At 46.4% G+C, this 137,980-nt stretch overlaps 14 protein-coding genes across 19 annotated transcripts in view; 5 read left to right on the top strand and 9 right to left on the bottom strand.

Annotated features, from left to right (window-relative positions):
• adam19a (ADAM metallopeptidase domain 19a) overlaps positions 1 to 7,233 on the bottom strand; it is a 134,414-nt gene extending 127,181 nt beyond the window's left edge. The window contains exon 1 of the mRNA XM_070929697.1: positions 7,104 to 7,233. Coding sequence (XP_070785798.1) covers positions 7,104 to 7,233 — 130 coding nt within the window. The remainder of the gene's footprint in view (positions 1 to 7,103) is intronic.
• Positions 7,234 to 18,884: 11,651 nt separating this feature from the next.
• rwdd (RWD domain containing 4) lies at positions 18,885 to 21,387 on the top strand. The gene is made up of 8 exons (XM_070929973.1): positions 18,885 to 19,036; positions 19,587 to 19,667; positions 19,779 to 19,888; positions 20,026 to 20,176; positions 20,263 to 20,371; positions 20,503 to 20,552; positions 20,693 to 20,695; positions 20,790 to 21,387. Exons 1-8 carry the CDS (start codon positions 19,013 to 19,015, stop codon positions 20,820 to 20,822), a joined length of 561 nt encoding a protein of 186 aa, XP_070786074.1. The 5' UTR covers positions 18,885 to 19,012; the 3' UTR covers positions 20,823 to 21,387.
• Positions 21,388 to 40,952: 19,565 nt separating this feature from the next.
• Positions 40,953 to 44,354, bottom strand: ing2 (inhibitor of growth family, member 2). The gene is made up of 2 exons (XM_070930001.1): positions 44,176 to 44,354; positions 40,953 to 41,816 (listed from the first exon to the last, which is right to left on the bottom strand). Exons 1-2 carry the CDS (start codon positions 44,318 to 44,320, stop codon positions 41,116 to 41,118), a joined length of 846 nt encoding a protein of 281 aa, XP_070786102.1. The 5' UTR covers positions 44,321 to 44,354; the 3' UTR covers positions 40,953 to 41,115.
• Positions 44,355 to 46,686: 2,332 nt separating this feature from the next.
• Positions 46,687 to 54,441, top strand: cd68 (CD68 molecule). 2 transcript variants are annotated; one of them, XM_070929737.1, is made up of 7 exons: positions 46,687 to 46,796; positions 48,177 to 48,317; positions 48,378 to 48,685; positions 49,074 to 49,193; positions 50,286 to 50,355; positions 50,714 to 50,887; positions 52,483 to 54,441. In XM_070929737.1, the coding sequence occupies exons 1-7, from the start codon at positions 46,748 to 46,750 to the stop codon at positions 52,620 to 52,622; spliced, it is 1,002 nt and encodes a 333-aa protein (XP_070785838.1). In that variant the 5' UTR covers positions 46,687 to 46,747; the 3' UTR covers positions 52,623 to 54,441. The 2 variants fall into 2 exon arrangements, with proteins under 2 accessions (XP_070785838.1, XP_070785837.1); XM_070929736.1 differs by having other exon boundaries at positions 48,177 to 48,685.
• A 1,603-nt stretch (positions 54,442 to 56,044) lies between these two features.
• On the top strand, positions 56,045 to 60,363 carry LOC139305784 (membrane-spanning 4-domains subfamily A member 4A-like). The gene is made up of 7 exons (XM_070929733.1): positions 56,045 to 56,088; positions 57,241 to 57,350; positions 57,467 to 57,577; positions 57,749 to 57,802; positions 58,167 to 58,325; positions 58,776 to 58,898; positions 59,180 to 60,363. The coding sequence occupies exons 1-7, from the start codon at positions 56,073 to 56,075 to the stop codon at positions 59,216 to 59,218; spliced, it is 612 nt and encodes a 203-aa protein (XP_070785834.1). The 5' UTR covers positions 56,045 to 56,072; the 3' UTR covers positions 59,219 to 60,363.
• slx1b (SLX1 homolog B, structure-specific endonuclease subunit) lies at positions 60,352 to 63,079 on the bottom strand. Its single transcript, XM_070929732.1, has 5 exons — positions 62,613 to 63,079; positions 62,471 to 62,522; positions 61,573 to 61,911; positions 60,846 to 61,061; positions 60,352 to 60,685 (listed from the first exon to the last, which is right to left on the bottom strand). Exons 1-5 carry the CDS (start codon positions 62,783 to 62,785, stop codon positions 60,656 to 60,658), a joined length of 810 nt encoding a protein of 269 aa, XP_070785833.1. The 5' UTR covers positions 62,786 to 63,079; the 3' UTR covers positions 60,352 to 60,655.
• Positions 63,080 to 63,452: 373 nt separating this feature from the next.
• On the top strand, positions 63,453 to 65,194 carry LOC139306061 (bolA-like protein 2). The gene is made up of 4 exons (XM_070930022.1): positions 63,453 to 63,534; positions 64,140 to 64,204; positions 64,558 to 64,655; positions 64,969 to 65,194. The coding sequence occupies exons 2-4, from the start codon at positions 64,142 to 64,144 to the stop codon at positions 65,066 to 65,068; spliced, it is 261 nt and encodes an 86-aa protein (XP_070786123.1). The 5' UTR covers positions 63,453 to 63,534; positions 64,140 to 64,141; the 3' UTR covers positions 65,069 to 65,194.
• A 3,627-nt stretch (positions 65,195 to 68,821) lies between these two features.
• On the bottom strand, positions 68,822 to 73,412 carry LOC139306321 (protein c-ets-1-B-like). The gene is made up of 7 exons (XM_070930257.1): positions 73,394 to 73,412; positions 71,536 to 71,655; positions 71,242 to 71,445; positions 70,304 to 70,501; positions 69,398 to 69,622; positions 69,184 to 69,302; positions 68,822 to 69,034 (listed from the first exon to the last, which is right to left on the bottom strand). Exons 1-7 carry the CDS (start codon positions 73,410 to 73,412, stop codon positions 68,822 to 68,824), a joined length of 1,098 nt encoding a protein of 365 aa, XP_070786358.1.
• Positions 73,413 to 90,745: 17,333 nt separating this feature from the next.
• Positions 90,746 to 94,989, top strand: LOC139306320 (homeodomain-interacting protein kinase 2-like). Its single transcript, XM_070930256.1, has 11 exons — positions 90,746 to 90,916; positions 91,038 to 91,235; positions 91,333 to 91,514; positions 91,629 to 91,752; positions 91,921 to 92,031; positions 92,143 to 92,208; positions 92,329 to 92,480; positions 93,745 to 94,281; positions 94,383 to 94,508; positions 94,625 to 94,749; positions 94,859 to 94,989. Exons 1-11 carry the CDS (start codon positions 90,746 to 90,748, stop codon positions 94,987 to 94,989), a joined length of 1,923 nt encoding a protein of 640 aa, XP_070786357.1.
• Positions 94,990 to 96,775: 1,786 nt separating this feature from the next.
• pygmb (phosphorylase, glycogen, muscle b) lies at positions 96,776 to 106,601 on the bottom strand. 3 transcript variants are annotated; one of them, XM_070929417.1, is made up of 20 exons: positions 106,301 to 106,601; positions 104,352 to 104,453; positions 103,601 to 103,679; positions 103,384 to 103,487; positions 103,128 to 103,259; positions 102,711 to 102,822; positions 102,484 to 102,566; positions 102,167 to 102,310; positions 101,791 to 101,883; positions 101,382 to 101,528; positions 101,004 to 101,167; positions 100,667 to 100,781; positions 100,382 to 100,483; positions 100,137 to 100,284; positions 99,982 to 100,040; positions 99,635 to 99,776; positions 99,191 to 99,398; positions 98,889 to 99,023; positions 98,729 to 98,795; positions 96,776 to 98,241 (listed from the first exon to the last, which is right to left on the bottom strand). In XM_070929417.1, exons 1-20 carry the CDS (start codon positions 106,541 to 106,543, stop codon positions 98,092 to 98,094), a joined length of 2,529 nt encoding a protein of 842 aa, XP_070785518.1. In that variant the 5' UTR covers positions 106,544 to 106,601; the 3' UTR covers positions 96,776 to 98,091. The 3 variants fall into 3 exon arrangements, with proteins under 3 accessions (XP_070785518.1, XP_070785519.1, XP_070785520.1); XM_070929418.1 differs by lacking the exon at positions 104,352 to 104,453; XM_070929419.1 differs by lacking the exons at positions 103,601 to 103,679; positions 104,352 to 104,453 and having other exon boundaries at positions 103,384 to 103,404.
• A 1,504-nt stretch (positions 106,602 to 108,105) lies between these two features.
• sf1 (splicing factor 1) lies at positions 108,106 to 118,192 on the bottom strand. Of its 3 annotated transcripts, none has more exons than XM_070929585.1 (12): positions 117,831 to 118,192; positions 117,080 to 117,211; positions 115,129 to 115,204; positions 112,100 to 112,252; positions 111,561 to 111,650; positions 111,282 to 111,465; positions 111,076 to 111,191; positions 110,825 to 110,932; positions 110,523 to 110,718; positions 110,214 to 110,439; positions 109,689 to 109,853; positions 108,106 to 109,485 (listed from the first exon to the last, which is right to left on the bottom strand). In XM_070929585.1, exons 1-12 carry the CDS (start codon positions 118,090 to 118,092, stop codon positions 109,154 to 109,156), a joined length of 2,040 nt encoding a protein of 679 aa, XP_070785686.1. In that variant the 5' UTR covers positions 118,093 to 118,192; the 3' UTR covers positions 108,106 to 109,153. The 3 variants fall into 3 exon arrangements, with proteins under 3 accessions (XP_070785686.1, XP_070785687.1, XP_070785688.1); XM_070929586.1 differs by having other exon boundaries at positions 110,214 to 110,436; XM_070929587.1 differs by lacking the exons at positions 115,129 to 115,204; positions 117,831 to 118,192 and having other exon boundaries at positions 117,080 to 117,207.
• An 803-nt stretch (positions 118,193 to 118,995) lies between these two features.
• Positions 118,996 to 123,601, bottom strand: LOC139305666 (RNA-binding protein 4.1-like). Its single transcript, XM_070929588.1, has 3 exons — positions 123,558 to 123,601; positions 121,736 to 122,159; positions 118,996 to 120,871 (listed from the first exon to the last, which is right to left on the bottom strand). The coding sequence occupies exons 2-3, from the start codon at positions 122,139 to 122,141 to the stop codon at positions 120,012 to 120,014; spliced, it is 1,266 nt and encodes a 421-aa protein (XP_070785689.1). The 5' UTR covers positions 122,142 to 122,159; positions 123,558 to 123,601; the 3' UTR covers positions 118,996 to 120,011.
• A 1,576-nt stretch (positions 123,602 to 125,177) lies between these two features.
• LOC139305994 (RNA-binding protein 4.1-like) lies at positions 125,178 to 128,270 on the bottom strand. The gene is made up of 4 exons (XM_070929948.1): positions 128,248 to 128,270; positions 126,516 to 126,945; positions 125,430 to 126,178; positions 125,178 to 125,244 (listed from the first exon to the last, which is right to left on the bottom strand). Exons 2-3 carry the CDS (start codon positions 126,925 to 126,927, stop codon positions 125,445 to 125,447), a joined length of 1,146 nt encoding a protein of 381 aa, XP_070786049.1. The 5' UTR covers positions 126,928 to 126,945; positions 128,248 to 128,270; the 3' UTR covers positions 125,178 to 125,244; positions 125,430 to 125,444.
• Positions 128,271 to 130,045: 1,775 nt separating this feature from the next.
• map4k2 (mitogen-activated protein kinase kinase kinase kinase 2) overlaps positions 130,046 to 137,980 on the bottom strand; it is a 19,225-nt gene continuing 11,290 nt past the window's right edge. Inside the window, exons 14-32 of the mRNA XM_070929469.1 lie at positions 137,318 to 137,376; positions 137,151 to 137,203; positions 135,828 to 135,866; positions 135,297 to 135,330; positions 134,625 to 134,781; positions 134,322 to 134,497; positions 134,076 to 134,117; positions 133,426 to 133,510; positions 133,211 to 133,290; positions 132,618 to 132,678; positions 132,402 to 132,525; positions 132,198 to 132,256; positions 131,926 to 132,029; positions 131,630 to 131,807; positions 131,462 to 131,530; positions 131,282 to 131,368; positions 131,113 to 131,183; positions 130,958 to 131,013; positions 130,046 to 130,331 (exon numbers count right to left, since the gene is read on the bottom strand). Coding sequence (XP_070785570.1) covers positions 130,244 to 130,331; positions 130,958 to 131,013; positions 131,113 to 131,183; positions 131,282 to 131,368; positions 131,462 to 131,530; positions 131,630 to 131,807; positions 131,926 to 132,029; positions 132,198 to 132,256; positions 132,402 to 132,525; positions 132,618 to 132,678; positions 133,211 to 133,290; positions 133,426 to 133,510; positions 134,076 to 134,117; positions 134,322 to 134,497; positions 134,625 to 134,781; positions 135,297 to 135,330; positions 135,828 to 135,866; positions 137,151 to 137,203; positions 137,318 to 137,376 — 1,622 coding nt within the window. The 3' untranslated portion in view covers positions 130,046 to 130,243. The remainder of the gene's footprint in view (positions 130,332 to 130,957; positions 131,014 to 131,112; positions 131,184 to 131,281; positions 131,369 to 131,461; positions 131,531 to 131,629; positions 131,808 to 131,925; positions 132,030 to 132,197; positions 132,257 to 132,401; positions 132,526 to 132,617; positions 132,679 to 133,210; positions 133,291 to 133,425; positions 133,511 to 134,075; positions 134,118 to 134,321; positions 134,498 to 134,624; positions 134,782 to 135,296; positions 135,331 to 135,827; positions 135,867 to 137,150; positions 137,204 to 137,317; positions 137,377 to 137,980) is intronic.

Genomic DNA, 137,980 nt, shown 5'->3' with positions numbered 1-137,980 from the left:
ACACCCCCCACCACCCCACCCCCCGGAAATAACAGCCCACGCTTTTAAGAGCTCTCAAATCATTCCATACAGATTCCTCTGGGCTCAGGGAACAGGCCTTGCATTGCAAAAGCATATGGAGCACAGGAGCCCCGGGCAGGCTGCTCTCAGCGGCTGGCAAATGGGCCGTGTTGCAGGCAGATACTGTCGGGAAATCTGCTGAGCACGGAGTTCATTTGAATCCCGGCGGAGCAAAAGTGCATGAGGAGTTTGGCTTTTTTTTTTTTTTTTTCACCCGAGATTGAGAGAATGTGAGAAAACCGGCAAGGAGAATAATCTGGAAGGGTGCAGAATATGTTGGTAACAGGAAGCAACACGCGAGGGGGGGGGGAGAGACAATCCTTTGACCAGCACGTTAAGGACTCAAACGTACACACCTGACATCAGGACCATGAGCCAGCACCATTAATCAGGACCGGATCTAAAAGGTTGCGAGGGCTGTGTCCGAAATCACTCCCTATTTAGTGCACTACATTTAGTTCTTCCGAGTGTCTTGAGTGTGTAAATCTATCCACTGCATAGTGCCCTCCAAAATTCTACGGCATTTACACTACTTTCTGCAAACAATCCCACAATGCAATGCTCTGTGTTTTACAGATAAGACCGCTGCAGGGATGACGTATTTTTTAAGGCCAACCCGGAAGTTCCCTCCACAAAAAGCCAATGGGATTTTTTTCATGGGATTTTGGATTATTGCAGAAAATAAGATCAAATTTATGACACCCGTTCTGTTCAGCAAGATAATCTTCACTAATGAACGCCACTTTTAGGATTTTTGAAGCGTAAATGGAATCGCCAAAAAGCTAACGTTAGGCTATAAAGGAACTACAGCGCGGTCGCATGACTTCGACGTCACCACCGCTAAGATTAACTTCTAAGAGAATATAGATAGATAGAGATATATAGGCAGATAGATATAGAGTATACGCACAACGAGGCTGTAAAGGCGGACTGGTGAGCAGATGACTTTCCGCTTTCGGCATGAAGACGCTAACGTCCACTAACGTTAGCCACTTGTTAGCAACCACGTTTTTTTAAGATGCGTAAAAGCTTCATACTTCACGAGTGGGGGTATCTACTAATGTATTTCACGTCGTAGAACAAAGCGTTGGAATCTCTTAAGCTTGTGTTAACCACAGACCTTATTTCAGGCATCAAATCAAAAACCCACTGACTTCCAAACAAAGTGTAAAACTCATTTCCGGGTTTTAGGACTCATTCCTGCAGAACTCCACTGCAGTTGGGCATCTCTACACTTCTCACAACCTGATGTACCGATATGGAGGATGTCACTGGATTCGCAGCGATCCAAAATCCTTCCAAGCGCATCTGTGACCGATCGAGAGCGCCGCTCGACATGAACTCCGCTGAAACGTGTACAATGCAGAATCCTCCCACACGTTTGCCTTAACTGGGCCAAAATAAACACTCAAAGTGAATTAAAACTCTTGTCAGTTCTGCTAAGGTAAAAAAAACAAAAAAAAACAAACACTGCCCACTGAGATGTAATGTATTTACCTTGAGGCAAGAAACACTGGTGTAAAACATTTCAGAAGGATGCGTCAGTCGGGTGCATTTGTGGGCTCGGCGTGAGTAGACTGAATCACAACATGCACATAGAAGCGGCGTGTTGACAAAAGAAATGGAGAGGTAGGGAATTTGTATTGGCTCAGTTTCTGTGAAAGGGGTCATGCAGCCCCGTTTGATAATATCAGAGTTCCAGATTTTAAAATGCATTAGCTGACGCCTATGAGAGAGGGGACCAAAACTGAAACTGTGATTATTGAAGAGTTCTTGACTCGGTCCTACCTCCCGGCCATCAATGCAAACTCATCCATGCATAGAATACAGGAGCGTCCCTCCTGGATCTGCGTGGCTGGACTACTTGGTCAGTTTCTTGTACAGAAGTGTCGGACTCAAGTTGTGTTCGATTGTGCCTCTTATGTCTCTTTTCTTTTTAAGAACGTCCACTCATATGCCTCCCCTTTTCAGTTGCAGGAAGGTTTGCAAACGTTTTCAACCTGACCTGAATATGGGCAAACGTGGATTCTTTCAAGTTGGTTACTAAAGCTGGGGAATCTATTACAGACAGGGGGCGGGGGGGGCATGCGTCCGATAGTTTACCTACTACCTCGGCGTATGTGCTTATTTTTCACTCTAATTTAACGTCAAACTCCGCCCGGCCGATGGCGACCCCAGCACACGCCGGGATAGTAATCAAGTGGACCTGCTCTTGTGCAGTGAGTTGAAAAACTGTCGCCAACAACAGCGATTTAGGCGCTTTTCTGACCGTGAGTTGGTGGAAAAGGGAGTCAAAAGGCACATATTCTGAGTTACAGTGACAAGCTGTAATCAAAACGTGGTCCTCGTAATAAAAGAGTACCAGACACTGGACTTGAACATAAACAGAGGCTAAAAACATACATTTACAGGGAAGAAAACTGTGGTCATTAATATTCGCCAAGATTCCTAATCTTGTATTTCAACTCTGATCTCTCCCTCGCTCTCCCAAAGTTGAGAGGAATGACTCGGGCGGAGCAGAATTCTCACCACCAGCTCAGGATAGCTTAGGCTTAAAAAAAAAAAATCCACACATGGGCACCGTTTTGTTATCTTACAATGAGATAATTAAGCCAGGATCTCAAGATAACAGGTTCCATATCTTAGCACGCATTGGCTCTTGGGAAGCGGGCGCGCGGCCGGTCAAAGCACATCACCATGCAGATGGAAAAGAAAAATGTTTTCGTCTTGGAACACCCTCGACTATCATAACCTCTGCCGTTCATGAAATAGGTTGTGCTCAGGGGAGCGTACAGGAAGCTGCAAAGGAACGTAAGAACATAGGAATGATATTGAAATAATAAATTTTAATGGATTTGCGTAACTCACTCAGCCCTGGTAAGCTGCAGCTGCGGTAGCTTCTTACAGTAGCGAGCTTTGTGCAGGTGTAAATGCACATATATTCGAGACTATATTTCCAACATACTGTGTATTAACATTTTATATTTGTGCAAAACAATGAATTGTAAATTCAAATATGGGTCCACACAGATGTGTGATGTTAAACAAAGCTGGTCTTAAACAGGGTATTCATCTGATTTCCAGGAGCAATTCAAGTATCTGAAATTTGAAATTATAGCTCATGTCATTCTACTAAAGGCTGTTAATTAGCACAGTTATTATTAGAGCAGGTTATTGAACCTCAATTCTTTCTTGGTCCTGTCAGAAATGTGTCAAAAGCGGTGAAGTGCGGAGAGCTGGCATCGACTGCCAGGTCAGATTTGTGATCTTGTTTACTTACTAGTTCCACATTTAAAGCCGCATTCGTCAACAATTTTGATATTAGCGACGGATCAAATGACTACTCTTTGTGTACGGTGAAGTGTAGTGACAGACTCAGAGAATAATCACCAACTCTGCAGTTCCCCTGCGCTCTACGGAGCAGCTATTCACCGCGAAAAAGCTCTATAAACCCACTGCACACTACCTGCTCAATACCCAACAGCAGACAGACAAAGCTAGTATTGTTCACTGGCTGGTGAACATAGTGGAACATTTAGCAGCTAAAGACCCGGATATTTTTAGTTGGTCGGGACCAAAGACAGAGCTGAAAAGGAGTGAATATTGGCACAAACACAGCTCTACGTGAATGCTAATGGTGCTCTGTGTCTGCTGGATGTGTAGACAGCCAACTGTTTGCTATCTGTGTTGTGTCTTCAGTCTTCCAAGTGGACAAAAAAAACAAACAATGAACGCAGCTTTGAGTCATAATTTTGCCAGTTGGAGGCTACTATTTTATTTAGGGAGAGTTATTGTCATTGTCTAAACTCAAGGAGCTTCACGGCTTTGCTAGCTAGCAGTCATAAGTTAAAAATGAAATGCGCTAAACAAAGCCTGGCGTGGGACCATTTCCTCCAGAAAGGAAGGAACAAAGTCAAATGTAAACGTAAACTGTGTGATACTACTCTTTTAGTACTAAGTTTAATAGCAGCACTAGCACTATGCTGTCGATCGGTGTGGTAGATGGCGAGGGAATCAAAGAGCTGCTTCGGTTCTGGAAGGATGAGCTGAAAGTCAGGCTAGCCGGAGTCAGCTCTGAACCCGTGTCTCGTGATCGTTGCTGCTGGGAGACCGGCGAAGCCACCCCCCGCCACCGATAAAATTAACCCGAAACTGACATCAATTTAAGACATCAATATCGGCGTCGGCCTCAAACATTCTGTATTAATCTGGCTACACCCGTTATTACATGTCGCTGATGGCTGACGTGAGGCACCCTGACAGCACTATGGCAACAGTCATCAGTGCGACAGTTTATTCTGGTCGTCTGATGATCAGTGGCTGTGTTGAGAAATGAACCGTCGACGGCAGATGGATGATGGGGTGGTTGATGACTGTGGTTCTGCTGACTGCTGCAAATTAGCTCCCAGTTTTAATGGCACACAATAACTACTTCCGTACTGTTTTCTTGTTTGTTTGTTTTTTTTGAGGGTATTTTTATGCAGGCAGTTGGAACAGGCCGAACTGCCAATTACCATTGTTCTATTTAGAGCGTTTTGGGGTTTTTTGGCCAGTTATGAGCTGCAGCCAATTAACCGGCGCATCACTGGTTGACACCATGCTGCAGAGGATGGAGGAAAGCGCTGATACAAAGCAGTGGATGGACAAAAAAAATGAAACAATATGGTAAAACATAAAGGGAGGAGGAGGAGGACAGACTGGTTGGGGAGCAGAGAGGAAAAGTGGCGCAATCCTCATCTGTTGGACCGGCTACCAGGAAACAAGTGTGTGACATGTGGTGTTATATATTAAATATAACAAGTAACACAAATGAACTGCTTACTAGCCAGTGTCATGTACAACTCCTTCATAACAAACAACCCTGGAAAGGTTTTAACAATACTTTTGTTGTGTTTGTGAAATATCCTGCCTCAGTATATGTCCTAAATTCTCAAATAAAAAGCCGGTATTAAAATAGCTGAGTAATTACAGAGGCGTGGCGAGCACAAACAAATTAAGCCCGGCCAAAAGAACACGGTGAATTCAGTATAATGTACATTTCCACAGCGCTAATTCCATCGGTACAACAACAGTCCTGAAAAACAGCGAGGCTTCTAACTAAAATATGATCCAATATATACGTATACTGCGCAACAGGGACATTTTGAAATAAAGGCATGTCTCCAAGTGAAGACGGTTTCAAATAAAGGCCTGGTTCTCTCTGTAGTTGAAGTAAACGAAGGCCCACAGTAGGGTTTTTTTCCACAGTCATTTTCAATAATAATATTGGCGGCTAAAATCTGAATTCTTCCTCCAAATATCAGTATCAGCCTTAAAAAAAAAAAAAAATAAAATAAAATCCAGCACCACTCAAGTCACAAGGGGGTGTCAGCCATTGTTTCCTTTCCCTCTGACTCCAAGCATCAGCTCCAGTGGGAGGAGGGTTCGCCAATGCTACTGAATTCATCTTTTTCTTTTTTTTTTTTTTTTGGTTTCACAATTATTTGTTTAATCTAAAAGACGTGGGGGAAACTGAGAAAAACCATTTCCCAGCGTCACATTAATATAAACTGTCAACTAATTCATTTCAGCATTCAAGTAAAGCGTCACACACGAGCGGCAAATCTACTCAAGTGTATTAACTAGTCATTCAGACACTCTCCCGCTTGCTACTTTGGCTACACTGACTCAGATGAAGTTATTAGACTAACAACATGCGTCTACAGGGATCTTTCCATAAAGTTACAATTCTCTGGAGGTTGTGTTCGAAGGCATCTGGCAGCACAAGTGGAGTGTTACTGTCATGTCACTGGATATTTTAAACCAAAACTAGATAGACACACACACACACACACACAAAGATGGGCTGTTAACTACATTCACTTTTTTGAATGGGGGGGTGTTGTTTGAGTCTGACTTTGCCATGGGGGTAGCAGTTCAGTCCACATGACCGGGGAGATGGGAGGGAGGGCGCTGAGCACATTCGATTAAAAGCGTGAGATTTCATGTCATTGTCAAATGACATAGTCTTACCAGGACACCCCCCCCCCCTCCCTCTCTCTCTCTCTCTCTCTCTCTCTTCCGCCTGAATACATTGGGATGGACTCTGCTGTACCGGTCTGCTGTATTCCAGCATTTCTCTAAACTGCTGCCTTTTATGGACAACCCGCAAAGAGGACTGGGCTGGTTCCGTAGTTTGGCTGACAGAAAGAAAACACTTCTTTTGAACATCTATGCTAACAAACGATTAGCCGTTAAGCCTAAATCGATTTTTCTCGCCCTTCTACAATACAAAGCTGGTCAGACCTCTACAACATATATATATATATATATTTTAATGTGACAAACAAGAAAGCCGCTCGCTTCGACACGCGCGTGGATGAAGAGACGCTCAGCCGAATCACGTTCGAAAACTCTCCCATTTTCAGGTGACCCCGGATGCAGCGAGACAGAGACGCGTTACAAGACGTGCGACTCCCCGCTTTTGGAGCACCTCACGTCTTGCGTTAACTTCGGCGGGGGAGTCACAGCTCAATAATGTCAACTTTTCGAATCGTTTTCACCTCTTGCCCCCCCCCCTTCTCAGACCCACCACCGCCGCAGCCAACCAATTTGAGGAGGGGGGCAGTTGCGGGGGAGTTCCCAGCGACCCGGTGATAAAAGTAGAGATGTTATCACGGTGTTAGCCTCTGGATGTGTTTTGTGTTTTTGTACTATGCTATGGCTAGCTGAAGAATGAATCCATGCTATTCATGTAAGCCACGAGTGTCTTGCGCCTCTACTCGATAAGCAACGCGGCATTAAATTGCCAGATTTGTTAATGGGATTTGGCGTGCGCAGCCCTCCTCTTTATATAACGGCCAATTACTCAGAGAAAAGTTGCAGTGCCATTCACGCCAAACGTTTCCCGCGTCAGCAAAGACCCCGTTATATCGAATGACACACTTCATTTCATTTCACAACATTTCATACACGTTTCGTCCATCGCGCTCCCAATGCTCCGACACGCAACTGGTAGACGCTGAAAGAAGTTTTCACAGCCATGTCCGCTCTCTTTTCTTTACCTTGTCCGCCGGTGTTTCCGCTGGCTCGCTCCAGTGCGCCGTTCAGCAATAGAAAAGAAAGAAAAACGAGCAAACGTCCACATTTTGCCGGTGATATTTGGGCATTTTTCTGCCTGTGTTTACTGTACATCCCTGTGACCCTCGGTACCGCCGACCGTCCTCCCTTTCCTCGCCGTTGTTCAACTCTGCCTCCCTCGCCGACTCCTCCGAGCGTCAAAGGCGGGAGCGTAAAGCTGCAGCACTTCCGGCCACAGCCATCAAAATAAAACCGCCGAGAACACGTCGAAACATACGTGCCGCAACTACAAGTGAGCATTTCAGCAATTGGTGGGGGGCATATAAGAGCATATAACACATCGAGACCATCATTGGTCAAATGTCACATTTCTATGAATGGGCTCAAAGGGAAGCGGAGAAAATGAAATGTATGGTCAACCAGCTGCTGTGGCCTGTGGGCTACATTTGTATGCAAATCATTTTAAGAGAGCGTTATCTGAAGGACGTTACTCCTCTTATATTATCAACATTTGATATGCTATATGGGGGTTGACCCAGAAAAGATTGGGTAAAGTTCGTGGAATCCATGCAGACGGTGGTGGAGTTGTTAAAGGGGTCTGTACCTTTCCACCTGAACTCATGAACTGATTGTATTTACCCGTAGTAATGAATTTTAAAAAAAGAAGCCAGATTTATTAATGGAATTTGGCGTACGCTGCCATCACACCAAACGTGTGGGATTCAGAAGTTTAAAAGGCACCATTTTAAACAACATAGAACAGAGTCCTTAAATTCAGGCTGCCGAGGCACTGGAGACTTTCTGTCAGGTTTCTCTCTGCAAAATCAAACAGGTTTTTATGCAGAATGTATCTTTTATTTCCCCCACCCAATTTCTCCTTGACTGGAAAAAGAAAAAGAGGGGTGAAAAAATATGTGTGCTTGTGTGAGAAAGTGAGCCCCGCCTCGCATAAACTGTAGCGCAAAGTCTGAATAGGGGACACAGATTTTCTTCATTCTTTATAAATGTTTGTCTGACATCTGACTTGTGTACACCACACTGGAGGTTTCTTTTTCTTATCTTTTTTTTTCCCACGACATTTCATACTTTTATTTTGAAGCCGAAATCAACCGTCATCCGGCAACAACCTCCGTGCGCTTTACCTGACGGCGCTTGGCGCCGGAGAAAACAAGGCATGGATCTGATTAATGTTGCCTTCACGTTTCCTTGTAAACGCGTTCAGTCCGGATTCGGAAGATGCAGAAAGACTCGTCTGAGAGATTCGTGTTCGTTTTTCTTTTTTTCTTGTCACAAACGATAACAGATCTGCGTGAATGGTTACTGTTGTAAAATTTCAATCTCAATCATCAAAAGAAAGCACAAATGTAATGAAGCTCGCACTATGTAGAAAAGGTGTCTTAAAATTGTCAATTAAGTGTGTTTAGGGTTAAAATGCATGCAATAATTGGCTTAATTAAGCATATTCAACATTCTGGGGAATACGTCTTGCTTTCTTGCCGAGAGGGAGACGAGAAGATGGATAATAATCTCATGTCTGCATGTTGGAGTTGGTGTCAGGTCACGGCTAGCCTAGCGTAGCATAAAGACTGGACGCAGGGGGAAACAGCTAGCCTGGTTCGGTCCAAAAGTACCAAAAGCTCCACCGCGCAATAGTATCTCTTTTGTTTAATGTTGAAACAACAATTTGTCACACTAGGGGGACGTTACACGCTGGAACTTTTTCTTGGCGAACAACTGCCGATTGCAGAATCTTGTCATCGCGGTGAGGTTGCCAGGTTTTGTGCCATCGTGCCTGTACATACAGACCAAAAGCCAAAACCTCTGCTCACAGGCCGTATCTGGCAACCTGCCTTATAGCCGGAGAGACACGTGGCAGACTGGAAGGATGGATAAACCCAAAATAAAATGTGCCTTCGGCGTGTGCGTGAAAAATCGGAATCATCTTTCACAGAGCAGGCAAAGCCAAAATAACAAACAGCCAAATTTCCACATGAAGCTCTTCATTTGTAGCTCAATGTACAGACGCGGCTGGAGTTCTATTTTAATTCCAGACAGGCAAATCTTTGTGTGCTGAAGACCTTATCATCTGTTGGAAGGTTTGTTGTCTGGTTTAAAAGGGGGGAAGATGGCGCAACGTGAGAGGTGGGTGGTGGGATGTCAGAAACACAGCAACTCCCCCCTCTGTTCTAATGTGTATGAATTATTGCTTAACAATTTGCATAAAAGTGACTGATGAGCATGAATAATGCACCACAGGGCACCACTTGCCGTTCCACTTTCAATTTGGTTGAGATTTACTCACATACAAAGATCCCACTGAATATTTAGATTACTGGATGGAGTTAAACTTTATTGAAAAAGTAACAGCTCTTTGTGAAGTGTGAAGACATTTCTAATAATCAAAATTAGTAAATTATAGAGTCCCCAAAATTATAATTTTTTTAGTCTTGTGTGCACAAATTATTCTCACTAGGAGAGTCTATGAATTCCCTTGCAACAGCAGTATGGTGATATCATGCTCGCTGTCACAAGATAATAAGTTGTGAACAAGATAGTAACACGTGCAAACGAGATAATAACCTGTGCAAATGAGATAATAACGTGCAAACGAGATAATAGATTGTGCAAATGAGATAATAACGTGCAAACAAGATAATAGCTTGTGCAAACGAGATAGTAACATGTGCAAACGAGATAGTAACATGTGCAAACGAGATAATAGCTGTACAAATGAGATAACGTGCAAACGAAATAATAACATGTGCAAACGAGATAGTAACACGTGCAAACGAGATAATAGCATGTGCAAACGAGATAGTAACATGTGCAAACGAGATAATAACGTGCAAACGAGATAGTAACACGTGCAAACGAGATAATAGCATGTGCAAACGAGATAGTAACATGTGCAAATGAGATAACATGTGCAAACGAGATAATAACATGTGCAAACGAGATAGTAACATGTGCAAACGAGATAATAGCTTGTACAAATGAGATAACATGTGCAAACGAGATAATAACATGTGCAAACGAGATAGTAACACGTGCAAACGAGATAATAGCATGTGCAAACGAGATAGTAACATGTGCAAAGGAGATAATAGCATGTGAAAACTAGATAATAACGTGTGCAAACGAGATAATAACATGTGCAAACGAGATAGTAACATGTGCAAACGAGATAATAGCTTGTACAAATGAGATAACATGTGCAAACAAGATAATAACATGTGCAAACGAGATAGTAACACGTGCAAACGAGATAATAGCATGTGAAAACTAGATAATAACGTGTGCAAACGAGATAATAACATGTGCAAACGAGATAGTAACACGTGCAAACGAGATAAAGCATGTGCAAACGAGATAGTAACATGTGCAAACGAGATAATAGCTTGTACAAACGAGATAATAGCTTGTACAAATGAGATAATATGTGCAAACGAGATAATAACATGTGCAAACGAGATAATAGCATGTGAAAACTAGATAATAACGTGTGCAAACGAGATAATAACATGTGCAAACGAGATAGTAACACGTGCAAACGAGATAAAGCATGTGCAAACGAGATAGTAACATGTGCAAACGAGATAATAGCTTGTACAAACGAGATAATAGCTTGTACAAATGAGATAACATGTGCAAACGAGATAATAACATGTGCAAACGAGATAGTAACATGTGCAAACGAGATAACATGTGCAAACGAGATAGTAACACGTGCAAACGAGATAATAGCTTGTGCAAACGAGATAGTAACATGTGCAAACGAGATAATAACATGTGCAAACGAGATAGTAACACGTGCAAACGAGATAATAGCATGTGCAAACGAGATAGTAACATGTGCAAACGAGATAGTAACATGTGCAAACGAGATAATAGCTTGTACAAATGAGATAACATGTGCAAACGAGATAATAACATGTGCAAACGAGATAGTAACATGTGCAAACGAGATAGTAACACGTGCAAACGAGATAATAGCATGTGAAAACGAGATAATAGCTTGTGCAAACGAGATAGTAACATGTGCAAACGAGATAATAACATGTGCAAACGAGATAGTAACACGTGCAAACGAGATAATAGCATGTGCAAACGAGATAGTAACATGTGCAAACGAGATAGTAACATGTGCAAACGAGATAATAGCTTGTACAAATGAGATAACATGTGCAAACGAGATAATAACATGTGCAAACGAGATAGTAACATGTGCAAACGAGATAATAACATGTGCAAACGAGATAGTAACATGTGCAAACGAGATAATAACATGTGCAAACGAGATAGTAACACGTGCAAACGAGATAATAGCATGTGCAAACGAGATAGTAACATGTGCAAACGAGATAGTAACATGTGCAAACGAGATAATAGCTTGTACAAATGAGATAACATGTGCAAACGAGATAATAACATGTGCAAACGAGATAGTAACATGTGCAAACGAGATAGTAACACGTGCAAACGAGATAATAGCATGTGAAAACGAGATAATAGCTTGTGCAAACGAGATAGTAACATGTGCAAACGAGATAATAACATGTGCAAACGAGATAGTAACACGTGCAAACGAGATAATAGCATGTGCAAACGAGATAGTAACATGTGCAAACGAGATAGTAACATGTGCAAACGAGATAATAGCTTGTACAAATGAGATAACATGTGCAAACGAGATAATAACATGTGCAAACGAGATAGTAACATGTGCAAACGAGATAATAACTTGTGCAAACGAGATAATAACATGTGCAAACGAGATAGTAACATGTGCAAACGAGATAATAACATGTGCAAACGAGATAGTAACACGTGCAAACGAGATAATAGCATGTGCAAACGAGATAGTAACATGTGCAAACGAGATAATAGCTTGTACAAATGAGATAACATGTGCAAACGAGATAATAGCATGTGAAAACTAGATAATAACGTGTGCAAACGAGATAATAACGTGTGCAAACGAGATCATAACATGTGCAAACGAGATAGTAACATGTGCAAACGAGATAATAACTTGTGCAAACGAGATAATAACGTGCAAATGAGATAATAACGTACAAACGAGATAGTAACACGTGCAAACGAGATAATAACCTGTGCAAATGAGATGATAACCTGTGCAAACGAGATAACTTGTACAGACTAGATGAAACATTGTGTGGGAACAAAGTAACAACTGGTTAAATGATTTGTTGTGAGGTCTTGAGGATTTAATGACCAGCTACAAATAGGCCACAACACAACTGGAATGCCTTGATTGCCGATAACGAGAAAGAACGCATGCGCTGGTGTCCCTACTTTCTTTCTGTTAACAACTTTTGTGAACAAGATCCTGTGCAAACAAGATCAAAAATAAGATAGTAGCAAGATAATAATAATAATAATTTGATGATTATTTTTAGGACTCCTAACCCTTCATACTCATTCCTTCTTTGTAGCGTTGGGATGTTATGGGGTCTCAGAGTACTCTTTACCACCGGTTTTTAAACGTTTTGCGCTGCAGCTTCGGTGGTACAGCATGCAGAAGGGCTCGGGTACTGTACTGCAGACTGTCTCTCAGTCTTATTTTGCCTGAGTTACGGCCGGAGTCAGAGGACCCATTCAATATTCATTCACACACTGAGCTTCACGCCTGCAGCAACACTGAATATAAACATTTTGTGCAACTTCAATTTTATCTCCCTTCCTCTCGGTGGCGGGGTTTTGTTTTTTTTTTCCTTCCGTCCCACAGCCGAAATCAAACAATCTGAGCGGCTCCAGCTCTCACATGAGTTCACTGGCCGCTGCTCTGCCGTGTCTGGCCCAGCACCAAAGTGGCAGTTTTGTAGGCCACAAGCTCGGTCGAGTTCAGCAAAGCTATCTGTTTCTTCCAGAGGACTCAGATCATGTGCTGGCGAGCTGCTTATTCCGTACTGACTGGATGTGTAGCACTCGGAGCATGCTGGCAGGCCGGGGCGAAGCCCAGAGTCATTGTCTATCCATTCCCCTGCTCCAGCAGCGGCGCGCTGGTGTCACGCTCACTCTCTTTGACTTTGGAATTATTGCAAGGATTTAGACTTAGCTGGCAGGAGGGTGGGGGTGCCGGATAAGACGGATTTATTTCACCTCATCTGGAAAATGTCTCCTCTGCCACACGACCACTTCAATGACTCTTTATCCTGCCGGCGGGAGAGTGGACACTGCGCTCGTTCGCTGAGCCGTGGCAGCAAATGGCTCGTTTTCGTCGGGGGGGATATTGCCGCCGCCACTTGTTACACTGAAAGGTCAAAAGCTTGGACCCAGACACGTTCAAGTCATCATCCCATTCATGCTGCCCGGGGAGAGGAAAAAGCACTGTGTCAACCAAAGGCCTCAGGGGAGGGGAGGAGAAAAGACGGACTTGGCCTTTTAAGGGCCATAAGCCTTTCAGAATATATCAGAATAAACCTTTAGAGCCTTTAGATTGATGTGGGACTGGTTATGTGTGCTGTATTAATTGACAAGAAATGCAAAGTAGAAAATGGCCCTTGAGAACTCCCACCCCTGATCAACAACGATGATCATGGTGCACAATATTCAGAACTTCCAAAGACACACAGGGATGAATGTAAGACACATGCACAAATCAGGAAAAAAAAAACATCTCGCGGTCCCGTCGAGTGTTTGTCAGGGGAGAGGTCCTGGCCTAAGGACCTCTTCATCCGAAAGTTCCAAAGTAAGTCTTCCATCTGAAGTAATACGGGCCATTGAGCTTGCTCAGTGCTCTTTAAATGGGCTTGTTAGGGTCACAACTTGATTAGCGAGAATCTCGGCGCGAATGTGACTTAACGAAGCATGGGGAATAAAACTGTTGACAGGATCATGGGAGCAGTAGGTGGCTTGGGGTTAGGGTTATTTTTGAACTGTCTTTGGAGGGGGGGGGTATTATTAGATGGATAAAGGGGGGAGGAGACCACGCTCACTTAGGAAACAGGAAGTGTACACCATTTCATACCGTTGGCGCAGCTTTTAATGCGTCACCTTCTGCTATAGAGTCTCTTTGACTAGCGCTACCGACCTGTATGAGTTTTGAAAAAAGAGCGCTGGACCACCCATTTGGCTCTGCAGTGGGCAGCCTCTCGATTTACATGCCAGGCTATTATGTCCAGCCCCCAAAGGACAAGACAACAACCCCAACTGCTTTTGTTCCAGCAGTAAACCAACCAAAATTAAGCCTTTCGCACAGGTTTAATCAGCATTCTGATTTCCTCTTCGCTCCTTTTTTTATCCAAAGGAATTCAGGAGCAAGCGAGCTAAATGGCATTTAATCATGCACTTACTGATGTCTTCAGCACCCAATAGCATCTCCCCAAATTTTGGAAGAGGGCTGCTGGACATCTGGGGGTGGTAATGGACATCATAGGGTGGAATTGAAACCAGAACTTTCAGTTTATGTTCCAGAAATACATAAAAAAAATTAGTAATCAACCACAGACCATATTCAATTCAATTGTATTTATATGGCGCCAAGTAACAACAAAAGTCATCTCAACCTTACAAATAGAGCAGGTCTAGACCGTATAATGTTACAATGTTATCTCGGGCATCTAACCAAAGACCCATTCGGAGAACCCATTGACTTCCAGACGAGGGAACCGGAAGTGCACCCTGTTGGCCCCATGCATTGGCAAACTCATGCATTCTCTCAGTGTCAGTAAACCTCAGTGGCCGAGACAACAAGGTTGTTTACAAGCACACAGCTTCTCAGCTGCGGGAAGGATGCATCCTATCAGTGGGTCTAAGCTGTAGGCACCATCTCATCACAGGGCTGGCAGTTCAAAACCACCAACGCAAAGCCGTTCGCTGAATGTAGCCCGGAGTAAAATGCTCAAACTCCACCACATGACTTATTTATACATGCCATATGGTTTCGCAGTGTTCCGTGTATTTGCTTTGTTGCCTCTGAGGAGGAATCAAACGTGTGAGTGACATCCTGCGCGTGATAGATGGAGTCAAACGCTCCCTTCCTCTCTACTAATGTTATTAGCAGACCCGTCTGGGGAGCATGACACACTTCTCACAACACAGGCCCGGTTTTATCAGTCGGGGCTTAGCTGGATCCCCACATGACAGAAAGTCTGCCTAAAGTTTACCCCTCCTCTGCTAAAACACAAGAACAAAGCTCCCCTACTTACTCTTTTTCTCCGCTGCGGAGCGCCAAAAACAAAAACAAAAAAAAACAACAAAAAAAAAACAAAACAACAAAAACGCAGAGTTATTCTGAGGTATCCTGGTGAGAGAGATGTTTATTTGGATTATCACATCTCGAGAGGAGGCATGCCTCCCTGAGCCAATTTAGAATTTGCCCTAAAGGCCAGAAATCTTTTGCAGAGTGGATAAGTTAATTAAGAACAGTGAGAGGATGATAACGGCCTTGTATTCAGCTCCCGCTGTACAATAATTGCGTTTCATACTCAGTATTTGTGGCGGGTGGGGGTGGGGGGGGGTCAATGTGTATTGGAGGGCCGCACTCTAAGAAGATGAAAACACCTCATTATTGTGCAAGACCAGAGTGGAGCAGAGAGAGAGCCAATCGACTGACAAATCCCTGAAACGTCTCTGTCTCTGAAGAGATAGACAGATGGGCCCAGAAGTGTTAATTACCGGCGATTTACTTTGAAGGAAACGCCCAAAAAACGCTAACGAACAATCAAGCCGAACGAGGCTTAAACTGGCTTACAAATATGTCGCATTTACTGCATTTATATGTAAAAAAAACTAAAAAAAACAAAACAAAACGTATTCAAAACGGCCAGAGAGCGTGACACTTTAAAATCATTTTCATTGGAACATTTTATTCAACTAGCAAATGTTTTCGGTTGTGTTTTTGCAGGTTCCGGCGGTCAATCCTTCATTTAGCACCTGGACATTTTTATCCCAAATTTACACAGATCAGGTTCAGGTTCTGGTTCAAAATAGAGAAACGGGTAACATGTCCGAACACCGGAACAGATAACTCGAAAGCTAGCACTGGTCCTGGTTCAGGTTCAGGTTCAGGTTCAAAATAGAGAAACAGGTAACATGTCCGAACACCGGAACAGATAACTAGAAAGCTAGCACTGGTCCTGGTTCAGGTTCAGGTTCAAAATAGAGAAACGGGTAACATGTCCGAACACCGGAACAGATAACTAGAAAGCTGGCGCTGGAGCTGGTACTGGTTCCAGTTCAGGTACTGGTTCAGGTACAGTTTCAGGTTCAGGTTCAAAATAGACAAACGGGTAACATGTCCAAACACTGGAACAGGTGACTAGAAAGCTGGTGCTGGAGCTGGTACTGGTTCTGGTTCAGGTTCAGGTTCAGGTTCAAAATAGAGAAACAAGTAACAGATCCAAACACTGGAACAGATAACTAGAAAGCTGGCGCTGATTCAGAGCCAAAGTGGACCGTCAGGTGACTGGGACCGGTGGAAAGGTCTGAGGCCGTCTGGTGGACAGAGGATGGCGATGGAGGGGCGGGGGGAAGTGGAAATGTGGCTGGAGGGGGAGGCAGCATATTTTAACAGCATATATCAACATATTTTATTACGTTAATGTGTTAAAAAGTTTAAATGGTTTCTATGCCGAACATCCTGTTTTGCCGTGTTTGTGCAGACATGAGTTCAAAATGTGGCCTAAAAGCCCCAACGTCTGTATTAAGGTTTATACACGTGACAGGGAAACACTGGATACCTTCTTGATTGATTTTTCCGATTTAGTGAAGACACATTGTCACAAAATATTGGCCATCGGCAAGGACGACACAAAAATATCGACCTTGCGTGTACAACATACACACCTCTACCACAGATCTAATTACGGAACTGAACGCGTGGCGAAACCCTGAGCTTTTGTTGGTATTGGAAGTACAAACACATTAGTATGGAGAGGACGGAGGACAGAAGCTATTTTGTCTCACTATCTGCTTCAGGGAAAGGGGGGGGGGGGGCACTGGCCGCCTCTTCAATTACCCTTTCCAGAGAATCCAATCTGACTGAAATTGACATAAAAGCTCGCGCCAAATGGTCTCTCATGTCAATGTTAATATTGGGGAGTAAAGCGGGGCTCTGATAAACCCACTGTGACAACTACCTGCCCGGCGCCAAGCAGCAGGCAAAGTCAGCGTCACTAGCTGGTGGAAATGGAGGAACGCCCCAAATGAATGCTAACGCTGCGCCGCGTCCGATGCGTCAGTGTTGCTTTCAGCTCGCGCGACTTTGATGCTAGAATTTGAAGTGCAAGTATTAGAAATGAGGTTCAAACTTAAAAAGTCAAAGTAAGGTACCTGTCACTGTAGTAATCCAGTATATTTCCTGTCTTTGGGTCATGAGACAAGACGGTTTGCTGTGTCACAGCCACAGAATTTGGGAAAAATCGACCTTTCTCTGTATTGATCTACTGCAGAATCACAAATGTAATCTGCATGCATATATATTTAAACATTATTGGTGTACCGCCATGTACACGTATAGTACCAGTGTGATGTTTAATATTGGAAAACAATAGGCTGTGACCTCCGAACCCTTCCAGTCATCATCCAGTCTACAAACGTCTGGCTGTGGTGGCGTTTCCACACTGCTTATGACATATTTAAATTACAGATGGACGGAAATGGAGATTGTGGAATACTCCATGCACGTTTCCCCACAAATGATCTAGATAAGAAACAGCCAGTCCTCCAAACTGTGTGTGCCCTCTGAAAACTAAGCTCTCTGCGCCCCCTTGTGTCCCTGAATGGTACTTTCCTGGGTGAGGCAAAGGAGAGTGCCCATTCACCTCTCCAGCCTGCACATGCAGACATCGAAACATAAACCTACCTTCAATGCATCCCTATGTGTGTGTGTGTATTACTCATGTTGTGGGGGGCGTAAATCTGTTTACGCAGTCACGTTGTGGGGACTTGCCTGTCTTTTGGGGTCAAAACGCGAGTCCCCACAACGTAAGTCATTCAGTTTGAGGGTGAAGGCTTGGTTGAAGGTTAGGGTGAAGTTTGAATTATAAAGCAGTCCATATGTATCTATGCTCACACGGCTCTGTATTCACTCCCCTTACAGTTGTTTTTCAAAGGACAGAAAGCAAACATCATTTCTATCTCTTAAATAATTTTCTAAGAAAATTAAATTGGCTTTCAATCGCTTCAAGAGAAAAATAAAGGGGAAAAAAAGCGTTTGAGAAAGCGTATTGTATGTCAAACCACAGTACTGGTTAGATGGCACTGTATGGAGGCCCATCTCTGCCCGAAGAGAAAAGATGAAATGTTTTTTCTTACCAAAAAAAAAAAAACAGATACTCGTGCTAAAATCGAAAGTCACGACCTGTGTTATCTGAGGTCTGGAAAAGCCCAGCTCACTTGGTCAAAAAAGGCAGGCAGAGGACAGGAAGCAGGCATCGCACCGCACTCCCCTGATATCGGCTGATTCTAGCTTGTGTTCGTTTTTTTCAGCGCTTTGATTCTTTCATTTGCCGTGTTTTTCTGTGTTATGCTTCATGTGCTTTCTGCTTGCCATGTGAAGCACTCTTTGTTTTGACATATAAACAAAGATATTATTATCATTATTATTATTATTATTATTATTATTATTATAAATAGTTATAAACAGTCGAATAGGCAACTGGGGAAAAGTACTCTATTTATTAGAATATTATACAAAAGCTGTATCCATTAATCATGTGGTTCAAAGGTCACGCTTAACTGCGCATGCGTGCATTACCATGGTGGCACTGGCTGCGCCTGCTGGGGAAGTTGTGAAATTATTACCATAGTAAAGTTTTTAATGATAGAAATGGGTTGTTGACTCATTCATATATATATATATATATATATATTTTTACGTTTGAAACTCTTCACAGGGGGCACATCATACCGAAACTGAAGGGGGACCATGACAGCTAACGAGGATCAAGAGGTAAGAAAGAGTGGTGATGCAGGGGTAAGCTAGCTGCTGTTAGCGGCTAAGTGCTAGCTACTTGACGCTATCGTGGATGCCGGTTGCCCGTCGGGCGGCGAGGCGTGTGAGCGCGTCAGCTTCTGCCCAAGGTGCGGGGGCTCCGTCTGGACGAAACAGCTGTCGGACCGGAGTGTCGGGTGTCTTTCTCGCTGCTCTTGAGCCCCGATACGCGTCGTTCATGACGGGGAGAATGCAACGCCAAACTCCATTCAAAAGTCTGCCAAGTTAGGTGTGCGCAGTGTAGGGAGCTATGCCTGCCCCATAACCCATAAGTAAAGGTCTTCTCTGAATACAAAACGTCCTCTAATCCAGCCGGTGTGACGTTACATCTTAATGTCACCCATTAAGTGTCTTTCCTGTACCGAAGCCATGGCTCTGTACCGCATATTCCTGCAAAGTTTAATTTGCCGTGTTTCTGAATGGTGTTTGGCGCACAGAAGCTGCTGTGGATCCTTACACCTGACTAACCCCCCCCACCTCTGTCGCTCCCTCGCTTCTCCAATCACAGATGGAGCTGGAGGCTCTTCGCTCCATCTACGAGGGGGACGAGTGCTTCAAGGAAATCAGTCCGGCTTCCTTTCAGTTTAGGGTGAGCACTGTCCCCTGCCTTGTCCAACCGTGCTGGATGTAAATCCCCTCGAGATGCCTTCTCACGCTCACTTCACGTTGCCTCCCACTCTGTTTCCGTGCTATGCAACAGATAGGAGACCTCGAGGACACCAAAGCCTTCATCCTGGACGTCACATGGCCAGAGCCGTACCCTGAGACGGCCCCGCAAATCTCCCTCGATGCCTTTTTCAACAATAGAATGTAAGTTGAACGCGCAGTGGCCACTCTGTGCGGAGCTTTTATGCGAGTAGATCTTCTGTCGTTCATTGTTCCGTACAAGGCTGTAACACACGGCGGCGATGCTGTGTCTTTCCTCCCATGTTGACTTTTAATGACAGCTCCACGGAGACGAAGCAGCACATTCTGTCGAAGCTGGAGGAGCAGGTGGAGGCTAACCTGGGCACTGCAATGATGTACACCCTGTTTGAGTGGGCCAAGGAGAACCAGGAGGCCCTCATGGAGAACCACAAGCCTGTAGTCACCACTGTGGTCAGTATATCTCCTTTTTGTTTCTAGTCCATTTTCAGTATTTCTGTGTTTTCTACAAACAAAATTCACTCGAACTGTTGTTGCAGACGTTGACGCCCAGCAGCGAGGTGGTGAGTACCACCGCGATCGCCAAGAAGAAGGAGAGGAAGGAGCAGCTGACGAAGGCTCAGAAGAGGAGGATCATCAGCAGAACAGGTACGTCAGCTGCGTCTGTCCGAGATAGTCATCATCATTCTGGGATGGGGGGGTGGGTCGGGGGGGGGGGGTGCTCTGGCTTGTTTGTATTTCTTTAAACCAATCACGATCATCTTGGACGGCGCTTTCAGATAACAAAGGGGAGCTGCCAAGAGGTTGGAACTGGGTCGACGTGATCAAAGTAGGTGCACTTTACCTTCCCTCCACAAGGTGGTGCTCTTAACCAGCTTTAAGCCCGCAGTGACATTTCTCATTAACCTCTCTCTGTGTTCTTTTCTCTCTCTCCCGCCTCCCCACCACCACCACCTTCCGATCCCCCAGCATGTAAGTACAACAACAAAAAACCCCACCCGAATGAATTCTTTCGCTCAAAATTCTTCCTTCGTCTCATTGTTTTCCCCTGTTCCTTCCCCCGCAGCTGAGTAAAACGGGAGGAAAGGATGACGAGTAGGGCCCCCGAGGGCCCAGCGATCTGGTGCTGCTTTACACGAGGGAAGTGCAGCGCAGTCTGAACCTCGCTGCAGCCTGTTTGATGCTGCTACTCCTGTCCAGATGCCTTCACGCGTCCTTTCAGCTCCAACATTTAAACGCTCGACGTGGCTACTTTCCGCCCCGAGAGCCAAAAGCGGGCTCGACAGCGGATGGACTTCAGGACTCTCTCTCTCTCTCTCACACACACACACACACGTCCAGCAAAACATTCGAGACTTTGAAGCTGGGAATTTACCTTTTGCTGTGTTTATGTGTTGTTGTTTTTTTTTGTGGACTGCAGCCGAGTGAAGCTGCTCCAGTCATCCTCCAAGCAGGGCGGAGTGCGCGTGCGCTACTTGCTGTCACTGCCAGTGTTTTCAGGCTGCGACACCAGGCACCGGCCGCCATAAATGTCGGATTTGTGGTGGAATTTGAGCGGCACGACTTTGTGAAAGCAGAGGCATTTTTAATAACACACACAATGTAACTCCTCTCACCAGTCTATTATTTTGACGAATGGTTCTTTTCCCCCCAGGAGTTGAGAAATGTGGATTTTGTTTTATATATGTAAATAAAACCACATTTGGTCTACTGCTTGTCTACTAATGTTTGCAGAGCTGCGGACACAAACAAACAACAAACACATGAGTGCACTGGCAAAGAGCTGCCCTTTAAAAGCACGTGATTGGATGTGCCACTTCTTGCATTTGAATGCTCAGCAGGGGAGACTGCTGTGCAACAGCTGCAGTGAAGGTGCAGCGTTGTACCGGAGTCCACAGAGGAAGTGGAGGGACTTTGCCTTCAAAATAAAACGAAATCTCAGAATTGGCAAGAAGGAAGTGCAGCGCAGTCTTTGGCGTGGGCTGTCATTGACTGAGGTCCAGTCCCCTGTAATGTCTCCGGTTATTGGGGGGGGGGGGGGGGGGGGTCTGATATTATATCTGAACAGGTCAAGAAAAACGTTATTCGTGTTATTAAATAGTGTATTAAATACTGCGATCCCACCGCGGAAGAAATGACGAGCGCGTCCCCCAACCGAGAGACGCCGCGCGCATTTACGCACGGTGCACAGCAGCGTGTAGCTTCATAGATTATTTACATTTTACTGGGTCACGATCTAACGTTGGTTTAATGTTCTGTCTTCTTCTGCACATCCAGACGGACGCACACACACACACACACACACACACACACACACACACACACACACACACACACACACACACAGAGAGTCCTCATTTTTGGAAGTCTATGTCGCCCTTCAAGCATTCTATTTTGAAATCTGCGACCGGAAGTCGGGTCTGCCACTCTTTCCCACTTCACGCAGGTGGACGCGTCCCACACCGGGTCGGAGGGGACAGAATGTGGAGCCGCCACAGAGACGGGCTTCCCCCACTAAAGAACAAGAAAGTAAGCGTTTTTGAGACAGTTTGAATTGTCAGAAATAATAAGTATTACTGACTATTATTACGAGTCTAATTACTACAGTATTTCCTACAGTATGTAGGACCTAAAGCCTGTTGAGTTCATCCACTGCATTGCAACTGTAATATCTGATGTTACATCCACTCAGTCGTTGTGTGTTCAAAGGTTTTTAGTGACCATATTGCTAAAAAAAAAAGATTAGATTTCACCATAACGTGCTCATATAGATAGTTATGATGTTGTTAGGATATTATAAACAAATGTTTGGTCAGATATGTCTCTATGTTGTATTTGCTAATAGCCGAATTTCAGCCTCTAAGGTAATAAAGCGATGTTGTACACTGTATGTCTTGCAGGAGGACAGGGAGGCTGTAACCCTCCCGGCTATACACAATGGCCCGACGTCACTATGCCAGGTGGTCTGACACTTGACTGATGATTTCTGATGCTCACACGAAGCTAACACTAACTTAAATAAACAAACGGTTAGGAAGACTTACTGCAGTTCAAGATTCATTCCAGACACAAACAACCTCTGAATATTACAGTAGTATAACAGGTACTGACTTTGTGCCTCTTCGGCGGGGGGGGGGGGGGGGGGGGGGTCTAATACGTCAAACTTTTCACTCAAAGTGCTTTAATTTTGCCGTTACTGCAGGAACTTCCTGTACATATTCAAAATAAAATCCCTTCTAAACCAAACAGGAAATGAGACTGTGTGGTTAGACAGGCAACTAAAATGTTGTTTAAGTAGGCTATCTCTTTTCTAGGGCTAAAAACATAAATTGGGTGTGCGAGCTAGGCGCGCCGAAAACAAACGCGTTTTTACTCCAAAAGTACTGCGCACTATATTCTCTCGCGGGTGACTGTACGGCTGCACTTCGCCACCGCGGTGCGCGGTAGAATCTTGCGCGAGCCGTTTCCCGCCGAGAGAGCGAGCTCGCGGGCCGAGAACGCTCGAGTCGGCCCGGAGGAAGGGGCCGCCGTACGTGCATCAGCCGACGCTATCTTTGTGTATAGAATAGAATAGAATAGAAAATAGTGGTGTAGACCGGCTACCATGCCGCCGGACAAATAGAACAAGTATACAAGCCTGACTAGTTCCGTTCTGTTAGTTTTTTCCCCCCGCAAATAAACAAAAAACAAGCTTTAGACAACTGGAACTCGCCTGCTAGCATGACAGCTAGCACTAGCTTCGCTGTCGCGCGGAGGAGGCTAGCTCAGCTGGGAGGTGGGAGGTTCATGAGTGCCCCCATAACGCACTATAGATGTGGTCCTCAAGTGTTTCCCAATGGTGAAGATAGTATTTCTTCATTATTATAAATGTATTGATATATACATTTATTTATGGATGGAGAAACACTAGTTTTCTCTTATTTTTGACTGTATTATTATTATGATTTATAATAATAGAAATGTGAGATCCAGTGTTTTTGGAGCGTGACCCCTTGGTAGGAAAGTGCTTCGATTTGAACCACTTAAAAGTAAATAGATGAAGCAGTTTGTAGGCCTAAAAACATCCATCCCTGTTTCTTCTCTGATGCTCCTTATTTTGTAGAGGACAAACAGGAGGGGGCATGGCACCAAACCGAGCGAGGGGTCCAGTGTTACAAATCACCTCAGAGTAAGTACCCCGGGCCGGCCGCAAACACTGAAGTGCTAAATGTTTGCGCATTCATTTTTTGTCCTCTCTCTCCCTCTTTGTCTGTCCCGTGTTTGTCTCCAGCGTCCACCACAGTTGCCGCCTACAGGCAAAACCCCAAATAATCTTTACTTAGAGGACAGAATGACCGACACGCTGCCCCAAGGTCAGTTTGTCAAGGTACGTCCTTCCATCCTTAAAATGGCGCAAAGAGAGGTAAAGCTGTAAGCCTGAGGCCATTTCTTTCTCATTTGTCTGTAAAACATTTCTCATTTTTAATGTCAGGCGAAGGCTGCCAAGGCCTTACTAGATCTACATGAACGTGGAATAACAATTGAGGACTCACCAAAGTTACTGAGCAGCACGGAGGCACTCTTTGGAGAAGACGGGGACGAAGAAGAAGAAAGAGAGGGACCGGCCAAAGATGGTATGAAGGAGGACATAGAGACAGACGGTGGGACTTGTCTGTCTGTTAGGTCAAACAAAAATGACGTGGACAAAGGGAGTGACCACAACCCCCCCAGTGACAAGCTTGAGCCTCCGTTTCTTGTTGAAGAGAGGAGATTCATGGTCTACATATGTGGTGGATACAAAGGTAAGAATGAGCAGAAGATACTGTTTTCTGATTGGCGGGCAGGTCTTCGTCAGAATTGTTAATGAGTGACTTTTTTTTTTTTTTGCTCTCTGGGGGAGAGGCAGATGAGAACATTCATACCACTATCGTGTCTGTTTGATACGTATGAAGCTGGAGCCAGCGGCCGTTAGCCTAGCTTAGCATAACAGCTAGGAGAAGGGGGTAATGGCTAGCCTGGTTGTGTCCGACGGTAACAAAATCTGCCCACCAGCAACTCTAGCTGTTGTTGCTCTCTATTGTTTCCTCTAATAAGTTGTATTAAATATTAAAAAATAAAGCTGAAATAAGCTATTTTCTTAAAGCTGCACTAATCAATAATATTTGTGAATGATCACCAACTCTGCAGAGCTTTTTAGCCGCTTTTAGCACGTTGTTTTGGCTTTCTCATCAGCCTTGTTTCCAGCTGCTCATCGCCGAACAGCAGTCAGACTTAGAGTTAGAGAGTATCTGGTGGAGATAGTGGAGCATTTAGCAGCTAAATAGCCAGATATGTTCCTCGGGAGGTGGTGGAGACCAAAAACAGAGCTAAAAGAGAGAGAATATTGAAATTCAAGTTCATCAGGTGGACACAAACGCGACTTAAACTGATGTTAATGTTGCCGCCGTGTCTGTTACGCAACTGTTACCCTGTGAAATCTTGCTTTTGCTTTTTTGATCGTTGACCTCATGACGCTGGCTGTGGTCAGAGATGGAACAGATGCAACTAAAGCCTGCATAGTTTTGACGTTAACATTTCGCGGTTTTGTTCCATATCGGCTCCATGTGACCTTCAGCTCCATCACCACAGTGCTTGGCAGCGTATTCCGCCACGTAACTGTATTTTGTATTCAGAATTTGTCTTCCGCCATTGACGTGTGTGTTTGATTCAGACACAGTTGCAGAGAGAAGTGCGCTCATGGAGAGCGCGTATCCCCGGCTGTATCTGTACTGTAAGCAGAGAGGCTACGACTTCAGGATGGTTGACCTCCGCCGGGGGGTCGGGGCGCCTGTGTCTGAACGCCACGACACCGTAGAGCTGCATGTGGAGACTCTCCAGAGATGTCAGGAAACCCAGGGAGCGAACTTTGTCGTAAGGCACCGTCGTGTGGTTTTATTCGACATCTGTTCGCAGATGATGAATTCATGTGTGATTCTCTGCTGGTCAGTTGTTTGTAGGACAGAAGTGTGAGGTCCAGAGCCTTCCCTCTACCATAACCAGAGAGGCCTTTGAGGCCATAGTGAGAGTGGTTGAGAGAGACCGGCAGCAAATGTCCAGGAACCAACCAGCGGAGGACTTTCCTGCCTCAGACTCCCAGTCCAGCATCACTACAGACGGCAGCTCTGGCAGCAGTTTCGTCCAGGATTCCGCTGACGGCAATGATCTGAGTTTTGGAGAACAGGCTACATCCTCAGGACTGCTGAGCCAGAGCTCCAGTTCATTTTCAGAGGGAGAGGTGGCCAGACTCAGCCCTGTGGGTACAAGGAGCCTGGAGGATTTGGACCAAGACCTAACATTACTCCACTTGTGCTACAAGCTCGACGAGAATCGCCTCCCTCCCGTCTACCGTTTACTTCCCATCAGGTGAGGACAGACTCGCTGGTGGCAGCTCATGGTGTGGATCAGATCATGACATGCTCTCATACTATTAGAATTGCAATGTCAGCCGGTCAGCCCGTGGTCCAGACTGAAATATCTCGACAACTATTAAATCTTACGGCGGGTCATCGGCTTTGAACGGTTGGGTTGAGAGAGAGAGAGAGGAAAGACCAATGGGTTTACCATGAATAACCAGAGGAAAGCTCATCTCTATCGCTCTCTCTGTCGTCCTGTCGCAGCAGTTAGTGGGGGTTTCAGTGGGGGGAAACATCTGAGCACAGGTTTAACAGTCACCATTCATTATCTCCTGGCGGCGTTCACAGCTCCCGCCATCCCGACATGTTGGGCACAGACGGGGAGCGTGGGAGGCAGGCCAGGAAGGACTGGAGCACGACCTGCCACAGACTGTGGGGGGTTCTGCGACGCAGCGCGGGGGAGGCCCTTGGGCAGGAGGAGGCATCGCTGTTACTCAGAACAGGTGCGGTAGGGTTGGAAAACATACACTGTTTTGGTTTCGGTTTTGTCCACCTCTCATTTGATAGAGGTTTCTCCTTGATCCCTCTGACTAGAGAAATGATTCCACTGTGCTGATTTGTTGTCCTATGGTTTAAATACAGTGACAGGAAGTCATTTCAAGGGGTACATGCTAACTTCCAAATGTTGATAAATGTCTAACATGAGACTTTGTAGTGTCAAGCCAATGACAAACAGCAGCTGTCGGCGTTATCTTACATTGTTGCATTGTGCATAGTTCTCGACTGGGAGGTGGAGACAGGTCTGCAGTCTGTAGGTGAGGCCCCCCCTGAGGAGCACTGCCACTGCTACAAGAGGCTCATCCCAGATCTCTACTGCAACCTGCAGAGCGAACACGTCGCTCGGTACGCCGACCTCCTGAAGGGACGAGCTCGGCTCGACCCGGTTCTCGGCAGAGCACACCAGCAGTTCATGGACCGGCTCCACAAAAAGGTATTTTCGACTGTTAGGACGAGCTGCGGTGATGTTTTTTTTTTTATTACTGAAAGGAAGAAAAGCCTCTGAGAGGGTTGAGAGGCCCTGGTAACTGTAGCTTATAGCACAAGCTAAGGACAGGCAGTGTTTTGTTAGAAGTGGGAGCCCGCAATTTAGCATCTAAACTGTTCCGTGTGCTACAGCTGACTAGCCAATTTCGCTACCTAGCCTTAGCCCTGACATTGGCAGTGCAGGCCCCCCCCCGTCTTTCAGTTCTGCCTCTTATGTACATTTTATTCATTTCTATGTCGACATCATCCAGCTGCGCCACACCAACATCTATGAGCGCAATGTCGGATGGGGACGGAAGGGGCTGAACCCAAAACACAATCGGTCGCACCAGTTCTACACCGAGCGCATCTGCTCCCACTTCCAACGGACTGTCATCAATTCCCTCAACAAGTACAACACACACGTGGAAACTTTTTTTTTTTTATATAAACTAGTAAATATCTCTGTGTTGTACGAGCCACTTTATGCACTTTTACTATTCCAGAGTGATGAAGGTCACCAAAACCCGAGGCCCTTTTGACGCGGTGAGGAGAGAAGCTGCCAGAGTGCAGATACAGGAGGAGATGCGACGCCACGTCAACTACGGACTCCATCTGTGAGTGGGTCATCGCCTTTCTTGTCCATTACCAATCGCTCGAGCTGGCTATGCGCCACAGTCTGGGGTGCTAGGTGACAGCGACTCATGATTCGCTTGCTCACCAAAATCACAAAATGTGTTAATTAGTGAAGATTATCTCGCTGAACAGAACGTGTTAAGTATCGCAAACCTTCGTCGGAATGACTTAGTTTCCCTCTGAAATGTCACCGTTTCAAATGCTGGTGTGACTGGGATTTTGCCATCCATGGTGACTCAAAGAAAGAACAGGCATTACTCCAACTTGACGGACAGAGCAGCCGCCACTCGAGCTGGGCTACTCAGACCATTTAACAGAGCGAATGTAGTTCTTAAGTGTATTTCCTCACACGCTAAAGCTGTCCCCCTCCGTGCCTCAGTGGGAAGGGCTGTACTTTGAGGCAGGCTTTCCTAGCCGACGTGAAGAAGGCAGTGCAGCAGTCAAGTACCCGGCCCGTCCTCCTGCTGGGTCCACCAGGCTGGGGGAAGAGCACCACCATGGCGGCAGTGGCCCAGCTCGCACCCTCTTGGCTACCTGGGTGAGATGCTGGATCACATGGTAGCGATAAAGTATTTCAGTTTGCGGTGTTCAACGTACAGTTAGAAATCCAATTTACATATATGGATACAGATAACATACATTCAAGTACAAACTAAATACGATAAATCAACCATCAGTGTGTCATTGATTGAACCATTCCACTTTTTTTAACGTCTCATTGTTTCAGAGCTGTGAAGATATTGGTGCACTTTATTGGCTTCACCGGGGAGAGCAGGAATGTTCGTCTGGTCCTGCAGAGACTCTGTGTCCAGCTGGCTGAAACCTACTGTCCCCACACACAGCTGTCAGAGGTACTGGACCATCTCTAGTAAACACAGCTGCATCGCATCTCACCCGACTGACCTGCGACTGATCTGATGGACTCTGGTATACGCGTCGGTTCTGGGTCTAAAGGGTTGTTTGTCCCCTCTAGGATTTCCCTCAGCTGATCAATGAGTTCCACTCTCTGCTGGGCCTGGTGGGAGCGGAGAGGCCCCTTGTGGTCCTGCTGGACGGGCTAGATGAGCTGTCTGAGGAACATGGTGCAGACCTCTCCTGGATCTTAACCCCTCTACCTCTAAATGTCCGCCTCATCCTATCTGCCACCACTGACTCCCCCTGCACTCACGCTCTGCAGGTCAGTAGAGCCGAATTAAAGCAGACGGAATTTCACAGTGGCAGCAGAAAGGAGGATGCAGCAAAGAAACATAGTAATGTGACAAATGGGAAATGTAGAGTATCAAGCCGTATACAACCAACAGCATGGCTAGAATGGATTACTTCAAATGTGAGTTTCAGGTATATTTGCAGAAGGAATAGTATGTAAAAACTCTAAAGGCAAAGGTGTTCTGAGCCAACGGATGTGGCTCAGCCACCTGAAGTCACCAATTAGAGTCAAGTAAATATGTGATTTATAGTTGACAGATTTCTCTCTCTCTCACCTTCCCCCAAAAGTCAGCCCACCCCACAGTCCTGCCCCTCCCTCCACTCAGCCCAGGTGACATCACAGCAGCATTAGAGACCAAGCTGCAGGCTGACCGACGGTGTCTGCAGGAGCAGCAGTGGCAGCTGCTGGTCCAGGCCTGTCTGTCTTGTCCCTGCCCTCTGTACCTGGAAGTGGCTTACTCTGAGAGCCTGCTCTGGACCTCCTACTCCCCCCAGGCCAGCCTCAGCCTTCCAGCCAGCCTACGGGGCCTCTATCTGGGCGTGCTGGCTCGCCTGGAGAGAGAGCTGGGGAGGCAGCTGGTGGGACAGGCTGCATCTCTGATATCCATCTCACGTTGGGGTGTCACTGAAGAGGTGGGCAAAGCTATATTTAACTAGAAACTGCACACACACATAAACACCAATCGCTTTCCACAGCATGGCAATACGTTTTTAGATTGATTTCGTACAGCAGCCAGTGGTTCAGCATCCTTTCAGTGCACAATAAAAATCAACTTGCAGATACTTCAACCTTGCTTGAGATAGGTGATTTATTGCAATGAACATCTATAGCCTTCAGGCTGATGCAGGTAAAACCTGTGCCTGTGATCACACAGTGGCCATCCTGATTTGGACACAGGCGTGGGTTGAAAATTGGTTGGACGCTGCCTGGCTTGAGGATGTGGTTAGCCTAGCTTTGCACAAAGACTGCAAATACATACCACCGCCAGTGTGTATTCACCAGTGTGCAAGAAAAAGGTTTGTATGTGAATGGGGTCAGTTTGAAATTCTGATCCAGTTCGTGTTTATGTCCATCCTCAGGAGTTACTGGACCTACTGGCCCAAGATGGGAAGGTGCTCCAGGAAGTGACCTTACATCATTCCTCTTCCAGCCATCCCAGGGTGCCTTATGTGTTGTGGGCTCGACTGAAACGTGACCTCGGCCGTCACCTAACAGAGGTCAGGACAGATGCAACGTGGGTGTACTGCTGGACGCATTCGGAGCTGAGCCGTCTGTGCATAAACCACTATTTGAAAACCGACGATTCTCGTATGGCCGTGCATGCAGGCTATGCTCACTACTACAGAGGCAAGTCGCAGCACGCACACATATTTCAGCCACTGGCATGGACACTGGATGAGGCGGAGGACGGCGAAGGTAGGACTAAAAGTTACAGATTCAATCTGAGGAAGCTTCACGGTTTGCCCTACCACCTGGTCCGCTCAGGCCAAATCCTGCCCTTCCTGTCTGAATGCATTTTCAACTACGAGTTCCTGCTACATAAAGCCTGGGGTCTGTCTGTCCTGGACATCGAGGAGGACCTGAAGAAGGCTGTGCTGCCAGACAAGTAGGTCCTAAACCAATCCAGCTTGTGATATTTGTTGTTTTAGACCCCAGTCTGTCCTCTCTCCACTGCTGTCGTGTTTATCTGTGTGAATACAGTATGTATCCCCACCGCCTCCTTCTGTCCCAAGGGTGCTGGTGGACGTGGAAGTGCTGTCGGGTGCTCTGGAAATGTCCCGAGCGGTGCTGCTGCAGGACCCCTGTCAGCTCGCCTCCCAGCTTATGGGTCGACTGGGACAAATGGTCACAGAGGACCGTCCTGTTGCCAAAGGTATACTGTGAGAGAGTCTGCCTTTAAATTGTGTTTGAAATATCAGACGCTGTACAGTATCTGATATATGACCTGTGCCTGAGTTTCATAACATTAAATGATTAATAACCATAACTTTATTTATTTGACCATTTAAAAAAACAAGTTACCCAGTGGTGTACAAAAATAAATTAAAATTAAAATGTATAGATCAAGAGTGAATGTAATAAATAAACACAAATAAGGCTAGATCTATTACAATTCTATTATTAATTGCAGATGTTTTGAGGTGGCTGGTTTTTAACTGCTGTAAGGGAGGCAAAGATTTGCTCAGTTTCCTGGATGGTTTTATTAAACTCGACAGAGAAGTAGATCTGGCAGTCGTCTGCGTAGAACCGGACACAGCCTAACCCCAGAGAGTGTATTGTCTAAGCCGTGTGTCCGACCCAGGTGACCCACTGAAGTTCAGCTACCTCCATGCTCTGCTGGCTCAGTGTGCCCAGTCCTCCCTGCCTGTGTTGCTGCCCTGCTCCACCTGCTTGGTGCCCCCAGAAGGCCTCCAACACACCCTGCTGGCTGGTAACACATCACACACACACACACACACACTGTTTTGCTTCACAGAGTTGCCATTCTTAGTGTTCATACTCTAATTTTGCTATGTTGCCTTTCTATGTTTACTGGACTTGTTGAATACACCTAAAACTTAGTACTGTTGTAAATAAAGTAGTACATACTGTATATGTTGTGTAAATGTAGCTGCATGCTTTAACTCTATAATGAAATAATCCAATTGTATGATGGTGTGTTTACTAACCAGGTCACCTGACCAATGTGACTGCCCTGGGAGGGGGGCAGAAAGGACCCTTGGCTGTCACAAGTGAATCCGATGGAAGCCTGAGGTTTTGGGATCTGGAGCAGAGGCGGATCACCAGGAGCCTGGACACTGCGGGGGGATTTGTGGGAGATTCAATCACCCTGGGTCTGCATGACAGGATGCTCATAGTCTGCATGGGACAAAGTCTGCAGGTTGGACTCTGGCTGAATTTAGTTTCGCTGCCAGGAAGCTTGTAACCATGATGTTAAAACAAAAGATATCATCATAAAAACAACTTGCTAGCTTTTAGGATCCATACATCAAGATAATTTGGATATGTAGGTTTCCGGGAAAGGCAAAAAAGAAAAGTTTGTATTTTACCAAACGCCAAGAGTTTTAGCAGCAGAAAGACTGTTGTTTCAAAATGTATGTAAAACACACTGAAATACAACTTGTGGCTGTTGTTTCAGGTGAGAGAGGTTGAGTCCGGGCGAGTTGTGTACTCAGAGAGTGACTCGGTGGACCTTCCCATAGTAACCACGACTTGCGATGGACAGCTGCTGGTGGTCTTCTACGATGGAACTCATCTAGTCAAGGTACTGACGGCTAGAGCTGTACACTACCTGCCCAGCGCCGAGCAGCGGACAGACAAAGTCAGTGTTTTGTTTTAATCTTGTTCGCTCGTTAGGTTTTTGACCTGGCCTCCTCCTGCTCGCTGCTGCACTGTGTTAACATTTCCATGGAGCGCGAGGCCATCCACAAGGACCGCTCCATCCTGCTGTCCAGCAGCTCCGTCAGAGACTACGTCCTCTTTGCCTACAGGTCAGACAGCATCACTTTCATTCAAATATAGTCTACGTCACCCAAAAACACCTCTTTCTTTGGGAGCATTGTCCCGTTGCTGCCTTGGCTTTGACTGATGTTGTGTGTTTTCATCAGAATAAAGAAACTGCACACATTAAAACCCTGTTTCCACAGCAGGCCACATCCCAGTAGGTCACCATGACTGTCACGTTCACAATGAGTGACTGAGTGTCACTGCGAGTGACCTCGTTCTTAAATAATATCACGCGTCCCTTTTGTTAACAAGCTGTGAAAACAGGGCCCCATAGTATCCAGACAGGTTTCACCACCGGGTTTGATAACAGTCGTGAATTATTAAGGCAGGCCTCTACTCGTGTGCCTCACCGGTGTAGTGAAGCACGGAGGCGATGCCCTCATGCCGTAGCTCCTGTCGTGTACATGAGCGACGCCGAAGCTGATGCCCAGGGGATAACATGCAGGGAGAACAAAAGTTTCCAGAGGAGTGCTCCTTCATTCTGCTATCGTCTAATTGAAACTGAAACTGAGGGCAGTGGCGTGTGTGCTCTCAGAGTAATTAGCGCAGAAGCCATACCTTCACACCTGACAGGAGGAGGTATCGGATAAACAACAAACCAGGTCACTGGTGGTTGCTGGTAATACAAGACGGCACGGATGGTGACAGCACGGAACCCCTCGGGGCATCAGCTCATTAACGGCTCCCTCGCTTTCGGTGTGTCGGCGTTAAATGAAAGCTCTCGTAATAGTAAATTACATAGTTAATATAAGTAAATAGCTAAGAACCGGCCTAAATTTAAGAAACACAAAATGCCAAAACCCTTAACTCATGCACCTAATCATACTTCAGATTTCTGCTGAGAAAAAAAATAGACTGGGATTGAGATTGAATGTACATTATTGCCTCATGTTACACCATAAATGGAGAGCTGCTCACGGCTGATAAGAAATGTATATGGCGGTGCAGTGACTCCAGTAACATCTCAGAACATCGTCGAATAAAATAATAAATCAATTGATCAGTTGTTCTACCTGCCAGAATTGTCACAGTATAGAATAGGGACAACACCTTTAACGTGAACTTAAAAATAAGACATTTTAAAATCAGATGTGGCGCCTTGGACTCTACCAGTCTGACTTTGATGCCTCTGGTTTCTTTATACATTTTGGCACTGTGTTCTGTTAATGCTGTACATTTTCAGTTATTTGATACTTGCTCCTCTCTGTGTGCGAGGTCTGGTGGTGAGGCGGCGGTATTCGGCGCCAGAGGGGGCGCTGTGCTGTCCGTCCTGACGGCTCAAAGCGGCGCTGCCTCCATACAAGCTGTGGAGACCACCGAGGACTACCTGCTGCTCTTCTGCAGGTACCCCCCCCCACCCCTACAAACCGCACTGCAGGGTGAACGCAGCTGCAAATCCTGCATTTGCTGTAACGTCTGATTTAAATGGCTTGCAAAATATTGTTGGAGGAGTAAAATGCTGAGAAGGAAAATGAACTCTTTTGGTCCCACATGTAACGTAAGGATAAATAAGTAATAATAAAGGGTATTAAGTCAAGCCCTTGACATGTGTTGATGTCCCTGGACTTCATTTTGACACCTCACTGTGGTGAACATTCCCCTCTTACCACCCGCTTCGTGCTTCACCTGTGTCAGATACCCGTACAGGAGGGGCAGTGAAATCGTCCACATCGAGCTCTTCGGCACCGCCTCCTTCCTCTACCTGCGGTCTATACTGGGCTGCGGCCAGGACGGCATCCCCCAGGCCACCGTCAACCGGGCAGGGACTCACGTCGTGGCCTTCTGCCCCTCCCCTCGCACCGGCATCACCGAGCTGGTCACCTGGAACCTGGAGACAGAGGACCACAAGCACGTCACCCGCTTCCCAGCAGTACTGACCAAAGGTTTGTCCCTCCCCCTACCAGGAATTGTTGCAACAGTGGCGGCATGGCAGGTTCTGGGAAGGTTTGGATTTCTCAACATTTACGCATTTCTACAAACATCTGAAAGGACACTAGGGCTAACTAGCTGTACAAGAACAATGTCCTTTATTTCCATGTCTTCTATATGGATCATTAACTGGTGAGAATGCTCACTTTTTTTTTCCCCCTTTGACGTGTAGCTTTAGCACCTCTCTTGCGTCGCTACACAGCAGAGTTAGCATGTTCATACGAGTCAGACAGACACATTAAGAGGTCAGCCGGAGACAGCAAGCTCGTGGTTGTTACTATTATTAGCTCTGTTAGCGACAGTCGCCATTTCGGGCCAACAAAATCGACGTATGACACAATGTAGCTACTGTTGATGGGTGGTCACAAGCACAGCAGGCCACGCCTGACCACGCCCAACATGCGGAGCTGTTTCCTCGACCTCAAAAAGCTATGACTGTTGCAATTTCCCTTCAGGCCTGTGCTTTGACCTGCGCTTCTGCCTGGGGATCTGCAGCGGAGAGAAGTACCTCCGCCTGTGGGATCTGACCTCCAGGATCAGTGACCAGACTCTCACCTACAACATCCATAAGCGCCGGAGGGACGGCACGGAGGACGTCGTCCCCATGGGGAAAACCCCGAGGTACGTGCGGAGATGTAGCCCTGACAGTCACTTTGTGTTTCCATCCCGTGATGCTTCTGGTCCAGTGTGAAGATGACTTCCATCCATCTGCAATGCATTTTGGAGCAACCTGTACTGGGTCCTGCTGATACATCACACATTAATAAATATATTGGCCCTTTCCAGATATTCGTCAATATCATTCACATATGTTGTGGTGGTTGTAAAAGAAAGTTTGATTCTGTTTGAGCTGAACAGATTCATTCACAGGAAAACGGTGGAAGGTCTTGCTGCGACAGCACCCCTTCTTCTCGCACGTCTTGCACCCAGTGACACAGCAGTAAGATGACATGACCAGCCAGTTGGATGTAAAGAGATCTCTCTGGCGTATACTGGGCGACTCACCCAAGCCTTGTTGTGAAATCAAGATGGCGACACGTGTGAAGAGGGCTGCCTCTTTAAAGGTTCCATGTTATGCTCATTTCAGCTCTAATGTTTTTATTCTGGGGCTCCACTAGAGCAGCTTTGCATGATTCACAGTTGAAAACAATCCTTATGTATCTCCTCCTGGCCCTTCCTGCAGACCCTCAGTTCCCCCCCCCTCGTTTCAGACAAACTGAACAACCTCCAAACACTTGAAGAGCAGTCCTGAGCAGAGCGCTCCAATAACTTAGACTGATCGTGACGTATTAGCTGCTGCTGTTGTAATTCCAAGGTGGAATGCAGGAAATATCCAGGACCCCATGCGACTAAATTGTTTGTGTCCTTATGACTGCCCCAAACCTACTGTGTGCTTGCTACTGTAGAATGGAGCATTTGAATTTTGAGTTGTCTTTTTCACATTTGGCACTTTTTATTTTCAGAGGGATTTTTTATTTATTTATTTATTTTTGCCAGGAAATGTGTGAAACGTATTGGTATCGGGATCAGCACTGTCCAGGCACCACACAAGTCTGTATTTGCATTGCGGCGGCATCCTCCTTTGATGGAGTTTGGCTCCCTCTGCCGGCAGGTACGCCGTGTGCCGCTCCGTCAGAGCCGGGACGGTGTCTGTGTGGAACCTGGCGAGGCGGCGCTTCGCCTGTCGACCGGTCAGAGTGGAGCGCGGCCTCTACAGCAGCACCGACGCGGTGCTCGCCCATGACTTCAAGCTTTACATCTTAACAGACAGAAGCACACACAGCAACACGGATCCACAGTCATGTCGATTCCAGGTCAGACTCTCTTTTGATGTTGATTTTCGCACATTCATCAGTAGGTTGGGGATTAGTGAACTAACCATACCCCTCCCGGTCACAGTAACGTGTCGGTCATGTTTGTCCTCCCAGACTCTGCTGGTGTACGATCTGATTAAGCGGAGCTACGTGAGGAGACAGAGTGGGATCACAGTTGTTCCCTGTCCTCAGCACGAGTACTGCATTCTGGAGGACGGACGGACTCTTCTGGGCCTATCAGAGACCAGGCGAGTTGGTCTGCGAAACACAGGGAGTGTGGGAAGTTTGCAATTATAGGGATAATTCATACCACGCAAGGGTAGAAAATGTCTTGAAAGTTAAGAACATGACACAACAAAAAGCTGTATGACATGTAGTTGTATAATTTGAGGCTCCTTGTTGTTCAGACACCCTACATGCATTTATTCCTCACACAGATTTCATTGAAACGCGTGTCATGTTGTAGCAGAGTAGCCCTTTCTAACCTCGATTGGAAAGGCAGCGGGAAGAGGGTGGAAGGGGGGGACTAACAAAGGCAGCATGGAGGAGAACAGAGGGAGGAGCGGGAGTGACTAAAGAAGGAGATGACTAAAAGTTTCATCCGGTTTCTGGACATCTTGGCGCCTGAGAGTAAGCGAAGTGGCCTGGCTTGACTTCCTGGACTTCCCCGATCCCCGGAGCGGGTTTGGGTGAATCTTGTTCAGCTACCTCTTTGACCTGACATTTAGCGGACAAACAGCTTGATTAATAATCGTAACCATTTGATTAGGTTGCTTATGAATTTATTTTGGTTGTTATTTGGCTTGAATACGAAAAGATGGAATTGATGGTTTGTGGTTTGTAGCAACAGTAACGGCCCATCTCTCCCAACTTGTTTTTATCAATATTTTTAAAGTGACAGATTTGGGATTGTGATTATTCCCCTGTCTGGCACCCCAACTCTTACTCTGAATATTTGGGATGAACCTACGCTACAACGTGAACCGAATTTTAATTAAAAATGAACGCATCAGACCCGTTAACCAAGCTATTCTTGCTGTGCATTTCATGTCGACCCTCAAAGACCCACTTCAGCGGAACCCCACTTTAAATTTCTGTCCGTTGCAGAGATCATCTGATCCTGTGGGACCTGGACTCCGGCTCCGTCAAGCGTGAGATGAAAGCAGTCGCTGTCCAAGACCCGCGGCCCGATGTGACGCCACGCGGTGAGACAACGCGCGAGCTGCCCGACCCTCCCTCTGCGAACGGACACCAGTCACCACCAACATTTTACATTTTACAGTGGGTGCTTAGTCGACGCACAGATCCAACCAAATCTGGCTTTAATAGATGCAATACTACGGTGTAAAAGTGCTAAATAAATGCAAAATAGCACTTGAAGTAGCACAAGTAAAAGGTAGGGAGCAGGTCGGGCCAGTCCTGTCACGGGAATGAGTGAGTGAGTGAATGAATGAATGAAGTGTCCCCTCCTTCCCTCAGCGACGCCGTGGGACGTTCGGACAGAGAGCCGGCCTGCGAAGGAGAGGAGGCCGGAGAGAGAGGCACACCAGTCCATAGAGCAGTACCTCCTCAGTGGAGATGAACGGGTACGCACAGTAAGGAGAGAGAAATCAACATTTCCATCAGGTGTAAGATTATGCTCACGACTTTTGGCAAAAAACAGTCATACTGCACGTTACAGTTATAACGTCACTGCATTAGCGCTTTCTGTATTGCATCAGCCTCCATGACATCTTTTGTTTTTCCAGGTGGTGGTGTGCTCCTACTTTGCCCACCACCTCAATGTCTTCAGCACGGTTTTGCAGGAGCACCCGCGCACCCTGGAGGCCGCGACGTCACTGCTGAGCCTCCACACAGCGGCTGTTACCCACACAGGCAGTCACCTGGTGCTGACCAGCTACGACCGAGGCCAGAGGACGCCCTACGTCGCCCTGTGGGACCTGAACAAAGGGGCCGTGGGTTGCTCCCGTTTGTCACCGCTTTGAGTTCACTCTAAACGCGTGTCCCTCGCATTTTTCAGTTTTTCTCCCGATGGCCAAGGTGAGCGATATTTGTGACTTGAGATTTCATATCGACCTTTATGTCGCTGTGCAAATTCTTTTAGGCGAGGAAAAGGCTGAGGAGCGAGGCCGGAGTCTGCTGCGTGGCTGTCACGGACGCCGCGGACAGAGTCGTCTTCGGGGTCACAGGAACAAACAGGTGAGCGCGTCCAGCTGTCGTACACTTCAACGCCGCGACCCCACCCGTTGTTACGCCGACGACGCCCATTGCCGTGCGTCTCGTTGAGTCCTAGTCATTTATTACAATTTCAATGCCAGGGTGGAGGGCAGAAATTCCATCACGGTCATGTGATGACAGCTGAGCCATTTTCAGGACAGGTCAGAAAACGTCCACAGTGGTTGAAAGCGCCGGGGTTTATTTTTGTTTGCTGAAATATTCATGTACATTGAAATATACGACGTCATGCCATATAGATACTGTCACTGTGCGAGGGTCGTGCTGCCGTCGGGTTCCACTAGCGTCAGTGAATCCTTTGCTCAGTTTTAAATGTTTGGATGAGTTTAAAACGCGTTCACGTTTTTTGTTCATTGTGCCGTCCCATGTTTGCTCTGACAGACTGAAGGTGTGGGACCCCTTCAGAGGACACTGCAGGAGCATCTGTGGCTATGGGAATCTGGCGATACAAGTCTCCAGTAAGCTTCACGTGACTGAGGGGGGAAGCAAAGCCATTCTGCTGTCAGGTAGGAGATCCCCCAAGTTATTATAAGCTCTTATAAAGGAACGGAAGGATTTATCAGGTTGTTCGACTGAGGGCGTTTTCGCCCTTTTTACAGCATGTTTTCACACTTTCAGGCAAGACTCAGGCTAATATACGCAGATTATATTTGAAGCGATATATTCGTAGCAATGCAATGAGCAGCGCTGTTCCTGGGGGGTTTGCAGTAGTAAGTAGGCACTTAAATGTTTGCTGCCCCCAGTACATGTTGACACAGGTGTTTCTGTTAATGGAACTCTGCGACCTGTATTGTTAAAGCACCCCTGCTGTTACCACCAGTAACCATAGGTGTCGCCAAATCGTCCAGGTCTGAAATGCTCAGCAGAATATCTCCATGTGCAACGATGACCTTTTATGTTGATGAACCAGGACAGTTGAGCCTGTGGGACCTGGAGGCATGCCGGGTCCTGTCTGTGCTCTCCCCGGATGGACACGTCCGCTGTATGAGGCCGCTTCGCGGGCGCAAGACTTGCGTCCTGCTCGGCCTCGGCCACAGCCCCGCCCTCGTCAGCATCAAGTCGACCCCCGGGGCTGTCGGCTCGGCAACGCGAGCCTCTAAAGGCGAAGACCTTTTCGGCGAGTCCAGCAGCAGCGAGGAGGAAGAGGACTCCTCGTGGGGCGCACTCTGCACCCAGCATTCTCCCGGTCACGTGACGGACAGACATCAGAGGAAGCGGAGGGGGCGACAAGGCAGAACAAAAGCAAACTAAATCCTCATCATGACACATGGAGGGAGAAGAAAGCATATCTCATGTTGTGCTGATAAACACCATTACACTGATGTATTGGTGTCATGTGTTTTAAGATACACTAACACTATAAACTATTACAAACATACATAAAATGACTAGTGTTGTACTAGACTGCATTAGTTTTAGCTAGGTGTACCTAATAAACTGGCAACTGAGTGTACATTAAAGCTGGCCTACGTATCCTTTGATGCAACAGTGACCTCTGTGGCCATAAGTGGCAATTACAGGATCAGTGGTGGAAGGAGGAGTAGATGTAGCATACCACTGTTTATACACAGTGTTAGTTTGAAAATACACTTGAAGTACTCATTGTGCAGAAGGGCACATTACAGAATAGTATGCGTTATATAATTGGATTGATCCCTTTAAATGTTGCAGCTGGTAAAAGGTGGGGCCAATTTGAGCTACTTTATTACATACTGCTGCTGAGTGGCTTGTTTTACAGTAATGCATCACAATTTTAGATGATTTTTGTACCAATAATCTGAATCTGCAAAGGAAGTAGCAACTGAAGCGGCCATATAAAAAAAGTACAACATTTAGCCATCGGTCCACTGGCTATTAATGCAAATAGTGGAAAAACAATCTTGGCTAATGGCACGGCAGGCTGTACAGATAACTGGTTACACACTTAACGCCACAAGGAGAAGAAAAATAAATAAAGAGAACTGAATGACTATACTTTGTTTTAATGAATATAAAAAGAAATTTACACAATAGTGATAGTGAGCCAGTGAAAACATGAAGTCCACGAACATGACGTCCTATTCCAGTGTCCCATCAACGACCATCTCCTCAATTAAATAGCAAATCTCTTGTAAACATATTACATTGGTAGGTTATTCTCTACAAGCCATTATTATACAGAGGCAGACACTGATTTCAAATAATTGAGTACGATTAAGAAAGTTGAAAGAAAAGAAAAACTAAACATTTGTTCGGCCAAAACTGAAGAACATAATGACCATTAGCGGGGATACCTCATTTTTATTATTAGGACCATGAAAAGGGATAGTGAACCAAAAGAAAAAAAAAAGAAGATGCTTTTGCCCTCCCCCCTCCCCCCCTCGCAAATCGACAGAAAAAAAAAAAGCAAAACACTTGAGGAAGCTGGCAGCTTCAAGCTGATGATTCTTGCAGCACCTGGACCCCCTGCAGACTACAGGACAGTTATAGCCAGTGGGATCAATCAGTGATGTAACAGCACGAGTTCAGTCACGACTTGTCCTTGATTAATAATAAGCGCTGCTACTACTGGTGTTCGATTGTGCTCTTACAACATCACAATTAGTGTCGCCAACTACGGCTGAGAATCTTAACCCTCAGGCTAAAGACATCTTCCAGGGGGAAGAGGGAAGGGCGACTGAAGACGGGTCACTACCTGGACCTGCGGTCTTTTCTGTTTTTGTCTAGGCTTTTGTCCATGGTCTTTTCGCTGTCCCCCCTGCATTTGGGGCAGTACCACTTGCCCTTGGGCTTGTAGGTCAGGCCCACACAGGAGAAGTGGAACCACTCGATGGGGCACTGGTCGTTGTCGCAGCCGATCATCTCGCCGTAGGACACCTGCTCGCAGAGGCAGTAGGTGGGCTCGTTGGGGTCGATGGCGAAGTCGACCGGCGAGGCGTCTCGCTCCTGTTTGGCCTTGCGCTTCTTCTTCTTCGCCGACTTGGACTTCTTCTCCCGGGGCGGAGGGATGGACAGCTCCTCCACGGGGTCGTCCACCAGGGAGCCGTTGGCCGACGGGTGGCTGGAGTCGCGACTCTCGCTGTTGCGCTGGCGCCGCGGGCGTCGGGCCGAGGAGCGCTCGGGGGCCGGGGAGTCCTGAACGCTGGAGCGCCGCTCCGCGTTGAGCCGCTCGGCCTCGCTCGGCTCCTGGAGGCACAGGGAGTGGGAGTCCATCTGGCGGGAGCGGTTCTCCACCAGCTCCGTCATCTGGGTCACCACGTGGATCTTCTCGTCGCCCAGCTCCTGGCTAATGATGAGCGCTCGCTGCAGCTGGATCTGCAGGCGCTTCCTCTGAGCTGCATCCTGCTCACCTTTGTACTTCTCAAATACTTCATCCACCTCCTTCAGCACCTCTGCAAAGAAAGACACAAAGGAGGGTTTTATTATATTACAAATTAAATGTCTTATCTTACTGTGAAATGCTGTTAAGTATTGAGTTTCTGTTGTGGTGTTATGCTTTCCTGTATATTTTTTTGATCATTAAACAAGTCAACAAAAATATTGAAGGTATGGCGCTTTAATAAAAACAGACTTGCTGGGAAACACCAAACAAAAAAAAACAGTCCGATTGTAGACTACATCAGCTGTATTTAGAGTAATGTATTTATAGTTATCGTTACAAATACTCCAGAGTAACAGAGTAAGTAACAGAGCTACTGGACTAGTAACACTTTAACAGGGTTGGCTGGTGAGGATGACTATTGGAAGCCGCCTGCTATACTAGCAGGACGTACTGATTTGGCCCAACATGTAGCATGTAGCATACAGTCTGTTAAAAACACCCGGATGTCGTACTGATTCGCACAGGTCTACCTCGCCTACTGTGTCCCACAATGCAAAGCGCTGGCGGCGGTTTGCCATTAACGTCGCGTCAACTTTCACTTCACCTCGGCGGTCCACCGAAATCTGCTTCTGAACACATTTGAGGCGAGAAACGAGCGACCCCGTTACCGAACCTTCACTCACATTAGATCTGCAATGCCTCGTCTAAAAGCTTGTTCCGACTTTCGAAAGGACACCTGCCTGGTTGTTACTTCCGCCTCTCAACCCGGAAACCGGCTCGGCCTTTGCCGGTGTTTCGGTGTAACGAGTGACCACGTTAACTGGCGACTTTCAGCCGAACGCGTCAGGTGTTGTCGTAGTTACGACAGCTGTTGACAAACAGCAAGAGGGCACGTGACGTTAGCTGTCCTCCTAAGTGCCTCTGTGTTTAGTTTTCCATCAGAGCGCGTTTGTTTGAGGACACGCAGTTGCATTTTGAGCGTCGCTTGTTGTTCCGGAATTTGCTGAAAACAGGAATAGAGCAAGTTGCTTTCAGCGGCCGTCGTAACTACGACCACGACAGACGCAGTCGGCTGAAAGTCGCCAGTCAACAGCGTCACCCGTTAAACCGAAACACCGGGCACACCGCAAAATAAATCGATTTGACAGTGCCATACTGGATACCAATAAGAGACGCAGCATGCTGTATGTACTGCATGCTGCATTTGTCGGTAGTATGTAGTAGGCGTCTTCGAATACAGCCTATATCCCGGAGGCGGCAGTAATGCAATGTTAAGGATGCCAACTGCCGTCAAACCTCGAGGAAGAAGAAGGGGGAGGGCCGAGCATGGATGTATAAAAAAAAGGGGGCTGAGCCTGAGCCGCAGTGAATGTCTGCCTACAGGAAATGACGGCGGTCAGATGTTGAAGGGGGGTTGCCTAGAAGAGGAGGTATCCGGCTCTGCGTTTTACACTTGACGGAGCCGAGTGGAGGGGCAGAGACCGCACCAGCCCTCGGAGATGTGTAAATCCCGCTTTAAAAAACAATCGAAATGCAACGCGTCGTTCATTCTGCCGGTGCGTGTCATGTCATCCGTGTCGACGTCGTCCGCCGTGGCGCTTATTGGTAACGGAGGCTGGTTGCAAAGCCGCTGCTCGCCCCGCGTCGACAATAAAGCAACAATGAGGACTGTTTTTACATTAAAAAAAAAAACGGTAGTGTGTGTGTGTTAACCGTAGTCACCGGGGCTCGCAGGGTTCACACCTCACTGAACGCTGTTCATGAGCGTCTACACGTCTTGCACCCTGCGTTCTGGGCTTCGGCATACACTAAAACACACCAAGCAGCGTTTCATTCACATAAATGCCCAAGTCGATTCATCGTTTCCCCTTGTATTCGCACAATAATCCTCCGCGGAAACACAGTAGTGGGCGGCGGTGTGTACCTATTGGAAAAAGTTGAGGTTTTATTATTACACAGTGCGAGTTTTGGGATTGTGTTGACGCCGAATTTGCCATTGGACACCGAGTGTCCGCGACAGATCTTTTAACAGGTCGTGGCGTGTGTGTACGTTTGCCGAGAGAAAGAACGATCACATTTCAGGTTTTTCCCTCATTGAGTTTGGTGTCACACACACACACACACACACTGCAGGACGGAGTGTATCCGGGCTATGCTAACAGACGGATGGCTAACTTGTTTATTTAACGCTTGGCCCGTTCATGTAATGATCCACATTTCAGCCGGTCGCATTAGTGTTTATCGAAGAACAGATATGAACAGGGGGCTCTCGGGGTTGTTTTTTTTTCCTCTCTCCCCTTTCGCAAAATGGGAAACGCAAGGCTCGCGCCTGCTCCACCATTTCAGCACACCCTGTCAGACTGCCGCTAATGTTTGCCAATTGTACACGCGCAGTCGTAATTAACGAGAGAAGCATGTAAACACAATACCTTGATACTTTGCATCAATTTCCCGAAGCAGAGAAACATTTCTTTGTATGTCCAAAGGCAGGGACTCCACACATTCCAGGTAATCCTCCACATAGTTGACCAGTTGTTGCGACTTGTCGGCATTTGGATAGTGATGGCCTAACATCGTCTCCGCGATGCATAGATGCCCCCGAAGAGAATGCGGAGGAAATGAGAAAAAAAAATACACTGTTAAAAGCAAATGCCTGGCGACTTTGCAGCTTGTAGGGCAGTCCCAGGCAGGCAGCAGTTCACTTCAAACAAAACTCAAGCCACTGCGCATGCGGGAGTAATTTCCTTTTATGGCATTGTACAGTTTCCTCTCATTCGTCGTCACCGAGGGCGGTTCCCGGTTGGGCTCGCTGCGTCGGGATTGGCTGAGAGTGACCTCATTATCATAACATTTTCCCGGGAAATTAAACCAGTCATTTAGACGCTTTTGTTTCGCATTAAAGCAGAGCAGCAGATAGATTAAAGGCACTGTTGATCTTTTTTTTTTTTTTTTGACCGTATAAAATTCAGGTTAATTCATAAACATACATTATGAGTAGCTGGTGTAATCCGAATCAAAAATCAGAAACTGTTTATTGCCAAGTAACATACATTACAAGGAATCTGCCGTGGTCTGAAGGTGCTATTGTTTTGACAACAAATATGTAGCAGGTGCTTTTGAAGTGCCGTGAACGCACCCCTTTTGTTTGTTTTTTTGGTTCACGTACATCCTGACACTGACAATATGCAGGTTCCACCTTCAGGCTGCACATGTTAGATAAGCTCATAATTAAACAGCGTCACTGTGAACAAGGCTTCTGTGTGTGTGTGTGTGTGTGTGTGCGTGCGTGCGTGCGTGCTTATTTCCTCTTTCTGTGTCACATGAAGCCAGGAACTATTCTCAGTGTTCTGTGTATTGATGCTAGTACATTCCCTGTCCTTCTACTACTTCTACAGGAGCTATTACTGCCATACCATACTACAACCTACTCTAGTCTACTACTGTAACTGATAATGTTACTATTACTGTAACTACCGTGGCTCTACTGTGATATTACACCACTACTACTAAGATTACAAATACTACTACTCCAACAAGTACTTCTACTATTACTATAACTACCACGACCACTGCTACTAATACTATAACTACTTCCACTAATGCTACTATAACTACCAGTATTACACCCACTACTATAATGACTACTACATTAACTACAACATTACTACTACTATTTTACTCTAAATACTACCACAACTACAACACTGCTATAACTACTGCTGCTGCTGTTACTGCAACCAGAATTGTAACTGCTACCACCACTACTACAGCCTTCTAGTAGTACTTGTTGCAGTACTTCTTGTACAAGGAAGCCTGAAGCCACTTTCTCTCTTCAATACATTGTCTGTTGTGTCGGTGGTTGAGACGCGGCCATGGTAAATGTAGTCCTAAATAACACGGGAGAGCTCACATGAACAAACCGACAGGCAGGTCTGTGGTGTGTGTGTGTGTGTGTGTGTGTGTGTCCGGTTTAAGGCAGGTTTCATTTCATTCTGGTGGAAAATACACTGCGACCTTTCGCTCCACTTTGCTGTCACATTGGTTTCGTTTCCTGAGCAAGAACACCAGTTGTCAAGTTTCAACGACTGAAAGGGAGGGGGAAAACACACACAAAAGCAACGCTAGCGCTTCCGGTTACGGATGTCAAAATAAAACCGCTCCGGTGTCTCTCTTTCAAAACCGCCTAATTGACTCACAACAACGTGCTGCAGACTGTAGCAGCAATGGCACCTCTCGAGTAACACAAACGACTGCTTGAAATTCCCGCTTGACCGAGGAGACACTTTGAAAACTTAAAGCCTGATTTGAATTAAGATGACAGTTCATATTCATATATCAAGAAAAAGAAGAAACGATAGATTCAAGTAGATTGTCAATTAAATGTCAATTTTTGTAGTGAACCTTACATTACAAGCCTTTAAAACTCCTCAATCCTTTTTTTACCCTTTAAGAATCCGTAATGCCTGCAGAAAAAGAAAAAAAAAAACAAAAAAACAATCAATATATCCATTAATTCACCACAAAGTTGGGAAGTTAGAAATCCTTCTAACCTCATTGGTTTCTTCAAATAAAAAAATTTAAAAAAACATAAAATACATGTTTGATATAATAAGACATTACCTGCCTGGTTTGGCAACAGCTCTGTAAGAACACACAGACCACGACATGTATTTCTTTTCCAATTTTTTTTATATATATTAAATACACAAATGTATATGCTGACATTATTGTACTATCATATATATTTTTTTTAAAAAACAAATGGCATTATTTGTTTAAATATGTGTATGAAAATTCCACTGTGCCCCAATACCACATGTAATCACTTCTGTCCTGACCCGATCAGGGGTGCTTTTATTTTTTGAAAGCGCACCGTTCCGGCCGCGCTGTGCGCCACGCGGCGGCTTGACGCGGCCGTGTGTTTATCAGCGGGGGCGCAGCGCCGTTCGCCGCACACTGACCCCACCGTCGGAAGAACGCGCAGCAGCAACCCGCCACGACATGAAGAGGACTACTGTGTTCGCGGTTTTGGCCCTCTGTGCTGTCTCAGGTACGGCTCTCTCCGATTTTTTTTTTTTGTCAAAATAAAAGCACTAAAAAAAAAAAAAAAAAAAAAGAAAGTCCTCTCCCAGCACTTTAGTTGACTCCGTCGCGCGCGTATTTCGCCACGCAGCAGAATTGCGTTCTCCTGTCAAAACTCGGATGCTTCTGAATGTCTTATTTTTTTTTAATATATTTATTTATTGTTGCATGTTGTCTTCATTCTATGTGGAAATGCTGCTTTTGATGTTTGCCCCCCCCCCCTCCCCTCTGTAAATGAGACCTCACTGTGACTTCCTGGATTGTTTAGGGAACAGAAATTTCCGCAGTCTTTCGATATAGTGTTTCAGGTCTGAGTCACATGTCTGCTGGCAAAAGAGGGACGTGTTTTTTTTTTTTTTTTGTTGTTTTTTTTTTTAAAAGGACAGGATGAATCGAAGGCCAAACCTCAGTGTTGGAAACAGCAGCATTTGAGGCATTTTCTGCCACTTTCGCAAGCTGTCCCTTGGCTTTCTTTGGGAGTACAGTTAATATTAGCAGCCAAGTATGCGTAAGACCAAGGACCGACTCTAGAATAGATATTAAACCATGTGGTCTTTTGTGGAAATATTCATTTGCGGCCGCTTCGGTGGTTGTTTGCTTAATGCTGACCACTGACTGGAGGTCAGAGTTTGTATTTGCTCTTTCATGCCTGCCGACACTTCTTCGGCCGGCGTGTGTTTTAAAGTCCCCGTTCGGTCTCCGTCCTGAAGTGGGACGCGTCAGTAAACCCCACACGAACCTGAACTCCACTGAAAACACGTGGCGGCGTGTATCAAACCCCGTCAGTCTGCTAATTTTACCGCATTTGTATGAGTTCGAATGTCAGCCGCTGTGGTCGACGCGCAACTTTAAAGCTGCACCAGTCAGTCATTTTTATATTAACAATGGATTCAGTGACTTTGTGTAATGAGAAAGGGGTCACTTCCCCTCAGCTCAAGGGTGTTTTTTTTGCCTGTTTTAGCTCATTGTTTTGGTTTTTACAGCCTGCAAATTATGCTAGCATCATGTTTTCAAAGCGAAAGTGAGCGACTGGCTGGTGAAGAACATCTCTCAGTGTTCTTCCCAGCAGTTGGAGACCGAAACAAGGGTAACAGCAGAAGATTAGACTTATGTTCATCAGGTGGCACAGCTCCGAATGAATGGTGATGTTGCTCTCGAGCCCGCGAGCCAGCCTGTTAGCACATAACAACTTTATATGTGTTTTCAGCTTGTTCTTTCCACTCCCAAGGGTCAAAACAAATCAAGTAATGCAGCTTCAAGTAGAAGATAACTTGGTCGGGGAGTGTTTTTTGCATGAACGTTCAAATTGATTTGTTTCTCCCTCTCTTGTCCTTGTTTTTTGCTGAAGCCCTGTCATTGGCTGAAGATGAAAAGAATTCCAAACCTTCTGCAACCGTGTCCCCTGCGGATATGTTCACCGCTACATCTGCCACGCCTACAGGAAAACCCAAGCCTAAAACCACCACCGCCAAACCCAATACAACCACCGCCAAACCCAATACAACCACCGCCAAGCCTACTACCACCGCCAAGCCTACTACCACCACCGTCAAGCCCACTACCACCACCGCCAAGCCTACTACCACCACCGCCAAGCCCACTACCACCACCGCCAAGCCTACTACCACCACCCCCAAGCCCACTACCACCACCGCCAAACCCAATACAACCACCGCCAAGCCCACTACCACCACCCCCAAGCCTACTACCACCACCTCAACGCCTGCGCCCCCACCTCCTCCTAAACCTACCCCCCGCACCAACTTGACTGTAGGAAACTACAGCGTGACGACGGATAAAAAAGTGATTTGCCTGATCGCTCAGATGGCGCTGCAGATCCGAGTGGCAACACCAAAGGTACAGTTCATCCGCTACAGTAGACACAGAAAAGACACAGTTCAAAGGCCTCGCAAGTGTTTGGAGCAGATTCCGATCTTGAACTGGCGTTTAGGGGTTGACTGTAATGTGAATGGCTTAGAAATGCGTCAACGTGGTCGGAGCTTCTGACGCCAGAAGCCTCTGACTCAGCTTTCAGCGATGCAGTTGTCAGCATCCCATTTTCAGGAATTGAGAAAATGATTTCATGCTAGTTTTGATTTCCTCATTGCGATTGTGGAAGGTTAGACGGGTGTCCTATGACAAGAGCCGATCCCGCGTGACGAGGTCCTCGAAAGGACCTTCTGGAACCCCCCATGGCCATCCAGTTGATTTCTCTCTCTCTCTGTCTCTTGTTTGTATCTTTCAGATCAACGGAACCTTCATCGTTCAGCCAAATATGACCAAAGCAGTAGGAGGCTGTCAGGACACCAAGGCCAACCTCACCCTTGCCTTCAAGGAGGGCTCCATCACCTTCCTGTTCAACAAGGTACCTTTTGTTTTTTTCTTTTGCGGTACCTTGACTTTGATCTTAAATGCTTGGACATGAACACAATTAACTCGTTCAGTCTCTTGACGAATGTTGAATAGTTTGTCTGGTAGCTTCAAGTAGGGACCGGAACCAGAGGAAAAGAGAAAAAAGACAAAAAAGGGGAAGTTTGGCCCACAAGCCTGCTCTAAGAGCATGTGACAGGGACACGGCCTCACGAGACAGCGCTTGTGTGACTCATTCAGCAGCCTTCTGAGCGACGTTCCGGATGAACAGGTTGTGAATGTATGAAGGTAAAAGCTGGCGCGGTAACGAGAGGTCCACAGAGTTTTGCTTTGGGTTTGGTTAGATTTACCGAATTAGGGTGTTTTATCACTCAAACCCTATTGTAATGATAATGTCTGTCCAATGTCTGGAGAAGAGATAGTTGTACAGTGTGTGTGCGTTGCAGTCTGGTAACATGGAAGTCCCTCCAAACCTTGTTTTATAGCACTCTATCGTCGCGGTCTTGTTTGTTCATGGATATGAAAAACCCACATCTCGTATTTCATTGCAGTAGAGGATTTCAAATGCTCCCTAAACTACTGTTCCGTCCCAGCCTCAGGCGGCTCCCTGCGGGACTAAGCAAAAACTCCACCGCCGACCCGGTCAACCTCAGTGACACACTTTTAAGACAACCACAGGATGTGGCGGGATGTATCACATGAAGACGTGCGCGACCAAAACGCCAAAATCAAGGCAACCAAAAGGCACACAAAGTCAGGGACAAAACTGTATACAAAGACGGCCGACACAATATGAAGCCAAAATATCCCAATGCTGCGCAGTGGCGATCGGCGGGACCTCGTTCCGCCCCGTTTTTTATAGCACCAAATAACTTATTAAAACCGCAACTTATCAGGAAATAACAGTGGAATAACAACTACCTGAAATGACAGAAACCATCTTTGGGGAAAATCTATTTAACGTGTACTTTGTTTTTTTACTTTGGCCCATGTCCCATCCGCTAACATGGAGGGGGGCGGGGCTTATGACCTGTTCCAGCAGCCGGCCTCGATCTCTTGTGAAAGCCATGTTCTTTTTCTTCCTCAGAGCGCTGCCAACAACACCGTCTACGTCAACGCTCTGTCTTTCGTCCTCTCCTACCCCTTCAGCAAAGGAGGTAAGTAGGGATTTATTTATTTCTATTCTCCACATGTGATTTACTGCCATTTTACTGATTCACCTTTAGACTCTTCCAATTGGGTCACTGATAGTTCAGGTGCAGGAGGGCGGGGGGTTGTGCAGAACGGGCAAATATTGACATTGACGAGAAGCATTCGAGAGCCAACAGCTTCCTTGTTTGTGCGTGTGTCTGTTCAACTATGCACAGGCATGATCAGTAGAATTACCGCATGTGATACGTGATGCCAGTAATAACCAACCTACTTCTCAGTGCAATGCAGTCTAACGGGTTTGGCCCCATACCCGATCATCAGCACCAGCTTTCATTCAGCACATGGTTTGTTTGACTGCTCCAGGTAACAGCCAGTACACGGCCAACAACAAGTCGGTGCATCTCTTCGCCGCGAAGGTCGGCCACTCCTACTCCTGCCGGAGCGAGTCGCTCTTCATGGGCAACGGACTGTACCTGGACGTCAACCAAGACCGGATGCAGGCCTTCAACCTGACCAAGACCAACGACTTCGGCACCCGTGAGTTTTTCTCCAGGAAGTGGCGATTCACCAGGGGAGCATCTTTGGGCTTCAGCGAGAGCCTCTCAGCGAGGCGCGTAGCTGTCCTTACAATGCCACGACGTGACGATACTCCATCGCGGGGAAAAGTCTGGCGTTCCAAATGATACTGGAAGTGGAAGCACAGAAGTATTATCAGCAATGTGTATAAAGTATCAAAAGTAACAGTACTCATTACCCAGAATGCCTCCTTTCAGAGTGTCTTGATATTATAGTATATATTACAAAGTACAGCAGTATAATGTAGTTGTAACTGCAAGTGAACTAGTTACAACAGAATAAACCTAGTGGAGTACATTTAAAAACAAGTAGTGGAGGAGTAAAATACAGGTAGTCACCTCCACTAATAAACATCATTAGTCATTAATTAGGGTTAAAGACTGGCAACTTTTTTTAATAGGAACAATTTCCAAACGTTCTCCTCTTGGCCCCCCTGAACAGATAGAAAAAAGCTAGTTAGCATTAGCTGTAGTTACTTTGCTGAACAATGTTCATAAACCCCATAAAAAGCCGTTGCGTTGTTACAGCTCCAGCTCCACCAGCAGCTGCGACAGTAAAACACCAGTCGCTCATGAACGCACCAATAATCCCCGTCGCCGAGGTCAGCAATCACAGTGTAGTCACATGGGTGCGCGTGTACTGTTATCATGTTATCAGGAGCCACCTGCAGACCAGGAATAGCAGGTTTCACCACAGCCTAGCTGCCGTTCACGCGCACGCTGTAGCCTTCAGCTCCGACAATATCAAGTGCCACTGTGCAGCTGTGAAACAACTGCACAGTTATTTCCATATCGTTTGCCATGTTTGACAGCTGTGAAGGCTACGCGCGCACAATTGCTTCCAGCGTGTACTTTTAAATAATTCAGTTGCAGCGCTTAGTGTAAAGCAACCGCAAAGAAGCACCGAGCCACAGCGGCGCGCCCTTGAAAATGTTGTGAATTTGGCATAATAACAAACAGGTACGGAAGTCTGAGGCTGCCAATATTCAAAGTCAGTGATTAAATGAATAAATGCTCAGATGTGAATTTCCAATTGCGTGGCCATGACTTATGACAAAATGAAAATGTTGGAAATATTTAGCTTTTTTTTTTTCTTTTTTTTTCCCCCTCCACTACATTCATCTGACAGCTGTAGCAACTTTGCTCAATAATATTTAAACAAACAAAATGTCGGGACGTGTGGAACTTTTCACAAAATTCCAATTTTAAATTCCAATTAGCGTTTTCAATTTGATGTTTAAAAATAATGACTCCCAAAATGAAAATGAAATTGCCGGGGGGGGGGTTTATGGTCATTTCCATCATTTCCAGGTCCATATTATAATTGTTGAAACGTCTCGCAAAAAAGACGCCTGTGAGAATCCTGCCGTTGTGAACGGAGTTTTGATTTAAATTTAAATGTTGGTATTCATGAGCACACAAATGGACATTGACATTTCAATTTTATTAAATTATTCCATAATTTTGGCAGCCACAGACTACCTTTTTTTATTTTTTTTTTATTGGTTGTGAGAAGTAAATCTGATGTGTGTGTGTGTGTGTGTGTGTATTTTCCAGCTGACCCCTGTGCTGCTGACCAGCCTGACTACCGCGTAGCCATTGCGGTGGGAGTGACGTTGCTGGTGCTCATCATCATCGTGGTGGTAGCCTACCTGCTGGGCCGCAGGAGGAGGACCGACGGCTACCAGTCTCTGTGAGGGAGGTCACTCCCGTTATAAACCAAAGTCAGTGAGGCTGTGACCTTTCTCAGGGGCTAGAGGGCACTTCCACTAAAGCCTAACCTGCCTTTTTATCTGTCCTTTTCATGTCTTGGTTTACCTAATTTACTGTTATTAACAGTGTTTTAACGAGAGTTATAGAGGCTGGAGTGTGCCGCTGGAAAAAAGTAAAAAAAAAAAAAAAAAAGTAAAATTCATTCACTGATTCAAATTTAAATGAAAAGGGAAAAGGAAAACCACACATGTTATAGCAGGAAACAAATGAATTGTGTGATGGAACGTGAAAGGCAAACTTTACAATTCATTTATTCGTTTCAAAAAGAAACAAATTCATTATTTAAAGGGAGAACAAGGAAATAGAATAAGTAATTGTCAAAATTCATTATATATGTATGTATATATATGTTAAGTTTGAGTTTAATAATGCATCACTTCAATGCAAATTGAATTAATCAATTTATAAAAGCTTTTGTATTATTATTATTATTATTATTATTCCAGTGGCACATTCTAGACTCCATATGGGTTTTGAAAAGCCAATATAAAACAGCACTGTTCTTTTTAAATTTAACATGCCAATAGCCAATCTATATGTGAGACTTTTTATGCTTTTTATGCCCCCCCCCAGAATTGTATTCTCATCAGGCTGGACAAGCCTCTGGAATAGTATTTCTATATTGGGACACTAAAAGTGATGATGCTAATAATGACACGTCAATACTGACTGCCCCCCCCCCCACCCCCCACATTACACTGACTGGGATCATGAAGTAAATACACAATGAAGTCCATTCAAAAGAAATTTCGGCATTATTTTAGGGATTGCGTGTTTTCAAGTGTTTTTTCATTTGAATCAAGATTTATATTTTTTCACTTTGTTGAACCTGAAGGGAAGTTAACCAATCAACTCAGTGTACAGGTGATTATACTGAGTGTGTTTGCATTATTAATAAGCACAAAGGGAAAATGAGAAGGTGATGTTTGACAACAATAATTGCACTGATTGCTGTCCCCAGCCGATGACCTTTTGTCTTCATGTGTCTTTTCATACTAATGCGGGGACGGACTGTCCACGGGGGTCAGCAGCAGTGAGTCTAGTCTGATTGTTTAGACATTCATCACATCTCAGGACAGTCCATCCCCGCCCCCGCCCCCACCATACACTATACTGCCTTAAAGGAAGAGTTTGAAATTTTGGGAAATATGTTAGTCTGCTTTTTCGCTGTTTCTCTAGCTTTATGCTAAGCTAAGCTAACCGCCTCCGGGCTCCAGCTGCAGGAATATAATGGACAGATATGACAGTGGTGTGGATCTTCTCATGTGACTCTCGACATGGCGTTGTGCTTTGGTAACACCGACGCGGGCACAACTGAAGAGACGTTATGCCGTTGAGAAAACAACCCCGCCAAAAAGTCCATTTAGTAGCTGCTCTGGAGCTTTCAGTCATATCGCATTTTTTCAAATCGCCAAATTTCGTGCTAAAGGGTCAGTACACCCAAATCATTAAGAGACACGCTTTCGTCGTCGGTGTGCTTGTGTTGTACACGCAATGAAAAGCGGCGTGGTGGTGTGGAGAGGGGGCTGTCTGGGTGCCAGTCCGTCCCTGCGTAAATGACCCCCCCCCGTCTGCGCCACTTTTTGCACAGCCGCCGCAGTTCCGGATTCCAGCCATCGGGTGGCGCTGTGAAGTCAGGAAGGGGGGCAGAAAAATGAGGGACCTCGCTTATATGTACAGTTGTGTGTGTGTGTGTGTCTGTCGTTAACTTCCTGTGCCAATAAAGACTGATGTATTTCTAAATGTGCGCGTGCTCGATCTTTGTCTTCAGTAGTAGTATTTTACTCGCTAAGTACTTTATACTTTATACTGCACTATGTTTCAGAGAAATATTACTGTGCCAGTTATAGCAAGTAGGAGAGTGTTTGCAGATTAAGATTGAATTTACAATAAATATGATCAGTTTATATATATATATATATATATATATATATATATATATATATATATATACTCAGCATGTCACAGGTTAAACACCCCAACGCTATAAACAGTAAAGTATAAATATTCATATATCTGTATACTGTATATACCTATGTATATATACACATAATAAAAAAAAGAAGCATAATGATCTGATGATATATCTTCTAGAGTCACAGGGTGGGTTACTGTACAGTGGCACAAATGGGCAAAGGATGTGTGTGGGGTAATATGGTCGGTCACGGTCCAGGAGTGCACGCCCCCCTCCCTGAGCAACACCACTGGAGGGGGATCCCAGGAGACCTCCACTGGCTATGGAGCTTCCCCGACTGCCTGGGAGCAATGGAGGGGAAGCATGTTGCGGTACAGGCCCCCGCCATCAACAAGGGTCCATGTGTTTTTACAATGACAAAGGGAGCAGCTGACGCCCGCTGCCTTTTTCCGGGTGGGTGTGATGTTGGGGGCATGCGGGGAAGGCATTGACGGTGGGTCCCTCCGTGCCTCTGACTTTTTGCAAGGCCCTCCACCTGCCAGAGGGTGCACCTTTACCAGGAGCCGAAGGCCTCCAGTCTGTGCCACATGTAGTCGTGGGTGATGGGGGGGGGGGGGGGTGGCTGTGTTCAGCTGCCATCTTTCCCAGGCCAGGGGGATGGTGGGGTGTGCATTTGGGATCCCTGGTGTGGCAGATGCAGTGGTGAGAGGCCTCTTGCGGCGCCGCTTCTGATTCAAAGTGCAGTCCAATCACGTCGCTGCACGCGAAGGGAGGCGGGCGCAAAGCCAGCAGACACCAATGGAAACTCCTTTTCTCGTCCTCAGTGGGAACATGGCGGGGTCAACCCTTTGTAGGGCCGATTTGATTTAAACGCATGTGCCATTAATATCAAATGAAGTGGTGGGGACAACATTAGGTCATCAGAAAAGTAAATAATAACAATAAATTATGATAATGTACCTGGATTATAGTTCATTAGCCTCCCCTGTTATGTTATCTGTTCAAAACTTCATTGGCTTAAGTACACAGGTGAATTCAATTACATTTGCCGCCTTTATGTTCATTTATCATCCTCATTTGGTCATTAATAGCCATCATTAATAATGCGGAATAATTCGGCATGAGTGAAGAAGAGGGACCGTTACATTAAAACGTGTATCAGCTGTTTCATGTTGACCAAATTCCGACTTCCGGTCATTGGATCAGCCTCGAACCAGCTGACTGTGGAGGGAGGCGCGCGAGCGGGAGTCGTGTTGCAGTGACGCGGCCGGACGCGGGGCGGGGCGGGGACCACTCGATCGCCCAGACCCGCAAAAAAGTTGCTGCGAAACTTTTCGGGCTGCAGGCTCGGATCGCTCGACGGCGACGGATTTAAAGAAAACCAAACAAAAAACAAAAGTGGGGTGGGAGGGGGGGGGGCTGAGGATCATCTGTCGTCGGTGAACTCGAAAGCGGACTGATGGCGACCGTGGCAGGTAAAACGCGGCTTGACAGCGCGCCGAGAGCCAGGCTGTTAGTCCGGAGTGATGAAATCCAGATGTTGTCCGCCAGCTTTGGGGACTGGCTGCGCGTGCACTTCTCTTTTCCGTTGCTCTGCTAAAAAGACTCAACCATTACTGCTATCTGTGGTTATTACAACCTGCTGCTATACATCTGTCTCGCTCTCTGTCTGTCTGTCTCGCTCTCTGTCTGTCTCGCTCTCTGTCTGTCTGTCTGTCTGTCTCTGTCTCTCTCTCTGTCTGTCTGTGTCTCTCTCTCTCTGTGTCTCTCTCTGTGTGTCTCTCTATGTCTCTCTCTCTCTCTCTCTCTCTCTGTCTCTCTCTCTGTCTCTGTCTCTCTGCCTCTCTCTCTCTGTGTCTCTCTCTCTCTCTGTGTCTCTCTCTCTGTGTCTCTCTCTCTGTCTCTCTCTGTCTCTCTCTCTGCCTCTCTCTCTCTGTGTCTCTCTCTATGTCTCTCTCTCTCTCTCTCTCTCTCTCTCTGTGTGTCTCTCTCTCTCTGTCTCTCTCTATGTCTCTCTCTCTCTCTCTGTCTCTCTCTCCCTCTCTCTGTGTGTGTGTGTGTCTCTCTCTCTCTCTCTCTCTGTCTCTCTCTCTGCCTCTCTCTCTCTGTGTCTCTCTCTATGTCTCTCTCTCTCTCTCTCTCTCTCTGTGTCTCTCTCTCTCTCTCTCTCTCTCTCTGTGTGTCTCTCTCTCTCTGTCTCTCTCTGCCTCTCTCTCTCTGTGTCTCTCTCTCTCTCTGTCTCTCTCTATGTCTCTCTCTCTATGTCTCTCTCTCTGCCTCTCTCTCTCTCTGTGTCTCTCTCTATGTCTCTCTCTCTGCCTCTCTCTCTCTCTCTGCCTCTCTCTCTCTCTGTGTCTCTCTCTATGTCTCTCTCTCTATGTCTCTCTCTCTGTCTCTCTCTCTGCCTCTCTCTCTCTCTGCCTCTCTCTCTGTGTCTCTCTCTCTCTGTGTCTCTCTCTCTATGTCTCTCTCTCTATGTCTCTCTCTCTCTCTCTCTCTATGTCTCTCTCTCTGTCTCTCTGTCTGTCTGTCTGTGTGTGTGTGTAAAGTTGTGATTTGGCGCTCTATGAATAAACTGAATTGAACTTGACTTGAACTGAATTAAGAGCAGATATTGTCCGTTTCAGGTGAAGCAGCAGCGGCGGAGGAAGGCACGAGCCCCCTGGTCGCCGTCACCTTCCAGAGAAACGCCAACAGGAAACAGAAGTACCTGGAGGCTGAGCCCAAAGCTCTGGGGGTACAGTGTGTGTGTGTGTGTGTGTGTGTGTGTGTGTGTGTGTGTGTGTTTAAAACTTTACTTAACGGGGGTTTCTTCAAAGATCTTAACAGAAAGTGTTCTCTCCGCTGTCCCAGATCACTCAGATCGGCCTGAGTGTGTTTCAGATCACCTGTCTGGGTGTGTTTTTGGCCAAAGACCTGAGTCGCTCGGAGGGTGACATAGCCTTCTTCGTTTCATCCCTGCTGGTAAGCGCATGGATAAGTCAGAGGGACGTCAGGCTATAAAGGAACTAGGCAATGTCGCAAAGTGATGAGCGCGTGATCTTTCCACGCTAATAAATGCATCAAGAAAGAGCGTCAGGGTTGTTTTCTCAGCTGCCCTACGAATCATGACAAGTGTACTATCATGTCTCACAGGTGATAATAGCCGGGAGTGTAGCTGTGGCGGCGCAGAACCTCCACGTGCCGACGGTGAGTGGAGCCGGGGGCCAGAACATATCAAAATGTCCGCCGCGACAAATGAACCTCTCTCTCTGTCACTTCCTTTAAAAGATGAGTCAGATGAGTCACTTGGGGTGAGGCTGAATGCAGCTGGGTGTTACACAAGTCCACTGCCCCCACCCCCCACCACCACCAATCAATGGACTTACAGCAAATACAAGCACACATGGAACTGATTACTTAGTAACAGAGCAGGGAAGAGACGCTAAATGCAACGGGTGGTGGCTGCACCTGCTAACTGGAACATTTAGATATCAAGTCTCTGAGCCTGTGAACGTCTTGTGGAGCCAAAACATTTTAAAAGACAAAGTGTGTGTGTTTTTCCGTCTGTCAGCTGAAGGCCTGCCTGGGGATGGAGGTTGTGGCGTGCGGCGCCTCCATCTTCAACATGATCTGCTCCCTGGTTAAAATGGACTACATGCCCTCCTACTGCTGGCATTATTACTACGACAACGTCACCCTTCATTACCGCGAAACCTGCCGCAACATTGAGGTGAGGTATCGACGGTTTGCTCCCGATGAGAGCGATATTCTTTTATGTTTCAATTACAATTGTAAATGTTTAATGTCTGACATTTGAAAGTTTTTTCTTTTGGCGGTCCGAACCGCAGGAAAACAGAATCGTCCTTTAATGTCTTAACGGTCTTGCCTTTCAAATCGTGTGCGTTTATTTTGAAATTTCGCTTTGCACTGAAGGCAGAGCCCTCATTTAGTAGCCCTCATGCGTATGAGACGAAAACAGTGTTGAAGTGACGCCCAACTTGACATGTGAAAGCAGATGAAGTGTCAGTTAACAGGGAACCGCTTCAACTTTCAGCCGAAGTGTGAAGTTCATTTGTAAAATCATATTTCCTCACGCTTTTCATTCTTTTCTCTTTCTTCCCCCCCCCCCCCCCCCTCTTCCATCTTCATTTCATTTCTGCAAATCTCACCCCACTTGCAGAGCACCCACTCCCACTTCTATGCCGAGAGCGTGGTCATTCAGGTGGCTCTGTTGGCCATCTCCGCCACTCTGGCCATATACTGCTGCAAGGTGGTCAACTGCTGCGCGCCAGCTCCCAAAATGGTGAGTATACTCTGCGTGCTAGGCAGCTTAATGAATACACTCACTCACCCATTCACACACCGATGGCGACCGATCCATGGGGAGCAACTTGGGGTTCTTGCTCGAGGACACTCTTGACACCGGCGATCGAAAACCCCCATTAGGGCCCTACAAGAGTGAAGATCTTTACCAAGGACAGCATTTACAGTAGAGTTCAGTTCAATGTGGCAGTCAACCATTCCATGGCTTAAATGTGTTTTGTTTTTTTTCTCTCCTTTTCCCTTGTTTTCCGTCCCTCTCAGCCAGTGATCACTGTGCAAACCCCCCCTGCCCAGCAGTGAGGAGACGAGGCGGACAAGCGCGGAAGACAGGCGCACGGCTACGTACAAATGCTGCGCAAAGTTAAAGCTGCACCAATCGATATTCTTATGTTAGCAATGGATCAAATGTGTAATGTGACAAAGGCTCGCTTGTCGTGACACACCCACGGAGAGTTACCATCGATTCCGCTGTTCCCCTCAGCTGGACGGAGCCTTTTTCAGCCTGTTTTAGCTCATTGTTTTGGTTCCTCCAGGCCCGCAAACTCCACTATCCTCGACCTTGTTATTGGCCTCTGTACCCAACCTGCTCAGCTAGCGGCTAGCTGGCGAACGTAGCGGAGCGTTTAGCAGCTATAAGAGCCAAAAAACAGAGCTAAAAGGAGGGTGAATATTGAGCCTACATTCATCTCATGGGCACAAACACAGCTGAATGCTAATGTTGCTCTGTGTCTGCTGGATGCGCAAACATGCTAACATGCAACTTTGAGTAAAATGACATTGTCCTCACACTTTGCACATTATCACCAATGATTTTTCTTCAGCTATCTGTTCTTATAGACCCCTTTTCTGACATTATGACGTTTTGTTTGTGGGCGGAGCTTAGGGGGAGGCAGAATAATTCCCTCAACACGTTAGCTAACGCTAGCCAGCTAGGTTTTGTTGGCTTGTTTTTTATATGACTCACTCGGTCAAGGTTAACACGAACCAATGGGGCCACATGTAACGACATGTGGCGTTACACCTACCTGACGGAGAAACCAAGCGTGTGTAGTAAAAAAGAAACGGAGGGCGTGTAAATACCTACGTCCTGCATGGTTTCGCCTCTGGCCGCACAACGAGCTAACAACGTTAGCTAATGCGCCTAAGGAGTTAGCGTAACGAGAGAAATCACCAGTTTCAGACGGCAACCACGACGTCCGCCTTAAAAGGGTCTACATGTACTCCTTCTCTAATGTTAACTTTAATCACAGTCTATTTTTCAGTAGAGCGCTACAGTAGGCATGATTTCTCTCACACAATTGCTTTGAAATATGAGAACATTTATATATATATATATATATATAGTCTCACATTTGACACTTTGTAACCAGCTTGTTTGCAGTTATTACCTGATGAATGACAGTTAATCGATTTATTAAAATTGCCACTGATTATATGAAATTGAAGCAATGACAGAACAATCTTGTTTTATTTGTCACACAATGCATTATTAAAGTGTTCTTCCGCACAAATATTCAATACACATATACTTAAGCAGACATGGTTAAAAAGACACTTCATGGTAAGATTTTTTTTTTTTTTTTTTTTTAAAAAGTGGAACACAGCCAGCGATCCTGGAGATGTTGGACCTGCAGGGCAGCTTTTATGAAGTTGCTGTACATTGCTGTTCAGTTTAAGGGCATTACACATCATCTATATAATCTATAAAAGTTCATTTTTTTTGCAGGCTCCACTCCGTCATATCTGTAGTTCATCTGCCCAGTGGCTCTGTGAGGACACATAACACAAAAAAAAAAACTACATTCACTTGCAATACGTCAGTTCTTAAAATAAACATTTCGTGCTGTGGTACTCAGTACAGAAGGTAAACGTGGATGTCATTTCCTAAACAGTGTTTTTAAATTGACAATATTGTCCAGTAACGTACTTGGGACGCAGAGGGCGCGGCCTCCTCCAGGTCTCCGAAGCAGCCGTGCTTATGGCGAATGAGGCTCCCCCACAGCACCGAGCGACGGCAGGCCGGACATTCACCCTCCACGGGCAGGAGGTGGGACGGCTCTGACTTCAGGAAACGTTCGGCGAGGCAGATCGCGTGACATGTCATCCCGCAGGACGGGTGGAAACAGCTCAGCCTTTCTGACGCCTGAGGGGGGGAAAGAAAAGACAAAAGGCTACCAAAAAATTTAAATTGAGCTACCAGTGAGCTTTGACATTTTTTTAAGTTTGGTCTGTGCGCATATTAACACACTAATGTTAGCATAATAGCGAGCTAACATGCTAAATGTTACAAATTAAGCCTTAGCAAACATTAGCATGCTAACATGCAAACATTGGCGTGCTAGATTTCAGAATGATGGCATCCAAGAGTTCACTTATTTAGCTAACATGCTAAATGTTACAAACAAGGTGTTGGGACTATCTCTTGATGAACAATCAGGTGCAGTCACAGTGAGGTTGCCAGGTTTGTGCCGTCTTACCTGTACAGAGACCAAAACCCAAACCTGCAAACTAGTACTGCGCGGATGGATACTATGTTGATCGTCCATAAATCTACAGGTTACGGGTTATTTCCCAAAATGCTGAGCTACTCCTTTAATACAAAGGCTTTAGACAGGGCAGAACAAAATCCTCATTGATATTTGAAGAGACTCTACCTTGACCAGCCCTTTACAGAGGAAACACCTGGTTGTCTCCTCTTCCTCCTCCTCCTCCTCCTCCTCCTCCCCTGCAGACTGCAGCGGCAGCTTCTTCTTGGCTCTCACACTCCCAAAGGCAATGGGGATGTGCAGCGGAGGCTGCAGACCGGGCTCAAAGTCCATCCTGTACTCCTGTTTGAGCCAGCGGGCCGTCAGCGGCAGTCTGTTCCACGGCGCCACCCGCAGCATGTTGGAGACTACGCGCCAGTGGAACTGCAGGCTCGACTCCCCCCTGGAGCGCCGGGAGACCTGGGAGAGACGCCTGGAGGAGTGAGGGTGCTGCCACGCCCACTCAAACTGCCACACACAATGAAGATGGTTAGAATGATTCACAGTTTAAGGCATACTGGAAAAATCAGGCACTTAGGACTCAGGGGCTTTGTAATAATATCTGGGACTGGATTTAGGACCAATAGAAAAAAATGACACCAGGAATCTGAAGCTGAATTTAGACTGAAAACACTACTCCATTTGGATTATTTAACATGTGTCAGTACTATTTACGCTTTAGAATAAGATCTTTAAGAGCCCACAGACACCCTCTATTGAGCCACTGACCCCTTGTTCGCAATGTCAACTGTGGGACAACCAATTAGAACCTTCCCTTTTTATTTTCTGTGCCAAGAAAAAACTGAACGGGGTTCATTGGCTTATTCTGGACTTTAAAACTCATCAGTATCTGTAGAATCTGAGTGCGATCTGGTAACGATCTGCTATGGAACAAAATGTCCAGGTAAATCCGGATGACCCCCTCGTGTTTTGGATGGAATACAGGCACATTCGATGTGATTAACTTTGGTTCAAATCATTCAGTCCAGTCACTTTAAAAAAAATAAAAACCCACTGGGTTACTCACCCTAAGGGCAGCAATATCAGAGGGAAAGCCATGTATAATGAGGACCATCTCCCTGAACAAAGCAAAGGAAGACATGCAGAGTGTCACTCATTCTGTGAGTACATAGGGTGTCCATCGTGTGGTATGGTGCAGTAGGTCATACCACGGCCCTCTTCCACTGGTCCTCTTGGCCCCCCCTTTGTGCCGGCCAGCGTTGTGCTGCCCGATCCTGCGCTCAGGGTTCACAGTGAAGCCGATGTAAATACGGCCCTTGAATTTGGGATTGGTGCAGTACAGCATGTACACGCCAAAGAAGCTTTCTACCTCGACCACCATAGCAGAAGGAAATAATCAGCGTATTACCATTAAGCTCCTTCAATTAAACTCCTAAAATAGAATCAGCTCACTGACTAACGGTAACGTTGTAAGCATACTGTTAGCCGACTGGCGTGCAGCTTAGCTAGCTAGCAGAGACATAAACAACGAGACGGACGCTGGAATAAATATAAAATGTCAGCCAATTAGGTCGAGGTAGTGCTGCCATTCTCACGGAAACATTTACCGTTACTATTTGCTCGACGGCATGTGATTCAGACACGTTCACGCACAGTTATCGCCGACTTCCGACAACTGCGAGTGCGTCCGTGCTAGCATGTAAACAGTGTCTGTCTTGGTAGCCCACGAAACTGCCTGATGAAATATGTTTCAGAAGGACTGAGTGTGTCTCCCTGTGAGGCTAATAAAAGGGTCGGAAAGCGCACATAAAAAGCTCACGCTATAAATAATAACGAATTCATACTCCTACATCTTTAATTAAGGGAACTCGAAAGATATATTTACGTTTACGTTTATGAATCGCTATTAACATTTAGTCCGTCTTTCCGTAAGGACCCCTGATATCATGATTCGCTACTTTAAAAACATAGCCCGCCCACAAGGTGTACATACCGCATCCGATTGGCCGTGGTTGTCATTACCGCAATGCAATTGGACACTTCCTCAGTTTAGTTATGAGGTCCATGACGTCCGCTCCTCGCGCACGGTGACTGACATTAGCGAGAACACCGTGCAATACATAACATTTGGTAAGGATGAACTTCTAAATTGAAACTGCATCACACAGCTGTGCTTGCGACGGTGTTTTTGAGATATATAGATATTTTAAACTTGACGAATGCTTCAGTACTTCCGGTGTTAGCATGTACATCTTTCCGACTGGGCTCAATTAGAAATCAATGAAAATGAGTCGGACGTTATCTGAGATGTGTAAGGGCCCTGTTCAGACCTGGTTTTAACATCCGTCCTGGGTGATCCGGTCACGAGTGGGCAGCCCTAATACCAGGGTGTGAACGCACCCAAGACGCATCGAGGACGCGCTGAGATCCGATCGCTCATGAGGCCATGTTCGGTACCCGGCATCAACACGCATCTCCACATGCGTCTCCACATGCGTCTCCAGTGACCACTTGTTAATCGGATCTCACTTCCCCGCTCTATATGCAAATAAACACGTGCATCATTTCCGTTTGCAAAGACCAAAGTGATGTGATTTCAACGCGCCTTGGGTGCATTCACACCTGTTATTAGGGCTGTCCACCCCTGATCGGGTCACCCGGGACGTTAATGCGAATACCGGGTCCGAACAGGGCCTCGGGCCACTGACGCTGCGCTGTGTGTTTTGTTCATGCAGACATGGCCGTAACTGCCGATCACATCCGTGATAAACTCACGAAGGAGCTCGCAGCGGTGCACGTGGTAGGTTTTTTAAACATTTCCCAGTCGTCAACATGACGTTGCTTGTAAATAAACATATTCTTACAAGTGGCAGTTTATAGCATATTGGCAATTCACTATGCTACAGTTTTACGTTGCCATGTTTACGTACCACTAAAATGAATGATTTTTGAATGGAGTTTGGTCCAGCGATGTGATTTATATATGGTGCCAATTAAACAAGGTAGAACATTAACGGCTTCTGGTCTTGTTGGGTTAGAGGACTCACGCAGACCAGAACCAGGCAGTTATAGTGTAAAACTTTATCATCACATGTATCAACTCGGTGTAAGCAGCGCGGGAATGAGCTAACCGTCTTGTCCGGTCTCCTCCAGGATGTGGAGGACACATCATCCAACAGATGTGCGGCCAGCTTGAAAGTGCTGGTGGTGTCGTCCCAGTTTGAGGGCAAACCCCTGTTGCAGAGACACAGGTATCACGACCCTGCTGCAGCTGTCGGGTGACGCACGTTTGCACTTCCGGCCTGCGCTCAGATCTTTGGTTTAGTTCAAAAGACATCGGGCAGACAGGCCACACAGGCAGCGTTAATACCAGGATAACAGATGTTTTTTTTATTCCCACAGACAACCGAATTGTATCATTACAGCCCCATTTTACTATACAGTTGGTTTGGAGCAATGCCACATGACATGACAATATCTGTGTAGATACATACTAGTCTGTTAAAGCAGGTCATGGAAACAGTCTGTAATAGAAAGTTAAAGATCGGTTTGTTGTTTCAACAGGATGGTGAACACGTGCCTGGCCGAGGAGCTGAAAGAGATCCACGCCTTTGAACAGAAGACCCTCACGCCAGAGCAGTGGGAGAAACAGAAATCACAATGACACACACACACACACAGTCGCACCAGTTTTAAAACTTCCACCACATAAAACAGGCCTTATCTGACATGGAGAAAGGAAACTGAACGTCCTGTGAACCTGCAATATTGAAATAAAGAAGCGCTACCAAAAGGGGCCGTGAGGTGAGCTTGGTTTTTTTTTCCCCCCTGTTCATTTTTTGGTGAGGTGAAATGACAAATAAAAGGTAAAGACTGCAGCCTCTGGGGACCACCAGCAGGGCTTAAAGCCCAGTAACAGGCCCATACACGCGCATGGGCTTTATGTGAGATCCATTTAGCAGCCTCTCCCAACAGATGGACAGGTCTGCAATCAAGCGGACGGCGTCTGAAGAGTCGGCCCTGAATATAAATCGGACGCATGCCTTTCTAATACGGCAGAGCACGATGCGTTTAGTCCCGAGTGCACATGTGCGCGTGTTGTGTGCGTGGTGAAGTCCAGTGAAGCCTCACGCAAAGCACAGAGGTCTCCGCGAGGTGCAATTAAGACCCCCACCCCTAACCCCCCCAGAAAGCATTACAGCTGTGTGGCTTTGATCAGTCAATCTGTTGGCTTTCTTTTTTAGGGCTCTGCTGGTTTTACACACACACACACACACACACACACACACACACACACACACACACACACACACACACACACACACACACACAGCAGCCACCTGAGCCTGCGTCTGCGGCTCCACCGCTCATTGTTAAAACACCGTTCAGGCTGAAAATGAACCTGAACACATAAATATTATTTGTTGTACATGCACGTAATTACCTCAATGAGGCTTTTGAACGCACACATACATACATACACACACACACACATATATATTTTCACAATTTGTGCAGCTCTTAGGTATGGTAAGTTATTGTAATGTATAAACGGCTTGTCATGTTGGCCTAAACAGTTGATGAGTGAGGCGGCTGTTTCCTGCTTCTGTAACGCGTTTCTCTGTAATGTAAATGTAAGTTTACGTGTGTATATGTATATATATATATGTATATATGTGTGTATATATATATGTGTATATATATGTGTGTATATGTGTGTATATATATGTATATGTATATATATGTGTATATATATATATATATATGTGTGTGTATATATATATATATATATATATAAAGAGTATGGTCTATATCTGCTCTATATGACAAGTGCCCTGAGATAACTTCTGTTACGATTTGTTTTTTTCATTGAATTGAATAGAATTTTTTAGTGGAAGTGAACAGGCTTTGTTTTGGCCACTGACCTAAATTCACATATTGACGCAAAAAACCACGACCTCACGGTTTATTTCATATATCAAATATATATATATATATATATATATATGTTACAGACCTGTCTAGGAGGAAGGGGGGAATGAGTCAGAAGTTTTAAACGTCCGGTTCCCTCGTCTGGAAGTCGATGGGTTTTTGGTTAGATGCCTGAAATAAGGCCTGCGGTTTAACACAAGCTGAAGAGATTTCAACGTTTTGTTCTACGCCGTAAGACCTAAGTTTGGAACTCGGGTGAGAACGGACTCCTTGACCTGGAGCCAGCGATGATACCCGGTGGCGGGCTTTCAACAAGCTTCACCCTTTGAGTGAGTCGTCGTGGCGCTCTCTTGTGCATGACACGTTCATGGTTTCAGCGTCTCATTTCCATGCCCAGACGTGTAGCGCGAGGACAGGGATCTGTTTGTGATGGGAGATGGCCGAACGGCTGATTCGATCTTACCCCTCGGTGGGCGGGAGACAGAAAGGGAGCGAGCGCATCAAGTGTGGGAGGATTAATTCCGCCACTTACCCTCCCAAGGCCCACTAATGGAAGAGCCGCCGACGCAGGGGAGAGTGTGTGTCTCTGTCTTTTCAGCCTCGGAGAGTGTGACATTAACCTCGTAATTTATACCGGAGCAGTTTCCCCCTGAGAGCTGTGAGTAACAAAAGAAGAAACAATACTGAATCATGGGAAATGATGAAATCCGAGGCACCTTTTATTCTGTTTTTTGGCAAGTGAAACCTGCGCTCCGGGCCTGTGGTCATGATCAGAAATGACACTTTGCACCGCGTGCTTTGGAGTTTGGAGCAAAACTATCCGCCAGAGACTCAAGAGACGATCACTGCAAATCCTCCTCTCACGAGTTGGAAAAGGTGATCAGACTTGCAGAATCTTTAGGTTTTGGCCTCTCGTCCAGAGGCAAACGAGAGTCACTATGCTACTCGTAACAGTTCCACACCAACACGTCACCCAGCGCCTTACATCGCAAGACCATCTTGTTGTTGAGGTTTGTTACTTCATAGCCACCCGCGTTCAGAGCTTCAGCAACCTGTTTTTGGTAGCTAAGGTTCTGAATCAGCAGTCGGTGGACTCGGATGGTGATTGGCAACTTCTGTCTGGGAGCGCCCTAAATCACTGTAAGTGTAAGTAATACCCCCCCCCCACACACACACACACACACACACCTTGCTTCTGTGCTCGCTAACTTTGTTGAACGTTACGAAGTGTTTCCCTTCTCGGTTCCCTGTGTTTTTGATCAAAATCATATCATGGCGTAACCTCCAATCGGCACATTTCTGCAGCACTTCGCGTGCACCAGCTTCGCAGGCCGAGCGGGGCCATTCTTAAATCCACGGGAGCAGGACCTGCTGCATTAGGAGCTGCCGAAGGCACCAGATCAGTAAGCACGCCTTGTGTGGTATCAGAGGTGTTAAATTAGACCACTTGCCTTCTCTGCAGGAGCTGACTATTCCAGTGACCCGCTCGCACAGCCCACCGCACATATGCAGTGAGGTGAAAGGCAGGAGGAGTCGGCCGAGCAAGAGCGAATGCATCAATCGGGTTCCATTAATCCGGACCACCAGCTGGTCTCTGAATACGCCTCCTGGCAGGGGTTCCCTCGGGCTCAGGATCTGTGTTTACCACCTCAAGTCTACCGGACGAATCACCCCGTCGGCTTGAGTTTTTGCACTGGAAGGAATTATTTGGACCACATTGATGCCGTTGGCCTTTTTTGTGGAGGGAACCAGGGCGACGCTAACTTACGCACAACGGCCTACAAGAACACACCGTCCCCGCAGCGCTCTATTAGCACTAAACAAAATACAGATCTAAGGTCCCCTTGCTAGCTGTATCCACTGCTCAAGTGGTACTTGAGTAGAGGTTATTTCGGCAAACGGCAGTTTCCAAGGTCAAGACTGAGCGGTCAAACTCAACTTCTAAGCCAGCATGGATGAGAAGGTCCGAAAGTGCCAATAGAGAGAGAGAGAGAGAGATGCAGCCAGAATCTAGCTGGGCCTGCTGCAGTTCATGGTCCGCATCCTGACCCCTACGTAACCCCTGGCCACGGGGGTCACGCCTCCACATGTGCACATGTTTTTTTAACATCCACTGTACAGTTGAAACAACAGAGCTGTCAGAATTCAATTAAACTTTATTCATGTAGCGCCAGATCATAACAGAATTTATCTCACGACACTTTCCATACAGAGCAGGTCTAGACCGGACCCTAACCCAACAGTTCCCACCTCCCCAAGATAAAGTGCTACATTTCACCCATTTAGGTGGAGAGCTTATGTTGGCAGGCAGCCTCAGCATCCTCCCACAGACTGACAAACACACACACACACACACACATTCATGTACCGAGCATCGCCCCCCCCCCTGAGCCTCAGATGGTCCGCTCTCATAAATACTGCGACGAATACAAAGTAATAAACCGGAGGATCCCTTGCGGTAAAGCGTCTCTTTGCTCCTTAGCCATCAGCGACCCTTGTTGCTGACTTCCAATATGGCGTGCAGCTCCCCGGGCTCATACCCCAGCAGGCCTTGCAGGTTGCAGACAAAGCGGTAGACGTAGCGCTTGCCGGCCGTCTTGCGGATGATGTTCTTGTCGTAGTAGTACCGCAGGCCGCGACTCAGCTTCTCGTAGTTCATCTTGGGTTTGTTCTTCCTCCGACCCCACAGCAGGGCCACCTGGGGGGCAAAGCCACATCTTAACCCCAGGGGTCGATAGCAGTATTGCTCAAACCATAGGCTGTATATAAAGATGGCCGACGCGTCTCCACTTCGGGGCTTTATATACAGCCTACAGTCTATGGCTCTAACCCACAGGCATTATGTACCTCATCAGGGTCCGTCAGCTTGAACTCCCACCCATCTCCTGTCCAGCTTATACATGACTGACAGCTGCGGTCCGTGAGAAGCTCCAGTAGAAACTGCCACAGCTGAATGGGGCCACTTCCTGTTGAAACACAGCGGGAGGAATGCACTGAAGGCCCGCTGCACGGATGTACAACTGGCACGAATCGACACGAAATATGACAACTAGCTACTCACCAGTGTAACCAGCAAGGACGGCAGCTGGTATGACGGCCCTGCCCAGGTCTGTCGCGTCGCCGAGATATTCTTTGAAGCTCCTGTGGGGCTGTGGTGAAGCGAAGGTGTCCCCGGACACGGCCTCCTCCGCCGCCGGCCCTATATCCCGGAGCGGAGCAGTCCACGTCAGAGAGCCCACAATGTCAGAGTCGTCGCTGTGGGCGAGCTCCACTTCCGAGTCGGCCTCTACGAGCACAGAACAAAGGCGCGAGGAGGGCAGGTTAGCGAGGTCGGAGGGCTTTCAGGTGGTGATGGGAACAAGATGACCAAGGCGTACGGTGTTACGGCCGCATGCGTTCCCCTGTGCTACTTGTCCCTCTTTCCTCCCCTGCCTTGTCTCACTCTGCCCAGGTGTTCTGATTGCCTGATTGCCCGATGAGGTGCGCCTGGCCTGGGCTTGTGTATAAAAGGAGCCTTACCAGCATCGCGTGAGAGGCTTCCGGCATGGGGACTGCTGGTTTTACCGCCTCTCAGCCTGTTGTCTTTATCTAGTGTTTTAGTGATTTAGTTCCCATGACTTTGGTTGTTTTAAAGGTGTCTCACTGTGGTTGATCGGGTCAGTCTTCTGGGGCTATTTTTTTGAGGAAGAATCTCCCGCCATAATTCAACTTTGAGGAATCGTACAAATTTCCAACAACAACTGCCGATGATGAGGTAGATGCAATCCCAGGAACCTCAGGGAGGAGTCTCTCAAAACCCGGTCAAATGAGACCAAAACCATCTGCCCGGCTAAACACCACTGGAGGTCGATTTCAGGTGACCCTAAAGTTGAAACCAAAACCTCATCCTTAAACATGACTATCGTCTAATTCATACATATATATATATATACATAATATATATCAAACGTTTGAAATGTATCAAGGCTGTTTTCACCTCCTGCTTCCTGCAGCAGAGCGGCGGCGCCCGCGTCCCCGCTGGGACCTTCCGTTTTGACCAGATAGTAGTCTTGATGTTGCCCACCCACGGGGTCCAGAGCGTGAAGGCCGGTCCCCTCGGTGCAATGATACTGAACGTGGTAGCCGTGTTTCTCCGAATGCCCCTGAGCATAGTCCGGGTAGTTTTCTGGGGACGCGTGGGACAAGGGAATCGTAACGCTAACAAACGCAGTAATCACATGTAATAGTGGTAATTACAATAGCAAACAGGTTGGAGAAGACACACTGTTACATTATTACCTTTGCTGACTTGAAGCTGGCAGTACGACGACAATGAAGCACTGCAGTCATATTCGTACTCTGGGGGGTCACATGAGGTCACACAGTGTTATTATTCCACCATCACTGACTGAACAAAATGGGGGACGAACGGGAGAGAGACGTCCAGACAAGTACATGTTAGAGACCAGGTCCCAAACATTGAAGGGGACGCCATCTTTTGAACGAGGACACGTATGCCGAACAAATGACACAACAAAAAGTTTCTAATAATTACGGCAGATGTCTCGCTAACGTCTCACGAGGCTCACGAGCAGAGACATACTGGGCTGCCTGGACATTTGTGGCCTCGTGCTCCAGATGCATTGTGCTGTGTACGAGTAATGACACAACCCTTTTTAATACGTTGTATTAAAAAGGGTTGGGAAAGTTCCTTTTGTTGCTGTCCAGCTGTTTAAATGCACACAATACTAATAATGCACATGATACTTGAGTTACGCTTGAATAAGTTCCTTTTTCAACTGAATGTATCTTGAGGTGACATATATTTTGGATAAAACTATGAGCGCCTCATTAGACTTTGAAGATTTCCAGCAATGTGAGTTTGGAAGAATGGGTTTTCTGCTTGAAGGAAAAGAATGACTTCACCTCTCCTCATGGTCTCCAGGTGCTCCCACAGGATCTCCCCCGCAGTGCAGTCGGACATCAGGCCCAGGAACGCCTCTCTGTCCAGGCCACGCAGCTCGCTGCCCCGCATGCCCCTCAGGTCTGAGCCCAGGCAGTGGAGCCCAAACTCAGCCTGGCACCAGTCCAGCCAGTAGTTCACCTTCCGCTCGGACCACAGCGTAGGATCTGGACGATACGCAAAAGACGCGCGTAAATCTACAGCTCTGGACGCAGCAAACCGTTCTGAAAATATTCTGCGTGCGGCTCAGGTTGTACCCTGCGGGAAGTTATGGTTGATTCTCTCTTGGGCAAATCCGGCAAAACTGGCCTTCACCGCCTGGCTGAGGACCTCCTTACTGGTCGGGGTGAGAGGGGGGACCTCCAGGGTATCCAGCTCTGGGACAACCATAAAATACAAGGGCCCTCATGTGATAATTAATAATTAGAAGCCAAACAAACGTGTCTGTACATACAGTCCCATGCACTGTATTTATATCTCAGCCACTGGTACTTCAAAATACTCAGTATACCTCAACTGATCAACATGGGCTCATAATGGTGTCATGGGCAGTTCATGAGTTTGTGCATTATTAAAACCTATGGAGGCCCATTCACTCCCATTGTATTTGTAAGTCAGTATCTTTATACAGCACGATCTCCAAGTTCAAGTCACAAAAGACACAGTATTATATATATATATATATACACACACACACACACACACGCATTGACTGACTGTGAATTAACTTATTAACATATACAGGTTATGAGTTATTATGAGATGTAAAATACATTAAAGTCTATGGACATTCAGTCCCATTGTATGTATAACAGCATCTACAGTCATTTTGATGATATATGCAGTTTATGAGTTATGTACCATAATGCATGAAAGCCTAGTGTTGAAGTGCTTTATTTATATATATATATATATATATATATATATACATATATATATATATATACAGTGCTTAACAAATTTATTAGACCACCTGTCATAAAAACGAGAAAACACAAACATTTTAGAAATCTGTCAAAAACTTGTTTCAAACTAAAAATCGTATTGTTATTTATTCGGCAAATAACAAACTGGAACAACTAAATAGTCCTTATTCACATATATTAACCAAAAATCTGAATATTTTGTACGACCTCCTTTGGCCCTGATAACAGCTTGCAGTCTTGCAACCACTAAAACAAATGTTTCTGTTCAGGAGTGCAAATAAATAACTGTGATTTGGCATCTCAATCAAAAAAATAATAATGTGCTTTACTATTTTTTTCTGCTTTTTTTTGTAAAACAGTAAATTTGAGAATTCATGGATAACAACAATAATTATATTTTAGCATTAAAGAGATCATTTTGATAAAAGAGCTTGGCTTGCACATACTGGTGGATTCACCATTACAGAGACTTCAGCAATACTGTTCATTTAGGGCAGCGGGGGCAAACACCTTACACTGGGTGGTGGTCTAATACATTTGTTAAGCACTGTATATATACGTAAAACTCAGCCAACACATTAAGGCCAATGAGTTGAACTAATTATAAAGTCATCTCGATTCTGATGAAGTATCTACTTATTTATAAATACTCCGTCACTCCCCACGACAACTGAGCCGACAGCATCCGCAGGTGAAGGTGAAGGTGAAGATGCGACTGAAAGCCCTGAAGAAATCCAGTTCACATCCTTTGCCAAACTACTGTTTCCACGGGTCAAGGAGGACACACATTTCTCAAGAGTTTGAAAAGGTCCTGTGAATGACTTATCCATGGGCATCAACAGGTAATGAAAGATTAGCTTCATTATTAGACGTGATTAAAGCCACGTATGAATCATTCATCATCCGTTTATACAGAAGCTTCATAGGAGAAGCTGCTGTTGACAAACACATTAATAAAGTCTTCTATCTACTTGCCACTACATCATAGTGTCGTAAACCATTCATGAAGTGTTTCCAGTTCATATCCTGCCTGTAAACAGTCAACAGGGGGGTTACGGTGAACTGTTGCCATCACTTCTAATAAACCCTGTCAAGTTCAACATTTACCAGAAGAAGACAACAACAACAATGGGAGTTCACCCTGATGTCGAGCGAAGAGCGCGAGGGGAAAGAGGAGCGGCCGTCTTACCGTAAGCACTGCAGTCCATCCCTCGGTGTGTGCCAGGAAGATGGGGATCAGGCGGAAAGAAACTGAGACCACCAAAGGGGGGGAATGGGGCTTTAATATGAGAGATGGGAGGGGACAAGTTGTGACTGGCAGCTGTCAATCGTGTGGATGTGGGCGGGGATGGGGGAGGGGGGAAAAGGGAAAAGGGTAAGAGATGGTAAAAACCGTCATACTATCACGTAGAACAGTAAAAACCTGACTTTTATTTAACTTCACAGGAGGAAGCCAGTACATGTGTTTTTGGTTCATCGTCATAAATCACAGCCGTCTGCCTATATCGCCCTCTGCTGGCAGAGAGGAGAAAGTGGCTCAGGCGCAGCACAAACTTGACTTGAACCTCCTTTAAATGTCTGTAAATGTGTTTCTTCCTTTCTAAAATACCATCCATAGTCCAGTTGGTGTTTGAAGTATGGAGCCCCGAGTGTGCCAAAATGATTTTGGCTTTTTGCTGTATTGAATTATGACCAGTCCATAAATTGATTCAAATTCAATTCAAAGGGCTATTATAACTTGGTTCGTTTTGCATTGACGTTTAAAATTACAAAGTACAAAAAAAGATGATTCAATTTGCCAATTATTAATTCTCCACACAAGCGCCACAAAATCTGTTTTGTTTTGGTTTTTCTTTCACACGTTGAAAATGTTCAGTTTTAGGTTTAAGGTTGGGCTCACTTTGTTTATTCTCTAATATTAACATTTGTTTTAGTTTTTTTTTACCTGCTAACACAAATAATATTTTGTTACTACTCCTGAAAAAAAACTTTATCTCAAATGTTGAGGATTATAATGGTCTCGGATCAGTTTGAAGCAGGTTGAGAGAGCCTTCTCCAGCAACTGAGACAAAACCAAGACCGTTTTGATATGAAGTTGTACTCGAGTGCAGTGAATAAATGTTATTAGTTACTTCTCTCATTCGGTTGGAGTTACTCTGGTGAAAAGGAAGTGGCAGCACATTTGGAGCCATGTGTAATGACACGCGCAAGCAATTCCGCTGTGGAACGCGACATCATGAAGACATTCTAGAGCCCATGTCACACATGAAGGCTTGTTGCATGTATTAGTCATTTCACCGCGCACAAGTGGACAGACAAGAAGACTCGACTCTCAAAATATATCGACCTCTAGACGAATCAAGCCGACTCCAGCGACTGGAAATCTTTGGCGACGCAGGTAATTCACTGTTTGTTTCTCCCTCGTGCAGAAAAGTGAGCGGGAACTTACTTAATATATAACATGGAGATGTGTCGACTATTAATTGCTGTATATGTCAAATCCAAATGTACACAGTTACGTTCATGAGCTTGATATTGAAAGTCCCTGCAGCTGGTGGGGGATGCGTCCAGTCCGGATCAGACTCCAGACTCGCAGCCGAACACTGGGCTGTTTAACACAAGGCCACCGCTTATTCAGAAGGATTCAAAGTAACCTTCATCCACATTTGTTTTATTTTTACGTATATACAGCGTTCTTTTAAAGAAAGACAAGAAAAATCACTTCCTGATGGATAGCGACACAAGCCTGGTTGAAGCCGACCAGCTGCCCAGAAACTACACGCTGGTGTCGTTTCTGGGAGAGGGGGGCTACGGAGAGGTGCTCCAATGCGTCAAAGAGGACACCCAAGAGACCGTTGCTGTAAAGATCCCTCATGACGGCCGCTGCCTCAGCAATGAAGTAGGTCCCTTTTATCCGTCAGCGTGCTCACAACGCTTTTCTCTGAATATCGAAAGGTTTAGAGCTCGTGATGGTGTCAACAAGGAAGCGTCAAACTTGTCTTGTGCTGTCTTATCTCCAGCTGTCTCTGCTGAACTTCCTCATGAAGAACAACTTGGACAAGTGCAACATTGTCAGGTTCATTGACTCCTTCAAGCTGAACGATGGCAGAGACGCCCTGGCCTTCGAGATGCTGGACACGACCCTCCTCGATTACATCTTCTGCCAGAGGGACTGCAGCCCTCTGGAGTTACATGAGGTCAGGACTGTGGTCCAACAGGTATGGATACAGTAGCGTCAGGCGCTGAACACGAAAGTCAGAGAGCCGTCAGTGTTGCGCCTCTCTCTGAACGTTATCGCTCACCTTTGACTTGCAGATGGCCACAGCATTAAACGCCCTGAAGACCGTGAAAGTGATCCACTCGGACATAAAGATGGACAACATCATGCTGGTGGATGGTGACGCGCAGCCCCTCCAGGTGAAGCTCATCGACTTTGGATTGGCTTTGTCAGCCTGTAGAGCGAAGCAGGGCAGGATACTCCAACCGCTCCACTACAGGTGAGCCACATAGAGAAGTGACTCGTGATTCTACAGGTTCGTGGGACATTTCTGCCTTCTGCTCAAATATGCCAGCGCTCCTCATTCCGCGTTCTACATTTGTTTCACATCCAGGGCTCCAGAGATAATCCTGGGACTGCCATTTTCAGAGGCCATCGACATGTGGTCTCTCGGTGTTGTGATGTCCTTCATAGTGCTCGGCGAGGTGCTCCTCCCGGGGAACAGCGAGTATGATTTAGTAAGTCATTTACTGCTTCCTTCTTCCTCTCTAACCCAAACACCGTCACTCCCTGGAAAACAGAGCGTCTTTAACGCGACCTCACCCTGCACCAGTAGGTGCGGACATAAGATCTGACCAATCTCCAACTTTTACGTAATCCTGCATATGCTTTGATTTGTCTCCAGATGCGATGCATGGTTGATAACATGGGCATACCTCCAGACCATCTTCTGAGTGCTGGGAGGTACTCAAAGAAACTTTTTGTACGAACATCCCCCGGTCACTGGAGACTTAAGGTACGACAACATTCACCTTTCTAGTCAGGATAACAAGTTACAACACTTTCCACGAGTTAATCAGTTAAAGTGATTGAAGAGGTATCTGAAATGCACTTAACCTTCTTTCAGACACCTCAGGAGTACTGCGAGGATGGCAACTACAGGCCCCACCCATTCTGCAGGCTGGACGATCTGGTAACGGTATGTGTTTCAGTAGATTGCGCCGTAGCTGCTGTAGCTGCCGTAGCTGCTGTAGCTGCCGTAGCTCCTGGGGGGCACTTTGATTGATTCCCTTTTTATGACTCAAAAACCCAGATGAAACTGAACATGGTGGAGGCTGACGAAAAGGAGGAGTGCGTCGACCTGCTCAAGGCCATGCTTCGGATGGATGCCAACGAGAGGATCACCCCCAGTCAAGTGCTAGCCCACCCATTCATCACAAGGGGCTCCGTCCACCGTAGCTCTGAGTAAGTGTCTGTGTTTGCAAGTGGGCCGAGGCGGGAGTCTTCATTTCATTGCTTTGTTGTACAGATTATCAGACAATGTAGGCATATGGCATTTATCATCTATTAGACTGACAGGAGTCACATGATCTGCAATTCATTCATGAGTAGTTCAAACTCTAGTTTATATGAAATATCAGTAAATACATTTTAAACAGCCAAATTAACTGAAGATACCTAACTGCTCTCTGACTAGTAAGAATGAACTATTGTATCTAAAGACACCTTCAATATTTCTTGTTATGACGACTCAAATTCAAGATGTCTTCATTCTAAGTCTTGACAAGTCACAATTTCAATTCAAAGTAGTAATTTCGTTCGGCACTTTTAAAGATATTTTGATTTTCTAAAGCTGACACAATTACTTTTACAGCTCAAAAACCAGTTGTAGATATCTGAAGCGCGGGTTATGACGAGTCCATAAGAAAAGGGGAGACGCGCTGAATTTGAGTTCATGTTAGAGTACTTCCGTAAGGTCGCTAGCTACGAGGGAGTTACGGATATCTGGAAGGAAGTGTGATTTAGCTGCTACCCCGTAGCGCAATGCTCAGTTCAGAGGTGTACTTATTTCCCTTTCTACAACCTGTGAGCTAAAGTGTAAGATATGTGCTAAGCAGTGTTTGTCTGCTCTAACACAAGCCGATAACGTTAGCATGCCCTGGATAACTAGCTTACTGCAGCAGTAACCTAACACTATGCTACGTCCAACCATAGACTGTGTAGAGAATTACACGGTTAGTACTGAACTCTACGTTATGTTAGCTTACTATATTGTAGCCTCAGAAAATTAGGTAATTAGCCAATGTGTGCTAACCCCTGGCTATAGAGGTAACACTAGAGTTAGGTTGCTACCGCAGGAAGGCTAGTTAGCCGGGAATGCTAACGTTATCAGCTTGTGTTCGAGACGCAAAAAGAAACACACTCTGCTTTTGGTTCAGGAACGTGTAACCTCATGTGAAACTGTTCTGACTAGTCATAAATAAACTGTATTTATTAAAGTCATATGAATCATGTACAGCCTAATAAATGATAACATGCAGTTCTTTTTGAGGAGTGACGGTATGGAGAACTAGTCAAGATGCATCCGTAGCTATCTGAAAGTGGGGATAGTCTGAATGCCACAGTAGGCATAGTAAATGGGCCATTTATAATAATTCAATCACAGATTTGAATGCTTTACGTACTGCTGTTCTCTATGAATACAGCACTGTGACTTTTTCCTCTGGCAGCAGTGAGCCCAGCACCAGCCACACAGCCGAACCAGGAACCATCCAGGCAGCAGAACCTGGAACCATCCAGGCAGCAGAACCAGGAACCGGTAAGACAGTGGAATCAGGTAAGACAGTGGAACCAGGAACCGGTAAGCCAGCAGAACCAGGAAATATCCAGGCAGCAGAACCAGGAACCGGTAAGACAGTGGAACCAGGTAAGACAGTGGAACCAGGAACCGGAAAGACAGCAGAACCAGGTAAGACAGTGGAACCAGGAACCATCCAGGCAGCGGAACCAGGTAAGACAGCAGAAACAGGAACCATCCGGGCAGCGGAACCAGGAACCATCCAGGCAGCGGAACCAGGTAAGACAGGAGAACCAGGAACCGTCCAGGCCGATGAGAACAGTGAGAGGAGGACAGATGAAACCTCGGGATCATCATCATCATCACCACCACCACCACCACGACCAGGTGTTGTCTGCAGCCCGTCGACGGAAGAGGAGTATAAAACTTGGTAGGACGATTTCTTTCTTCTGCTCATGTCAGTCGTGTCTGTTCTTCCTGCTTTGCTGTCTGTTGTACCTTTGATGAACGGCGCGTTTCTTAATTCCACAGCTCAAGTGGCTTCGGTGGTTTTCGTGGAGTGACTCTGTCCACATTATATCCAGGAGTTATCTTGGTGCAGCCTGCACCAGCTGACTGCTGCCTGCAGCTGGATGAGGACAGCGGGCTTGAAGCTTGGTGAGATGATTTCCATCAGACAGAGGAGAGAAAGTTAGGCCATCATCAGATTAGGGAGCGTCAAGAGTCAGATATTTAGAGTGTGTGTGTGTGTGTTTGTGTGTGTTTTTAGCTCATTGGATTTGCCAGAGGAGCTGTCTGAAAGTAGTCCAGTGGTGTCCAGTGTGGTCACGAGTGACCCCCCTTCCCTGTTCCCCCTCTTCGAGGAACAGGCAGAGCTCAGCGCCGCTACACCTGGTAGGAAATGCTAACCTCCGCTTGTGTCTGAATTGTTGATTGTTCTTTCACGTTGTTGTTATTTGTATCAAAGGCAGCCGAGGCATTTAAATGTCCTTTTGATTTTCAGACGACACGGAGCCCAAGAAGAAGAAGCAGCAGAAGAAGAAGAAGAAGAAGAATTGCTTCAAGCGCTTCTTCTCGTGGATGAAGAGGACATTCTGCAACCGTGTCGGTGTCTGCGATGATGAGGGAGTATGATAGAGAGTATGCATGTGACGTCACCGTGAGTGGGGGTGCTATCACATGCGTACTCTGCGGGCAGCACGGGGGCTCAGTGGTTAGCACTGTGTCCTCGCAGAGAGCTCCTGGCTGGCTGACTTTGAGCTCTGTTGCTTTCTGTGTGGAGTTTTCATGCTCTCCCCGTGTCTGCGTGGGTTTTCTCTGGGTGCTCCAGTTTCCTCCCACATTCCAAAAGCATGGCTGATAGGTTGATTGGAGACTTTAAATTGACACTAAATCTGATTCCGTCTGATCGAATTCTGCACTGCGAGCCAGTTAGGACAATGTCCCCTGTAGCACTTTCCTCCACACTCTGCTGTCCTGTCCTCCACCACACTGCTGTCCTCCTTCACACTGCTGTCCTCCACCACACTGCTGTCCTCCTTCACACTGCTGTCCTCCACACACTGCTGTCCTCCACCACACTGCCGTCCTCCGCCACACAGCAGTGCTGTAATGCAGGGGACATTGGACATTTCAAACTGAGCAAAGAAAGGAAAAATGTAATCAATATAATCATTAAAAGCAGAAAACTAAATTACAAATCTGTGTCATGACTTTTAAATAAGGTGGACTGTTTATATGATGTTTTCATATGATTCATATTCTATATATCTGCCATGTGTCATGTCAGAAATTGTCAATCAACTTTGTATTTTTTTGTAGAAAAACGTATCAACATGTTTTCACACCGAAACAAATAAGATTTTACGTGTTTAATGATCCGTGAACCAAACCAAAGTTAATATAGTCGAGTATGGAGTTTACTATCTAATATGATCCGTTGAGAAAGACAGAATGCTGAATTACATGTGCAGATCCTTTCAGTCATATACAGCATGTGAATCATTCATGCTGCCAACTTTGACGTGTTTGCTTAAAAAAGTTTCCTCATCAGACGTTTGTTTTGAGTTTTCTTGCAGCAAAGAGAAAGCTAGTTCTATAAATGAAATATAAACCTAATTTGGGTTCAGACCTCTTTACAACATATTCGCACAACCTTTTCAATTCCCGTCCGGTGTTTGAAAAGTGGTGTTCTCTGCCTTTTGTACAGAGTGTGCGTCAGATCACGGGGTTTGACAGTTTTGTGCGCGAGGTTCACTTGAATTGGTGAAACTGCTCTCACGCTGTATATTATGAAGACATCAGAGGGACATCTGAGATAAGTGCTGGTGGTCTTTCAAAAACAGCGAGACCAGCTGGAAGTGATGGAGGTCGTGTCGGGGGGGCGATCGTGTGAAGGAGTAATGCCACAGGACACAGTGAGAAGAAGAAAGAAAGAAAAGAAAAAGCTACAAGGCTTCTCTTCAGTGGTTGGACCGCTACGCTGGAGAGCGTGGAGAGGCAGGTCCTGGTCTCAGCGGGGATCGTCGGGGGCGGCGATCTTCTCCAAACTGGGCTCCATGCCCCAGATCTCCCGGGCGTACTGGGAAATGGTGCGGCCACTGGAGAATTTACCGCAGCCGGCGATGTTATGGATCACCATCTTGGTCCACTCTTTAGGGTTCTGTTGATACACAGGGAGGAGGAGGATGGGGGGGGGGTATTATAATATAGTATAATATGGTATTGTACAGCATTATACAGAATAGTATAACATGCTTTAGTAGGTACAGTATAATATAGTATAACACAGTATGCAGGGAGCATTAACTACACAGCCATTTGCAGTTTAAGTAGTATATATACTATATAGTATTGTATAGTATAGTATAATACAGTGTAGTTCAGTATAATATAGTATAGTACATTATGGTATAATGGAGCCTAACGTAACCAAACTGCGACCGCCTCACAACGTTAACCTGGTGTTAGAAAGGCCTGAGGCTGGTATAGGAGTGTAATACACAGTAGTATATAAAGTGGTGCAGTTATCATATAGTGCGATATACTGTAGTACAGCACTGCACATCTAATATATATTAAATATGGAAAAGTCTACAGAGTGCCAAATGAAGTGGGACTCTCAGCTGGTCTCGATGTCCTGACGTTGCAGAGCGCGCCGACTTTCTCTTGACATTCGATGTATTCCTCGTAGTCCGCGAACACCTTGAACCTGCAGCACAGACGTATAATAATCAACACTGCATGGCACAACAAGACAATTCCACACCAGACATAAAATGATAAAATGAAGCTGTGTCTGATGCAATTGACAAGATGGAACTTAAATGGGACAAGCTGTGTGGAGTTACAACGGATGGGGCTCCAGCTATGACAGGCGAGCGCAAAAGGAACGGCCTCTGTGGTGTGCGCCAAGGTGCGAGAGGGTGGAGGTGAGGCTGTTAAAATGCACTGTCTCATCCACCAAGAAGCCCTCTGTGCCAAGACGGTCCAGCTTGACCATGTGATGAACCCTGTTGTGAACACTGTCAACACATTTCGAGCACGAGGGCTCGACCACAGAGAATTTCAAGCTTTCCTATCCGATGTCGACGCTGAATACGGGGACGTACTCTATCATTCTGATGTGCGCTGGCTCAGTCGCGGCTCCGGGCTGCAGCGGTTTTATTCCCTGCGATCAGAAATTGAGCAGTTTTTGAAAGAGAAGGACCGACCTCTTCGTGAACTGAGTGACCCGCTATGGTCGGCAGACCTGGCATTTCTAGTTGATCTTACTGGTCATCTTAACACACCGAACAAGAACCTGCAAGGCAAAGACCAGCTTGTACCACAACTTTATGCACACACGAAAGCATTCTGTGCGAAGCTTCGTCTCTTTGAGACACAACTACGCAACTTCAATGTTGCGCACTTCCCCAGGCTGTCCGAAATCAAACATGCTTTTCAAAAGGCCAACCTTTCTGCTAAAAAGGGGAAATATGTGTGTGAGATCACATCGCTTCCAAGATTTGTCTGTCACTGAGAAAGAAATCAAGCTGTTCTCGACTCCCTTCCCGATGGATGCAGAAGAAGCGGAAGAGAGTCTGCAATTAGAACTGATCGAAATGCAGTGCGACGATTCTCTGAAGAATCACCATCAGCTTCTGTCCCTACCCGACTTCTACCGGAGCTTGGAAAAGGCCACGTTTCCTCTGATGCGACGCCACGCAAAAAGAATGACGAGTCTGTTCGGCTCGACATACATATGTGAGCAAACATTTTCTCTGTTAACGCTGAACAAAAGCAGATTGAGAACCGAAACGGCCGACAGCCATCTCTGTGAGATCCTTCGCATCTCGACCACCAAACTTACTCCTGACCTGCCAACCGTCCTTCAGTCCAAAGCGCAGCGTCACTGCTCCCACTAAGTGCAACGCTGTTCCCATTATAGGCCAGTTCAAATATATTACACAGTATTCAGGTGTTCACAAGCCCAGTTACTTAATAAATTCAGTCAATTAAAGTTGATAACATTAACTAGCTTAAATATACCCATCCCCCTGTCCCCTTATTTTTCTGCCTTTATACAGGGCTGTGAAGGGGGATCACCATCCTGACTAAGAAGCAATTAACATGGAAACTCTGGATGTCAGACCTTCCAATTATACTGCTTACAGAACACAAAACAACAAATATAGCACGTCAGTCACCTTTCCATCCATTTTTAGAACATTACAACCTTGCACACATTAAGCTAACACTAACTGAAATAAACAAACGGTCAGAAAGACTTATTGCAGTTCAAAATGAATTCACAAACAACCTCTGAATACCACAGTATTATATCAGACACTGACCTTGTGCCTCTTTGGGGGGGGGGCTAATACATCACCTTTTCACTCAAAGTGCCTTAATTTTGCCGTTACTGCAGGAACTTCCTGTTCATATTCAAAATAAAAGCCCTTCCAAACCAAACAGGAAATGAGACTATGTGGTTAGACAGGCAACTAAAATATTGTTTAACTGGGCTATCTCTTTTCTAGGGCTAAAAATATAAAGTGGGTAATTTACACTCCCAACAAAATTGAGTGTTTCATGTCAAATGACACAAACCATGAATAATTTTCACATTAGGAATGACAATGTCCCTTTAAAGAAAAATGAACCCACACGCACGACTCAAAGAAAGTACAAATAAAGAGCATTTCTTTATAACAAAATATGAAGCTTGACAAAACAAGAGATATCTACAAAGTTAACAACAGAAAATCACTGCTGAAAAGTGGAGGAACAAAACGGGGAAAACCAAGACAGCAAAGTGAACAAATTAACAAGAACACTGAAACAACTCACACAGGGACTAACAGGAAATCTTGACATGGAATTACCGCTGGTTGTCATGGCACTGAGGACAAGACGAACTGGCACAAGACAAAGGGAGACGCAGACTATTAGCCCTCGTGTTGTCCTGGAGTCATTCTGACCCCAAATGAAATCTTTTGCCGTCAAAATATGTTTTTTATTCATCAAATACTATACTCTTCATGATTCAAATACATTTGAAGTAATTTGATTGAATTATGGGTATTTTATTGAATTCAATAACTTCTGTTGTCCTCTGGGGTCAAAAAGACCCCACACATCTTTGATGTTGGATGTTTGATGCGTGGGGTCAAGCAATGGTTATGACAACAAAAACAACAACAAAAAAGAGGTCTTTTCTCACAGGTGTTGGGGCATTTGACATTTTAATCTGAGAGAGACAGGCAGCACAATGAGGAGGCACGCTATACTGCACAGGAGGCTCGTGAGCTCATTTTTAACCATGTTGTGGCAAAGAATGACCAGGAGGACAATGCTGAACATGATGAGGAGGAAGGATCAACTGATGAGGACGATTCAGGGTCAGAAGAGGAGGAAAATAATGATGAGGTGATAGATCCAACATACAGACCACATGCTACTTCTTCCTCTGAAGAAGCCCCCACACCGCCCGCTGCAGAAATGGAAGAAGGGTATGAAGTGAAGGAAAATGATGAACATGATGATGAGGTAGAATCTGAAGCTGGAAATGGAAGAAGTTGGAAGAAGAAGCTGAAATGGAAGAAGTGTCAGAAGTGGTAAGTGGTATTATTGCAAAGTGGAAACGTTTAGGAACCACAGCCACTCGTAAGACCACGTAATGTTACAGAGCGAGGTCGCCGAGTGCTGAGGCGCATAGTACGTAAAAGTCCCCAAAGCTCTGCTGACTCAATAACTGCAGAGTTCCACACTCGTTCTGGCATTAATAAAGGCATGGCTGGATGAGTTTGGTGTGGAAGAAGTTGACTGGCCCGCACAGAGGCCTGACCTCAACCCCGCTGAACACCTTTGGGATGAACTAGAACGGAGATTGCGAGCCAGGCCCTCTCGTCCAACATCAATGTCTGACCTCACAAATGCTCTTCTGGATGAATGGGCAAAAATTCCCACAGAAACGCTTCAAAATCTTGTAGAAAGCCTTCCCAGAAGCTGTTATAGCTGCAAAGAGGGGACCAACTTCATATTAATGCCTATGAATTTGGAATGCGATGTCATAAAAGCTCCTGTAGGTGTAATGTGCAGGTGGCCCAATACTCTTGTCCATATAGTGTATGTGGGTATGTTGATTCTCGCTGGCGTGTACCGATCCAGTAAAGAAGCTACAGCTAGTTTATGGCATGCAACATCGAAAATGTGCCAAAAATGCAATGCATACATCTGCAAAGATTACGCCATCACTACCTGCCTCGCATGCAACTCAGGGCACATTCAGACTCTTTTTATTCTGAAAAGTTAAATGTTTTGGAAATGAATGTTGACATGTTTTATATGGAATAAAGTTAACGAAAAAGTTGAAACAAAGAGGTGGGTGATAATTTATACTTTATGCTTTAGAAACAGTCAAACCAGACGGGGTCATTTTTGACCCCAGAGGACAAAAGGTGTGATTATTTGCTGCCATTAAAAAAATTGAAGTGGTTTAAAAACAGCATGCTAACTCAACTTTGACATATACCAGTCTGTGATGATCTAGCAACACACGTGACTCTGATCGTTAACTATAGTCAGAATAATTGATGATTTTATTTATTTTTACTCAAAAACAAGGTAAAAGTTCATTTAAATGAGGTCTTATTGGCCTTAAATTCCAAATGGAATAAAGAAATGGTGTTAATGTGTTTGAATGAAGTTGTTATTAAAGGTAACACAGAATTGGGTGAAGTATCCACTTTATATTCCTTAAATAACAGTCAAACCAGGCGGGGTCATTTTGACCCCAGAGGACAAAAGGTGTATGGCAATCCGGAGGACATTATGAGGGTTAAAACAGGTGAGTTAACACAGGTGGAAACAATCAGGGCGGGGCTGACAATCACAAAGGCGGGAAACACGAGGGCAGGAAGTCAAGTTGTCTGAAACGAGAGGGAACACAGTTACTACAAAATAAAACAGGAAATGACAAGACAACATGACGAAACGAGACAAAAACGGTAACTTAACGTAAATGACGAGACATGACATAAGAAGCCTCTAACAGCAGAACTAACTTCTACACTGGACGCTCCAACATGGAAAGCTTAGCAAGGCGTTCACCCTTCTTGTTCAGTCTCTTATCTCCTACTGAGATTTTCACCCTCCTTACAAGTCCATCCTTACTACTAACTTTCTAAGACTCTTGCAAGTCTCCATTCACCTCTGGGTAACAGTTCATCTGTGTCCATCACTATGTCACCCACTTGTAGATTTGCCTTGCGGTGATGTTTTGAAGATACTCCCGTTTCCAGCGACTCCAGAACTGCTCTGCAAGATACTGCACGCGGCGCCGTCTTTTCGCTCCATACAGATCCTCTCTAGGGAAAGCACCGGGTGGAGGCAGAGCTGTGTTAGATTTCATGTTGATCACATGATTGGGGGCGAGTGGTTCTAGGCTATCAGGACCGTTTAAGTTATCCACAGTGAGGGGTCGACTGTTCACTATAGCCACGGCCTCGCAGAGTAGAGTCCGTAGGGAAGCGTCGTTGAGTCTTCCATGGGAAAGTGACAGAGTGGAGTTCAGAACAGCCAACAATGCTCCACCCCAAATCTGTAAGGATGGCATAGGGCTCGTTGTCCTTTCCTGTTAGTACCTGTCTGGGCATTAGTGCTCTGGGACAGTTGTACCCAATTAGGAGTCCTACATCACAGCTAAGGAGAGGTGGCGTGTTATCTGTGATTGCTGTTAAGTGAGGCCATTGTTTTGCTGTTTTATGAGTGGGTATATGATCACGGTTCACGGGAATGCAGTCTTTTGCGTATGAAGGAGGAAGGTCAATATGAACACAGGAATTGTAGCCTCTCACACGAAATCCAGAAACCCTTTCACTCTTCACGATCATGTTCTCTCCTAGCATAGCGGTAAGTTTAAGTTTCACAGGGTTGGCATCTGCTTGTAATTCCTTGCTTCCCTCCTTGTCAATGAAGGTGCTGTCACTTTGAGTGTCCAATAATGCATAGACAAGCTGTTCCTTGGATGGGTTTTTTGCAGAGCACACCCACACAGGGACCATCATGGAAGTGCTGCATGACCGGCCTCCTCCAGTGACATTGAGTGCCGCGGCTGCTGTAGCTTCGTTCACAGCGTTTGGAACCGTGCTCACGATGGATACGGGCCTTTCTCTGCCTTCACATCTTCTGTAGTTCTCATCATGGAGACAGGTAGGATGCCTTCCCTTGCATACACCACAAGTGTGGCGGTGACGACATTCCCTGGCGCTGTGACCTGGTTTCACGCATCCGTAACACAGCTTATTGTCCTTCACGAATGTTCGTCGATCCTCAAGGGACCTGCACATAATATCTGGGCACTTGGGCAGTTGATGCTTGTCATGTTTGCACCACATGCAGGGGGGCCTTGACTTTCCGTTGCTTGATCTTGATTCATCACTGTTTATGGCAGTTTGAGTGCTGAAGACGTGGGCTTTGCTATCTCTGCTTCTATTGACACAAAGTTAGCAAAATCTTCAAAGGTGGGAAACTCCCTACCTTCCATGAGGGCTACCGTGACCTGACGATTCCAGCGGGATGCTAACCAATCAGGAACTTTCTGTATCAACTTTTGGTTTTCTTCGCAGTCACTTAATATCTGTAGACCCTTCACATGAGGCACGGCTTGCAGGCAGGCATTTAGGAATGTCCTTAATCCTTCGCCATCTTCGGAGTGTATTTTTGGCCATTTTGACAGCTTGTCTCTGAAAGCTCTTTGGATGACAAATGGCTGACCGTAGCGTTGGTTGAGCTTATTCCATGCATCTCTGTATGTCTCATCGTCGTTTCGATAAAAGGTGCCTTCAAGGCATTTGTGAGCAGGACCACGGACATATTTCTTTAGGTAATAAAGCTTATCAGCTGAAGAAATGCCCTTACGATCTATGAGTGACATGAATGAAGCCCTCCATTCTACGCAGAGGACTGGGTCTCCACTAAACACTGTGGGCATTGGCATTGGGAGTCTGTTTATGGCTATGCTGTCTTGGATTGATTGGGCCAAATAGGACACGTCAGTAGGGAGCGATGGTGTAACAAGATGAGGGTTTGGGTAGTTTACATGGGGGTTGGAAGTTATCTGGCTGTTGATCTGCTGTCTGATTTCTTTGTCATAGATCTCCAGTCTGGCGCGAGCAGCCTCCACGTCCCTTTCCGCTTGTAGACGCTCTAATTCAGACCTCTGCATGTCCAATTCTTTTCTATGTTGTTCTTCCATTGTTCTTATTTTTTTCCTTTGGCTTTCCTTCTTCTTGCATTATTTTGCATTGAGCCTCCTCATTGTGCTCACTACACACCTCGGGTCACTTTTCTTTAACAATCAAATGAAATTCATAAAGGATTTCTTATTATTGATATATCATTAGCAGATCTTATGTTGCTTATGGCCTCAAAAATCCAGTATCGTCCAGACTTCAGTTTAAACCTCGGAAACTTATGATAATTATACAACAATTATCATTGCCATTATATTCATTAATACTATTAAATCTCTGGCAACAGAGACGAGGTGAGAACGATCCAGGGGGAACTGAAGGTGAAGATCAGGGAGGCCAAGGAGAAGTACAGGAGGAAGCTGGAGTGGAAACTCCAGCAGAACAACACCAGAGAGGTCTGGAGTGGAATGAGGACCATCACGGGTTACAAGGCCGACCAACAACAGAGGAGCTGAAGGCAGCGTGGACCGGGCCAACGAACTGAATCTGTTTTTCAACAGATTTGACCACCCCTCCCCCGCCGGTCATCTCTACAATGTGCTTCACTGCTGACCATGTTAGGAGACAGCTGATGAGACTCCACTCCAGCAAGGCTGCAGGCCCTGATGGTGTCAGCCCCAGGGTGCTTAAAGCCTGTGCCCCCCAGCTATGTGGAGTACTTCACCACGTCTTCAACATGAGCCTGTGTCTTCAGAGGGTCCCCGTGCTGTGGAAGACGTCCTGCCTCGTTCCTGTGCCGAAGACGCCGCGTCCCAGTGGCTCCGAGGACTACAGACCCGTGGCACTGACCTCCCACATCACGAAGACCCAGGAGAGACTCGTCCTGGAGCAGCTCCGGCCCTTGGTCAAGCCACACTTGGACCCCCTTCAGTTCGCCTACCAGCCCCGACTTGGAGTTGAGGATGCCATCATCTACCTGCTCAAACGCGTCTACGCCCACCTGGATAAGCCGGCGAGCGCTGCGAGAGTCATATTCTTTGTTTTCTCCAGTGCGTTCAACACCATCCGTCCGCCTCTACTGGGTGAGAAGCTGGCGGAGATGCAGGTGGATGCCCCCCCCTCGTGTCCTGGATTGTCAACTACTACTACTAGGTTTCTGACGACTCAGTGTGGACATTGTAGAGGATTACAAGTACCTGGGAGTCCACATAGACAATAAACTGGACTGGGTAAAGAACACTAATGCCCTCTATTTTCTGAGGCGGCTGAGGTCTTTCAACATCTGCCGGACTACGCTGAGGATGTTTTATGAGTCTGCGGTGGCCAGTGCTATCCTCTATGCTGTTGCATGCTGGGGTAGCAGGCTGAGGGTGGCGGACTCCAACAGACTAAACAAACTGATCCGCAAGGCCAGTGACGTTGTGGGGGGGTGGAGCTGGACTCTCTGACGGTGGTGTCAGAGAGGAGGATGGAAAAGAGGAGCGGCCGTCTTACCGTAAGCACTGCAGTCCATCCCTCGGTGTGTGCCAGGAAGATGGGGATCAGGCGGAAAGAAACTGAGACCACCAAAGGGGGGGAATGGGGCTTTAATATGAGAGATGGGAGGTGACAAGTTGTGACTGGCAGCTGTCAATCGTGTGGATGTGGGCGGGGGTGGGGGAGGGGGGAACAGGAAAGGGTAAGAGATGGTAAAAAGCGTTATACTATCACGTAAAACAGTAAAAACCTAACTTTTATTTAACTTCACAGGAGGAAGCCAGTACATGTGTTTTTGGTTCATCGTCATAAATCACAGCCGTCTGCCTATATCGCCCTCTGCTGGCAGAGAGGAGAAAGTTGCTCAGGCGCAGCACAAACTTGACTTGAACCTCCTTTAAATGTCTGTAAATGTGTTTCTTCCTTTCTAAAATACCATCCATAGTCCAGTTGGTGTTTCAAGTAAGCCCGAGGAGCCCCGAGTGTGCCAAAATGATTTTGGCTTTTTGCTGTATTGAATTATGACCAATCCATAAATTGATTCAAATTCAATTCAAAGGGCTATTATAACTTGGTTCGTTTTGCATTGACGTTTAAAATTACAAAGTACAAAAAAAGATGATTCAATTTGCCAATTATTAATTCTCCACACAAGCGCCACAAAATCTGTTTTGTTTTGGTTTTTCTTTCACACGTTGAAAATGTTCAGTTTTAGGTTTAAGGTTGGGCTCACTTTGTTTATCCTCTAATATTAACCCGTTCTTTTTTTTTACCTGCTAACACGCATAATATTTTGTTACTACTCCTGAAAAAAAACTTTATCTCAAATGTTGAGGATTATAATGGTCTCGGATCAGTTTGAAGCACGCTCCCACAGGTTGAGAGAGCATTCTCCAGCAACTGAGACAAAACCAAGACCGTTTTGATATGAAGTTGTACTCGAGTGCAGTGAATAAATGTTATTAGTTACTTTTCTCATTCGGTTGGAGTTACTCTGGTGAAAAGGAAGTGGCAGCACATTTGGAGCCATGTGTAATGACACGCGCAAGCAATTCCGCTGTGGAACGCGACATCATGAAGACATTCTAGAGCCCATGTCACACATGAAGGCTTGCTGCATGTATTAGTCATTTCACCGCGCACAAGTGGACAGACAAGAAGACTCGACTCTCAAAATATATCGACCTCTAGACGAATCAAGCCGACTCCAGCGACTGGAAATCTTCGGCGACGCAGGTAATTCACTGTTTGTTTCTCCCTCGTGCAGAAAAGTGAGCGGGAACTTACTTAAGATATAACATGGAGATGTGTCGACACGAGCAGGAAGCATCGTCATTAATGTTATTAATTGCTGTATATGTCAAATACAAATGTACACAGTTACGTTCATGAGCTTGATATTGAAAGTCCCTGCAGCTGGTGGGGGATGCGTCCAGTCCGGATCAGACTCCAGACTCGCAGCCGAACACTGGGCTGTTTAACACAAGGCCACCGCTTATTCAGAAGGATTCAAAGTAACCTTCATCCACATTTGTTTTATTTTTACGTATATACAGCGTTCTTTTAAAGAAAGACAAGAAAAATCACTTCCTGATGGATAGCGACACAAGCCTGGTTGAAGCCGACCAGCTGCCCAGAAACTACACGCTGGTGTCGTTTCTGGGGGAGGGGGGCTACGGAGAGGTGCTCCAATGCGTCAAAGAGGACACCCAAGAGACCGTTGCTGTAAAGATCCCTCATGACGGCCGCTGCCTCAGCAATGAAGTAGGTCCCTTTTATCCGTCAGCGTGCTCACAACGCTTTTCTCTGAATATCGACAGGTTTAGAGCTCGTGATCATGTCAACAAGGAAGCGTCAAACTTGTCTTGTGCTGTCTTATCTCCAGCTGTCTCTGCTGAACTTCCTCATGAAGAACAACCTGGACAAGTGCAACATTGTCAGGTTCATTGACTCGTTCAAGCTGAACGACGGCAGAGACGCCCTGGCCTTCGAGATGCTGGACGCGACCCTCCTCGATTACATCTTCTGCCAGAGGGACTGCAGCCCTCTGGAGTTACATGAGGTCAGGACTGTGGTCCAACAGGTATGGATACAGTAGCGTCAGGCGCTGAACACGAAAGTCAGAGAGCCGCCAGTGTTGCGCCTCTCTCTGAACGTTATCGCTCACCTTTGACTTGCAGATGGCCACAGCATTAAACGCCCTGAAGACCGTGAAAGTGATCCACTCGGACATAAAGATGGACAACATCATGCTGGTGGATGGTGACGCGCAGCCCCTCCAGGTGAAGCTCATCGACTTTGGATTGGCTTTGTCAGCCTGTAGAGCGAAGCAGGGCAGGATACTCCAACCGCTCCACTACAGGTGAGCCACATAGAGAAGTGACTCGTGATTCTACAGGTTCGTGGGACATTTCTGCCTTCTGCTCAAATATGCCAGCGCTCCTCATTCCGCGATCTACATTTGTTTCACATCCAGGGCTCCAGAGATAATCCTGGGACTGCCATTTTCAGAGGCCATCGACATGTGGTCTCTCGGTGTTGTGATGTCCTTCATAGTGCTCGGCGAGGTGCTCCTCCCGGGGAACAGCGAGTATGATTTAGTAAGTCATTTACTGCTTCCTTCTTCCTCTCTAACCCAAACACCGTCACTCCCTGGAAAACAGAGCGTCTTTAACGGCGACCTCACCCTGCACCAGTAGGTGCGGACATAAGATCTGACCAATCTCCAACTTTTACGTAATCCTGCATATGCTTTGATTTGTCTCCAGATGCGATGCATGGTTGATAACATGGGCGTACCTCCAGACCATCTTCTGAGTGCTGGGAGGTACTCAAAGAAACTTTTTGTACGAACATCTCCCGGTCACTGGAGACTTAAGGTACGACAACATTCACCTTTCCAGTCAGGATAACAAGTTACAACACTTTCCACGAGTTAATCAGTTAAAGTGATTGAAGAGGTATCTGAAATGCACTTAACCTTCTTTCAGACACCTCAGGAGTACTGCGAGGATGGCAACTACAGGCCCCACCCATTCTGCAGGCTGGACGATCTGGTAACGGTATGTGTTTCAGTAGATTGCGCCGTAGCTGCTGTAGCTGCCGTAGCTGCTGTAGCTGCCGTAGCTCCTGGGGGGCACTTTGATTGATTCCCTTTTTATGACTCAAAAACCCAGATGAAACTGAACATGGTGGAGGCTGACGAAAAGGAGGAGTGCGTCGACCTGCTCAAGGCCATGCTTCGGATGGATGCCAACGAGAGGATCACCCCCAGTCAAGTGCTAGCCCACCCATTCATCACAAGGGGCTCCGTCCACCGTAGCTCTGAGTAAGTGTCTGTGTTTGCAAGTGGGCCGAGGCGGGAGTCTTCATTTCATTGCTTTGTTGTACAGATTATCAGACAATGTAGGCATATGGCATTTATCATCTATTAGACTGACAGGAGTCACATGATCTGCAATTCATTCATGAGTAGTTCAAACTCTAGTTTATATGAAATATCAGTAAATACATTTTAAACAGCCAGATTAACTGAAGATACCTAACTACTCTCTGACTAGTAAGAATGAACTATTGTATCTAAAGACACCTTCAATATTTCTTGTTATGACGACTCAAATTCAAGATGTCTTCATTCTAAGTCTTGACAAGTCACAATTTCAATTCAAAGTAGTAATTTCGTTCGGCACTTTTAAAGATATTTTGATTTTCTAAAGCTGACACAATTACTTTTACAGCTCAAAAACCAGTTGTAGATATCTGAAGCTCGGGTTATGACGAGTCCAAAATAAAGGGGAGACGCGCTGAATTTGAGTTCATGTTAGAGTAGTTCCGTAAGGTCGCTAGCTACGAGGGAGTTACGGATATCTGGAAGGAAGTGTGATTTAGCTGCTACCCCGTAGCGCAATGCTCAGTTCAGAGGTGTACTTATTTCCCTTTCTACAACCTGTGAGCTAAAGTGTAAGAGATGTGCTAAGCAGTGTTTGTCTGCTCTAACACAAGCCGATAACGTTAGCATGCCCTGGCTAACTAGCTTACTGCAGCAGTAACCTAACACTATGCTACGTCCAACCATAGACTGTGTAGAGAATTACACGGTTGGTACTGAACTCTACGTTATGTTAGCTTATTATATTGTAGCCTCAGAAAATTAGGTAATTAGCCAATGTGTGCTAACCCCTGGCTATAGAGGTAACACTAGAGTTAGGTTGCTACCGCAGGAAGGCTAGTTAGCCGGGAATGCTAACGTTATCAGCTTGTGTTCGAGAGGCAAAAAGAAACACACTCTGCTTTTGGTTCAGGAACGTGTAACCTCATGTGAAACTGTTCTGACTAGTCATAAATAAACTGTATTTATTAAAGTCATATGAATCATGTACAGCCTAATAAATGATAACATGCAGTTCTTTTTGAGGAGTGACGGTATGGAGGACTAGTCAAGATGCATCCGTAGCTATCTGAAAGTGGGGATAGTCTGAATGCCACCGTAGGCATAGTAAATGGGCCATTTATAATAATTCAATCACAGATTTGAATGCTTTACGTACTGCTGTTCTCTATGAATACAGCACTGTGACTTTTTCCTCTGGCAGCAGTGAGCCCAGCACCAGCCACACAGCCGAACCAGGAACCAGCCACACAGCCGAACCAGGAACCATCCAGGCAGCAGAACCTGGAACCATCCAGGCAGCAGAACCAGGAACCGGTAAGACAGTGGAATCAGGTAAGACAGTGGAACCAGGAACCGGTAAGCCAGCAGAACCAGGAAATATCCAGGCAGCAGAACCAGGAACCGGTAAGACAGTGGAACCAGGTAAGATAGTGGAACCAGGAACCGGAAAGACAGCAGAACCAGGTAAGACAGTGGAACCAGGAACCATCCAGGCAGCGGAACCAGGTAAGACAGCAGAAACAGGAACCATCCGGGCAGCGGAACCAGGAACCATCCAGGCAGCGGAACCAGGTAAGACAGGAGAACCAGGAAATATCCCGGCAGCAGAACCAGGAACCGTCCAGGCCGATGAGAACAGTGAGAGGAGGACAGATGAAACCTCGGGATCATCATCATCATCACCACCACGACCAGGTGTTGTCTGCAGCCCGTCGACGGAAGAGGAGTATAAAACTTGGTAGGACGATTTCTTTCTTCTGCTCATGTCAGTCGTGTCTGTTCTTCCTGCTTTGCTGTCTGTTGTACCTTTGATGAACGGCGCGTTTCTTAATTCCACAGCTCAAGTGGCTTCGGTGGTTTTCGTGGAGTGACTCTGTCCACATTATATCCAGGAGTTATCTTGGTGCAGCCTGCACCAGCTGACTGCTGCCTGCTGCTGGATGAGGACAGCGGGCTTGAAGCTTGGTGAGATGATTTCCATCAGACAGAGGAGAGAAAGTTAGGCCATCATCAGATTAGGGAGCGTCAAGAGTCAGATATTTAGAGTGTGTGTGTGTGTTTGTGTTTGTGTGTGTTTTTAGCTCATTGGATTTGCCAGAGGAGCTTTCTGAAAGTAGTCCAGTGGTGTCCAGTGTGGTCACGAGTGACCCCCCTTCCCTGTTCCCCCTCTTCGAGGAACAGGCAGAGCTCAGCGCCACTACACCTGGTAGGAAATGCTAACCTCCGCTTGTGTCTGAATTGTTGATTGTTCTTTCACGTTGTTGTTATTTGTATCAAAGGCAGCCGAGGCATTTAAATGTCCTTTTGATTTTCAGACGACACGGAGCCCAAGAAGAAGAAGCAGCAGAAGAAGAAGAAGAAGAAGAATTGCTTCAAGCGCTTCTTCTCGTGGATGAAGAGGACATTCTGCAACCGTGTCGGTGTCTGCGATGATGAGGGAGTATGATAGAGAGTATGCATGTGACGTCACCGTGAGTGGGGGTGCTATCACATGCGTACTCTCCGGGCAGCACGGGGGCTCAGTGGTTAGCACTGTGTCCTCGCAGAGAGCTCCTGGCTGGCTGACTTTGAGCTCTGTTGCTTTCTGTGTGGAGTTTTCATGCTCTCCCCGTGTCTGCGTGGGTTTTCTCTGGGTGCTCCAGTTTCCTCCCACATTCCAAAAGCATGGCTGATAGGTTGATTGGAGACTTTAAATTGACACTAAATCTGATTCCGTCTGATCGAATTCTGCACTGCGAGCCAGTTAGGACAATGTCCCCTGTAGCACTTTCCTCCACACACTGCTGTCCTCCTTCACACTGCTGTCCTGTCCTCCACCACACTGCTGTCCTGTCCTCCACACTCTGCTGTCCTGTCCTCCACCACACTGCTGTCCTCCACCATACACTGCTGTCCTCCACCACACTGCCGTCCTCCGCCACACAGCAGTGCTGTAATGCAGGGGACATTGGACATTTCAAACTGAGCAAAGAAAGGAAAAATGTAATCAATATAATCATTAAAAGCAGAAAACAAAATTACAAATCTGTGTCATGACTTTTAAATAAGGTGGACTGTTTCTATGAATGTTTTCATATGATTCATATTCTATATATCTGCCATGTGTCATGTCAGAAATTGTCAATCAACTTTGTATTTTTTTGGTAGAAAAACGTATCAACATGTTTTCACACTGAAACAAATAAGATTTGAAGTGTTTAATGATCCGTGAACCAAACCAAAGTTAATATAGTCGAGTATGGAGTTTACTATCTAATATGATCCGTTGAGAAAGACGGAATGCTGAATTACATGTGCAGAGCCTTTCAGTCATATACAGTATGTGAATCATTCATGCTGCCAACTTTGACGTGTTTGCTTAAAAAAGTTTCCTCATCAGACGTTTGTTTTGAGTTTTCTTGCAGCAAAGAGAAGGCTAGTTCTTTAAATGAAATATAAACCTAATTTGGGTTCAGACCTCTTTACAACATATTCACGCAACCTTTTCAATTCCCGTCCGGTGTTTGAAAAGTGGTGTTCTCTGCCTTTTGTACAGAGTGTGCGTCAGATCACGGGGTTTGACAGTTTTGTGCGCGAGGTTCACTTGAATTGGTGAAACTGCTCTCACGCTGTATATTATGAAGACATCAGAGGGACATCTGAGATAAGTGCTGGTGGCCTTTCAAAAACCCAGAAGGTCATCTTCAAGGTCCCATGTTGTAGAAAGTGAGATGTGCGTGTCTTGTTTGACTATAAAGCAGCTCTGGGTGCTGTGTAAATACTGTGACACAGGATTACATAATGAACCTGGAGTGACCATGAATTCTGCTTCTTCCCTGGGGGAGAAAGTCTCTACTGACAACCGGTCCAGATAGCGGATACCAAAATCTGAAGTGGTTGAGCATTACACTTCCATAAAGTTTGGAGGGGGGGGGGGGGGTGGATCCTACATTTCCCATAATGCACGACCCACCACTCGTATACATGTATAGTATGACAGTATGTAACAACTACAACCCCTCCCATGAAGACCTTTTATATTATTACAGCTGTGTTCACTGTATGGTTATTCATTATCTGCTCACACAGCAGCCTCCACTCACGGGGGTGTCCACAGGAGGAAATTAGAGCGCGTTATGAACCATTCATTCACTGTTTATTTCGTACTTATAAATGCTCAATAGGAGGGGGTCACGTGTTACCATCTGTGGTTTGAAAACAGAGGTGCAAAAAGTGATCGGAGACGTCTGAGCTGTTGATGGAGTTCTGCAGTATTTATTGGCTAAAAGAGGAAAAAGCACGGAGCCACAGTGAAATGCTTCCTGCAGCCTGTACAGGCAGGCAGTCGTATATATAGATATATCTATATATCTATATATATATATGCAGTAGCTGCAGCAGGACAGTGTTGTCATTACAGTACATCAAATCGTGTCATGGACTCATCTATGTGACACTCAACACAACTACACGACGGAACACACACACACACACACACACACACACACACACACACACACACACACACACACACATCTTCCACAGAGAAATTCAGTCCCTTTAGGTTTTAGGCAGAGAAAGGCTGTTGTTTTCTAACACAGGTCACTTTTTTTTTTTTTTTTTTTGGAACACAGTACAGCAGAATGGGACAGGAAGACAGACATGCTAAGGAAACCACAGGTTAACTGATGGCCCCCCCTGCCCATTAATGAGAATACACACACACACACAAAAATGGATATACTCAGAAAACACCATTAAAACACTGACAGAGCGGTCGGAGAGTCTCCTTAATATGAAATATTAATATGAGCGTTAATCTGCGGCGGAGGCACGGTCCCCCCCCCCCCCCCCTACCCCCGACGTCCCTCCAGTTACAGTGATGCTTACGAGGCTGTGGTGCACATTAACCACCGTGTGTCCCTCCTCTCGTCCATGGAAGACGCGGGTTGGTGTGGAACCATAACAGTGCTGAGGTTTATTGGCATAGTTGCTGGGGGGGGGGGGGGGGGGGGTGTTTGGTGGCCATACTGGCTCCAAAGTAGAAGGGGAATGTCGCTAGAATCGTGGGTTCCAATCACTGTTGTGTGAAATCCAAGTGTGGTTAAAAGATATACACCCTGATTTAGTTACAGCACTCGGAATGTCTGGGACTCCGAATTCCCAAAAAAAATTCCAAAGAATTTTCCAGTGGAAAGAAACAAAATCAGGGAGTATATCTTTCATGTTTTCACTCCGACTGAAGAATCCCATGATTCCAGGGTGAAACCTAGGCTGTTTCTTAGCTGCTGAAAGGCTGATACACGGCTTTCACCCAACAGTGAGAACATGCATTGCTGGTGCACAGAGAGGAAACAAGACGAGGCCACTTCAGCACACGTTGCAGCGAGACGAGCTGGAAGTGATGGAGGTCGTGTCGGGAGCGATCGTGTGAAGGAGTAATGCCACAGGACACAGTGAGAGGAAGAAAGAAAGAAAGAAAGAAAAGAAAAGAAAAGGCTACAAGGCTACACTTCTCTTCAGTGGTTGGACCGCTACGCTGGAGAGCGTGGAGAGGCAGGTCCTGGTCTCAGCGGGGATCGTCGGGGGCGGCGATCTTCTCCAAACTGGGCTCCATGCCCCAGATCTCCCGGGCGTACTGGGAAATGGTGCGGTCACTGGAGAATTTACCGCAGCCGGCGATGTTATGGATCACCATCTTGGTCCACTCTTTAGGGTTCTGTTGATACACAGGGAGGAGGAGGAGGAGGATGGGGGGGTATTATAATATAGTGTAATATGGTATTGTACAGCATTATACAGAATAGTATAACATGCTTTAGTAGGTACAGTATAATATAGTATAGCACAGTATGCAGGGAGCATTAACTACACAGCCATTTGCAGTTTAAGTAGTATATATACTATATAGTATAGTATAGTATAGTATAATACAGTGTAGTTCAGTATAATATAGTATAGTACATTATGGTATAATGGAGCCTAACGTAAACAAACTGCGACCGCCTCACAACGTTAACCTGGTGTTAGAAAGGCCTGAGGCTGGTATAGGAGTGTAATACACAGTAGTATATAAAGTGGTGCAGTTATCATATAGTGCGATATACTGTAGTACAGCACTGCACATCTAATATATATATTAAATATGGAAAAGTCTACAGAGTGCCAAATGAAGTGGGACTCTCAGCTGGTCTCGATGTCCTGACCTTGTAGAGCGCGCCGACTTTCTCTTGACATTCGATGTATTCCTCGTAGTCCGCGAACACCTTGAACCTGCAGCACAGACGTACAGTTCAAAGCGGATGAGACGGGGCATTCCAGTAGAAAAAGCAACACTGCGTGCGTGGACGTTAAGTGCGCTCCAACCTGTCGTGGTGCATCAGCATGTTGGCCAGGTCTTTGAAGAGGTCGGGCTGGCCGGGGCTGAAGGCGCCCCCGGATATCTGATCCATCGCCTGCTTCAGCTCAGGAATGCGGTTGTAGTACGACACAGCGTCATAGCTGGGGACATAAAGACATCACGGGAGAATTTCACCCCAAAAGTCTGGCCCGGTGCAGCTTTAATAAAGTTTTGGGACATCATTTTGTAAGCCAGCTTAAAAAAAAAAAAAAAAAGATTGGACCAGAGCCCAAATTTGAGACCTGAACGTAACCCGAGACCCCCTCACCCCTTCTTGTCCAGAGCCTCCACGTCGTCCACCCTCATGCCGAAGATGAAGAGGTTCTCCTCCCCGGCCTCCTCCGCCATCTCCACGTTGGCCCCGTCCATGGTGCCGATGGTGAGGGCTCCGTTCAGCATGAACTTCATGTTCCCGGTGCCGGAGGCCTCGGTGCCCGCCGTGGAGATCTGCTCCGACAGGTCGGCTGCGGGGATGACTGCGGACAGGCGGAAAAGATCCAGAACGTTTCCCCTCTAGCCAAGTTCTACTACATACATGAGCACAGGGCCTGGACAAGCTGCGATACCACACACACACACACACACACGAGTAGTGCTCAGGCTCGATACCCGATCATCAACAACAAGCATTAAAAAGCCCCGAACGTCTGAAAGAAAGAGCCGCCTTCCAATCTTAAACGTGAACGACTGATTCTGAATAAGCCTCCGTTACCCTTTTCAGCCAGGGTGACCCTGTAGTTCTCCAGGAAGATGACTTTTAGTCGGTCTCCCACCACAGGGTCGTGATTGACGACGTCCCCGATCGCCGTGATCAGCTTGATGATCATCTTGGCGGTGTGATAACCTGGAGCCGCCTGAGGAAACCCAGAGGACCCTCACACGTTAGCCCAAGACCTCTACGGATGACAGACTTGCTTATGTGGTTAAAGGTACTTCTGCCGTTATTGTTATACGTTTTACTGCCTGGTGGATTATCTCAAAAGCAGATATGCAATGTCACTGATGTTATCTGTCCGACAGGAAAGCATCGGGTAGATGCAGATATGGGACGCCACTCACCTTTCCTCCAATCATGATGGTTCTGGGGGTCCATGACTTGTTGGGTTGCTTCTTGATACCTAATTTAAAAACACAAAAAGGTTTGCGTAACTTTGAATCCATGTTTATTTTCTAAAGAGCAAAAGAAAAGAAACGAACACAAATGAAGCACCCACGGTTGTACAGTGTGATGATGTGCAGGCAGTTGAGCAGCTGTCTTTTGTACTCGTGGATCCTCTTCACCTGGACATCGAACATGGAGTTGGGGTTGATCTTCACCTTGTAGTGCTCTTCGAGGTGGGCAGCGAACTTCATCTTGTTCTCCTGGAAAAAAAAAAAAGGTGAGGTCATGCAGAGGAAGACGTGATTCGAAACAAAAAAAGGGAGACAGGAGAACCACCGCCTTTCTTGAGAAACTCACTTGTTTGACTTTGGCGACATCCCGAATGAAGGCGTCGTCGTCCACGAACTCCAGCAGCTTCTTCAGCTGGTCCAGGTCGCGGATGTAGTCCTCACCAATCCTCTAAAGCACATGTTGTTTGGCAGACACGTATCATGAACTTGTGTTTCTCACAGAGGGGTAAAGAGGGAATATAGGAAGAAATGACGAAGGAGAAGCTGTATTTTCTAGGACAGTAGGATGTTTTGAACCGATTTACACACACTTTGGGAATTTGTTAGTTAGTTTGAAGCTCTAACCACACACCTCTGCGATGACCTCTGCCAGGCCAGGGTTGCACATGACCAGCCAGCGCCTGGGCGTGATGCCATTGGTCTTGTTCTGAAACTTCTGAGGGTCGAGTTCGTAGAAATCCTTGAACCTGAGGGGGGGGGGGGGGGGGGGCGACAATCAGAGACTGCTTCGTCAGATCCAGTCCAAAGTGTTGGCACCGTTACAAAAACCGCAAACTGCGGTGTTTTCATGTCAACATGCGTTCAACCTTTAGACTCATGGCCAGAGGCTTCTTTACAGTAACGTTATCACACACACACACACACACACACACACGAGAGAAGAGATGAGGGCGAGCTGCTTCCCCTACACGGTGTTTTTGATGATTTCCGAGTGGATGCGGGCCACTCCGTTGACGGCGTGAGATCCCACGATGCACAGGTGGGCCATGTTGATCTTCTTGACGTCGCCTTCCTCGATCAGGGACATCCGGCGCATGCGGTCATTGTCTCCAGGGTACAGCTTGGTGATGCGCTGGAGAGGGGGGGGTGGGGTGAAGGAGAGACACAGGAGGATTTACAGAGCTGTAGACTTGAGACGCAAAAACGAGCGCTGGCGGCTCGACTTGGGACTCTGGTCTGCTGTGGGACTCGACGCGATTTGAGCGCCTGACTGAGACATTATTGTGTGTAGCTGTGGCCAGTAATTAATGACATAACCAGGATGCCATGATGAGCCCCCCTCGTACCTCCAGGTGCCTCCTGTTGACCTCGTAGATGATCTCCAGGTGGCGAGGCAGCAGGTTTTGGAAGAGGTCGACGGGCCAGCGCTCCAGGGCCTCAGGCAGGACGGTGTGATTGGTGTAGGCACAGGTACGGACCACGATGTCCCAGGCCTGGACAGGACCAAGAGACAGGTCGGTTAAACTGCACATACTCCACATGTATCAAGGACTCTATATATTAGCGAGTCCACTTGCTGCCAGACTGGCGTGTCATTGCGCTGCGTCACTGCTGCTGCATCGCTGACGGACGCAAAGAGACAGAACTGCTGCGCAAGTGAACCGCAGGACAATTCACCGTGGGGAAAAAAAAAAAAAGGACACAGCACTCCCAGTTCAGCCGCTGGTTCCCGAGGCTCCTCCACTTTGTATATACCTTCTCCCAGGTGAGTTTCTCCATGTCCACCAGGATCCGCATCAGCTCAGGGATGGCCATAGCAGGATGGGTGTCATTCAGCTGGATGGCCACCTGCGCAACACACACAGAATAATGTAATGTAATTCGGTGGAAGCACAAATCTCTGATCTCCGATCAGTCATTTGAACTAACCCGTGTTTAGCAATTCACATGGAAACTCTGGATGTCAGACCTTCCAATTCACGCCCAGATTAACGGTTACAAAACTCAAATAAGGATATTAAAAAGAATTAGCTCAAACTAAGAAAATCAAATATATGCGAGGGGTTTGATATACTGCCATTTGTAAACACACACCGCACCACGATCCGACACGATGCGACAGATGTCTCACCTTGTCCGGCAGCGTAGAAAGGTCCAGTCGCACGAACTCCGTGGAGCCAAACTTGGAGGCTTTGAAGCGCCGGACGATGTCTTGAAGAGTTGCGGCCACGACGAAGTACTCCTGCTTCAGACGCAGCTCCTTCCCTTCGAAGAACTGAACAGAAGCCATCATGTCAGCAGATCTCAGCATTTCATTTTTATCACGACTGATGCAATGTTGGCCGAAAGGTTGGACTCAGTGGCCCTCTGAGTGACATGCAGACGGCGGTGGACGGTTGGTGCGTGCATATACAACAACAACAACAACAACAACAACAATCCACTCACATTGTCGTTGGGGTAGAGAACTCTGGAGATGTTCTCAGCCAGGTTTCTGTCCAGGACAGCTTGAATGTAGCCACCGACGTTAACTGTGGGACGACAGCAGTTACTCGTGTTGGGCTCCGTCATGTTCTCCTCCTCGCTCAATGAGATTATTCAGAGTTGCATTCGGTAGCCGGTGATTTACTCATGTCAGCGGTGACTATCTAACAGTACAGGCCGACGGTACTCACAGTCTTTGAGGTTAAAGTCACAGGGGGCCTTAGCAGACCACAGCCTCATGGTGTTGACAATGTTGTTCCTGTAGCCGGGGACTGGGGTGTCATAGGGAAGAGCCAGAACCACCTGGATCACAAAACAACAACAAAAAAGTGTGTTATGTGCTCACTACACACCTCAGGTCACTTTTCTTTAACAATCAAATGAAATTCATAAAGGATTTCTTATTATTGATATATCATTAGCAGATTTTATATTGATTATGGCCTCAAAAATACAGGGTTTTTTTTCCCGATGTCAACAGTGTTGTTTATATTTATTATATAAGAGTTGAACAGCATTGACTGAACCCTACACATTCTTTTATAAAAAAAAGGTCAGTTGTGGGGGGGGGGGGGGGGGGGGTCAGCATTGTGTCCGTTCCCACTCGCCTGTGTGTCGACCCACTTCACTCCGTCAGCCGTGTGTTCCACCCGCCCGTAGAAGTGGACTGGGCGCATGTACTCGGGGCGAGCCTTCTCCCAGGGGTTACCGTAGCGCAGCCAGTCGTCCGCTTCCTCCACCTGTGGAAACATGGGTAGGGTGGGGTGAGGGTGAGGCATCCCATAAGTATTAGGGATGATCTAAAGCGGCCCAGATATAACCACACAGAAGGCCAAGTACACAGAGAGCGCCGGGGGAACGTACCTGCCAGCCGCTGACAATTTTCTGATTGAAGATGCCGAACTCGTAGCGGATCCCGTATCCATAAGCAGCCAGACCCAGAGAGGCCATGGAGTCCAGGAAACAAGCTGAGGGGGAAACAACAGGGAGGGGTGGGGGGCAGTTTGAGACAAGGCCGTCCACAGAGCACTAAACAATCCCTGTCCATCAGCAGCCAATCAGGGAGGACACAGGAGCTCACCAGCCAGACGACCCAGCCCGCCGTTACCCAGGCCGGCATCTTCCTCGATGTCCTGCAGCTCCTCCATGTCCAGACCCAGCTGGAGACACAGACACAGCGGTCAACAGGTCTTACAGCGGTCAACAAGTCAACATGTCGGACCGCACTCAACCACCTGGACCCCAACTAGAAATACGCGCGACTGGGAAACACGTAGTTTCTGAAGGGAGGTTTGGAATGTGCGTTATTGAGCCTGTGATGTCGTCTCGTGGGTTTTGGATCCAGCGTGGCACATTCAGTGGTGGAAAGTAACTAGGCACACTTACTCAAGTACTGTACATGCATACAATGTTGAGGTACTTGCACTTTACTTGGAGTATTTCCATTTCATGCTACTTCATACTTCGACTTCACTACATTTTAGAGGCAAATATTGTACTTTTTACAGATATAGTTACTTTGCAGATTCAAAGTATTAAGACAAAATATAAATCAACCGATAATATTATTATTATCAAGCTACTCCGCAGTATATAAAGTAGTTCCAATTAGCCCCGCCTTCACCAGCTGCAACATTAAAGTAATGCTTACATTAATGCATCAATAACTATGTGATATAAAATGTATATTATTCTGAAATGGGCCATTCTGCAAAATGAGTACTTTTACTTCTTTGGAGTATATGTGTATAATGCTAATAGTAAGTAACATTTATACTTAAGCTTTTATACCCTCTCCCCTCAATGTGGAGCCCCGCCCCCCCCATAGTCACCTGGTATGTGGCTTCATCGCAGGCGTTCTCCAAGGCCAGGTTCACCATGGTGTTCTGCAGCGTCCGGCCCATGTAAAACTCCAGGGAGAGGTAGTAGACACGCTGCAGGCAAAGACAAATCTTCATAAACATTTACACTCGATACAAATGCTGCCAATGCTTTTAATATTCTTTCCATTATTTACATTTTTACATATCCATGCAAAAGCATGTTGCAAAGAGCTGACAAATATGTACCGTTTCATCTACAATTAGACAGGATGAAGATTCACAAAATTGTGCACTAAAAACTCCCCCACCCCCCTCCCCTCAGGACACTAATAATAAAACATACGTGCTCCGTTTTGTGCGCCTAATGGCTTCGCAACACTATCTCTGGCAGAAAACAACAGCTGCTGTCAGAAGCAACAATGGCAGGGCTATTACTGGCAGCTCCGCTGATAATATCTCTTACACTTTCAAACCACGAGCCCACAAAGCCCCCCCACAGCTCTGCCAGAGTGTGAGAGTTAGCACGGACCTCCAAAACCAACATAGGGACTGATGATCGACTTAAATATAGAGAGAATGCTTCCAACTGCATGTGAGACTGTGTGTTTGGTGTGTCCCAGCTGACATTTTTGGCAGCATCTGTGACCTTGTGCCATGTGACATTTGTGATCCTCCTGATGACTAATGGGAGGGGGGGGGGGGGGGGGGGGGGAGGCATCCAGAGGTCAGTATGAATGGATCCTTTTCCAAAAAGGTTACCCTGACTTTGTGAGCAACAGTAGGTACGTTGGTTTGTAGCGTTGTGTGATTGTCGTCGACACAGTATGTGCCCGTCAAACGAACAGCTTACATTCAGACCAGGACAAGAGGAAGCAGATACTTCTCAATTATTCTGATTCCTACCGCAGATGTACATTTAAAAAAAAAAAAAAAAAAAGATCACAAATATATAGTTTCGTGTTTAAAAAGGTTCAGTCATTTCCTAAAAAAAAAAAACAACAACAACCAGCCGGTCTCTGTAGTTTGTAAAAGCAAAACGTCACTCAAAACAGGAGGAAGTTGTGCATTTCTCAGGACTATTTTCAGCGGCGGATTAATCTACATTTGGTGCATGTGGTGGGCACTTCTAGCAGCAGGACGGTGTGTGTGGGTATCGAGTCAACATGAACTGCGGTGCGTGTGGTTTTGTTTTGGACGACTATGGCGCTGGCTCCAGAGTTTCCCCCCAACAATTTGAATTTAGCCTATTAGCTTATTTGGAAGTTTGGTGGTGGCCCTCTAAAGTTCTCCATTAGCCCATTAGTTCCATTAGATGGGGATGAACTGAGGTAATTGCTGGGGGAGGAAAAAAAAAAAAAAGAAGAATAAAGTATGCAATGTAGTTCCCAACTGTGTGTGTGGCCATTTTGTGACGCGCAGCTAGTTGGTGGTGGGGATGGATTGGAGGGCGTTACGTAACACACATTAAAGCAACCGGTTGAGTCTCCAAATTCAGAACACTGTGCTAATGCAGGGTGACACGCCGAGGCCGCGCGCCCGCCCTCAGTGGCGCGCGCTGGACCACAGCAAGGTTGCAGAGGCAGATGCAGATGCGCGAGCGGCGGATTATGTAACAGGCAGCTTTGACACATATGTCAGCGTGGACAGGACCCCCCCCCCCACACACACACACCCACACCCACACCGGGCAGAGCACAAGCAAACTGTTTGCAACATTGGTCAAGACAAGAGCAGCCGGAAGATTTCTATAAATGGATAAGAAGAAGCGAGACAGCAAAGAGTGCGCGCGCGCGCACACACACACACACACACACACACGCACGCGCGCGCGCGCGCGGGGCCCATCACTTGTGATACCGCAGCGCAGAACACTGCGTCCCCTCCCACTGCTCCCCGGTCAGCTGTCTGTGTGTGTGTGTGTGTACGTGCAGGACTGCGGCATCAGCCCCGCTGCTTACTTTCGGGTCCTTCTCATAGTAGTGCTGCTGCGTCCGGATCCAGCGGCCCACCAGGTAGTCGCGGACCGTATTGGCGAGGGCAAAATAGTAGTCCCGCTTGGTGGCCACATTTCGGTCTTTCACCAGGGTGAAGTGGAGGTGCCGGTTGAAATTAGTTTTCAGGTCGGCAACGTTTTCCACGCCGGCCAGCCCCCGGACCGAGATCTGCTTCCTCTTGTCCTGGTCTGTCAGCGGCTTCGCCATGCTTGCTGAGGATTTCCCCTGTAGTTTTTACTGAATGTTAAGTTCAATTTCACCCGGCAGCCGGTCCGCCCTTCTTCCGACTCTCTCTCTCTGGAGTGCAGACGGCCACCGGGATGTGGCGGTGCAGTCCTTTTATATGTCACGTCAAGGTTGACCGAAGCTAACAAGCTTTTCCGGTCAACGCTTTCAAAATAAAGGTGACGAGCCCAACTACTATTTTTAAGTGCGTCACACGCCCCACTGTAGCGCGTTTCCCACCATTAACAACAGGTAAACGAGTAACGTGCATTTAAACCCAAGCCGAAGCCATTTTCAGTTTTTTTTTAAAAAGCACCGAACTGTTTCATCCAAACCGTTTGGTTATTTAGCAAGGCTCGTCAAAGGTGCGGAGAAAATCAGTAGACATTGCTTTTCGTATATATGTCAAAATGACCTCCCTTCCGGTCTCACCCTGGTCAACTTGCCGTATTCAACTGTTGATAACAGACTCTTCATTCAAATGATGTCGGACAGGAATGAACTGTACCCAAAGTAGTTTTTATATAGCTCTCGACATTCAGAGCCACAGGGGCAAAATGAGGAGGGAAAATGCTCGGTGAGAATGTCATTTGTGTTTTAATTAAATGTGACACGTCGAACAAATGGAGATAGAAAAAAAAATGTACTAAACATTAAAGCTCATATCGTTTTCGCCATGGCATAGTAATTGATAACATTGGAAATGGCAGCATTCCATTTAGTTGAGCTAGTTCCTGGGTCTTGTTTTATTTCGCGCATGCTAGCTCACAGGATTTGGTTGCTCGAACACTTGACGCAACTGAGCCATCATTACTTAAAAACTTGTTTCACCTGCGTTCTTCCTGCTTTGACAAGTCAAAATGTCTGATGTCAAATGGGTGTTTTTCATGGGTCCACTTACTTAGACCCCCCCCCCCCCCCCATGGCTCAGCTGCCATCAAGTGCTAAAAGGTCCTATATCCATCCGCTGAGGAACACCATGAGATGCGGTCGAAAGCTGTGAGAAACATCAGCGTACCTCGAGTCAAACTAGGAGTTCCATCATGTGGTGACAAGTAAGCTATCGACATAACCGAGCTAACAACTCCATTTCACTGATGAGGCCCGGAAGAAAAAAAAAAAAAAAAATAGTAAGTGGCCCTTGAGTTTAGTGTTTCAATGCAATACCATTAATAGGCTTATGTTGCCAGAACAAGAGTAACTATGAAAGAACCATTTTAATATGGATAAATATGGAGTTAGCTGCTTGTGTCCTGCAGTGATGCTGCTGTGAATGCGAGTCGTGGGGACATGAGCAGCAATCCCATGCAACTGTACAGGGACTTTAAAACCATACACGTTTGTCCAAGTGTGTGCTTCATGGGAGTTTGTGAGGCAGTGGACACCCTTGACAAAACCAGGTTATGTAACACATTTGAGACAGCCAACAGGGCCATGGCCTGGGGGAGGGAAAAAAAAAAAAAAAAAAAGATTCTTGGCAAGCATTCGGACACAAAGGGTCTCGCATCCATGAAAGGAGAAACCAGTCTGTACTCGGCCACAAAAAAGGTGAAATGGATCAGTTTAATGCTAAACCAAGCAACATTTCAACAGCTATTCATTCAGGCTAGCTCCATAACACAACAGACCGATTCCAGAAACAGTAAAACAAAAAAAAAAAACAATAACAAAAAAAACAACAACAATTCTCTTCTCTAATAACTCGAAGGACAAAACTGATATTTTTGTCCTCGCAAAAAAGCAAACACAAACACTGCACACAGCGTCTTCTTATCAGAGCAGAGAGATGCAGAAAAAAAAACAAGTATATGATCAGATTCTCAGCATTCAAGTAGTGCAAGGGGTCAGAAGCCAGCAGATCACAGCATCAACCCCCCCCCCCCCCTCTTTTTTTTTTTTTAATTTTATTTTTTAAATTCAATGGTCACAATTGACACGCAGGCAACTAACCAATGGAGAAAAAAAACAAACAAAAAAAAAAAACGATTAAAACCCTGGGAATTTCTGGAAAACAATCAAGACAGTTACTACAAAAAGGTTTTCTGACAGAACTAAGAAACACTTCACAATCTCGTCGTTACAAAAATATTAATCTTATTTCAATTCTAAGCCGAGACACGGGGGGAATATGACGGGAGTAGAAATCGCTGTGCGAGGTGGTTGAACATGCAACTTCCAACATTTGAAATCCAATAATGGTGTAAAAGCGGTTGGAGGCTTGAAGTGATGAGACTGGAGGAGCAGCATGAATTAAATGTCTGGCCGGCTATTTTGAGTAGTTTTATTTGGTGTGCGAGTAACGTGACAAAACTACGGCAGCGATGCGGAACGTGTGCCCGAGAGCGACGGTGTTTGTATGCACACAAGGGGCGTTGTGTCGATACAAACTTTAAAAACAGGAAAAAATAACTGATTAAGTTACTTTACAAATTGAACTGACGCAGCCGTTGGTTGTTTCGGAGATGTCTTCACAATATCAAGGAGCAATAAAAAATAAAGCACTGGTTATATTTTTCTTCTTTGAAGCACACATCCACAATGTGCTGCGGGGGTGGGAACTCTTGGTGGGAGGACGATTCTTCTGTGGCAGGGTTAATTCTGGGGTGGAGGCGGCGGGGGAGCAGGGGGCATGCCGAAGGGGGGCATGCCCGGTACCCCCATTCCCATCATGGTGACAAAGTTGGAAGGGTCCATGGGCGGCGGGGGTGGCGGCGGGGCATACATCATGCCAGTGGAGCCCGGAGGGGGTGGAGGGGGAGGAGGAGGGGCGCCCGGGGGCAGCGGGGGCTGGACGCCCGGGGGAGGCGGCACCATGGATGGGGTGCCCATGGGTGGTGGGGGCTGGGCTCCGGAGGCTGCGGACTGCTGGGGCTGCTGCCATGGGGGCAGGGTGCCGGTGCCAGGGCTTGATGTGGTGGTGGTATCTGCAAGAGCGGAGGGAGGGGGAGGGGGGGGGGGGGGGGGGGGGGGGCAGAGGTTAGCGCCTGACGCTCATCAACAACATTCACATTGTCATAGCCTACATATCAGACTTGGTATCCCACAATGCAACGTAAAAACTAACTGTGTGCATAGTAATCGTGAATGGCACAATGGCTCCGGGATACAGTGTTTTGTGTGGCCTTACTCTGTTGCCAGGGCAGCGGCGTACTGGTTGCCATGCTGCTGGTTGGAGGGGGAGGTGGAGCCTGTTGTTGCCAAGGCGGCAGGGGCCCGGAAGGGGGAGGAGGCGGCTGGTTGCTGGGGGGAGGAGGGGGAGGCGGCATCATGCCCATCGGCGGGGGCAGCAGACCTACGGGGGGGGGGGGAGCAAAAGTCAAGTTATTATTCTCACATACCGACAAAGCTTGTCAAGTGAAGTGTACCATGAAGTTACGAGCAGCTCATACCTCGGTCATTTTTCACCCCCCCCCCCCCCCAACGCCACCCCGGTAACAATTACAGCAGAAGCTACTTCTTGTTTTCCAGCAAATTCCTGCAATCCCACCTGGAGTGATGTCTTTGTATTTTAAAGTGGATTTCTGAGGGTTTCTTTCAGGCAGGAAGAGCTGCCTGCCCTGTACTTTTACTAATCTGATAGAAGGAAAACCCGCTGATGCAAACGATATAAAGGCCTCTATTGGAACCAATAAGAGTTCCCCCACAGTCTTACCCATTGGGTGTCCGTGAGGTCCTGGACCCTGGCCCATGGGAGGAGGAGGAGGCTGCATCCAGGGGGGAGGCAGGCCGTTGGGGTTGGGCGGCATAGGGGGGCCTCCCATGTTGGGCATAGGGGGAGGGAAGCTGTGGGGTCCGCCGTGGCCACCAGGCCCTCCGTGCATACCATGGAAGTTCCTGCTCTCGGCCGGACCAGAGCTCATCCAAGGAGGCCGGTTCTGCTGCACACAAAGAGTCATCAGTCATTTCAGACAATACTCTACACCAGCAGGGGGTGGTGGAATCATGCGCGTCGCCTACTAACCGGCGGTGGCTGGTTATTGTTGGGTCCTGAGGTGCGAGGCGCTCCTCCCTGGTTGCCGGAGTGTCCTCCACCGGACGTGGGGACCGGGGCCTCCCCCAACTCGGCCATGAGGGACAGATACTCCTTGTCCATGCGGGCCTTGTCCTGGGCTGACTGAGGAGGCTCGCCACCCGTCGCTCTGTGGGCAGCGAATGAGCTACACAAACCACAACAGGGGGGGGGAACGGCGTTAGAAAAAGAGGAACGACGCCAAACCAATTCAATTCAATTAAATGAGTGAACTAACAACAACTGATCGTCACCTGGTGTACTTGCAGTCAGAGGAGATGTGGCCCGCTCCGCCACACTTGGTACAGAGGGTGGTGTTGGTGATGCTGCGTGGCTCGGAGTTCTGCCAAGGACGCAGGATCCTGCGGAGACAAACGAGGACGTTCGGTCTTAGGCGGTGCATAATGGACGATCTCCTGAATTTCTCCAGTGCCCGCAAACGATCTCCCGACACTGAACTGGGCATTAAAAAGCTTCCACCGCTGTCGAGACCCGCGACACTTACCTGTTGTCGTCCTCCCTCAGCGTGCCGTTGAGTCTGGCCAGCTCCCTCAGCTGCATCTTCCGCAGGTCGTTCTGGTCCTCGGGCGTCTCAATGCCTTGCTTCAGAATGTTGCGAATCTGTGGACACACACATCCCCTCGCCGTTAACATAACGCAGTCCAGAAAGACAAAGAGTACGGTGCAGCAGAACGGTTGAGGCGACCGGACCTGCTCCACGGCCTTTTTGACGTTCTCCATCGTGTTGGCGGTGACGAGGGCGTGCAGGGGCTCGTCTTCCCCTGGCAGCATCTGCCCGTCCTTCCGGCCCACCTTGCCCTCCTTCACCGAACCTTTGCCCCGGATCATGATCTTGGCGCAGCACTCCTTCTCAATGTTCTTCAGCGTATTACCGCTGGTGAAAGAAAAAGAACCCAAACTCACTTTTAAACTGTACTGGCTGTTAAACCTGCTTATCAAACACGGAAGTAATATTAAGTCCCAATTTACCGCGGCCCGATCAGCAGCCCAACAAAGTTGATTTCGGGGTATTCGTCTTGGGGGATCATGACTTTGTCGTTGACTCTGGTGGCTGGAGGCCTGCAGGAAACAAAAACAAGATAAACAATTACTAGGAGCCACTGTGGATATATCATTATTATGATCATTACACCACATAGAGCTTTAAAATCCATTAGCCCACTGTAGGGACATAACTCTCTTCCCTCTTTCATTTTTTCCCCCCCAGCATTGTTTGGCTGTGTGGGTTTTTCTGCCAGATGGTGGGAAAACCTTCTGCTCCACCGGGGTTTGAAGGGCTGACTGCAGCTCCCTCCGAACGGCCGCCTGTCCACGAGCACTAACAAGGACCTGGAACCATCGGTGTCTGTCCGACAGGAGCTCAGAATGTAGGACTTTCAGGCTCCTGCCGTCGTCATTTCACGACTTCCATGGACAAATAGACTAACCCTAACCCTGGCCACAGGTGACACTTCTACAGCCACCCCCACCCCCTGAAACAGGCGGTTAGTGGATGAATATAACCATACTTATAGTCTGCAGGAGGCTTGAAGTCGGGGTTGAGTCCAACCATCTCAGTGATGAGGGAGTGGCGCTCCTCCTCGATCTTCTTCCGCGTGCGATACTCGCGGGTGTTCAACCGCTTGCCCTCACTGTTGTAGATGGGCTCCGGAGAGGGGGACCTGAAAACGGCAGAAACAAAAGACAAGAAAGGCATCATCGATACCTCTCTAGAAGTGGAGCTCTGCCACTGACAAAACACACACAGGCTCCCTACAGCTAACTGAGACCGCAAGAATTTCAAAACTGCAGTGGGGAAATCAATGGGTAGTACTGACATGTCTTAGAAACAATGTGAAATTTAAAAAAAAAAGAAAAAAGAAAAAAAGAAATGCGTTTTGGAAATTTGGACTGGGAGAATTCTCAGATAAGACTACGTGACTCATGGCCAGTGCAAGAGCAAACTCAACAAAAAAAGGAAAGGAAAATTATGTAGGAACTCTGCACTGACATTTCAAAGGCTAGGGTCCATTCTCTTTAACAATTCAGGGTATTAAAAAATAAGGGGGGGGGGGGGGGGGGGGGGCAACCAAGGCTGTATGGTGGTAATTAACCCAATACACTGGAGGGGCATCAACCACAAAGAGAGAGGAAAAAAAAACCCAAATACATGGCCACAACTAAACCTGCATACAGGATTGTTGGCCTACAAGAAAGGAAAGTTGGAGGTAAGAAAAAAAAAAAAAAAGAAACCAAAGCAAAATTGGTAATCCTAAGCAGAAAACGCTGGCTTTGAGAGTCGCTTGGTGTTGACGTGGCGGAAGAGGTCCGTGCCTCCCCTTGGATGCTGAAAACCTGTGTTGCTGCGTTAAAAGGAGGCTCTGTGCTTGAAAAAGGGGTTAGGTTGATGTGGGGTAATTTGGGTTAGAGAAAAGGAATTAAGATTAGATATCCACCTTTTCCTATGCTCTCCCATCAGAGAGCCGACATGTGATGTGAAGAGTGAGAAAAAAAATATATAGTTTTTTTTTTGTGTGTGTGGTCCTTTTATGCTTCAAACTTCCAACGGTGACAACCTGAAACAACCCCCCCGCAGTTGGTTCTGTCACACTAGATCGGGGGAAGGATTTATACGTTTTTTTTTTTTTTTTTTTGGGTTGCTGTGGAAATGTCCGATTATGAGAGAAACTCTACACAGTGTACAGCCGACAGGGACTCTAGCTAACAGTGGTCAACTTCACACACACACTCTTGAGAGCAAGCCACCTCCTGTGGGAGCAGATCCTTATGGAAACTACGTTATAAAAAGACGGCCAGAACACATACACTGCTGGACGTTTTCTTCCAGACCTCAAGAGTCCAGAGGGAAAACTGGAACAACCCCCCCCCTCTCCCTCCCTCCCCTGGGTGGAAATGTTTAAAAAGCCACATTACCAGAGATGACCAGCGACAAGTCATTCATTAAGTCCAAGGCAAAAACCTATGAAATCACTGGTATGTTATGACGTCAGCTACACGCCATGAGCTCAATCATCACTGGCAAAAAAAAGTTACAGTATGAAGTAAGTAAAAATTTGAAAAAAAAAGTTAAGCTAGGCGATGTCAATTGATAGGACGTATGTGAATCTTTAGTCACCGACTAACTTTTCCAAAAGAGCCAATTTATCTGAACTACATCACGCTAACAACATGTTAAACACTCACGGCTAAAATACAAAACACACACAGAGTAAGGTGTATTGACCCAAACCTGTTTCAGAGGAAAACCTTCATACATTATGCATCATATATGTATTCATATATTCACACAACACTCTACATCAGACACACAAAACGAGCAGCGGGTGAAACCGTGATGCATAAAACGCTAACGGGCTAAACTTGAAGCAGCTTAACGGTCAAGTCAAGAATGAGAAATGAGCCAATGAAAAGATGCAAATACTCGAGACGGTCATCTTTGTCCTGGCAGTGACTTTGCTGAATCTAAAACTCAACCTACGTTGACCTATATGCAGTGGGTTGCCCAAGCATTCATACGCCCCCTCCCCTCCCACCCCCCTGCTCCCTTCCACCATCTCTCACACATCCATCTTCAATTAGATTATTCATTTAGGTTGTTTTTTTGTTTTACCCAAGATTGAAACACTGTTTTTCACGGAGATCCTATAAACCTGTTTACATACAGATAAATACAAAAAAAGGCAGCTCCATGAGATTTGATTGAAAGCTCAGAAAAAGCCAGACCTTGGACCTTGAGTTATGGGTTTTTGTTTTTTAATAGTCAAACTACTGTTTCATTTGTTTTCACTGATAAACTATTTGTTTAAAATTTGTGGTCACATTTCAAGTTTGCACTTTGGGCCAAATCGCTTTCACGCAATATTTCAAATAAATAAATAAAATAAATAAATAAATAAAAAAAGATATACAGTAAGTATATATAGTCAATTTAATAAATTGAATATTGTATAAATTGAGAAATAAAAAAGGTAATAGAATTTGTGTCTTATCTCAATGTAATTGCAAACAGTCTCATTGTCTTGGGTAAAAAAAAACAATATATGCATATATCCAATTTTCAAAACAAGCTGTAGTACTAGGTCTAAAAATGTTTTTTTTTGTTTTAAATTGATGGGGGGAAATTTTTTGCACTCCACTGTACAGATTATAATTAATGTCGTAACCAGGTAGACAATCATACCTATTTTTACTTGACAAAACTGATTTTAATGGACCTACTTATATAAAAATGTACCATTACCAATTCAAAACTGATCAAGCTACCAGTAAATGCACAACCATGTACACGTACTGGTTTATAAATATATTAATGTAGATTTCATTCTACTCTACCACTAGGCTTTAACAATGTGAAAAACTGTCTAAACCTTTACGTATATAGCTACCTAAACGCTACATCTGCCAGCTAATACTACTTATGCAATATGAGATGTAGGCTAACAACCACATATATACTGAAAATCAACATTTGTCTTCCAAAAAAAAGTCAAGAAGGTAGAGAAAATGTTACTGTTCATGGGTTTTATCTTTTTCCGACCTGTCCTCAGGGTTAACAGGGATTCCCAGGTCTCCTGTACGCAGTTTACGAGTCAGGTCTTCAATCTGCAGTTGGACTGGAAGAATTCAGGTTAGGAAAGAAAAACAAGGATGGAGAGAAATGTGGTTACCACAACAACATCAGAGAGGCAACGCTCTGCACATTCGAGCACTGTCTCATACATTACTGAGGTAAAGACAAATGGTGAGTCTGTTAAATAAAAACAACAAAAAAAAATCAAGGGAGATCAAATTAACATCTGGTAAGACTCTAAAGCATGAAACCACTTACTCATATCTGAGATCATCAACACGTGACCCAATATGCTCTAGAGGTAATTTACATTAACATAAACAGGACTAAGCTTTTTTTTTTTCTCAGAAAATGATTAAACATGGCAACGTATCAGTAGATGTCTAGACAATGATTCCTAAAAATGCCTGCCAAACCAGTCGTATTTCAAAACCTAAGCGGTGGTCTCCGTGAATTCTGCACGTTGTGTTTAACGGCGTCGGCATTTTAAGGACACATTGAGTCTAAAAATCACTGATTGGTCTATTTGTTTTGCATGTTTCAATAACCAAAGAAAAAGAAAAAAAGGAGGCGATCACAGTCACTCTTTGCACTCCACAGATCTAACCACTGAGGGGCTGCAGTGACAGCGACAATTCTTACATTTAGGAGGCAATGGAAGAAAATAAAAATCAAATCAAATCAGTCATCCCATGCACATTATGAATGTTGTAATTAAATAACCCCCCCCAAACACAGATTCACTGGACACTGAAACGATTACTCTGGGTTATAGAGATGAATACTGGCCCTGTGAATTGTGGTTCACAGCAAGATCATCTTAAAAAACGCTTCCCTTGTATTGTTTAGAGGGGGGGGGTCGTCTACTGAATGAGCAAAAAAGGAAACGGTGTGACAACTGAAGGTGGGCACAAATGAATGTTTACATACCAAAGAACAACAACCATTACCAATGGGTGAACAACATCAATAACACTGTCAGTTATTGACAAAAAAAGGGGGGGGGGACTTATCTGCTTCAGAACCCCTGTTGAGGGCCAGTGAAAGCAGTATGTCGGTGCTACACTGCTGCTGGAAGGCATTTATTTCATATGATCACTATTTATTTATATATAGATATATATATATTTTTTTTTAAACAGGCCAAACTAAGAACACAACAGCGATCAAGTGTCCCCCAATTTGCAATGCCCACTAAGAATCAGCTGGCTGGGCGTTCCGATTGATTTGCCATTGAAGCAGCATTGCTCACACTTGGACCAATATAAAACAGAAGCACACTTTGGCATATTAGGACATTATGAGTAGAACGCCTCCATGCACAGGAACAATACTGATGATGTTTAGGGGGGGAAAAAATCAAGCAAGACGGTGAGCAGTGACCCGCCGCTCGGGGACAGACGGCAGCAAGCAGTGGCGTTTAACCATCCATCTCAAACTCCTCTTGCTAATGGCTGCCCAATGGTATGCAAACCAAAAGACCACAGAAACACTTGCCACAGCAGACCCACTTTACTTCCATTTTTAAAGAGAGAAATAACCTTAATTAACACTTTACATCATCAAGTTATGATCATTGCTCATCGGAAGCTATTGCTTCGTCTCAACAGTTGGAGCAAAATGAGACATCCCCCCCATTTCGTGTAACACAGTAAGGTTACTGTTGTTGACCACATTGGAAGTGTGATTGGGAGTTTTCAATTTCGTAACGCATCTTGTGGGTGCCTTAAGAGAGCTCTAACTGTTGGGAGTTCAGCAAACAGGACATCAAATTAACATTAATACTGGTGTGCACCATGTAAGGAAACTAGAACCTCAAACAGATGTGATTGATGAGACATATCATAAAACAGAACTGCATTATAATATAATTTACATGGCAACCTGAATTGGCTAGAGATATCTGTTACAAATTTACCTATATAGGCTCTCTCTTGATCCCGGGTCAGTCCAGGGGGAATGACAGTGGGCATGCCCGGTATGACAGTCTTCTGATCGGGAGTCTCGCTGCTCCAGCGACTCTTCTTCCTCGACTTCTTCTGACCGAAATCTACCGAGAGAAACGGGGGACGTTATCCATGTTGTTGGCGGCGGCGGCGGCTTGGATGCGTAACGTTACTGGACTGACGGACGTCACTCAACATGACCTTGCTTATCGGTCGAGGTAATGACAGGAAAGCGTGAGGACGTAACGACCCGCAGGTAGCCACAAGAAGCTGGACAGCACACAGGAGCCTCCCAGAACTAGCGCTAACGTTACATGTAAAAGGAGGTCGGCACGACATGCTGTCAACAAAACATAAAAAAAGGCGCAGCAAGCTAACGTTAACGTTGCACCGGTTGATGGCGACCGTTTCACTAACGTTATTCGCCTCGAACGTTACACATACATTTCACTAACGTTATTCGCCTAGCGTTTACAACGTTCAAATTCATTATTAGCTAACAAAACACTGGTTATTGCATAACTGGGTGAGGTAACTAACGTTAGCTACTCCCCAACATTCGTGTACTAACTAACGTTAGCTGGGCTGTCTCCATTTCGTGCGAGGCCAGGACTTGGATGCGGGGCCTTCACTCATGTTAGTTAGCCACGTTAGCTGGCTAGCGTTAGCTAACTCATGCCGCATAAAATGCATGCAACGTTAGCGGGCGATCGGTATACATACCTGGTTTGGCTAGTCCGCCCACTCCGGTTGGTTGTTGTTGAACCTGGGTCGAAAAGCTCGTCCCCGGATTGAACTGAAGCGACTGTGGAAAAGATGCGTTTGGCATCGAGGGCTGGAAAGCTTGTAGCGAAGGAAAGGATGCGGGCGGCCCCGGTGTTGGCATCAACCCGTTCCCAGCACCAGGCCCTGCGTCAAATCCTCTTTTAGCGCCAATACTGGGGTGCAACTTCCCTAAAGGAGTTGCATTTGCTCCCGTGGCCATTTTCGCTGCACTCGCGTGGCTTAGTTTCCGTCAGATGTCGGTCGGCTAAGGTATAAATTTGTTTAAATTGAGAAAATATCCTACAAAGTATTGGCCACAATCCCCCTTCACATTACTTTAATCAAAATGGCGTCAAGCACAAACCCACAAAGGATATTCCTTGGACGTGGGATGAGCCGCTGTAGTATGAAGCATTCCTATTGGCCAGACCAAGCCCCTCCCCACAGGCCGCAATCTATTGGGCAAAGTTGTTTTATTATGCTCCTTCTGCAAACTGATTGGCTCATGTGACTATCAATCCCGTTATATTTCTACCCATCTCTTAACAAGCCCAATAAGCTCATCCAGTACTGAAATCTTAATGGCACTGAATTTAAAATATAAATTCCCATGACAATATTCTTCAATATAATCTCTGCCTTTGCAGATTCAATCTCAATGCACTTTGTATACCCCCAGTGCAAATAAAATTCAACATGAGGGGAATTCAATTCAGCATTCAATACGGCTTATTAATATCAAATAATTGGAATTTGTGTCCTGTGGCCAATATGAATGCTGAAATGGCTATTGAGTCTAATCTGGCTAGTGCTACCCAAATGAGTAGGACATGTACAAACCATTTTAGCTGTACACTATCCTGTACTGCATGTGTCATTATGTCCTCCTACACCTCAGAGTAGACATGGTCCAGGGCTAACGCCAGGAACTCAAGCTGCATTTATGTGGGATCATGTGTGAATTTCTTCATTTCCAGCAAATGAAGCGGTCGTCCACGTGGAGTCATTTTCACAGAGGTGGTCAGCCTCAAATGTATACTTTGATTGACTGTTGCACTTTGATGTGAATGCCATTTGGCGAAACACGCGCACACACACACACACACACACACACGTCACAATCTTCAGACTTTAGACAAACAGATTTTAATTTGAACCTAGTAGTTAGAAATCAAGACAGACAGCATAGGCAATTGAGGTCATTTTCATTATAAAACTACAACATATGTTTAAGATGTGAAGCCTCGTATTTATCACAGCGATGACAATCTATTTAATGTAAAGTAATGTGCCTACTGACAGATAAACAACATGATCACAATGCACTTTGAAAAAACGTCCTTCGACTTCATTCCACAAAAGGTTTGATATAACCCAAATACTTTGTACAGTGTGCAGATCCGTATTTGGGACAGGTGTGCCATTAAAGTCCACAGGTTAAACAACGTAGGCGAGGAAGCTGAAAGTAGCCCAAATTTGTTTTGCCATCGCTTCACATATGCAGTAACAATGTGAACGTACACCGATACACTAAAATGCACAGAGTAACACATTAAAACGCTGCTGGGGGGGGGGGAAACAAAAAAAAAAAAATTAAATTTTCATTAACGTAACCCTAAGACTCACCTTTTAAAAAAACATGCACCATGCACTAATTTAATGTGTTTCTATTAACTGAGTCTAAATAGTGTATGAACATGTAGCTACTTTCAGAGGGGCGAAAATTCAGTTCTTGCAGCGTCATGAATGGATGTCGACCAGCTCCGCGAGGGGGCAAACCCGGTGTCTGCACTTCCACACTTGACGCCAAGCCAGCTCATGAACTGCACCAACACCACAACACGTAAATAGGACAATGAAAGGCGGTCGACTGAGAGATAATTGTACTGCATTTTGAAGAGTACCCTGGAATGAGATCATAGCATAATATGAATGTGAGTTTACTTGTTGGCTATTATGATTGCCAAGCTTTACTGTAACCATAGTCTTACTACCCACACGCCTCACATACACAGGGGGCTGACTTTTGCCTCTAATATTACCAATGAGATATACTGGTTAATGTTTCATTTTCAGTGATTCCAATGGCACTTAGGCTAGCCTATCAGACAGCTTGCACCTGGCTGCATGGGACGTGGACTAGTATGCATATCGTGCCCGCTCAGCGCCGGGATCCCGCGGATGGTCATAGGTAGAGCTCCTTGGGAGGGCGGGCACCGGGGAAAGGCGCGAACGCTCATATGCGTATCCATCTGCCTCGGCAGGGAGTCTCCGAATCGGACTCCGGTCACGTGCGTAGTATGAGGAGACCGGGGCTGGAGGAGGAGGAAGGGGAGGGCACTCGTATGCGTCGAGGCTAGAGGGGGGCGGACGCTCCCTCATTAAAGCTGTGGAGGAGGATGTTGATGGAGCAGGCAAGGGGACAGCGCGACGTTCCTCGAAATAACTGCCTCCGTAAGAATTGGCCCTGTACTTCTCGTAGTAGTCCACGACCCCGTACGGATCCCTTTCCTCGTAAGGCGACCGCCGCATCGGGTAGGCTGGTACCGCGCCATAGAGTGAGCCGTTGCTCCTGTATGCCGCCTCGCTGCCGTACATCCGAGCCATGCTATGTTCAGCAACAGCGCTTATGCCGTAACCCGGGTGAGGCCCGTATCTCATTGCACTCTCGTAGCCTGCACCCCTTCTGTACCCCGCCATGCTGCCGCTGTGAGCAGAACCCCGGGAAAAACCATGTACAGGAGCGTAGCCGCCACCGTAATCTGGATCGCCACTGAAGTCCGGGTGATAACCCCTGTTGTGACCACGCCCGCCAAATCTCGAGGCATCGTATCCATCAGACTTCGGCTCTGAGCCGTTTCTGTGGTAGCCATTTTGGTCTAGAGGGCATTCTTTGGACCAGTGGCCTTCCTGCCCGCAACGATAACAACCCGATCTGTCTCCCATTCCCGGCGCAGTACGCAGGCGGCTAGTCGAAAGCTTCACGCTCATCAGTTTGCCTTAAAAAGAAAAGACTCAATAAGGACTTATGCCTGCATTTCTTCTAGATAATATATTTGACATTTTCTGCCTGGCATATAAAAAGTCTCCTAACTTAAAAAGCTGCATGATACTCTCCAAGAAGAAAAAAAAAAGAAATAAGACATGGCTTATGATTTGAGCATTAAAGTGTTATTAAAGCTGAAATCCGTAACTTTCCACACTATCTCCCCCCCCCCTGCAAGGGCAAAAAGGTTACTCAAATGATGTTCCCGGGGAGGTTGCACGCACGCTTGCTATTGGACGGCAGCTGGTGCTCAAACTTGAAACAAGTCAGCAGAAGTTTGGCAGCTCAAACGGTGCTATCTGTCCGTCTGTGGAGCTACGAGGGTCCGTGTGACCCATTGCTGCCGAGGGTTTTCGCGCGGCCTGTGCAGCCCCCCCCCCAAAAAAATTATGACCAGAGTGAAATGAGGTAGAAGTGAAGAGTATAGACATCTGTTTTGGTGTTTATCCAGCCCTTAATGGGCCCATGCAGTTGGGTTTGATTTGCTTTTTTTAAATTATTATTATTATTCATTACTTCCTGTATTAAATGTACCTTAATACTCACACGATTGCAGTTGGTGCCCGTCTGTTTTACAACAATCCACCATACAGATAGATATTACCAATGACATTACGGATACCAGCTTTAAGATAATAGGCATTCAAGGGTTCCCTTCCTTCCTACAGCTTACCATTATCCCTTCATCTTTCTCTCTTTACTCACCTGCGATGCATCCATAACTTACCTATTAATTCACAAGAAGATCATTAAATATTCTTGATACTATATCTTTAATATATATATATTTTTTAAAAGGCCCCGCCCGAGAGTTCACCTTTAAAAGCCGTGTTGTCTAACTGATTAATGGCCTCCATGGCGTCCTCCATTCGCTCCATGTGCACAAAAGCATAGTTTTTCACTATGTCACACTCCAACACGGCGCCAAACTCCTCAAACCTGGCCCTCAGCTCCTGGTTGGTGCAGGCAATGTTGCCGACGTGCAGTTTCGTGGACCCTCGCGACTTGCCGCGGCTCAGTTCCACGTTCATGGGCTGGCCGTTTAGCTCATAATGGTGGAGGTTGCGGATGGCCTCCTCCGCCTCCGCTTTGTCGTCCATGTGCACAAAGCCAAAGTTCTTGACAATCGTGCATTCGGCGATCTTGCCATACTGGGAGAAGAGGGAGCGGAGTTCGTCTGACGTGGTGTCCGGTGACAAGTTCCCGATGAATATTTTCACCATTGTGGAGTGTCCACGTCACTAAAGGGGAAGAAAAGACAAGCCACAATTCTGTTGACTCAATGTGAACCTTGACCAGGTGGACACCTGGGCCATTTGCATGCATTTGCATGCATTTGCAAGGCTTTCCTGCAAATTGCATGGCGATAATCACAACCATAACCCTGCTCGTAAGTACCACTAAACAGTGCCAATATCCAATATAATAGCTACTGTATGCGGGTGAGAATATTTGGGGAAAATGAGGAGAAGGTGATCCATAAATAGCAACAAAGGGGCAGAATGTGATAGTCTGCAGGGGTCTGGAGTTTCCACACATTTATGACATGTGCAATGTTTTCTGTTCTAGGGTAAGCGCTCGCAAACGTCCTCCTTCAGACACACTGGCATAGCTGATATTAGCTATTATGACAGGTATGTCCTATCAGCAGACATATAGCGACTGCTGCACAGCTTGAAACTGCAGTGCAAAAAAAGACGATGCCAAAGATACACAGTATTTGAGGCCATTTATAAACAGTGTCCCTCTTGCATAAGTTGTTGACAAAACACCCCTTTCTCCAGTCCAAATGGGGAACACATCAATAAATCGTTTTTTCCCATAGATCACAGTGGCATAACTTGGTGCAAATTGAATTAAAACCTTATAAGTGTCTAATATATGAGGAATATTAGTGCATGCTACAATGTAATAAATGACGTGGCTACATGTCAGCAATAGAGCCGATTGTTTGCAGAAAACCTGGAGGTACAGTTTTCACAAATGATTGCGACCTGAGGTTGTTGCGTTCACCAGCAGTTGGCAACGTTCATGGAGCCGTAATTTAGCAGTAAATACAGGAGGAATCGCAATCTTTGTGCTGAACACAGTGCCGCTAATGAATAGTTGATGTGTATCGTCTGCAGAACGGAGGACGGATGTTTGCATTGTTTATCCTCTGGCTTGGCATCAATAGGCCTACGTTATCGACAACTGAACTGTTGTGAAATACTTTGCAAAGGTACACAAATGTCGCACACCCATCGGGTTTTCCGGACATTTTCTGAACTCACACCGCGGCTCACTTTCGCTAGCTGCACGTCCAACGAAGGCAACGCTAGCCAAGTTAGCCGACATATCGACATTGTGGCGCAACGGTTGACAAGTATACGTCGCCGTGTTGGCTTTCAGTGGGTAACAAAGTTAAGTAAACATGCTTCTCCACGATTTTACGGTGCCTTAACTAAGCACGCTGCACGCCTGCCGTTAGCATGTACGCTTGCTTAGCGTACCCAAACAATTGACAAAAAAAAAAAACCCCAATGATGTTCCAGGCCTATGTTGCGTCAGTAAGTGTCTTGCATCGGCTAATTTGGATAACCAAGATACCCTTTGGCTCATGGCCATTTTTGTTGTTGTTGCCGTACTTGAATTCTTACCTCTTAACGGCTGAAGCCTGCGTCTCGACCCTCGGAGAATAAAATGACGACTGCAGCCCCCGCCCCCCCCCACGACTGACGTTACATTACCAGCTCGTGACCGGGCCGAAAGACACACAGCTAACTCGGTTAGCACCTCTCGGGATGGACTACGGCGCCAAAATGCTAACGTTATGCTATGACGTTGAGGTGAGGGACAGGGGAAAAAAAAGGGAAACCATGGAGAGAAATTGAGGGGGGGTGAAAAAGAACACTTAGTCTATTTCCAAAACTTAAATATACCGTCTTTGTTGCCACTCACAGTACAAACGCCATATTTTTCTCCTTTTCCTGTACCAGTAATTATCTTACCCCCCCCCCCCCATCACTATAGACAAAGGGGATATGACAATATAGTCTATGAAATAATGCACAGAGTGATATCCCATATGGTTGGCCAAATCAATGAGCACAACTGTTCAATGGCAATATTTTGACTTTTGCATGTTTGGTTTTGCTTTGCCTCTCGACTCATTACTCTAAAGCAACATTTTAGATACATTATTAGATTTGATCCATATGGATCAAATCAAACAAAGAACTTGAACAAACAAACAAACAAAAAAAAGTGTGTCACCAAAAAAAAAAAATCATTTTGGCTTTATTACAAATCATATAGAGTTAAGATTCTTACAGCTAGTATGAAAAATACAAACTTCAAAATCCACCTATATGCAAAAACAAACAAAGGCACCTTCAACAAAACACACGTGCCTCGTGACTTGTACAGCCCGAGCCCCTGAGTCCTGCCTCACATTTCTGTATCTGCTTATGCTGTGCAATATGAAGATGATGAGCCGTCCCATCCCAGACTAAAAAGTCGAGGCATGACGGGCTATTTTTTCGGTCGTCAGCTGCGGGCAAAAAGCGTGCAACCTTGCCTCGTTAAGTGTTGTAAAATATATATCAATTTGATATTATGTGGACACGTTCAAATGAAAAGGGGTGGAAAAAACCAAACTGAGAGGCTGGAATGTTTTGAGATCATTTGTCTTTCCGTAGGCTCTAACTCAAAAGTGGGGTTCTGTATCCTGACTGAACGGTCAGCCATGTCGCCTGCGCGGATATGGATTCATTCCTCTGTCGTCTTTCAGTGTGAATCACAGAGTCCATTCATGTGCTTACAGAGGACCAGGAGTCTGCGGAGTCTTTCTCAACATCCGTGTAGCGGAGTCTGGGCATGTCAGGTGTGTGTCTAGGAGCAAGGTAAGATTCTTCTGCGCTACAAAGCAGCCAATATAGCGTGGGTTAGCGCTCACAAGAACCCTCTAAATGACATAAAGAGAAGCCAAACAATTAGCATCGCTTCATATGAGGAAGAAACACAGGTATGGGGGGGGGGGGGGGGGGGGACTGAAAACCTGCAGAGCAAGTGAGCAAATTATTGTTTTATGCATCATGACTTTCAAACAGCGCAGTTTGCTAATCGTCCTTATTGAAAACAGGTTACGCTAAGGTGGCTGAAAGGACGACTCATCTGCAGGCAACTGGCGTCACGAGGTGCCCGGAAGATGCCAATACAATTTCCAGTCTTAATTGCCGCATCTCGTATGCCTTCGCTTTGCCGCACGCTCACGCAGACAGGTGGACTCGTGTCGCTTGGAGAAACGACGGCAAAAGGGAAAGTCCTGCAGTTCACAAAACAGACCTAAGAGAGAGAGCAGAGCATTCCCTTTTCAGACACAGGGTTTAATCTCCCATTTTCCGCAGCACAGCCTCAAAGGATTCAGTTACAGCGAGCTCGAGAGCCCAGTGCCCACTGACCGGTAACGTTTTACAGGAAGACACCCCACTTTTCAGAGAGAGTCGTTCTTTGTTTACTATGTTGCTCACCTTGGCACCGTGGCTTTAGTAAGGCGCATAGCGTGGCGCGTAATGATCCTTGGGTCGTGGAACGGCGTGGGAGCTCCTGGAGGCCGATACCGGCGAGAGCCGTGCTCGATCGTAGGCGTAGCCGGCCGAGGAGACTGGTACTCGTCTGATTGGGCTGTGGTCTCGAGCGTAGTATGCAGCAGCCGATGGAGGTGGAGGTGGAGGCCGACGGTCATATGGATCTACACTGGAGGAGAGCTTAGAGAGGGAGGAAGGAGGGGGTGGGGGAGGAGGGAGATAGGACATGCGGCGATCCTCGAAATAGCTTGAGCCATAAGGGCGAGCCCTGTACGTCTCATAATAGTCAACACTGCTATAGAGGCAGTCATAAGCTGGTGGCCGCTCAGCATAGGAGCCTGCTGCTCTGCTGGCGTACCTATCCCCAAGCTCAGAGCCGTAGCCGCTCAGCCTGCGAGGGGGGGGCGGCAACCCACCTACGTAACTAGCCCGACTATACGCAGAGCCACCCATGTAATCCGCCGATGGAGGTGAGGCCATCCCGTAGCTGCCCCGGCCATAACCTGGGGGGCCGCGTGGGGGGGCCCGGCCGCTGTGACCTCTTGCGCCGTCGCCGTGGCTACCGTTCCGACTGACTGGGCAGTCTTTCGACCAGTGGCCATGTTTCCCGCAGACATAGCAGCCGGTATGATCTCCCATTCCTGGGGCAGTGCGAAGCCGACTGGTGGACAGCTGTACGCTCATCAGCTTGCCTTGTGAGGAGAGAGAAGACACGCATGAGACCCGTGGGCTTCTGACACGGAAAGGCTCTTACCGACTATAAAGACACGTCAAAATGCATAACCCTGACCTGCCGCGCCAGGTGCAGGTGATTTTAAGCCAGTGCCCTTTTCACCTGTTACACTGCCACGGGTACAAAGCCAAACTTACAAGTGATTACTTTCAGTCCAACCTGGTCAATTAATGTGGAAAGACATCAGCTAGTGGATTTGTACTTGCCACGAGAGGTCTACGGAGACAGAATCAGAATCCAAAATTGGCATCTATTAACGGCACAGATAACCGGCTCTATCCCGCCCTGGAGTTCACCTTTGAAGGCCGTGTTGTCCAGCTTATCGATAGCATCCATGGCGTCCTCCATTCGCTCCAGGTGAACAAAGGCGTAGTCCTTCACTATGTCACACTCCACCACCGGGCCAAAGTCTTCGAACTTGGCGCGCAGGACATCGCTGGTGACCCCCTCGCCGAGGTTGCTGACGTGCAGCTTGGTGGTGGACTTGGGCCGCCCTTTGCTTATCTCCACGTTCATGCGCCAGCCATGCAACTGGTGCTGGTGGAGGTTCTGAATGGCCTCCTCCGCCTCGGCCATGTTGCTCATGTGCACAAACCCGTAGTTCTTGACGATGTCGCATTCGGAGACCTTGCCATACTTCTCGAAGAGCTCGCGCAGCTCCTCGGCTGTGGTATTGCAGGCGAGGTTGCCGATAAAAACTTTCACCATGATGACGTCCCGTGTGTGCTGGAGGATTTAGAAAAACATGTTAATTAGTACAGTACTGTGCTCATTTTGGAGGATGTAGTTTGTGGTGCTGTTGAACTGTATTGCATTACATAGATGGGAATTTCCGCTGTTGAGTCAACCCACACTGACATAAATGGGGTGGACAAAATGATTGAAACACCTGGCAGTACGACGCAATACACTTCAACGAAGATGTGAAAGGTTTTGCAGAGTTTTATGATTGATATTTCTATCTGGTAAGTTTAGTACTAACAAAAACAAACCCATCTGATTCTTAAAAAAGGGGCAACATTAAAATCTAAATAAAACAAAGACACTACTGAGTATTATTTTTGTTTGGTGTAAACAAGGGTTTAAACCAAATCACATTTTAATTTTTGTTTTGAAGGAGTAGCACTGCATGATGCGTTTACTGGGGGACGGGAATCTTGGAAGTATCGGTATCAGGGGCCGATCTGGACAGATTTTAAATGGATCCGTATCGGTTCAAATGAAGCCGATCAAAATCCAACCCTTTGCCACAGCCTGACTCTCCAGTGTGAGCATTTCGCGCCGCACGTGGGTGAAAATTAAATTGGTAATGGTCAGTCTGAAATTGTGATAGGAGTGTTTTTGCGATTCAATTTTATGATCATGTTGGAGGCTGCCTTTTGCGGTACTGTTGATTTGCATTGGGTCACGTCGCAGCATTGCACGTCAAAAACACCGCGGGTCGTTGTGTCAGGTGTATGCCATGCTGTGCACTGGTTTGTGATGTTGACTAGCTCTGCAAGTTAACACAAGATACGCATTTAACACAATTTCCTCTCCAAAATGAAGTCTTTGAACGCTACACGTTGCTTTGACTGTCACGGTGACCACTTCCTGACGAGTGCCAACGTCACGTTAGACAGGTAAACATGCCCCAGATAAGCCTACCGTCAGCTAACAAGTCGCGCTAGCTAGCTAGCTTGCTAACACTAACGTTGCCAGTCTCTTCGGTGTCTGCGACTTCACTTAGACCAACGATCCATGTGCTACGACCTGAACAGCTCGCTGGTTATTTATAACAGTCAGTAAATATTGTACAGTGCGCAGTGCTCCCATGTTTGCCGATATTTCGGCGTAATGGCGTTGTAATGTTTCGCTAATGACGCCGTGTGAATTCAGGAAGCTAATGCATTGGCTAGCTAACGTTGGCACGCTAACGCAGTCCCTTCAGGGACCATTTAGCACACCGCTACGATGACCGCTATTGCACCGCCGACTTCCTAAGAATGTATTTCACCTCCCGTTCCAACCTTAAAATCTCTAACCCACCTATGATACGACGCAGGCCTCGACGCCAATGAATGAAAAGTGAAATGGCGCTGCTGCGCTCGTGATGCTGCTTCCGCTTCTTCCGCGTCCTCGTCCCTGCTTCGTTACCGCCACCAACCGAGTGGAAGTATGTACTGCAACCGCACAGCACGCACACTCCATACCATGTGCTTTGTTCTGAATCTCTGAAAAACTTGATGGCTATATTGTGTGTGTGTTTTTATGTTTTTGAACATCAGTAGAGCAAGACAATAAAAAACATACAAGTTATCCAAAATAGCAGAGCACACTCTCTGTTCAAATTCATCACAATCATTGTTACTAATTATTTTATGATAGTTGTTTTCAATGAATCTCGTGGAAAAATATAAATGAAAAGTAAGCCTCGAGTGAAACTGAATTTGCCAAAGTGTTCTGGCTGACATGATTTAGGGCTTACAACTGTCAAAGCATATGCGGACAAGAAGTCACCGAAAGCTGCCGTTCTCGTTCTGTTCTGGAAAATAAAGTTTATTTTGGTTTATTTGATATCACATGTACAGTAACGTGTTTAAGGAGCATCAGTATCACCCTCCCCTCCCCTCCCCTCCCTGTTAAGGCGACCACAAACATTACGACGTCTTACCAAACCTCTGTTGAGGTTACAAGTGAGTCTTTGTCGTGACAAAGATCTTTATTTTGGGTATTACGACCCCTCCGTAATGTAAGAGCATACTGTATTATTATATACTGTATTATTATGTACACAGACTTTATACACAGTGACAATAAAAAACACCTTAGCCACAGCCGTTATGCATATTATGTCTTTCAAGTATCTTTCAGGGAAAGGTGAGTGTTACTTATATAGTCCCCTTTCCATAAATACCATAAATAGCATTACACACTAAACTCTAATGTAGTGGAATTTACATTTTAGTCAAACACGCAGAAGTACAATTTAATTGGGTTCGGTTTCTATGGCACCTCATGTAATCAAATGCACATTTAGCCTATGTGTAATTTAAACCGACTGCGACGGACGGACCCCTCATGTTCGGAAAACTCGGAGCAGGATTTCTCAACGGAACGTAAATGCCGCTCTGCGCTCGACACATTCGCAATCTTCCAAGACACATTTAAATGGGGCTTTGTCTCGGGTACGTTGGACCAGTGCGACTGTTATATTACACTTTTCAAGTCGACAGTGGGAAATGTTTGATACTCAAAACTAATAAGTACTCCTTTAATCGATACACTAAAAAAAAAAAAAAAAAAAAAAAAAATCACATATAAGCTGTTAGAGGGTGAGTCGGAACCCTCAGGTTTTGGCCTGGTGACATATGCTGCGTTCAGGTTGCATGGGATAGAGATGGGAAAGATTCCCATTCCCATCAGGAATCTGATCGCAGAGTTGGTTGTGTGAGGCTTCAAAATACTGTGCGTACACAATACAGTACGACATCCATTCAATTTGGGTTTAATTAGGCTGAACCACGAACTTCAGTCCAAAAGACTTCCTCCACTGTGCTATCTATGTGACAGCTATGAGAATTCTTTTGAGGGGATATTACGGTTTGTTCACGCGATTGATCGACAGCGGTGCCACGGTGTTTGCAGCCTGCTCGTCCCTCCCCCGCTTCCTCCCAGTTGTCTGTCACAGCAGACGTCATGTCCATGTTTGTCGACAGTCTGTGGCATCTCAATTAGCAGGACCCGTTCTCCCCTGCTGAATTGTTTTTTTTTGTTTTGTTACACAAACATTTTGGCTTTTGCAACTTTAAATTAGAAAAACCCAAGAGTTAGAGAATCACTTAACAAGTTGACAAGTCTCTCTCATACACGTGTTGCCCAACAACCGGACAGGCAACCCGAATCCCATACTGCCATTTGTCATTTGCAGCGCAGAGAGTTGGTGTGATCGGCCGGGTTCAGACAAGGAGGACATCGTTTCCCGCCGCAGGGGTTACAGAACACATCTGCGTTTCTCTTCGGCGTGGGGTTTCGCCGTTTCCTCTCAGTAGCTGCTTTCGTGTCCGGTCAGGATGTACAGGTTGCTCAGTGCTGAGGGGTCCTCTGTTGGCGTGCTCTGTAGGATGATGTCCCTGTAAAAAGTCCGGAAGGAAAGTTGAATTCATAAATGATAAAACACGCCCCTTGCTCAGTCCATTGAGGAACAACCTTGGACCGGTATGGCCAGTAGCTTACGGGGGCTAACGTTAGCAATCTGGCGCTGCGTAGCCGACATTACTGAGTCACTAGCATAAGCATGCTAGTAATATGCTAACGACTTCTTTCTGTTTGTATTAGGCTACAGTGAAAGGGGGGGAAATCCTGCTTGGGGCCCAGAAAGGCTTGTGTTGGCCCTGAATAAATGAGAATAAAAAAAGAACTATCCTCGGAGGGCAACTGACAGAGCCGTAACAAAAAACCCACAGTGTTTAGAATATCAGCCGCTTTGTCAGTTTCCTACTACTACTATTAATACTTTCAGTACACATAATAACACTACGTGTTAATGAGTAAGTGCATGGAACAAAACAGCCATCGGATGTGCCAAAATGTCCCCCTGGTTAAACAAAGATAAGACTGAAATAACTGTATTTGGAGCCAAAGAAGAGCAATCAAAAGTCAGCGCTGTGATGTATTTTGTCGCTGATGTACTACTGCTCTTACCGCTATTGTTTCAGCAATGAATGACATCGATACAGTCAGATTAGTGCTGACGTACCTGTTTGTCCCCAGGACTCGGAAAACCCGACTCTCATCCGTGATTTCTTGCGTCACCTGCAGATGAAGATTCTTTTTATAGACAGACAGGGCGCAAAATATGAATTTGAATGAATGACAAAACACGCGACATCAGCCCCAGTCCCGGCTAGTCACCTCGTTCGAGTGGAAACTCTTCCCTTTAAGGCCATGCTTCCAGAAGGCCAGCACGCTGTCCTGCAAGCAGACTGTAAAAAAAAAACAAAAAAAACAACGGCATGTCACTCGACCGTCAGCAGGAAACACCAAGTCTCATTCGCTGTGTTTCTCGCGCGACTGCTCCTACCTAGAGTTTCAATGGGGAAGTCAAAGGCCATCTCGGCGGCCAGCTCTTTGGACGGGAGCCCCCGGAGGTTCACAATCTTCACGGTCTCTGTTGAGAGAGGTTGAGATAGAGCACATGCGCGAGTCAGTATGAAAGATGGCTGGAGGATTCAGGACACGTGTTGAGATGGAGGTGACGTACGCTCTAATGCGATGAGAACGGTGTCCCTGTCCAGTTGGGTTATCTGGGCTGCCGTGAGCGCTCCACTGTCTGCAGACGCACGGGGAGACAAAGGAGAGGATTTAGTTTCAGTTCAGTTAAGCTGAGCTCTACAAGCAGGCCGCGGAGACTCACAGCGGTCCGTCCTACCTGGTGCTGAAACAGGCGTGCTGTTCAGCTCGACAATGTCAAACTTGAGCTGCTGGCCGATCGGGCGCTTCCCATTACTGCAGTCCCTCACGCCGACGCACAGCTGGGGGAACTCATCCGTCACCAACACCAGCAGCTCAAATACTGGCAGGGGGTCTGGCAGCCTGACGGCTATGTGCTGCGGGTCAAACAGACGGCAACACAAGGAGGAAGAGTCAGGTCGCGCGGTGCCGAGGATGTGATGGATCAAGCATTACTGGAGCGCTCAGTTACAGTGTAACGTCTTCCGCACACACCTTTAGATGCATGAACTTCTGCAGGGGCTCGTACCACAACAGCAGGACCAGGCCAGATGGAACCGCCCCGCACAGAAATGTACTGTCTGTGTATGGGTTCCTCGCTGGGGGGGAGAGAGAAGAAGAAGAGAGGGGGAGTCTGTCGTCGTTATTACTGAATTCGTGCGGCTCACTGGATGTAGGCTGCTCGGGTAAGTCTGGCGCCAGACCCGTCTCCGGAGACAGGCACAGGACTATACAGGGCATGTAGAGAAAACTCTGCATCTGCTTACCCACACTGCATCTCCTACAGCCCTTAGTGTCAGGAATCTTCACAGATATGGCAAACCTTCTGCGGATTGACAAGAGAACATACGGTTCAGTGGCAACAAACAACTGTGGCGCCACCCAGTGGTAGTATCAAGAACAGCACCGTTTAAAATTTGCCATTACTCCTACTAACGACCCACTACAACTACCGTCCCGTCCCGTCCCACCTGGGGCTGATCCTCTCGGTGAAGCGGTTGGTGCTGAGCGACAGGCTGCTGTGCTTCTTCTGGAGGTTCCCTCGCGGTTCAAACAGAGCCGTCAGGCTGTGGGAATAGAGCTGGGAGGACTTCCCTGCAGGGCGGGCGGATACTTTCTCTTAGAGCAGCAGAAAACACACACACAGCGCCCCGACAAAAACCAGACATTTTGAGAGATTTCGTTACCTGATACGGACATCAGCACGTTGTTCATGACATACAGCCACGTGCACCGCTGAGGGAGCAGCTGTGGGAAGGAAGACAAGACCATCAGCATCAGAGTTCACGATTACCACGCGATCACCTCATAACTCCAGTTTGGGAAATTCAGTTGAGTGCTTTTATTTCAGCTGAAGAACTGCATGTTCATCGTAGGCTGATTAAGATGCCTTGACCTCTTGGCCCTTTGAAACCAATTCAGAAGCCAACGCGTCCTCCTCGCGAGTCGTTTCTTCAAGCTCTTCCTGGGGGATCTCAAAGCAGCCTGAGACCAGATGGGGCTACGTAGTCTCTCTCTCTCTGTTGTGTTTTGGGTCTAAACTGTTTTTTTTACCCATTTGAAGTGTCTGGGATACCTCTGCAGGGAAAAATCCAGGAGGCAACCTGATCAGAGGCCTGGACCACCTCTACTGGTCCCTGTCTCTGAGGGTGAGCAGGGTGACACTTGTGTCCCCGATCTTCATTCTATCAGTCATTGCCCAGAAGCTCGTGACCACCTTCGGAGCGTATCGTGTTGCAACAAAATACTGGTAAATACCATGGATCAGTCCTTTTCTTACCTTCTCTAGTGTGTCTTCGTGGAGTTCATTAAGGTTCAGTGTGTAGATGCCTTCCTCTGCCCCAAGAATGAGGTACTGATCTAAGAAGGAAGAGTGTTTGTTAAAAGAGGGAAAGCTATACACCATAACACAAACAGACTGTAACATAAAAGTGGGACAAGCAAACGCTACATCCATTGGACTTTTTAGGGCATTAAGAGACGTCGCTGTCTTACCTCTTGTCTTGGGTAGAATCCAGGTGGCCGCGCAGTGGATTTTAAGAGGACAACCGTTGAAGACTTTGGAGAAGCAGGCTCCCATCTACGACAGCAGCACAGCAACTGACTCACTAATGGTCTGACATAGGCTATAGAGACCCTCCAATTTTGGAATGACATCCAGTCCAGCAAAAACCGCATGTATCGTCATTACAACAACAACAAGCTGGTAGCTAGCCAATACGTTAGCTTCCTGAATTCGTATGCCTTCCCTAGCCAAACATTAGAGCGCCATTACACCAAAGTATGGGCGAACATGGAAGCATTGTGCACTATTTACTGAGCAGGTCAGCGTGTAGCATAAGGCGAGGTAGTCTGTAAGTAACGCCACATACGCCGAAAAGACTAATAACGTTAGTGTTAGCAAGCTAGCTAGCTAGTACATTATGTAGCATATTTAAAGTTGCTACTAGGCTACTTTGCGCATCCAAATACCAGCAAGCAAAGGGGCGCTGAGGCTTCCAAAGTTACAGATTATATCTGACATAAAAACTGCTTGTATCGTGCCACGCGAGGAAGCGCATCTTGTTAGTCATCGGGGGGGGGCGCGTTGCCATTGGTCAGATTTGTTTTATTGTTGGTCACATGCTGTTAGATTTCACACTTACATGGACTTGAGGGGTAGGAGGAAGTCCATGACAATCAGCCCTCTAGAGAGTTCAAAGGTTACACATAACAAAACAAAAAGGGGAGGATAAGAACTGCACATCAGATGCATCGCAAATCAACATCTCCTTCGGTTGTATGATTTGTCATTGACATTATTCATTAGGACGTTATTAGGTTAGCAAATCACACAAGCTCACTGATGTTTGCGACTGATACGAGAGACAAGAGGTATGGCTTGAACTCACAGAGTCCTCAGTCTTTTTCCTCAGCGTGCTCCACTCAGGCGACAGAGGGGTGTCTCTTTTTGGGGAGGACACGGCGGTAACCTTCGTCCTCTCTGCCGCTGCGGCGTCCCCCGCAGGCCGACTCGGGTCGCTGCAGCGCTGTGTGATGTCCTGCGTGGCCGAGCACCTGGCCAACACTTGTCAAACACAGGAGAGAGGAAGGGGGGAGTTATATTTGTCGCCCTGACTTCGGCCCTGAGCCCGGTTTGAACTGACAGACAAGACCTCAGACTCTGAGAGGTCGGCATGGTGGGTGTGCTGTACCTGCGGTGGAGGTGGAGTCAGCGGCGACGGCAGCATCAGGGCCCAGTGTGCAGCTCGGCCTCTGCGTCGGGTCCCTGCTCTCTTCGTTGGGAGTTAAAGAGCTGAAGGCTGGCAGGGAGGCTGTAGACGGACTGAACAAACCACTCTTCCTACCCCCCTGAAAAAACGCCAGGAGACACATTGAAGGGCTAATGTAGTCAGAAACGTCCCCGCTGCTGTTTGGACTCTCAATCCAATCACCATTGACGTGACTGCTAACATGCCTTGCTAACACGCTACACATTATGCCAACATGAAAAATATTAGCACGTTACGTAATGTAATGTAATATGAACACTTTCTTTTATGGACACGCTGTTTTCTCGTAAAGAACTATTACGTTACGAACTCACTAAATGCTAATTATGGAGAGAACAGAGACAAGGCTCGGACACTGTTAGTCCAGACTGTTCATTTTAGTCGTGTAGAGTTCATATGCAATTGTTGATTTCAAGAGGAATCTCCCTGTAAGAACGGTTCCATTTAAACTCCAGCATATATTCTTCATCATTCATGTATTATTGGATTATTTTTTGCATGTTCGGCCGACCTGTTGTGCACCGATTCACGATTTTGCTGTTTGTAATTTGGATTTTTTTTTAAATTTAATAATAATAATAATAACCCACTCACATCAGTAGATGGCGCCCTCTTAATGGTTAAACTCCTGAAAGACAAAAGCAGCAACAATGTCTCAAAAATCTCAGAATCACGGCACGTGATGAGATCCAAATCAAGCGTCAACAAGACAACAAGCTCGACAAACAAATGCAGAGGCTGAAGATGCTGAGGGCGGGGTAACGGCAGCACATAGACACACAACTTGAGGAAACACCACAACAACAACAACAACAACAAAAAAAGCAGACAAAAAACAACAACAAAAAAAAAAAAAGCCCAGAAAAAGCTGAGTGGGTTTGTGCTGAATCCCATCCAGTTCTTGAAGAAGTACAGCAGGACTTTGGGGGTTTGGGATTAGCGGAGAGTGAGCACAAACCCACTCATTATGTCAAAAGAAGTTTGCCGTTAGCTGATGTTCACATCATGAAAAACAAATCATCACAAGCAGTTTATTTCAGGTGAATTTGTGTGGGATGGGAGGGGGGGGGGGGGGGGGGGGGGGGGCACTGCTGTTAGAGGCTGGAGTTGATGGACGTGGCCTACCTCAGCTGCAGAGCTTGCTCCACACATTCCAACAGGCTCCTGCAACAGGAAGTACCTGGTGTTTATCTGACTATGGGACTGAATGGCCCATAACAATGGGTGGGAAGGAACCCAGAGGTCGACTCATGCCGGTTTATGAAGCCTGAAAATAGTGCTGCCGTTTGGACTGAGGCTCACTCCCTGGTTGGGAATCAGTGGTTTGGATAATCCGGATCAATTATTGGGGTTTGTTTGTTTTTGTTTTTTTTACGACCTTGTCTGATCGTCTGGCTGTTTGTGTTTCACGTCCCCACAATGTGACAGTGTTCCCACATCTCAGTCATTACTTTGGCGACGCAGTGCCGATAAGAAATGGTGGTAAAAATGACAAAAATAGGACCCGTGTTGTAATAAACCAGAATGATCCTTTTCATGCTATCATTACCAAAGATAATATTGACACTACAGTTGACTACAATTACAACTATTTGTGAGAACACTATTGCTGCTAACCTTTTTTTTTGTTACTGCTATTAATGCCCCTGCTATTACAGAAATGATAACATATCAGCTCATTGAGCTAAAAGATGCCTCACCCCTTTAAAACACTCTGAGGCTTCAATGTCCACACTCTGTCATTAAAGATACTCACTGCTTGTGTTATAGAGCCCAATAGTGCCCCCAAATTAAGTGCTGTGGCCACACCCGGTATTGCAGGTCACGTGACACCCACAAATCACAAAAGAAATTACACGAAAGTGTTGCTCAAATATAATCGTTCATTTCATGATTTGAAGACGTGAAAGAGTCTTAAAGAGCCTTCTCCGTATATTTCTTTTCAATTCAATTTGCAAATTCTAATTGAAATGAATGGGGAACACAGTACCCAGGTTTCTTAAAACATACCCCACAGATTTAGCACCGCACTCATGATGGAGATACTGCATTCTTCTCCCTTATCAAAACCTGGCTCCTACATTACCCACAATGCAACCGGACCGCCAACAGTTCGGTTCGGGGATTCGGGCGCTAGCTATGGTGAGAATGTTGGTGGGGTTCCCTTCAAAACACCCATGCTCAGTTCACTGAACACACATTTCACAAGTTGGGAGGAAATCCTTAGATTTGGGGACACTATTGTTCAAAGAAATAATCAGAGTGTATCGCGGGCAAAAGAGGGGAATTTGAGAAATTTTCCATTGTTGTCGTCCTCAGGTTAACTGCTAACGGCTTCAAGGGAGGCACCCTGTACACCTGTGACATCTCAACATCAAGAACACAAAATAGGCCCAACACAGAATGAAGGCAGGAGAGAGTGAAGAGGAAAACCGAGAGGAGCCTTACGGTGAGTTGTCTTCATCTCCAGACAGACTCCAGTCATCATCATAAGAGCCCTGCTGAAAGGGGAACGCGAACAGAGCCTTCGGTCATACTCACGCATGTTATCGGTATACGGTCACTGTCGCAAAACAAAAAAAAAAAACACATCTTGCAGAAGAAGTGCCACACACCAAATCAGGATAAGGCTCTGTGACCTTCCTCCGCGGAGGCCCGAACTTCACTTGGTCAACTGCAAAGAAGAAGAAGAAGAAGAAAAAAAAAAAAAAAAGACGCGATGAGAATGGCATTCACACACAGAACTGCTCTCACACACTCCGGGGCGTTTCCATGTCCGCGCCATTGATGAGCACTCACTCTCAAGTGCATTGATGAGATCCAGTTGGAGCTCGACACAGGATGCACTCTGCGGGCCACACGTCACCCAACCAACAGTCAATAATGAGCTGGCACTGTGGTGGACTGGACCTCTATAGCCCCTGACCCCGTACAACAGCTGAGCACGACTTGACACACACACACAATGCCATTTTGAATGTGACCATTTCTGTTCAATTTAATGCACTCAGGTTTCGCTGCGACAGTGCAGACCATTAGCTTATGGTGGCGTTAACGTTAGCTAATGTGGGTGAACTTCAGATCAGATATTGTCGCATAAACTTTCACGGAGTCAGTTCCTGCACACGAGTTACCCCGGGCCTTTCTTTACTGTCTACGGTACAATTCACAGACAACAACCCAAACAAGCTGAAACCATCAAGACCTGAGTAAAAATCTATCTTCTTTCCAAGCTTTTGATATGCTAACACACAGAATATATCAGGGATCAAATAATA

Source organism: Enoplosus armatus, chromosome 23 (genome assembly GCF_043641665.1).
Source record: "Enoplosus armatus isolate fEnoArm2 chromosome 23, fEnoArm2.hap1, whole genome shotgun sequence".
In the NCBI taxonomy this organism is placed as follows: domain Eukaryota; kingdom Metazoa; phylum Chordata; class Actinopteri; order Centrarchiformes; family Enoplosidae; genus Enoplosus; species Enoplosus armatus.
Note: the sequence above shows the minus strand (reverse complement) of the source record. Positions and strands in the feature narration are given on the sequence as shown.

What these genes read in the sequence shown, in the direction of transcription:
- slx1b (XM_070929732.1), bottom strand. Translation starts at nt 62,785, where the DNA reads ATGGTGGTCGAGGTAGAAAGCTTCTTTGGCGTGTACATGCTGTACTGC. An exon ending in ACCAGTGGAAGAGGGCCGTG is followed by an intron (nt 62,523 to 62,612) that starts GTATGACCTACT and finishes TGCTTTGTTCAG; the next exon opens with GGAGATGGTCCTCATTATAC. An exon ending in CTGATATTGCTGCCCTTAGG is followed by an intron (nt 61,912 to 62,470) that starts GTGAGTAACCCA and finishes TGTGTGTGGCAG; the next exon opens with TTTGAGTGGGCGTGGCAGCA.
- LOC139305784 (XM_070929733.1), top strand. An exon ending in AGAACCTCCACGTGCCGACG is followed by an intron (nt 57,803 to 58,166) that starts GTGAGTGGAGCC and finishes TCCGTCTGTCAG; the next exon opens with CTGAAGGCCTGCCTGGGGAT. An exon ending in AAACCTGCCGCAACATTGAG is followed by an intron (nt 58,326 to 58,775) that starts GTGAGGTATCGA and finishes CCCCACTTGCAG; the next exon opens with AGCACCCACTCCCACTTCTA.
- LOC139306321 (XM_070930257.1), bottom strand. An exon ending in CAACCATAACTTCCCGCAGG is followed by an intron (nt 71,446 to 71,535) that starts GTACAACCTGAG and finishes CGTATCGTCCAG; the next exon opens with ATCCTACGCTGTGGTCCGAG. An exon ending in GGAAGCAGGAGGTGAAAACA is followed by an intron (nt 69,623 to 70,303) that starts GCCTTGATACAT and finishes CTGTGCTCGTAG; the next exon opens with AGGCCGACTCGGAAGTGGAG.
- LOC139306320 (XM_070930256.1), top strand. Translation starts at nt 90,746, where the DNA reads ATGGATAGCGACACAAGCCTGGTTGAAGCCGACCAGCTGCCCAGAAAC. An exon ending in GGAACAGCGAGTATGATTTA is followed by an intron (nt 91,753 to 91,920) that starts GTAAGTCATTTA and finishes ATTTGTCTCCAG; the next exon opens with ATGCGATGCATGGTTGATAA. An exon ending in TCCGTCCACCGTAGCTCTGA is followed by an intron (nt 92,481 to 93,744) that starts GTAAGTGTCTGT and finishes TTCCTCTGGCAG; the next exon opens with CAGTGAGCCCAGCACCAGCC.
- ing2 (XM_070930001.1), bottom strand. Translation starts at nt 44,320, where the DNA reads ATGTTAGGCCATCACTATCCAAATGCCGACAAGTCGCAACAACTGGTC. An exon ending in AATTGATGCAAAGTATCAAG is followed by an intron (nt 41,817 to 44,175) that starts GTATTGTGTTTA and finishes CTTTCTTTGCAG; the next exon opens with AGGTGCTGAAGGAGGTGGAT.
- LOC139305994 (XM_070929948.1), bottom strand. Translation starts at nt 126,927, where the DNA reads ATGGTGAAAGTTTTTATCGGCAACCTCGCCTGCAATACCACAGCCGAG. An exon ending in GGACAACACGGCCTTCAAAG is followed by an intron (nt 126,179 to 126,515) that starts GTGAACTCCAGG and finishes TCTCCTCACAAG; the next exon opens with GCAAGCTGATGAGCGTACAG.
- cd68 (XM_070929736.1), top strand. Translation starts at nt 46,748, where the DNA reads ATGAAGAGGACTACTGTGTTCGCGGTTTTGGCCCTCTGTGCTGTCTCA. An exon ending in GGCCCTCTGTGCTGTCTCAG is followed by an intron (nt 46,797 to 48,176) that starts GTACGGCTCTCT and finishes TTTTTGCTGAAG; the next exon opens with CCCTGTCATTGGCTGAAGAT. An exon ending in GACCAACGACTTCGGCACCC is followed by an intron (nt 50,888 to 52,482) that starts GTGAGTTTTTCT and finishes TGTATTTTCCAG; the next exon opens with CTGACCCCTGTGCTGCTGAC.
- LOC139305666 (XM_070929588.1), bottom strand. Translation starts at nt 122,141, where the DNA reads ATGGTGAAAATATTCATCGGGAACTTGTCACCGGACACCACGTCAGAC. An exon ending in AGACAACACGGCTTTTAAAG is followed by an intron (nt 120,872 to 121,735) that starts GTGAACTCTCGG and finishes TTTCTTTTTAAG; the next exon opens with GCAAACTGATGAGCGTGAAG.
- rwdd (XM_070929973.1), top strand. Translation starts at nt 19,013, where the DNA reads ATGACAGCTAACGAGGATCAAGAG. An exon ending in CAGCTAACGAGGATCAAGAG is followed by an intron (nt 19,037 to 19,586) that starts GTAAGAAAGAGT and finishes CTCCAATCACAG; the next exon opens with ATGGAGCTGGAGGCTCTTCG. An exon ending in GCCTTTTTCAACAATAGAAT is followed by an intron (nt 19,889 to 20,025) that starts GTAAGTTGAACG and finishes TTTTAATGACAG; the next exon opens with CTCCACGGAGACGAAGCAGC.
- pygmb (XM_070929417.1), bottom strand. Translation starts at nt 106,543, where the DNA reads ATGGCGAAGCCGCTGACAGACCAGGACAAGAGGAAGCAGATCTCGGTC. An exon ending in TGACTTTAACCTCAAAGACT is followed by an intron (nt 102,567 to 102,710) that starts GTGAGTACCGTC and finishes GTCGTCCCACAG; the next exon opens with TTAACGTCGGTGGCTACATT. An exon ending in TCAACAGGAGGCACCTGGAG is followed by an intron (nt 101,168 to 101,381) that starts GTACGAGGGGGG and finishes CCCCCTCTCCAG; the next exon opens with CGCATCACCAAGCTGTACCC.
- LOC139306061 (XM_070930022.1), top strand. Translation starts at nt 64,142, where the DNA reads ATGGCCGTAACTGCCGATCACATCCGTGATAAACTCACGAAGGAGCTC. An exon ending in AGCTCGCAGCGGTGCACGTG is followed by an intron (nt 64,205 to 64,557) that starts GTAGGTTTTTTA and finishes GGTCTCCTCCAG; the next exon opens with GATGTGGAGGACACATCATC. An exon ending in CCCCTGTTGCAGAGACACAG is followed by an intron (nt 64,656 to 64,968) that starts GTATCACGACCC and finishes TTGTTTCAACAG; the next exon opens with GATGGTGAACACGTGCCTGG.
- sf1 (XM_070929585.1), bottom strand. Translation starts at nt 118,092, where the DNA reads ATGGCCACGGGAGCAAATGCAACTCCTTTAGGGAAGTTGCACCCCAGT. An exon ending in TCAAGAGAGAGCCTATATAG is followed by an intron (nt 115,205 to 117,079) that starts GTAAATTTGTAA and finishes GAATTCTTCCAG; the next exon opens with TCCAACTGCAGATTGAAGAC. An exon ending in ACCTCACGGACACCCAATGG is followed by an intron (nt 109,854 to 110,213) that starts GTAAGACTGTGG and finishes CCCCCCCCGTAG; the next exon opens with GTCTGCTGCCCCCGCCGATG.